The 106,789-nt window shown below is 38.1% G+C and overlaps 14 protein-coding genes and 1 long non-coding RNA gene across 19 annotated transcripts; 6 read left to right on the top strand and 9 right to left on the bottom strand.

The window, feature by feature from the left end:
* Positions 1 to 5,113: 5,113 nt before the first annotated feature.
* Positions 5,114 to 6,098, bottom strand: LOC121803138 (putative zinc finger protein At1g68190). The gene is made up of 2 exons (XM_042202839.1): positions 5,593 to 6,098; positions 5,114 to 5,472 (listed from the first exon to the last, which is right to left on the bottom strand). The coding sequence occupies exons 1-2, from the start codon at positions 5,965 to 5,967 to the stop codon at positions 5,296 to 5,298; spliced, it is 552 nt and encodes a 183-aa protein (XP_042058773.1). The 5' UTR covers positions 5,968 to 6,098; the 3' UTR covers positions 5,114 to 5,295.
* A 7,373-nt stretch (positions 6,099 to 13,471) lies between these two features.
* On the bottom strand, positions 13,472 to 16,337 carry LOC121802399 (BTB/POZ domain-containing protein At3g22104-like). The gene is made up of 3 exons (XM_042202064.1): positions 15,821 to 16,337; positions 13,949 to 15,043; positions 13,472 to 13,882 (listed from the first exon to the last, which is right to left on the bottom strand). The coding sequence occupies exons 1-3, from the start codon at positions 15,962 to 15,964 to the stop codon at positions 13,577 to 13,579; spliced, it is 1,545 nt and encodes a 514-aa protein (XP_042057998.1). The 5' UTR covers positions 15,965 to 16,337; the 3' UTR covers positions 13,472 to 13,576.
* Positions 16,338 to 25,590: 9,253 nt separating this feature from the next.
* On the bottom strand, positions 25,591 to 26,115 carry LOC121803718. Its single transcript, XM_042203345.1, has one exon. It carries the CDS (start codon positions 26,113 to 26,115, stop codon positions 25,591 to 25,593), a length of 525 nt encoding a protein of 174 aa, XP_042059279.1.
* Positions 26,116 to 37,842: 11,727 nt separating this feature from the next.
* On the top strand, positions 37,843 to 38,823 carry LOC121803408. The gene is made up of 3 exons (XM_042203076.1): positions 37,843 to 37,997; positions 38,086 to 38,291; positions 38,466 to 38,823. Exons 1-3 carry the CDS (start codon positions 37,896 to 37,898, stop codon positions 38,644 to 38,646), a joined length of 489 nt encoding a protein of 162 aa, XP_042059010.1. The 5' UTR covers positions 37,843 to 37,895; the 3' UTR covers positions 38,647 to 38,823.
* Positions 38,824 to 39,132: 309 nt separating this feature from the next.
* Positions 39,133 to 41,089, bottom strand: LOC121805116 (STOREKEEPER protein-like). 4 transcript variants are annotated; one of them, XR_006051258.1, is made up of 3 exons: positions 40,002 to 41,089; positions 39,724 to 39,805; positions 39,133 to 39,555 (listed from the first exon to the last, which is right to left on the bottom strand). XR_006051258.1 is itself a non-coding variant. In XM_042204905.1 (2 exons), the coding sequence occupies exon 1, from the start codon at positions 41,075 to 41,077 to the stop codon at positions 40,025 to 40,027; it is 1,053 nt and encodes a 350-aa protein (XP_042060839.1). In that variant the 5' UTR covers positions 41,078 to 41,089; the 3' UTR covers positions 39,133 to 39,805; positions 40,002 to 40,024. The 4 variants fall into 4 exon arrangements, 2 of the variants coding, with proteins under 2 accessions (XP_042060839.1, XP_042060840.1); XR_006051257.1 differs by having other exon boundaries at positions 39,724 to 41,089; XM_042204905.1 differs by having other exon boundaries at positions 39,133 to 39,805.
* Positions 41,090 to 43,709: 2,620 nt separating this feature from the next.
* Positions 43,710 to 51,337, bottom strand: LOC121803717 (formin-like protein 5). Its single transcript, XM_042203344.1, has 4 exons — positions 51,027 to 51,337; positions 50,743 to 50,939; positions 50,407 to 50,642; positions 43,710 to 44,812 (listed from the first exon to the last, which is right to left on the bottom strand). Exons 1-4 carry the CDS (start codon positions 51,335 to 51,337, stop codon positions 43,940 to 43,942), a joined length of 1,617 nt encoding a protein of 538 aa, XP_042059278.1. The 3' UTR covers positions 43,710 to 43,939.
* A 3,759-nt stretch (positions 51,338 to 55,096) lies between these two features.
* LOC121803716 lies at positions 55,097 to 55,786 on the top strand. Its single transcript, XM_042203343.1, has one exon. It carries the CDS (start codon positions 55,097 to 55,099, stop codon positions 55,784 to 55,786), a length of 690 nt encoding a protein of 229 aa, XP_042059277.1.
* A 16,137-nt stretch (positions 55,787 to 71,923) lies between these two features.
* Positions 71,924 to 72,829, bottom strand: LOC121803715 (cysteine-rich repeat secretory protein 38-like). Its single transcript, XM_042203341.1, has one exon. It carries the CDS (start codon positions 72,827 to 72,829, stop codon positions 72,107 to 72,109), a length of 723 nt encoding a protein of 240 aa, XP_042059275.1. The 3' UTR covers positions 71,924 to 72,106.
* Positions 72,830 to 75,397: 2,568 nt separating this feature from the next.
* Positions 75,398 to 76,681, bottom strand: LOC121803474 (putative zinc finger protein CONSTANS-LIKE 11). The gene is made up of 4 exons (XM_042203136.1): positions 76,582 to 76,681; positions 76,169 to 76,497; positions 75,570 to 75,830; positions 75,398 to 75,503 (listed from the first exon to the last, which is right to left on the bottom strand). The coding sequence occupies exons 1-3, from the start codon at positions 76,606 to 76,608 to the stop codon at positions 75,734 to 75,736; spliced, it is 453 nt and encodes a 150-aa protein (XP_042059070.1). The 5' UTR covers positions 76,609 to 76,681; the 3' UTR covers positions 75,398 to 75,503; positions 75,570 to 75,733.
* Positions 76,638 to 77,330, bottom strand: LOC121803714 (zinc finger protein CONSTANS-LIKE 10-like). The gene is made up of 2 exons (XM_042203340.1): positions 76,872 to 77,330; positions 76,638 to 76,667 (listed from the first exon to the last, which is right to left on the bottom strand). Exons 1-2 carry the CDS (start codon positions 77,328 to 77,330, stop codon positions 76,638 to 76,640), a joined length of 489 nt encoding a protein of 162 aa, XP_042059274.1.
* Positions 77,331 to 79,337: 2,007 nt separating this feature from the next.
* On the top strand, positions 79,338 to 80,405 carry LOC121802973 (cyclin-U1-1-like). Its single transcript, XM_042202669.1, has 2 exons — positions 79,338 to 79,804; positions 79,948 to 80,405. Exons 1-2 carry the CDS (start codon positions 79,428 to 79,430, stop codon positions 80,219 to 80,221), a joined length of 651 nt encoding a protein of 216 aa, XP_042058603.1. The 5' UTR covers positions 79,338 to 79,427; the 3' UTR covers positions 80,222 to 80,405.
* A 557-nt stretch (positions 80,406 to 80,962) lies between these two features.
* Positions 80,963 to 85,230, top strand: LOC121804672 (peroxisome biogenesis protein 22-like). Of its 2 annotated transcripts, XM_042204302.1 has the most exons (9): positions 80,968 to 81,214; positions 81,785 to 82,021; positions 82,173 to 82,220; positions 82,527 to 82,583; positions 82,672 to 82,773; positions 83,552 to 83,617; positions 83,921 to 84,022; positions 84,448 to 84,565; positions 84,639 to 85,230. In XM_042204302.1, the coding sequence occupies exons 1-8, from the start codon at positions 81,122 to 81,124 to the stop codon at positions 84,550 to 84,552; spliced, it is 810 nt and encodes a 269-aa protein (XP_042060236.1). In that variant the 5' UTR covers positions 80,968 to 81,121; the 3' UTR covers positions 84,553 to 84,565; positions 84,639 to 85,230. The 2 variants fall into 2 exon arrangements, with proteins under 2 accessions (XP_042060237.1, XP_042060236.1); XM_042204303.1 differs by lacking the exons at positions 84,448 to 84,565; positions 84,639 to 85,230 and adding an exon at positions 84,273 to 84,441 and having other exon boundaries at positions 80,963 to 81,214.
* A 1,487-nt stretch (positions 85,231 to 86,717) lies between these two features.
* Positions 86,718 to 90,473, top strand: LOC121804671 (traB domain-containing protein-like). Its single transcript, XM_042204301.1, has 9 exons — positions 86,718 to 87,174; positions 87,626 to 87,673; positions 88,310 to 88,369; positions 89,118 to 89,201; positions 89,306 to 89,410; positions 89,614 to 89,727; positions 89,817 to 89,917; positions 89,998 to 90,109; positions 90,184 to 90,473. The coding sequence occupies exons 1-9, from the start codon at positions 86,797 to 86,799 to the stop codon at positions 90,310 to 90,312; spliced, it is 1,131 nt and encodes a 376-aa protein (XP_042060235.1). The 5' UTR covers positions 86,718 to 86,796; the 3' UTR covers positions 90,313 to 90,473.
* Positions 90,474 to 90,848: 375 nt separating this feature from the next.
* Positions 90,849 to 94,103, bottom strand: LOC121805458 (syntaxin-132-like). Its single transcript, XM_042205307.1, has 13 exons — positions 93,830 to 94,103; positions 92,843 to 92,956; positions 92,706 to 92,762; positions 92,455 to 92,503; positions 92,275 to 92,363; positions 92,115 to 92,188; positions 91,988 to 92,030; positions 91,839 to 91,899; positions 91,713 to 91,738; positions 91,557 to 91,634; positions 91,384 to 91,464; positions 91,250 to 91,315; positions 90,849 to 91,178 (listed from the first exon to the last, which is right to left on the bottom strand). Exons 1-13 carry the CDS (start codon positions 93,845 to 93,847, stop codon positions 91,017 to 91,019), a joined length of 918 nt encoding a protein of 305 aa, XP_042061241.1. The 5' UTR covers positions 93,848 to 94,103; the 3' UTR covers positions 90,849 to 91,016.
* A 3,663-nt stretch (positions 94,104 to 97,766) lies between these two features.
* On the top strand, positions 97,767 to 99,283 carry LOC121802637. Its single transcript, XR_006050826.1, has 3 exons — positions 97,767 to 98,533; positions 98,679 to 98,909; positions 99,001 to 99,283. It is a non-coding gene; the product is annotated as an uncharacterized LOC121802637 (long non-coding RNA).
* Positions 99,284 to 106,789: the final 7,506 nt, after the last annotated feature.

The following is a 106,789-nucleotide window of genomic DNA, read 5'->3' as shown; positions in this document are numbered from 1 at the left end:
TTTAAAGGACAAATCAAGATTCAAAATTGCACACACAGTAACACACTGCCTTAGGATGCAATATCTGAAACAAGAATTTTGAGTTTTAAAGCATTCTAAGATTTCCATGGCTCCGGGGAAAGGAGAAATCACTCGTCAAGACAGATTAAGGGCTTTGAGGCACTGAGAAAGGCCAAGGTTACTCAGCTGAGCTAACATTCATAGTATGTTTTTGAAGTGGAGGGTTCTTCCGCTCGAATAAGGGATTGGCTTTGGTATGTCTTGATCATAGCATGGATCAGACTCATTAGATTCGCAATTCGCTTTATCTGGAAGTCATTAGCAGGAAAGAAGTAGTATTCTTTCTCATTAATGATCGTTATGCACTGTATTATGTCTTTCTTGATAATTGATATTGTACTTGCCTTCCAACTCCATCCATCCCTTTCCTCCAAGAATCTTCACAAGGTTGGGGAGTATTTCTTGGTTAGGTTAAGAATGTGATTTTACGATACTGCTAGGTGTAACATCATCCAGCAATGAACCATGCTCACCTCATACACCAATAGTACCTTCTTCTAAACTTTGTTCTTGATCCCCAAATGAAAATATACACATATTTTTAGCATCACAACCAACTCGAACAGAGTCGGATAGCAACGCCAACGGGTCTGGTCTGTCTGGGCATTGATCTGAGACTGAATCATCACTGCTTTTTATGATAATGAGATGGGTGGGCTTCTTTCTTTGTATATGTGTGATAGAGTGCAAATGGCAGAATTGTTATGATACAGCATACAGCGCTTGAGCTGTTAAGATCAACTATGTAAACAACACATACCTCCCTCATCCATCTCTATTTTTCATACTTTTTAATAAAAATATATTCTAGGTGGATGATGAAATTAATATATATAGTTGTATTTTTGGGTGGATGATGAAATATAGTTGTATTTTCTGGAGCATATATGATCCAATATTTTTAGAAAAAGATTTAATTTTGTTTAATATACTATTTTCAGTTTTTATTCTTTCTTTCATGGTTCTGACTTCTGACTTCAAAATTATTTTAGTTAATTCTGGCTATCATTTTTATAATTATTTCTAACGACTCCCTTTCTTTAATATTTTATTTGCAAAATTTTACTATAAAATAATATAAATTATTTATAATTTTCTCTTAATATAGTAATAAATAATTACATGTAATCGATAAATTAATATAAAATATAAAACTATAATTCATCAAAGTAATCCAACTTAATAAAATACTTTATTCAGATTAAACATCTAAATAAAGTAAAATAATCTATTAGTAGATATGCAACGCCAATCAAATCGTCATAATTTTTTGTTTATGTGAGACATAGTCAGAGAATGTGTGGTGTCTATATAAAAATAGGAAAATGTTTTGGAGACATAATGTCTAAGACATAATGAGGTTAAAGTAGTCATTTTAGCTTGTTTTATATTTTTATTTAAATAAATGTTTTGTATATATACCATACTACCCTTATGCATATAAAAACATTTATTTATATATAACAATTACTTGATTAGGAAAGTTGTGTGTATTTATTTGGATGGCTTGATTTAAGCAAATTATACTCAAATTGTATGAAGTGTATTAAATACTCCTATGATGCTAAGTTACGAATTTTATTTTAAAATATAATTTTAAATAATGAATTTAAACTTTATTTAAATAGTACATTATACAATTATATTTTTAAAATTCTAAACTTATATGTACTTAATAAATTTAATACTCAATCTTAATTTTATCATTACAAAACATTATTGAATATAGAATTTATATGTATAAAATTAATAAATCAATTTAATTGCTTGAGTTCTTAGAGCATCAAAACTAAGATTTGAAATTTATACATGTTTTAATTTATTAATGGACAAAATGTTAGGGAACAACAATTTAAATATGTATACTAGAATTAAATTGTCAGATGGTGTCAAAATAATTTAATTAAGTAATAATTTCTAAAGCTAAAATAATTTAGCTATATAAATTTAATAGTCATATTTCACAATTAATTTTTTTCATTTTTTATACACAACCCTTTCTTTCATGAGATTATAACAAGTAAAAAATTAAGTATATACACATACATCTATTTACTAAAAGTATTTTAAATTTAGAATTTTAAACATTATTAATAACAAAAAAATTGGACGTTAATAACTATTACTATTTCGTTGGATGATAACACTAAAAAACTAAGTATGTATATGCATGTAGTCATTTTTATGATTCCGAATTTAAATAATTATTTAATACTAATAAAATAATTTGATGAGAATGACTATTACTATTTCGTTATACTAGTCTTTTACAATTTAGAATTTTAACGATTATTTAATAACAAAATACTTGGATGCGAATGAATATTCCTATTTCGCTAGGTAATAACACTAAGAATTTAAGTATATATACATGTAGTCATTTTATGACTTCAAATTTTAATAATAATTAATAAAACAATTTGATGCAAATGACTATTATCATTTCACTAGATGATAACTAGTAGAAATTAAGTCTATAACATATTTATACTACTACTATTTTACAATTTAGAATTTTACACATTATTTATAGAAAAAAATTATTGTATGTGAATGACTATTATTATTTTGTTGGACGACAACACTAACAAATTAAGTATGTATATGCATCTAATCATTTTTACGATTCAGAATTTTAATAATTATTTAATACTAATAAAATAATTTGATGAGAATGACTATTACTATTTTGTTGGATAATAACAATTAGAAATTAAGTGCATATATACATGTAATTATTTTTATGACTTAGAATTTTAATAATTATTTAATACTAATAAATAATTTGATGCGAATGACGATTACTATTTCGTTGGACGATAACACTAAGAAATTAAATATGTATATGCATGTAGTCATTTTAATGACTTAGAATTTTAACAATTATTTAATATTACTAATAAAATAATTTGATGAGAATGACGATTACTATTTCGTTGGACGATAACACTAGAAATTAAGTATGTATATGCATGCAGTCATTTTAATGACTTGGAATTTTAACAATTATTTAATACTACTAATAAAATAATTTTATGAGAATGACTATTACTATTTCGTTGGACGATAACACTAAGAAATTAAGTATGTATATGCATGTAGTCATTTTTATGACATAGAATTTTAATAATTATTTAATACTAATAAAATAATTTGATGCAAATGACTTACTATTTAGTTAAAGAGTGTAATTTGATATGAGTTGACTTTTGATAATAATTTTATTGATGTATATTTAGATAAAAGATAGTAATTTGATATGAATTGCCTTTCCTTTTATGATTAATTGATATATATTTATTTATTCAATTATTATTTAATTCAAAATAAGGGTATGTTAGTCTATATAATAATTTGGTTTATGTCAAATTGACATAGGGGTATTATGTCTTGGAGACATTATGTCTCTAATTCATCACCCATAAAAATAATAGGAGTATATGTTAGTAGATGTTTCACTGATGATCAATAAAATTCGATGTTAAGATAAGCAATGTATGAGAAAAATAAAACAAATAATACTACTAAACATACTATCCCCCAAAAATTTCGCGAGCTTGTACCCTAAATTTTTTAAACTAGATAAATCAAAATGATTTAGAAACTTACTAATAAAGGTAAACTATTTTGTAATTGGAGATGTGTCACGACTCATGAGTGATTGATGGTCATAATTAAGTCGTACAATACATATTTTAATTAGAGTAATAAGCCGACATTTGAAATCATACAGTTAGACTTACAATCAACTCCATCCAAAAATAATGACAAAAACAAAAAGTCGATTCTTCAACAGTTGCAGAAAATGTTTGCCACTAGAAGTAATCGCCGGCCATAATTTGGAGATTAATTTAACTTAGAGTTGAGATACTAGTATATCTTTTGCTAGTCAAATTAGCCTAATCGAAATGTAGATATTTTTAAAGGAAATATTAATTAATTTTACAAATACTATAACAAAACTCGTTTAAACTCGATCGCAGAAATAGGAGACACGAAGGCGAAAGTATGCGATTTTAATTCAAAAGGAGAATTATATGTGGGTGTCACCTGCAGTCTTTTATTGAATATAATGATATAAATAATTTATAGAAAATGTTGTCATTATGAAAAGTTTTAACCCTAAAGTTTTAAGCCGTAAGCTGTCGTTTTATTCACATTACTTGGCGAAAGGTATTTTTGGTTTCATTTAATTTAATATTGCTAAATTCGAAATATTATGAAAATAATGGAAAATTCGTATTTTAAAATACAGAGACGATTATAGTTTCATACAAAAATATGCACCAAACGCTCTTCATGTTGGTTGTTGGTAATTGGTACGCATGATTGTGACACTCATTTTCGGTATTCACATATTAATATCTACAAATATGATTTAGTTTTAAATCAATATCGAGTTCATTTTTTCCATATAGAAAAATTCCCTTGGCTATTAGAAATTAATGGTATACGTCATTATTATCATTTGGTACGTATATCGGGTTATGATTACTCCCTCCGTCTGCCATTAGGAGTCTCATTCCTTGGCAGCACAAGTTTTAAGAAATATTAAGAAAAGTGGGTGGAAAAGAGTTAGTGGAATATGAGTGTCACTTATATATATTGGTTTTAGATGAAATTGGAATGAAATTAGTTAGCTTTAAGAAATATTAATAAAAGTTGGTGGAAAAGAGTTAGTGGAATATGAGTCTCACTTATATATATTGGTTTTAAATGAAATGAGAATGAAATTAGTTAATGGAATGTGAGACCCTATTACCATTTATGATAAAAGTGAATCAGGACTCCTATTCGCGGACGGACTAAAATAGAAAAACATGACTCATATTCGTGGACGGGGAGGGAGTATGATATATGCATGCAAATTGCGGACTGCCAACAAAATTTTGGATTTGGATATCAATACTAATGGGGTCTATTTATTATTTATATCAATTAAAATACACATGTTCCATAAACTTAATGAAGATTATTTTATGAAAATAGTTAGTAGATGAACACAATCAATATTGTGACGCATACATATATTTGCAGTAAGATAATTTTGAAATGAAAAAGAAATACCCTGCATTAATTCAACCCCAAATCACAATCAAAACTAAATTCAACCAAAACTCAAATCTAATCAGAGTTCCCAGATTAATACAGTAGTAGTTTTTCCAAAATAGGAGTAGAAGTTTTTTATGAGTGAAATTATATACACAACCAAATCTCATCAACTCTTGTAGAAATTCAGATCGACGGACCAGAATAATCGGAGTACTCCACCATTTGTTGACCCGAACCCGTATCTTCACGGTGGAGCATACGCAGCGAATCCAAAATCCCCGATCCACACACATTAACACCACCCGAATCCGCCACATAAGGCGGAGGAGCACGCCGAGACATCGCGCAGCTCCGATCCGCCTGCCGTTACCAGTATCACAACAGCTCGAATCACGATTCCCTCACGAGATGAATAATAATTTTTCGAATCTGATTCCTCAAAAGCTGAAAAAAGCAAAATAAAATAAAATAAAAGCAAACCTCAATTCTCATCTTCTTCCGCCAAACGACGACGTTTCCACCGTCAATCGCCTCATCGTCGCTGGAGCAGCTCTCTGCCGGCAGCGGTGAGCATGGAACGATCTGATTGTCCTCCTCCGATTCTCCTCCACCGCTGCCTTCGCACAGTTCCTGACCGGCGCATTGTTCGCAGACGGAAACGGTAGGGGTGATCTTTCCGCCAGAGACCGTCCACGGCATCGGCGACTGGCAGACGTCGCAGAGAAGTCTCCTGGAGTGCCGCGCCACTAGGAAGCTAACCGAGTGCACGGAGGCATCGCAATCCCAGCACAAGCTCGCCCGATCCGACGCGCAGTGCGTCCGCGCCTTCGCTTTGCACAGCTCACACCTCCTCATCGCGAGTTTGCTTGAGGTGAAGAGATGCAGAGGAATCAGGAATATGATTCGAGATATCCAAGGGATAAAAGAAGAAAGGAATTTTCCGGTTGCGGAGAGATAGGAGAGAAAGTGGTAATTGGTAACTGATGTGAGAGAAAGAAGGAAAAAGGTGTGTGAAGAAGTAGAAGAAGAATACAAAAAGGAAACACTTCTGTTGGGCCATCCACAATAGGAATAGCCCAGCAATAGCCCAGTCATAGCCTAGCCACTGCCACATCATCAACACTAAAAATTATCCTGCCACATCATAAATAGCCCAGCCATAGCCTAGCCACATCATAAATAGCCCAGCCACATCAATAGCCACATCACTAATAACAATTATATAAAATGACATAATTAACAATCACACAATATACGGAATTTAATTTACGAGACATATACGGGAAACATTAATAATACTATCCAAATCACTATTAACAAATATATACAAAATGAAATAATTAACAATCACACAATATACAGAATTAAATTTACGCCACAAAAACGAGAAAATTCACTTATATTAATAAAATTTAAAAAGTACATTAATTAAAAAAAATTATATAATTAAAAAAAAACTAACGTCGTGCAGTCCTCCGCGCCCATAACTCTTCAATTAAATCCTTTTGGAGTCGAATATGAGCTTCCGTTTGGCGCATGTCGGCATGTGCTTGGAGGCGGCCGTCTTCATCGTGGGGTACCCCACTCCGTACGTTAGGGGCGGCTACGCCGTGGCTTGGACCAGCTTCATTATCGTCGTTGGCCCAATCAGTCAGTTGTCCACCTTCATCTTCGACAATCATGTTGTGCATGATTATACAGGCGTACATTATATCAGCAATGCAGTCGACGTGCCACAAACGCGTTGGCCCCTTAACTGCCGCCCATCTAGCCTGGAGCACACCAAATGCGCGTTCCACGTCCTTGCGCGCCGACTCCTGCCGTGCTGCAAAGTAGGCCTTCTTCTCATCTCATGGGCATCGGATCGTCTTCACAAAGACGGGCCACCTAGGGTATATCCCATCCGCCAAGTAGTAGCCCATATCATGTCGGTTGTCGTTGGCGACAAAACTGATGGTCGGACCGACACCCTGACACTGCTCGTTGAAAAGTGGCGACGAGTTGAGGACGTTGAGGTCGTTGTTCGAACCAGTTATCCCAAAATACGCATGCCAAATCCACAGCCGGTAATCAGCTACGGCCTCGAGGATCATCGTGGGATTCTTTCCCTTGTAGCCGGTAGTGTACATCCCCTTCCAGGCGGCGGGGCAGTTCTTCCACTCCCAATGCATACAATCTATGCTGCCTAACATCCCTGGGAACCCATGCTGTTCCCCGTGCATCCGCAGTAGATCCCGACAGTCATCGGGGGTAGGGCTTCGAAGGTACTGATCACCGAATATTTCAATCACGCCCTGACAGAAATACTTCATACACTCCAGGGCAGTCGTCTCACCGATGTGGAGGTACTCGTCCCACATGTCTGCAGCGCCTCCGTAGGCCAACTGCCGGATTGCCGCAGTGCACTTTTGAATAGGAGTGTGGCCGGGTCTGCCAGCCGCATCGTGCCTAAAGCTGACATACAGATATCGTTGCTCCAATCCGTTAACAATACGCATAAACAGGGACCTGCGCATCCTAAAACGGCGTCTGAAAAGGTTGGCATTGAACCGCGGCTCCTGTGCGAAGTAGTCTTCGTATAGGCGCTGATGTGCAGCTACGTGATCACGATCAATCACCGTTCGGCGGTGTACCACTGGTCGAGGTCGAGGTACCGCCGGCTGCAAGGCCCTCTGCATCCATTGATCAATCTCACGGTTCGTATAAGCCTCTAGCGCTTCGTTCATTATATGCCCGTACTCCTCAGCATCCCCACCACTCCCACCACTACCACCGGCGTTACTCATTTCTAGGTGTTGATCTTGTACAGAAATTAAGATAGAGAGAGTACTCGTTAATACAAGTGGTGCGAATGAAAATGACGGGCAAGTCGCGTATATATAGTGTTTCGGAAAAAAAAAATTAAAAATTCGCGCTAGGCGGTGCGCTAGGCGATCCGGACGCTGCAATAGCGCCTAGCGGATCGCCTAGCGCACCGCCTAGCGCCGCGGAACCGCCGAGCGCTAGGCGGTTTTTTTCCGCGAAATCGGCTAGGCGGCTGCAATAGTTCGCCTAGCGCACCGCCTAGCGCCGGCGCTCGGCTAGGCGGTGCGCTAGGCGCTATTGTGGATGCTCTTAATAGTGGACACTCCGATAGACACTCCGATAGTTGCCCCTTTTTTGTCCACATACCCAATTTTTTTATTCACAACCCAATTTTTTTATTTTCGTCACTATAGTGGACACTATCAGTAGCTCCCAAATTTTATAATCAATTTTCATTTTAAAATGTTTGTAGTTTCAATTAAGTATAATTAAATTCATCGCAATGTAAATAATTAGAAAACGAGCTAATTAGGACCGAATATTCGTTGTATTGGCAACGGTAAAATTATACAACGAATATTTAAAATAAAATACAAATAAAAACTCCTCCACCGTGCTATTTGGGACCGAATATTCGTTGTATTGGCAACGGTAAAATTATACAACGAATATTTAAAATAAAATACAAATAAAAACTCCGCCACCGTATACTCGGTGTCGGAGTCGGCTTCTTCCTCTTCTTCTCCGCCTCCCTCGCTGCTGCTGGCCGCCGTTGCCCCAGGAGCCTCATCAGCCAATCCTAGACGACGCTGAATCCGAGCCTGATTCCTGCGAGCCGGGTGATTCGTCGTCTCCACCGTGCATTTTTAGAGAGTGAAAGTGTAGATAGTGAACGAAGGGAGAGTGTGTGAAAATGGTGAAAAAATGGGTGGTGGGGGAGTGGTATTTATAGAGTTAATTTAAAAAATAATAGATAAATAAAAAATTCGAGGGGGCTCCGGCGCCCCTATAGGCGCGGCGAAAGGCCGACCGGCGCGTCCTCACCTCGAAGTCGCCGCATGACCGTCCGCCCCGGGGCGGACGTCGCCTCCACTATAAGGCGCCCGAGATCGCCCCCGCTGGGGCTATAGCCGCGGCGGTCCCATAGTGGATACCTTAAAGCCAAAGAAAATATATCATGATTTTACTTTTTTTTAGTCCATTAAATAAATATAGTACTCTAGTACTTTACTATTTTAACTAGTAGTACCATTTAATTATATGTATTATTTTGAGATTTTAAATATTATTCTTCCGTTCCAATTAAGATAACACTCTCTTTTTTAGTTTGTCCGAACCAAGATGACATTTTTATATTTCTAGTAAATAACTTTCTTTCTTCAATTAATACATCCAATCATTTTTTTTTTCTTCTTCTATTAAATATCCAGCCCTCTTTCTCTCTTCATTTAATACTTCCACTCACTCCTTTCTTCAATTAACCATATTAACCAACAACTTCTAAAATCTCGTGCCAACTAAGAAATATGACTATCTTAGCCGGAACGGAGAAAATAGTACTTACTTGCCATACCAATTCTCACAGGTCTGACATCTTTTGTATGAGTAATAATTCACTATATGTTTTTTTACAAAGTTACTACTATTAGTCATTTAAAAAATTAATTTGAAAAAAAAATTCTTTTTTACTCCCTCCTTCCCAGTTTAAGAGTCATGTTTTGTCATTTCCGTCTATCACGGTTTAAGAGTCCCATTTAGAATTTACCATATTTGGACATAAAATTTAACTTCATTGTTTATGAAATTTACACTAAAATGTCATTACTTTCGTAAAAATAAAACAAAACAAAATCATAAATATACAGAAAGTCAAAAGGTCTCATTTTTCACTAACTCACTTCAATTATTACACACTCTATTAATTTCTTAAAATCCACGCCTTAACTAAATTGCACTCTTAAACTAGGACGGATAGAGTATTTCAATATGCAGTCAACTGCGGTAAATAAATAGAAATTTTAAAAGACGTGAAAGTAAAATTTAAATCTAAAATCTTTGATATTAAATATTAATCACTCTATCGTTAGATTAATACAACCATTAGTTGTATATATGTGTGTTTGTAGATTGTGTGGGGACTACTTATTCTTTTTTGTTGAAAGTTGAATCCATTTGAATCACAAATTTGATTCAGACTCATCAGCATATTTTGAATGAGAGATTTTGAAACGGTGGGTGGGGGCTAGGATAGAAGGGGCGGGACCCACAGGAATCTGCACCTTTTTATTGGTGGAGAGGTGAGGATATTTATATTCCCTGCTGACGTGTCAGTTCCTTATTCTTGGCGATCTGACGTGGAGTTTGCTTGGTCCAGTGAGGGTTGTTGGGCCACGTGGGCTGCATATTTTTGGTGATTTTGATTTCTTAGCTTTTCGGAAAGGCCTCACTTTGGAATACACTTTTGCTGTTCCATGGCCCTACTAATTTATTTGTTGGTCTTTCATTTTGTGGCTGTGAAACGACGCGTTTCGCCTTTTTGTTTTCGAATACTTTTTTGCCCTTTAATGAGAATAATATATAATACTCCCTCCGTCCCGAGTAGAGGCTACTCGCTCATTTCCTTTTCGGCTCGGAGATTAAGGAATGAGTGTATAGGAAAGTCAAAAATGACGGCTGTAGGTGAAATTTTTTACTAAAAATGGAAAGAGTGCAAGTAACTTGGGACGCCCAAAAAGGAAATAAGTGCGAGTAGTGCGGGACGGAGGGAGTATTACATAAATAATGCTCTCTCGGTCCGCCATTAAATGTCCCATATTTGACCGTTACGGGTTTTAAGAAGTTGTTTAACTTTATGAAATAAATTGGATAGTAAAATTGGTGGAATGAGGGGTCTAATTTTATATATTGATTTTATAATAAAATGTGAGTGGAATAAGTTAATGGAATGTAGGGTCCACTTACCAAATATGGTAAAAATGAAATGGTACATTTATTGCTGGACAGACGAAAAATAAAAATGAGACATTTAATGACGGACGGAGGGAGTAGTACTTTCTCCGTCCCAGCAAAGATGACACATTTCTAGTTTGCGCAGAATTTTAGGAATTGTCGGTTAATATGTTTAATTGGAGAGAAAAAAGGTGGGTATAAGTATTAAATGTAGACAGAAAGAAAGTTGAATATTTAACTGGGAAGAGAAAAAAAATGGTTGAATGTTTTAATTGAAGAGAGAAAGTTTCTAAAATAGAAAAATGTCATCTTATTTAGGACGAACTAAAAAGAAAAATTCGCACATCTATCAAAGTTCGTGGAAAATACCAAATTTTAGGAAAAGTTCATGATTTTAAGGATATTCTCCCAAAGGAAAATGTGTCATCTTAAGTGGGACGAATGGAGTACTTTATTATATCTTCATCTCTCTACCTTTTTTCCTTTCATACTTTATTGTTCAATTATTTAATTCACTTAACATAATTTTTCTTAAATTTCATGCAAAAAAAAACGCCCCTACTACTGAGGAACAGAGGAAGAACTAATTTTATGCACATTGTTTTATTCTCTGTTAGGATTCGAGCTCCAAGAGAACCAAGAACAAAAAGAACAATAGCAAATAGAAGACAGGAAACGAAGCACACTCAAGCAATTACGTGGTTCGGCAATTTCTTGCCTACATCCACGGAGAAGAATTGATGGAGTTTATTGATCCAAGTGTGAAGGATGAGACGAGTTCATCTCTACAATTTGAAATGCTCAAAACTAATCACAAGCAGAGCTAGCTATCAAACTGAAACTATGAGTTGAGAATGTGTGTGTATCGTGTGTTTTCACTGATTCAATAAGCTATATACCTGAGAGATTACAATCAAGATTCACTAACTAATCTTCACAAAGGCAAATCTGTTATAACCGTTTTCCAACGGCTAGTTGAGCTTCAATAACCGAGCTCACCCTCTGCCTCTCTTACTTGAGCTCAGATGCTCCCAGCTTAAACATGAACCAAAGCATTTGCACAGTCACACCTTCACATTCTCACTATCCTTAAATGTCATTTAATGGTGGACATATGAAGTATATATAAAGAAATAGAGGGGAGTCTCGTGTGAGTGTTTAACAACTTAGAGTTCATAAGCGATCATGCAATAATGAAAATTTGAATAAGTGCAGTCTTGTGTGGGATCGTTTTCTATATTATGCGATAGATTAAGATTTGAATCTATATCTTGATATGTTTCTCGTCTCATGGCGAGATTGCTTCATGCAAGTTTTTCCGAACTACGAAGATGCTAACATCCCAACAAACACATCACCAGAGTCTAGAAATATTAAAATATTAAACTTTGATGATTGTAATTGATAGTATCCACAATTTATCACATTTTTGCCATATTTAATATTCGTCATAATCTTTTTATAGTTATAATTTACTCTATATTGATGAAGTACTATCTTTTATGTGATGCACGGATGAAAAAATAAATCTAGTGTGTGATGTAAAACTTGAGTCATTGTAGTTTCATTTTGTTTAATTCAACGTTACGGCCTAATTGTAGTGCAAATGTAACTATAAGTAGCATTTGCAATATTAAAGAACAAACAATAATTCAAAACAATCTGAAAGACAAATATCTCTATCTATATAAGATTACTATTAATGAATTACTAATATTTTTTTCTATCTCTATTTCATACTTTATCCATTACACATTAAAATTTATCCACAAAAGTAAATTAGACATGTAATAGTGGATGATCGGAAATGAAAAAAATGGGACATCTGGTGGGGGAAGTATTATACATTTCTATAATTAACCCATGGTATAATATCCATATTCTACCGCTTATTTATCTACCACTTATCTCTCTAACATCTATATTCTACGAGTTCATTCGATTTCCATGTTTATTTATGAGTAAAGGTCATGCTTAGTCTTATCTCTTTTTCAATTGTGTCTCTCTTAAAAAGCTCGGCCTTAACAATATATCATATGGCATATCTTAATAGTGACAATACTCCCGCAGTCCATAGGAGTAGTTTTTATGTACAAGAACAGTAATTTATTTAGAAACTGATGTGGGTTGACTACTTTTGTCTTTTGTCATATAAAATGAATAGTCATCAAGTTGAATTACTCCCTCCGTCCAACAAGAATATACTCTCTTTCTTTTTAATCCGTTCCACAAAAATATGCATTTTCTAATTTTGGAAAGTCTTTCTCACTAACGAGGAGGTGAGACTCATTCTCCACTAACAATACTTTAATTAGCTTTTCTCTCTACTTCTCTCTTACTTTACCAAATTTACATTAAAACTTGTGTCGAACTCAAAGTACATATTCTTTGGGGACGAAGGGAGTAGTTAATAATTGGTGGATCATTTAGGTGATTGACTTAAAACCTGGGCTGACAGTAGAAATCAAATCGATTTGGGCCTGATATTATACTATAGAGTGGATTTAACCACAAAATTCTTAAATCTAAATAAACAATTAATTATTACTCCATAAAGCATGATCGGAAATTAGAGGATAGCATGAGGTATCGTATTCCAGTTAAGTGCTCCTAAAAAAACAAAATCGATATTAAGCCATTTCTCACTCTTATGTTTGGAATTGGATGTACAAGAAACTAACCAAATCAACAACAATATTAAATTGCAAATCTATGAGCACAACAAGGGCAAAGATCTACCATAAACAAGCCTAGAAATTCTTGATTTCCTCATCTTTACAATTTGAGGCTGCATTTTCATGCATACCAAGACCTCACCACAACCCTTCACTCTCCCTCCTTCAAGGTTAGATACTTCTTCGTCCTTGTTTCGCTGGAAGACGAGCGTAAGAGCCACGTGCTCCGATGGAAAACGAGCATTCTCAGTGAGATGGCTCAACACTGGTGGCGACAGCTTCTCGTAGCTGATGCTGCAGCAGAGTCTCCACCTTTCCTCCTCCGACAAGCCAGGGTGCACCTGCATCGCGACGATCCTTAGCAAAACGACACGAACACAACTAGGGAACTTACAGTTTTTTCATACCTCAAGATATAAATTTACAGCATGATACACTCCATTGAAAGAGTCCCTAGCTGAGTCAGGAAGCCCCCTGATCACAGCCAAGAATTTCGACGGCTTCAAGCACGGATCAGGCGCGATCTCAGCTAGATACGAGTCAATCAACTTTGCAACGTGTGCCACCCGGATCGACTCAACCAAACCAACCCCCTTTCCAAGAAATGATTTCAAGAAACTTAACACCAAATTCACATTATACAAGTAGCACCTCGATGGTGAAGATGGAATGAGCAGATCATCGAGCATCGCTTGATCCAGCAACGAGCCAATCGCGCTCTCAACCTTGTTCCTACTCTGCCGGCTCACCCTCAGCTTCACCGCAACCCTCAGGAGCTCAAACAAACTCTTGCAGGAGACACAACGCACATCCAAAATCCCAAGCATCTCGACCACTGCTTCAACGAGTCGAACCCTCTCACCACATGAGGCCGATGCAGATCTCAATTTCTGGTAGTGAAACAGAAACCTACTGATCAGTGCACTGTCAATGTTTCTGCACACCATCAACTTCACCACCATCTCAATCACACGGGCGTCCAACACTACGAGCTCATCAAACCACCACATTGCTCGAGCAGAGCTGCTCTTGAAGCTCTCTGAGCTTCTAGTATCGCACGAGTTATCCGATGAGGAAGCTGATGGAGAGGGGCTCGTCTCAGAGCAAGAAACGATCCTCCGAACGAGAGAGCTCAACAACTTATCGTGCACAGCCAAGGAAACACCTCCAACGCATTGGTGTTCACACTGTTTCAACGCCATCACAACCTCTGACCATCTCCAATACTTGATCTCTTCCAACGACGCCTCAATCTGCTCACAAAGATTCTCTCCTCCATCAACTAATTTGTTCATCTCCATATAGTCTGCAGCTGAGGCGAGGGGGAAGATATTGGAGGCGTTGATGCTGCTCTTCCCTTTATTGTAGCAGAACCTCGCAATAAGCTCAAAACCCTCCACGCCTCCAGGAAATCTGTGGAATATAACCTTCAGATTTCCCGTTGCATCTCTTAGTTTACAGAGAAACTTACGTATCCTCTCTGAATAGGCCGATATAATTCTCTACAAAAGAACAGTATAGCCGATTTTAGACACAAAAGATGCATAAAAAGTACCAAAATGTATGACATATATCACATATCAATCAATCCTAACTGCATTATATGTGTTGCTATCGACGAAAAAAAGAGGTATGATAAAATATCAAGTATCAATCAATCCTAATCAAGACAATACAGTGCTCTACAACAACGAGCAAAAGAGCCGATTTGAGGTGCAAGACTATACCTGACATATCAAAATGTATGATACATGGAGTATATCACATATCCATGAATCCTAATTGAAATAAGCAATGCTTTGCTTTCAATCTATGCTAATCAAGAAGAATACATATAGTAGCATTCAACAAAACTATTTATTCGATCGATGGAGCTTGTTGAAGTTAACACATGCTAAGAAACTAATACTACTATCAATGCATGTGCAAATGTAATTTTTGGTGATGAGTAGAGATGGGAAGCCGTTAACAAGCAATAAATTCTTGCAAGGAAAGAGCAGTAGTACTGATTCAGGCAGTTAGAGGTATGCACGAAGCAGAGGTAAAAGTCATGATCATTGAATATTCCTTATAAATGAAAAAGAGCAACTAAAACAAACAGAATAGGTGAACAAAATAATGGCAAATAAATGTCTTTCACAATTCATAGATAGAATGATTTAACCATTTCATTAAAAATTATCAACCTCCTAAAAGCTACATTCATGATTCTGGAGAGAGAAACACCCGATTAGGAGAAGATAAGTTTAATTTAGAGGTATAATTGAGAGAATCTTTACCTTATCAACCACGAAAACCTCTTCTCCATTGACATCTACTTCAATAAAACAATTTCCATCCATAGCAAGAACACACACACAAACACGCACTGAGAGAAATCGGAAGAGGGAAAGGGTTTTTTTTCCTAAGAAAAATTGAAACATGGGCGATGCAGAAATGGTCAAAATCTTGATTTTTGCGAAGAGGGCGTCGGTCAAAACAGGGCAAACACGACACTAGTTTCTCAGACAGGAGTGTGCGTTAAGCAAGAACGACGTGAAATGTGCATGTTGAGTAGCATTAAACTAGGAGAGATCATACATAGCAAATAAATGCAAGAATTGGCAGATAACTGAAATTTGAAAGCCCCCATGAATCTATTTATCTGAGATCGTAACGCGGGAGAGAATTGTTGATGCAATCGAAATTGGTTTTGATGTTTGCTTTTTTTTTTTTTTTTAAAGCTAAATAGCTTGTTGCGGATTTATGCCGGCTTTTGTTTAATCCTCGGCTATGGAGTATGGAGTGTCGACACCAACTTTTATTTAATTAAGGAAGAAAATTAAAAATACAAATTTTGTTATAGAAAGTGGGAAAAAGGTAAAGAATGGATGAGAGAAATATTAAATGAAATACTCTTTAATATTAGAAAGTGGAAAAAGCATCAAACACTTTGTCAATTACCTAAAAATAGTCTATTTTTGTCATATACGCACTTCCTAAAAAATCTCAATTTATTACTCTCTCCATCTCCTAAATATTGTCCCATTTTAAGCAGACACTGAGTTTAAGAAATATAATGAAAAATAAGTTGAAAAAATTAGTGGAATGTGAGTCTTACTTTTATATACGGAGCATTAGTTTTATAATAAAATGTGAGTAGGAATGAATTAGTAGAATATGAGGTCCACTACAAAAAATGGTAAAAAGTGAAATGGACAAATTTTGTGGGACTGACGGAAATAGAAAAATGGGACAAACTTTCAGGAACGGATTGAGTATTATATAAGTTGGTGTCACGTTAATTAATTTTTTTTCCTCACAATCTTTTATAAAACTAATAAAATGATATTTACATTTTATAATTTTTTACATTTCACTATTTTTTATATTTCTTAAACCCGCACCAAATGAGACTCCTTTTCATGAATGAAGAGAATATATTCTACAAAATTAATTTATATTTTATTTCTTTACTATGTTGCATTATTAATATGATGTTATATTTCTCTTTTATGCTTCATAAATATTACAAAATCTCGTCTCATTCCTATTTTTAGAGAATACAGAGAGTATTTGCGAGTATCAAAACAAGCACCATACTTGCACACAATATTGTCAATATCTAATAGAGTCGAAGTATAAGGAATTTTTTAATATTATAAAATATAGAGGTCATGTTTGGTTGTCGGGAAAGTAAAATTGATAAGGAAAATGAATCCTAAAAAAATAATCCTTGGAATATGGTTCCTAACAACTTTACTTTCCTATATTTGAAAAAATATCATAGATTTAATAATAATAATTTTAATACTTATACAATTAAGATTCTCTTAATAAACTATTAATTAAAAAAATAATTATAACAATACATTATTTTATTTATTATTATAATGATAATTTAAATAATTAGATTACGATTTTCTTAATTCATTACTTTATATTATTATAATCATAAATAAACCTATGTAATATTATAATTATTTATTGATATTATAATTGAATAAAATTTATAATTTCAAAATTCTATTAAGGCTTTGTTGTTAATTATCAATTTTATAAAATAGTAATAATATTTTATTATTAATAATATTATTTATTATATGATAGTACATAATTTAAATAATTATATTACAATTATTTAATAAGGCGGTAATTATAATAATAATAATAAAAATAAAAATATTACAATAATATAATTGTAATTATACTTATTTACTATATTGAAATTAAGTGGAGTATCATTCATAATTTTAAATTACTTTTTTTTTAAAATACTTATTTAATAATAATAACGATAGTTGTATAAAATTATAGTAATTCACTTTATTAAATACCTAAATATGTAAGAATCCTAAAACTGAGAATTGGAATATCTAAAAAAAAGCTAGGATTTAGAATCCTGGAAAGTTATACTCCCTCCGTCCCGCACTACTCGCACTTATTTCCTTTTTGGGCGTCCCAAGTTACTTGCACTCTTTCCATTTTTAGTAAAAATTTTCACCTACAGCCGTCATTTTTTACTTTCCTATACACTCATTCCTTAATCTCCGTGCCGAAAAGGAAAGGGGCGAGTAGCCCGGGACGGAGGGAGTACTATTTTCCTTGTTTTCAGAATTATGATTACTTTCTCAATTTGGTTAAAACTCAAAATAAATGTAGGAATTTAAAAATAAAAAAATCAGATTACTTTCCAAGACATAATCCTGACAAACCAAACATGGTCATAGAATTTGCATCTCACATGATAAATGCTGGATAATTACACAATAATGTTTCACTTTTATGGTAATTGTACAATTTATACAAAATATTTACATTTATTTCATATTGATACAAAATGTTTAAAATTTGCATAAATTATAAAAGTTTCATCCGTGTTTCAATTCAATACATTCCTGTATGTTTTTGAACGTCGTTAATTCTTTACCTAAGTGACGTACAAAATATGAAACAATGATGAAACTATTTGTACCAATATTATTAAACAATGATAAAACTTTTGTACTCCACATAGGAAAAGAGTTAACAATATCCAAATAAAATAACAAAATGTACTACTCCATCTGTTTCCTAAAAATAGAAATTCTTTCATTTTTAGTCCGTTTCCTAAAAACAGAAACTCTCCATTTTAGAAAATGGACCCCACAATCTATTATCACCAATTCCACTGCTTTTTCTCTTTACATCTCTTACTTTACTCATTTTCTCTCTCAATCTCTCTTACTTTATCAATTTTGCATTAAAACACGTGTCGCTTCTAAAGTTCCTATCTTTAGGAAACAGAGGAAGTAAAATAAAACACGAATGAAACTTTTTGTACGATTTATATAAACTGCAACTTTTTGCACCAATATGCAATAAATGTGAAACATTTTGTATAAATGGTATATTTACTCCGATAAATACAACCAGATAAGCTTGTCATAAGAAATTTGACACATCCAAATAAATGTATTCTCAACATTTAAACTAGAATAAATTTAGTCTAATAAGGGTCGTTCAGTTTGAAAGATTATATCTCTTGATTGAATATGTATTATGTTTAGTATATGAGATTGAATCTTACAACTTAATCCTCGACGGATAATCATATGATAATGAGTCATAGACAACACCCTCTAGCTAAAATAATCTCACAACTTAAGACTAGATCAATAATGATATAATAATGAGTCATAGCAACTCAACGACACATAAATGGGTTGGATGAAAGTGTACTTGATCCGATTTTCGTTTACATATTTCCTTATACTCAAAAGGCGATTCCCTCGTCCTAAGGATGAAACTCACACACTGTGGCTGTCGAATTTGAATATGAGATCTTATATTCAATTGTCTTCTTGAAAACTAGTTGAGATTCCCGTGCATGCTCAATTACATATTTCCTTGTGCATCATACTCTAGCCCTATACAAGAAGAGTGTGTATTACAGTTAAAATAGTGCAATGAAATATACTCGTTCCTCACCTATTTTCTGATATTCTAACACTTCTGCGCAATGGCCTCTACATTTCATCCAACAATATCTCCATTATTTTTTAATAAATGTAATGGTATTTTCTAGATGAAAGAAATTAAGAGAGGGAAGGATGTGAATTGATTGATGAAATTAACTGATCAACGCTCCCAACAGTTGTACATGTGGTGTAGATGAAATGGTACTTCCCTGCATAATGTGGCAAAATTTTGAAACACTTCTTTTTTTAATGAATATATTCAGCTGATATATGTATAATCTTGATTTTTCTAACACGCATTTAAAGTCATTAATAGAAAGCGAAGGAACATTCTGAAATTTTGATTATGACGTTTTTATTTTGTTTATTAGCCTATAGCATTTAAGAGTACATATAGATTTTTTCTAGTTTCCTCTATATATATCATATTTTTATTTATTTATTATTTTAAAAATGACAACGAGTCGGACTTTGAATATTACTAGGAGATTTATAAATATATTGCGGGCCCACCATGCATGACATGCAAACAACTTAACCTCATTTTACAGCTAATCAAATCGGATTGACACCATAAAGAGAGAAAAAAGTCACAAAAAATTTATGGGATCAACAAATAAGTTTAATCTTTCTTTCCTGTCTTAGAAGTGTTTGGAATTAGAGCATACTAGTGATAGATAAACAAATGATGAATAGTGGGTTGATTTATTAATACTAATAAATATAACATTCACATAAGCACAATCCGTAACTCTCCAAATATTGTAGAATTAATAAAATTTGAAAAACCAATTTTTTCAGAAAATTAAAATTAATAATAAAACTGTAGAAGTTTGGGCAAGGATTAAAAATTTTATCTAGTGGAGTAATATTTTATTTTAAATCATAATAATAAGTTAGTTTAACTAAACTAGCTACTTAATTTGAGTTAATTAGAAAACAACTAAAACTAAATTATACTAGTAGTTGCTAATTAGTTGAGCAAGCAAGTATTTTAAACCCATTTCGAAGCATAAAAGGTAAAGAATTAAATACTTAGAAATTAAAAAGAAAGAAAGTACTTAATTAAAAAAAGTAAATAACAAAAGGGGAGAATTATCTTGGCCTCATCCCGTCAATTCAATAAGATTGGATTGTATTCATAAAAAGAAGATCAGATTATATATCCTTCTTGACAACATCTGTCTATAATAATAAATGTTTCTAGTGCATCACTCTCTAGATTTTTTAACAAAATATAAACAATGTTTTAATTAGGTACATACTTTTGTTAGGTAGAATATATAGTGTTATATGCTAGTGGCACCAAATTCCAAACCCGATTTTCTATTTTCTCTTTCCATCAATTCTATATCTTATTTTTTCTTTCCACCGACTTTGGATTCTTGATTCTTGAAGATTTGCTGTGCCAAAATTAATTTATTCACAGATGGGATAATCATCAGTCATTTACGTACATACTTGTAGAAAATCAATGGGGAGATATGGTAGTTCATTCAATCGTATGTATGATACAGAGATTATAAGAATATATAATATATAGGCCACCGACTTTGGATTCTTGATTCTTGAAGATTTGCTGTGCCAAAATTAATTTATTCACAGATGGGATAATCATCAGTCATTTATGTACATACTTGTAGAAAATCAATGGGGAGAATTGGTAGTTCATTCAATCGTATATATGATACAGAAATTACAAGAATATATAATATATAGGGTAGAGTATGTGGTAAATCTAATTTATAATAATTGTATTCTATATAAGGCATAATATACTCTTATATAATTGCATATAATTTTCCCGATTTTATGCGATATTCCTTTTAACACTCCTCTCAAGCTAAGTAATGAGATTCCCAATACTTAGCTTGCATAGAACTTCTTGAAATGACTCCGAATTCACTGCCTTTGTCAAGATATCCGCCAACTGATCTTCAGACTTAACATAAGGCATTTCCACCACCTCTGCTTCAATGTTCTCCTTGATGAAGTGTATGTCTACCTCCACATGTTTGGTTCTATCATGTTGCACCAGGTTTTCCTAGATACTAATGGCCGTCTTGTAGTCACAAAACAATCTACAAGGAAGGGCAGGTCGAAGGTCCAATTTTGTCATCAATCTTCGCAGCCACAATATCTCTGTTAGTCCACTTTTAATTCCTCTAAACTCTTCCTCTGCGCTAGAAAGCGTTACCACCTCTGCTTCTTGCTTCTCCACGTTACAAGGTTCCTTCCTACAAATGTGAAATACTCGGCAGTCGATGTATCTCCATGTGTCTATGCTTCTCAAACATAAGTCCATGTTCAGCTGTTCCTTTCAGATACCGAACGATTCTCAAAACCGCTTCCCAATGTGCTTCTTGCAGTGCATGCATAAACTGACTCACTACTCCAACTGCGTACGCAATATCTGGTCTAGTGTGAGATAAATATATAAGTTTCCCGACTAACCTCTGATATCTTCCCCTGTCGGTCGGCTTTGCTCCTTCCACTATCTGCAATCCATGATTTTGCACCATAGGGGTATCTGCTGGCTTACAATCGATCATCCCTATCTCGGCCAACAAGTCAAGTATATACTTCCTCTGTTTTATGAAGATTCCCTTCTTCGACCTTTGCACCTCTATCCCCAAGAAGTACTTAAGTAGACCAAGATCCTTCGTCTCAAACTTATGGAATAAGTTCTTCCTTAGTTCGACTATCTCCTCCTCATCATCTCCAGTAATGATCATGTCGTCTACATATATGATCAGAAATGTGATCTTCCCTCATCTTTTCTTGATAAACAAAGTATGATCTGCATTACTCTGTTCGTATCCGTACTTCTGCATCACTTCTGTAAATCTCTCAAACCATGCTCGAGGTGACTGTTTCAACCCGTATAGTGTCTTCTTGAGCTGGCACACTTCCCCATCTACAAAATCTCCCGTGAAACCAGACGGTGGTTCCATGAATACTAACTTAGGTAACTCTCCGTGCAGGAATGCATTTGTCACATCAAACTGGTGGAGCGGCCAATCCTTATTAGCAACAATCGAGAATAACACCCACACTGTATTAATCTTAGCAACCGGGGAGAACGTTTCAGCATAATCCACACCATGCGTCTGGGTGTTGTATCTCTCTATTGTCCCATCTGGTCTTCTTTTTATCGTGAATACCCATCTGCACCCGACAGTTCTAGCTCCTTTAGGCAATTTGCTTTTGATCCACGTATTATTCTTTATTAGGGCTTTCATTTCAATAAGCATGGCTTTCCTCCACTTTTTATGCTTCATTGCCTCCTCGGCTGTATGTGTGATTTCTTCTTCGTACAGTGTTGCCTCAAATGCCCGAGCCATTTTAGTCAGATTTCCTTGCACGAAGTTTGCCACACCATAGCGGCTCTTCTTCCCAATCTTTTCAGGGGAATATCGTTTTGCCGGAATCCCCCTTGTACTTCGGAAAGGAAGCACGTATCTCCCGGTGTCTCCATCCACGGTGTTATCCTCCTCTTGGGGTTCTGTATCAACCGGGTTGGTAATAACTGGACTCTCAACAACATTCAGTTCAGGAATACCTCGGATATCATCGGAGGAGGATCGCTTGGGAGCGGATGAGAAGGTTCTTTTTTTTTTCTTTTTTTTTTAAAAAAAAAAATTAACTTCATATATTTATATCATATATATGAAGGAGGAAATTACAAATCAACTCCTATAACAAGGAGGAAAGACAAATTACGCCACCCAGGGTTCGAACTCGAGACCTCCAGGATGGACGCGGTATCCAGCACCCTTTACCGCTAGGCCAAGGGGCTTGGATGGAGCGGATGAGAAGGTTCTTGTGGTGAGACTTGCTCGGCGGCAGTGACCACCACTGGATCTGTTGAATCCCCAATCGAGGAGCTTGGCAATGGCACAACCCAACTTAGATAGTCATCGGAATTACTTGGAGCACTTCCCCCCTGACTACTAAGGTAGGTATGATAGGAAAATTCGGTTTACAGGGAATTGCAGTTCATGGTGATGGTGATTTTTCAAGTGGAAGGGTCATAGCATCTGTAACCTTTTTTATTCACTCCATACCCCACAACGAAACATTTGGTTGCACAAGGTGATAGTTTGGTTCTCTCGTGTTTTGGGATATGAGTGTAGACGGTGCAACCAAAGACTTTAGGTTGAAGGTTCAAGTATTGGGGTATTTTGGCTAGTTTGGATAGTGAATGAAGGGGGGTTTTTATGTTCAGGATTTTTGTAGGAAGGCGATTGATGAGGTAAATGGATGTAGCAACTCCAAAATTATTTGGGGACTTTGGATTCAATCTTTATAGCTTGGGTCATTTCTAGGATTGTCCTATTTTTTCGCTCGGCAACCCCATTTAGTTTTGGTGTATATGCACACAAGGTTTGGTGGATCACACCTTTTTCTTTGTAAAATTGGGTCGTAGCACTGTTAACGAATTCACTCCCATTATCCGACCTAAGGGTTTTGATAGTGGTATGAAATTGTGTTTCAATCAATTTAAAGAACGAGGTAAATCTATCAAACACATCAGATTTTTTTTTCAAAAAATAAACACACGTCATTCTAGTGCAGTCATCAATAAAAATCACAAAGTATCGAAAACCATTCCCGTTCCCCACTGGTGCGGGACCCCAAATGTCATAGTGTACTAAAGAAAACATGGATTCACACGAGTATTTGTAGTCTTAAAAGATTGTCTATGGCTCTTGGCCAAAACACAAGTTTCATATGAAAAATCAGAAGAAATTGGAAGGTTCGGATAAACTAATTTAAAGTAACTAGGAGAAGGGTGTCCTAGTCTTCGGTGACAGAGCCAAGTTTCCTATTTCGTTGATCCGTGAGCCAGCATTGCACTGCCATGTTGAACTATCTCGTCCACGTAATAGAGTCATTGCTTCTCAGTGCCACGCCCAAGAATCCTCCTAGTCTGAATATCCTGTAAAATACAAAAGTCGGGGTGGATTAGGGCGTGCAATTCAACTCCTTAGTCACATGACTAATAGACATGAGTCTCTGAGATAAAGTAGGGACATATAGACAGTTCATGAGTCTGAGTGTAGGTGAAATTTCAATTGTGCACGATCCTTCAACAGTAATCAATTCCTCACTCGCAGTTCTAATATATGACTTCGTGCCATTATCAAAAGTAATAAAATCATTCCTTTGTGGAGTCATGGTATCAGTTTCCCCACAATCAAATCCAACCATTGGAGTGTTTATCAATTACATTATGAACATGAAATGCAGCGGAAGTTTATCGTAGGGGTTCAAATCAATTTTTAGACACATAATTGGGGCAAATATGATATTCTCGACCTGTCTAGGGTTCAATTGCAATTTTCGGGCAATCAGGGGACGAATATTAACAGCATGGGGTATTTTTTGAAATTTCCCATTCTTATGGGGTGGTCATTGTAAATGAGGAGGATTTAAATTAGGGAAATTAGGGTTTGGAATTAACCCAAACACGTTACCTCCTTGCGCCGTTCCGTCGAGGACTCCCATCCACTTCGCGAAATTCCCGGCACCTCTCACGTTGCCGCCGACGGGTTGGTCCTCCTGACGCACCCTGCCCCTGGTCCACCTGATTCCCCATGATTTCCTCCGTCAATTCGCCGTGGTGTTCCATCGTTGTTCACCCCTACGGCGAGCTTCGCCTGCACCGCCCCTGCTCTCGATTTCTGTCGCTCGTCCCACCATTCCGGGTACCCCAATCGTTTGAAGCATGTCTCCCATGTGTGCTTCTATTTTCCACAGTGGGAGCACCATAATTTTGAGGTGTCGGGGCATTGATTTCCAGATCGGCTGGTGGCGGAGGGGCGCAATGGAACACTGTTGTACGGTGGTCTCTGGTTCTGGGAGGCGAAGCCCTGTCCGATCGCCGCGAATCCATGTCCGATTTCACCCCCAAATGTCGAATCAACATTGCTGTCGTTGGCTTCTCCGGTGGGTGAGGGCGATGCCGGTGGCATGATTCGACGTCGAGCCACCTCCGTCTTCACCCATCCGTAAGCTGCCTCCACTGATGGGGTTGGTTCCTCCTTCAAGATGTCCCTCCGAATTGAATCGTACTCCTGATTCAATCCGGTCGGAAATTTAATCAATTATTTCTCATTCGAGTGTGTTCGAAACTGATCGATTCCCTTATCACAACAACTAATCGGCTGCTTCTGGCTTCTGTCGATGTTGATCCACAGCCCATGGATCCTCCGGTAATAAGTCTCCAGATCGAGGTTTCCCTGTTTGATGTTTATTGCATTCTCTTCCAGGTTGTAGATGTGGTATTTGTCGGCCTTGTTCTCAAAGGTCACGGCAAGACTGTCCCACAACGCTTTGGCGGTTAGGTGGTGCGCGAAGTCGGCAACGATATCGTTCTCGATGTTGTCGACAATCCACGAGAACACCACCAAGTCGTTTTCCTCCCACACATCGAACCCTTTGCTTCCTGGTTCCGGGGGCTCGTTCCTGATGTATGAGTAGGCACCTCGGCCTCCAATTTTCACTTTGATCAATCGAGACCAAAGGGGGTAGTTTCTTCCATTCAACTTGAATGCAACTGTGATACTTTTGCTATTCCTCGGGCTTGTTACTTGTTCTGGATCAGTTTTTGTGTCCTGTGTGTCTGACATTTTTGTTTGTAGGATCTATTTTCTGGGCTTGATCTGGTTTGAAAAAGGGCCGAGAAAAGGTATTATCGGCTATGATGAATATTTTCTGATCCAAGATCGATCTGCTCTGAGACCATGTAGAAAAATCAATGGGGAGAATTGGTCATTCATTCAATCGTATGTATGATACAGAAATTACAAGAATATATAGGCTAGAGTATCTCTACATATGGTAAATCTAATTTACAATAATTGTTATTCTATATAAGGCACAATATACTCCATATCAATTGCATATAATTTTCCTGATTTTATGCGATATTCCTTCTAACAATACTATAGTAGAATTCTTATCTATAGAATTATTACTCGAACCATCGAATCACATCGGCAATTCTTATCTGTATAATTATTACTCGAACCATTTATATCACATTTTCATATAAATAATTAAAAGATTCAATTAACAGAGATCCCGGTGCTATCAAGTAGCAACACATTATATGCATAATATATATTCTTGATAAACACGTAGTAGTGTTTTACTACTCCTTCCGTCCCATGAAATCATTCTTAATATATTTACAAGAATAAACCAATTTATTTTAAAAAATACTCCATTATCTGTCATTAGGAGTCTCATTCCTTGATGACACGAGTTTTAAGAAATGTTAAGAAAAGTGAGTGAAAAAAATTAATGAAATAGGGGTCCCACATGTATATATTAATTTTAAATGAAATGTGAGTGAAATGAGTTAGTGGAAGGTGAGACTCTATTACCATTTATGGTAAAAGTGAACCGGGACTCCTATTCATGGACGGACTAAAATGGAAAAACGGGACTTCTATTTATGGACAGAGGGAGTAAATAATAGTAAATCATTTATGTGATTACGTAACCAAAAAAAGTTATTACATCCATCCGTAAAATAATGTTCCATTTTATCTTTTGGGGATGTCTGCCGTCACATTTTCAACGTAGTCCGCTAAATCATTATAGTGACATTCAATTATAAAACTAATATACTAAATAAGTCCATATTCTCTTTACATATTTTTCTTATTTTTATGACAGTAAACGGGGGACTGGAGTGTCAAAGGAAAAACATGGGACCAATAGAGCATCTCCAGTGGGCGGACATCCCACTAGGACATCCACTAGGACATCCCAAAAACACCTCCTGCCACGTCAGTAGGACTTCCCATCCCACTGCCACGTCACTAGGACATCCCCTACACAATCTGCCCTTCCCATCGCCCTTCCCACTAGGACATCCGGCAATAAAAAAAATCACAATAATTTAATTACGTAAAAATGGAAATATAATTTTGACACGGAATACGGGATAGCAAAATACGGGCAAAAATACATATTCATAAAACATAAAAAAAACATAGTTAGAAAAAAGCAAAATACATAGTCATTCGAAAAAAGAAAAATACATAATCTGTTGGATATTTTAGTGTAATTGGATTAACTTGATTGATCAATATAATTATAACGAGCCGTATATATAGAGTTTTTTTTTTTTTTTTAAAATAATTTCCGGACGTCCGACCCTTGCCACAGTGGCGGACGTTCGCCCGCCGGTCGCCGGGACGTCCGAGGACACCCGACGTCCTCACGGGACGTCCGTATCCGACCTAAACGCCACAATAGCGGAAGTCCCGGTCGCCCGTCGCGACGTCCGACCGGATGTCCGACCGGACGTCCGCCATTGGAGATGCTCTAAAGCAGCGCCAAGAGCATACATATACATACCCTGGCCCCACACTAACGACCCCCTTCAATGCACTCCCATTATATACAAGTATAACTCACCGATCATTTTGTTGAATTCACAATCAAAACAAGTCTGTAAAATTGTGAGGCATATGAAGAAGCTCATCTCCGAATTCACATCTTGCTGGGGCGGAGCCACTGTCCCTCCCACGGCGGAGGTTGCCGTATCCCGCCGCCACCGCAGGACCAAAAGGACGGCCAAACTTGGCGCTAATTGGAAGCCGAGGCTCAATGCCATCGCCGAAGACAGTCCGATCTCCGATGCCGCCGAAAGGAGACGGCCGCTCAAATCCAATCATAAGTCGCCGCCGCCTACTCTGCCGGAGGACCACTGGTAGTTTTTTTTTTTCCAAAAATTTCCTTTAATATTTTTGTAAACTAAAAGTATTATACTCATCAATTATGCGTGATTTTATTAATTTCAGGAAATATTCTCAGATGGTGGCGCTGCCGGCGTTCGCTCCGACGTCGTATTTGTTCTGATCTGGTGGGCTACTTACGACTTACGTCATAATTGGAAATTGTACTACTACTACTACTATAGTTTTTAGAAAGTTAATGTATTTTGTTGGGATTTTGTTGAAGTGTGGATCCATGCTAAATAAACATTTTTCCTTTTTGATTATCCCATTAAAAATGAAACGTTTACTTTTTTTTAGTTGTCGTCTTAAAAATGAAATGTTTTCTAAAATGAAAACAAGTCTATCTCTAATTTTCATCTCTCTTATTTCACTCTCTTTTTATTAATTCACATAACAACACTATATAAAATCCCGTGTCAATCCCAAATATTTCATTTTAAGTGGGATGGAGGGAGTAGAATGAATTTGATTGGCCAGCAATTTAGTTGAATATCGTTTTGCTAGATTCATTTGAATATAGTTATGTGGCTGATATAGTTTTTGCAGTTTTCTCAGTTGAATTTCCTTATTGCTATAATATGCTTGGCTGAGGATCATCTACCCAAGTATTTCAAGTCCAACTATTCAAATTTCAAATCGTTTACCAAAGTATACTAAATTACTAATAATGATGTTTGGATTCTAAATATTGGATTGTTTTCCTTACATTTTTGAGTTTAAGCATTATCAAATTCTCAAAAGATATCTAATTATTGAAATAGGAGTAGGAGATGAAATACGATTATATATATGAATTCTATTTAATTGAAGTAATCGATCTTAATTCACCAAAATTAAAGAAATGGAATAGAAGATACAGTAAGACGAAATCAATTTGATTAGAAAGAGAGTTGGAATAGAAAAATAAATCACAATAATAAAAGCCAAATGGATAAACATCTTTTATCTGAGTAAGTGATCAGGCCACATTAATTATGCCCCTAATTATTCTCATATTATAATCCTTATCTCTCATCAAATTAATCCTCATTTTATTCGATCTCAAACAAATTTAAGATTAATAGTAATAGTATATTTGAAAAAAAAAAAAAATGAAAGCACTAGCGGACAGAAAGCATTGAAGTTTGAACAACTATACTCGAGTTTGAAATATTGAGACATTTTATATTGCTTTAATATGTGTGCACTATATGAGATTTTATGTAAAACAAATATTATTTGTGAAAAAAAAGCAATGGATCGGAGTTGAATTGATGTGAGTTTTGTTTATTTGTATGTATAGAAAATAGAAAATTCATTGGATGTGGACACAAAAATGAAAATCGTTTTGTGAGGGCCATGGCCAGTCAGCTATTGTGAAAGTGTGTCCGTGCAAACTACTGATTTGATCGAGTGTTGGAGCCGAGCTGCAGCTCAAAGAAGAGATCAAGAAATGAAGCTCGGTTTTGAGCTAGTTCGGCCAGAAAGGAGTTCGGCTAGAAAGGAGTTCGGCTAGAAAGGAGTTCGGCTAGAAAGGAGTTCGGTAAGCTCGGCTTACCGAGCTGGAACTAGCCTGGAACTAGCCGAGAAGAAGAAGGCAGAAGAAGGAAGCTCGGCTTTGAGCTGGAACTAGCCGAGAAGGAAGAGTTCGGTTTTGAGCCGAGTAGCGGTTATAACTAACTTTGGGAAATAGAGTTAGTTGGACTTTATTTCTTGATTGCATCTTGTATAAATAGCTCGATAGAGCTCAGTAGTGAAGTAGCAGAATTACACCATATACACACACACCTAGAGAGATTAATTCTCAAGATAGCGAGCGGTTGTGAGCGGTAGAGTGTGAGTGTGAGTTCGTTGTAATTGTAAAGAGTTCATCAATAAGATTCCGGTCATCTTCTCCGTGGACGTAGGTGGTTTATCACCGAACCACGTTATATCGTTTGCGTGCTTTATTTTCTCAATTACGTGTGTGAGATCAGCGGCAACGCAACCCAACAGGTGGCGCCGTCTGTGGGAATTTCCCAAAGGAGTTCTTGATTGCTTTCTGGGATAGTTAGGGTCCAAGAATTCCGGTACTTGAGCTGATCTTGGCGATTGCCCACCGTCTGTTTGAGAAATGTCTACAGCTAAGTTTGAGGTGGAGAAGTTCACCGGGAAAAATGACTTTGGGCTGTGGAGGTTGAAGATAAAGGCCATCTTGATGCAGCAGGGCCTATGGAATATCTTGAAGAATGAAGTCGATGCCGAGAAAGAAGCGGAGGTCGATGAAAAATAGAAAGGGAAGCTTCAGGATATGCAGTATAGAGCCTACAGCACCCTAATCTTGAATTTGTCAGATAGGGTTCTGAGGGAAGTCTCCAAAGAGGAGACAGCTGCGGGAGTATGGACAAAACTTGAGTCATTGTACATGACCAAGTCCATTACAAATCGTTTACACCTGAAGCAGAAGCTCCTTGCATTCAGATTCTCAGATGCGAGAGGAATTACAGAGCAACTTGAAGAATTTGGTAAGTGTGTAGATGATTTGGAAAATATCGATGAAATGATCAAGGATGAAGATAAAGCCTTGATGCTGCTGAATTCGCTTCCTAAGAGTTTTGAACACTTCAAGGATGCGGTGTTACTTGGAAGAGAGTCCAAGGTTACATATGAAGAAATTCATTCTGCTCTGAAAATGAAGGAATCGCATAAGAATGATTATTCCACTTCTACTAGACAAAATGATCCAGTGGCTGAGAGTCTTTTCTTGAAGAAGGGTCAGAACAAGAAAGTTTTCAACAAGAAGAAACAAAACAAAGATAAGGCTGAGGGAGAGAGGGAGACTAGAAGCTGCTACTATTGCAGAAAGCCGGGTCACTTGAAGAAGGCATGTTTTGCTTGGAAAAGGAAGCAAGAACAAGCGATCAATGCAGGTTCAAATACTGCAGATCTTGCTCAGGAAGTGGAGGCCAATGAGGCCTTGAATATACTCTCAGGGGCAAGAATTGAAGAATGTTGGATCATGGACTCGGGTTGCTCCTTTCATATATGCTCCCACAGATCCTGGTTTCAAAAGTTGACAGCACACACAGGATCAGTAATGTTGGGGAATGATCAGACATGTGATGTTAGAGGGATTGGAGAAATCAAGCTGAAGGTGAGTGATGGTAGTGTAAAAACTCTCACAGAAGTGAGGTTCATACCTCAGATCAAGAGAAACTTGATTTCTTTAGGGCTGCTGGAGTCCAAGGGCTACAAGTTTGAGTCCAGTAACGGAGTACTCAGGGTGACAAAGGGTCCCAGAATAGTCATGGAGGCCAAAAGAAAGAATAGCCTGTATTACTTGGTGGGTGAAACCGTGATCAATGCAGCAAATGTTACTCAGTCAGAGAGCCTGGATCTGTGGCATGCTAGACTTGGGCATGTGGGGGAAAAAGGCATCAAGGAGCTTGCTAGGCTGGGTGCAATGAGGCTGGGGACATCAGAGAGGCTCAACAAATGTGAGTCTTGTATTCTTGGAAAGGCAAAAAGGCTACCATTCTCTGGTGGAAAGCACACTACAACAGCTCCCTTTGTATATGCTCACAGTGACTTATGGGGGCCTTCTCCAGCAGAATCCATAGGTGGAGGTAAGTATTTCATATCTATTATAGATGACTATTCAAGAAAGGTATGGGTTTACATCCTCAAAGAGAAGTCTCAAGCATTTGAGAGGTTTAGAGAATGGCATACTAGATATGAAAATGAGAAAGGGTCGGTGCTGAAGTACTTAAGAACTGATAATGGGATGGAGTTCTTATCTACTGAGTTTGATAGCTTCTGTAAAATGAAAGGGATAAGAAGGCATAGGACCGTGCCAAGGAACCCTCAACAGAACGGGCTGGCAGAGAGGATGAACAGGACGTTGCTAGAAAGAGTGAGATGCATGTTGTTCTACTCTGGAATGCCAAAGAAATTTTGGGCAGAGGCTGTTTCTACTGCAGCTGATCTGATTAACAAATGCCCCTCTTCATCAATTTCTAATGAGACTCCTGATCAGAGATGGTATGGAACTTTGGGAGACTACTCAGGCTTGAAGATTTTTTGGGTGTGCGGCTTATGCACATATCAAGCAGAATAAGTTGGAACCAAGAGCAAGAAAATGTGTGATGTTGGGATACCAAGATGGAGTGAAGGGATATAGGTTATGGAATATGGATGAAGGGGGTCAGAATATCATTGTGAGTAGAGATGTAGTGTTCAATGAAGGAGAAATGCCATTCAAGATAACTAAAGCAACCCCTGGTGGTGACAGTAGCTCTAGCATTCAAGAGTTTGAGTTTGATGAGAAATCTGCTTGGTCTGATGCTGATGAGGGTGTTGAAATCTCTGAACACCAAGAAGAAGGTGGAGCTTCCAGTTCTCAGTCAGATGAAAACACAAGAGGTGGAGATCCATCAAATCAAGGAAACAGAAGAAATCCAAGAAGGAATGCAGGCTTGCCCAGCAGGTTTTCAGATTATGATATGAGCTTCTTTGCTCTTTGTATAGCAGAGGTGCTCATGTTCTCAGAGCCTTCAACCTATGAAGAAGCCATAAAATGCAAAGAAAGTCAGAAGTGGATCAGAGCCATGGAAGAAGAAATAGAGTCCTTGTTGAGAAATGGGACTTGGATTCTGGTGAATGACCCAGGGACTCAGAAACTCATAAGTTGCAAGTGGCTATTTAAGAAGAAGGTTGAAGTTGGGGAAGTTGAAAGCATACGTTTTAAGGCAAGGTTGGTAGCTAGAGGATTCACACAAGTAGAAGGTATTGACTACACTGAGGTGTTCTCTCCAGTGGTAAAACACACCTCCATTCGGATCTTATTGGCCTTGACAGCTCATTTTGATTGGGAGCTGCATCAACTCGATGAAAAAACAGCTTTTTTACATGGGGATCTAGAGGAGACGATCTATATGATGCAGCCTAAGGGTTTTGAAAGGCCTGGAGAAGAAAAGAAGGTTTGCTTACTTAAGAAAAGCCTATACGGGCTCAAGCAGAGCAGTAGGCAGTGGAACAAGAAGTTCCATGAGCAAATGGAGCTGATGGAGTTTGAGAGATCCAGCTTTGATAGCTGTGTATATGTCAAGAGAAGTGGAGATTTGATAATAGCCTACCTGTTACTGTATGTAGATGATATTCTACTAGCAGGATCAAGCTTGAGTGAATTGCAGATTGTAAAAGATGAGCTTAAACAAAAGTTTGAGATGAAGGATCTTGGGGAGGCAAAACGAATCCTAGGCATGGACATTGTCAGAAATAGGAAGAAGAAGGAACTGAGGCTTGTGCAAGCTGAGTACATCAAGAAAGTGATAAGGAAATATCAGGTGACAAATGCAAAGGCAGTCTCTACTCCATTAGCAGGCCATTTTAAGTTGAGCAAAGAACAGGCGCCTAAAACCGATGAAATCAGAAGGGAAATGAGTGCGATACCATATGCGAATATAGTGGGAAGCATAATGTACTTGATGATATGTACAAGGCCGGATGTGGCCCATGCTATAAGCGTGGCTAGCAGGTACATGGCTGATCCGGGTAGAGAACACTGGATGGCTCTGAAATGGATCTTGAAATATTTGGGAGGATCTGTTATGATTGGTTTGAGATTTGGTGGAAAAGCATGGTCTGAGAAAGATGAGATTCTTGTAGGCTACTGTGATTCTGATTATGCGGCCAACTTGGATAATAGGAAGTCCCAAAGCGGCTACATATTCACTTTGTTTGGTACAGCCATTAGTTGGAAGTCGAATCTACAACCGGTGGTCGCATTGTCCACAACTGAGGCAGAATATATTGCACTGACAGAGGCCGCAAAGGAGGGAAAATGGCTGCAAGGAATCTTACAAGATCTGGGGATAGAGCTGGGAGCAGTAATGATTAATTGTGACAGCAATTCAGCCATATGCTTAGCCAAGCACCAAATGTTCCATGAGAGATCTAAACATATCGATGTAAGGAGGCACTTCATCAGAGACGAAATTCAGAGTGGGAAGATCAATGTGGTGAAGGTTCCCACTGAAGAAAATGCCTCAGACATGTTAACCAAGTCACTACCAACTTTGAAGTTCAAGCATTGCTTGAAGTTGGTGGAAATTGTGGAATGTTGAAGTATGGAACAGGATTGAGAAGGGAATCTAGATATTGATGGAGTTTTGCAAGGACAAGGTGGAGATTTGTGAATGTGTGTCCGTGCAAACTACTGATTTGATCGAGTGTTGGAGCCGAGCTGCAGCTCAAAGAAGAGATCAAGAAATGAAGCTCGGTTTTGAGCTAGTTCGGCCAGAAAGGAGTTCGGCTAGAAAGGAGTTCGGCTAGAAAGGAGTTCGGTGAAAGGAGTTCGGTAAGCTCGGCTTACCGAGCTGGAACTAGCCTGGAACTAGCCGAGAAGAAGAAGGCAGAAGAAGGAAGCTCGGCTTTGAGCTGGAACTAGCCGAGAAGGAAGAGTTCGGTTTTGAGCCGAGTAGCGGTTATAACTAACTTTGGGAAATAGAGTTAGTTGGACTTTATTTCTTGATTGCATCTTGTATAAATAGCTCGATAGAGCTCAGTAGTGAAGTAGCAGAATTACACCATATACACACACACCTAGAGAGATTAATTCTCAAGATAGCGAGCGGTTGTGAGCGGTAGAGTGTGAGTGTGAGTTCGTTGTAATTGTAAAGAGTTCATCAATAAGATTCCGGTCATCTTCTCCGTGGACGTAGGTGGTTTATCACCGAACCACGTTATATCGTTTGCGTGCTTTATTTTCTCAATTACGTGTGTGAGATCAGCGGCAACGCAACCCAACAGCTATATCCCAAGTTATGTGTTGATCAATTTTGGATTAAAAGAATGGGTTAAAGCAATCTCATTAGTAGTAGTAGTAGTACTACTTAGTAGTATCTTATAAGAAAGCTATGTATAAAGAAGCTTGTTTTGTGTATGGTTTCTGCCGGATCTGACCTTACAATCAAATTCTGAATTTAATGTATTTCACGATTACCAGTATAATTACACGCGCATATTAGCATAGGGTTCAAATTGAGAACTGAAAAATATTGATGATTACTAGTATTATTTTAAGCATTTCTATCTAATAACTATACTCTTTTGAATTTTACATAATTCTCTCAATTTTAATTATTTTTCATAATATATATACTCTCTCCATTTCCTAAAAATCTGAACTTTGGAAACAACATACATTTCAATACAAAATTGGTAAAGTAAAAGAGAATTAAGAAGAGAAATATGGATAAAGTAAAAGAGAAAAAGAAAAAGTAGTGGAATTAATTTAGTGGATTGTGGGGTTGACAAATACGAATTTTGCATGTTTTTAAGATCTAGATTTAGCTCGTTTGAAATGTCAAATCATGCATATTATGTTCATTATTGCATATATTTCTACATTTTGGTATTTACGTGTTTGTTGAGAAATTACAAGAAAAATAACTTTAAAAAGATGCATAAAGGCCAAGGTGCAGCAGCCTCAGTTCAAACCGATTTTCCCAGCGTTGTTCAAGCCTCCAATCCTTCCCTCTGCACACACATTCTTTCATACCATATACATTCCACACATAATTCATCCATCTTCCACTGAAGTAGAGCTCTGCAGATCCAGGCAAGAGAAGACTGAAGATTGAAGATTCAACCTTGAGTTTTATCAATTTCTTTCATGTCTCGACTTTAATTGTCGTTGTTTTTACTTTTCTATGAGTAGAACATCTTTTGTGGAATTTTTGGTAAAGATATTCAATTGATTTTCCTTGTTAGCTCTTATAGTTATTTGATTTATCCGTGTACCTTATATATTCAATTGATTAGTTACCTCTTGAATACATGTTAGAGTTTATTAAAGTACCTAGGAGACGAAATAATTGGCTTAGAAAAGAGGATATTCACACCTTAATTCAATAGAACTCAGAAGAGTTGAAGTTTTGTGTGAGGTCTTTGGTCTTTTTAGCTCTTTTGGGAGTTAGGGGTTATGGGTTAGAAGAGGACTTCAATCCTAACACATAACTCTGGATACAGATTTCTCACCTCGGGAGAGAGTTTAATCTAGAATTGTGATCGACTTAATAACTATAGATACTGTAATTCAAGGAAGTCAATTGGATAATAGCTCGTGATTGTGTTTTTGGATCCTAAAATTCTACTACTTTATTTCTTCTGCTTTGTATTATTTGTTTTAATGTTTTCTATTTATTTATTTATTTATTTCTGTCTAGTTTATAAATCAAACCCAAAACTCGGCGTCTCTAAATAGTGTATGACGCTTAGTATATGACAGTGAGTTGCAATCTTATTCTATGTATCCGATATCCTGGTATTGACCTTTATCTACCCTATATGTTTGTAGGTATTTTTAGTGCTAATAAATAGTGCATCAAGTTTTTGGCCGTTCATTTTCTAAAATTGAGAGTTTCTATTTTTAAAAAACAAATTAAAAAAGAAAAAATTAATAGAAAACACAGAAAGTATTAAAATAAAAGTAATTTTATGAGAATTCTAACATAATATTCTGGAACACCATGTTGGACGAAAATAATAAAAAAAAAAAAAAGTCATGTTGAATTTAATATAAGGAAGATATGAGATTAACTGTTCCCAAAATTCTGGAAATAATATAACCACGGAAATATAGATATTCATTCTTCACCTTTATCTTTTTATTTTATTAACTACATATTTCCCAATATATATTAAATTTCAAAATCAAATGTTTTGATATGCATTAACGTTTAGTTACTATGAATACATATATAATAAGTGGGTTTTGATCTATGCAAAAATTAATTTTTAATATAAAAATACAGAATCAATCATACGGAGGTCATATTCAGGTCATTGTTAGTTTATTTTTAGGTCATTATAGTAAGGATGGCCTAAAATTAACTTAACATAACATTAAACCCAAAATTTATAATATGACCTAAAACTGTTTAATGATGACCCTCCATGTTTTTGAACAATTATTGACCATTAGATTGACAAATTTCATGATCAGGATTTAGTCTGGATTTTGTATTGAGATAGTATTGATCATTTTCCTATAATCAGTACTACTATGTGTGTTATAGTGTTCCGATCCGATCAATAGTCAAATTCGGATGGCCGATTAAACCATGCATGAACCAATAACTTTCTCGATTTGTTTGGTCTAATTTTTAAAACATTGATTAAAACTGATTATCCATGATGTGAGCTGTTTTATTTGCAATGAATTTCACAAGAGTAAGGAATCTAACTAAAATATAGAAAAAATAAACAACACTAGTAGTACTTTTCACCAGTATTATTTATGAATAGATTACTCTCCAATTACATCTAGTTTTTTAGTGTAAATAAAATTACTTAGCAAAATTATTCAAGTGTTGAAGATAGAAATTCTCATGCATTTATACCAACACTTTTTATAATCTCTAAAAAATACCAAACCTGCAGTAGCAATACTACTTCTTAGTTGGTTTATACCCTACTTTTCTCATAAGAAAAGAATAAAAAAAACAAAAAGTAATCAAATTAAGGTAAAAGTAGGCATAAAAGCAAAATACATACTATAAGAATATTCAAACCTCAAATCTATAACACTATAAATAAACTTGCTGCTTCCACGTATTCATATAAAATCTCACATTTCTTTTCCAAGAAGGGCCTATTTCTTTACTACTATTACAAACAATTTTTTGTCCAAGAAAATGATGACAAAAATATTGGGTATATCTGCATGTTTATTAATCGTGGTATTGGATATCATTGCTATGGTTCTTGCTTTGAAGGCTAAGGAAGCTCAAAATCATGTAACTTTATTGTTTTTTTATATATTACTAATTGTTTGCTTTTGCTATATCTGGTGTTTGATGTCATATTTCGTATTTCACTGATCAGGCGAAGCATATGAGGATGTGGATATTCGAGTGTAAAGGGCGAAGCCACGATGCGTATGTGCTAGGCATAGCCGCTGCAGTGCTTCTGAGTGCGGCTCATATTCTTGTGAATTTGCTAGGGTTGTTGGGTGTTACCGGGCAACATGAGTCGCAGAAACCTTCACCGCCAAGCAAGAAGTTCTCCAAAGCATTCCTTGTTTTGATATGGTATGAGAACACCTTCCAAATCCATATTTTTTTATTGCAATCCTCGTTTGTTCGAAAGCTTGTATCCCGATTTTCAACTGCATCTCGTATGCGTGACAAAAGAGTTGATATAAGCCGGATTAAATATCTCTGTTAAAATCATTTTATGAACTGAGGTTCTCTCTGTCTTTCTAGGATAATCTATGGGGTTGGTGTGACATTGTTGGTGATTGGAACAAGATCAAACGAAAAGAAAGGAGTATCATGTGGATTTACATACCACAATTTTCTACACACAGGAGGCATTCTATGCGTGGTTCATGCCATCTTATCTCTTGCATATTATGTTACTTCTTCCCTCTATACTTCCACTTAAACTATTCTCCTATTGATTGTTGTAGCAACATATAGTAATTTTTTATTCCTAAATTAAAGTTCTTGAAAAGGGCAAGTCGAATATGTAAAAGTGATTGAATTTATTGAATTGTGAATTGTTATCCAGTTGATTCGGATGGACTATATTTGTATTGAAAAAATGACTGATTTTTGAAAACATATGAAAATAGCAAATAGGTACTACTACTGTTGTTTTAGAACATATCAAACCAAATATGGGCATCAAGTTTGTTTAAATAGCACCATCCGTTATATTCAGTAATTGAACTTTTAACCTAAATGACAACTAATATATGAATTACAAGTCTTAATTTGGTATAAGTCAATTTACTTTATACATAATTCAAAGCCATTTGAGCCAACACAAAACTGCCTAACATACAAGAGAAATATCAAAGAAATAACTAGAGAAATACAAACAAGGACAAAGAAGGCATACCAAAAAAAATAAAGCCACTCCAACATATCACCTTCCACAAGGCACAAGCAAACCTTATTTCTATAATATAAATAACAAAATTACAATCATAGAAAACCTTCTCATGAACTATAGTATAAGCCTTAACTGCAGAACTCTAAGACTTGGGAAGTATTGAAGCATTCTACAAAAGAGACATCACTCAAAACGACCTAACATCCTCAGACATACGTACAATGTAAGGCTGTCGAGTTCTACAGATTCAGCCCTGCAACAACCCCATCCAAAGACTAGAGAAAAAACAAATCCGAGCAGTGGGCTTAGTCAAGCATAAGGGAGGAGCAGTCAGAGCAGAGAGCTTTGCATGAGGCAGAGGTCATATAAATGTTCAAAACAGTAAACTCCCACCAAATGTAAACTAAGAATGTCTCTTCTAGGCAATTGTGGCCCAACATCAATACTAAGATGCAGCTGCAAACAAAATGCTTCAATAACTCCCTCCCAGTTTAGATCAGCATACAATGGGACAAAATCTAAATGTATTCCCAAGCATGTAATAGGAACATTCAATTGTAGTTATTTTCCGAATCCAGAGTATTGATTCAAGAATCTACTGATCAGTGCATTTTAAGATCTTACCATCAAAATCTAGTCATGATTCATCATCTATCATTTTTTGTTTTCACACTCAATTTTTGTCATCAAAAACGTCCTTCTATATCTGGAACACAACACAACTCAAATGTTAACAAGAAACATAGCTTAATGAATAAGTACTTCGAGAACTAAATTCATCACAGAGCAACCATTATCATAAGCAAGATTTTAAACATTTATCAAAAAATCCATTTTGCAAATCAAAATGGAGAATCACAATTGACTCTAAAAAGGTATAAATTCAAGCCAAAAAATGTTACCAACGTAGCAATTCCCAACCCTATTACTGATCCAAAGCCATTTGAACCTGTTCCTTCATCAATATCAAAATCTTGTAATCCAGCTCAGTCTTCTCCCCAAGCAACTGCTTCCACTTATCATCCAACTCCTTGGCCTTCACATTCCCAATCAAACTCAACCTCTCCTTCAACAAACTCATCCCAGCCACCGGAGCAACGAGAGAGGGGAAGCTCGCCTTCATATTATCAAAAGACGCATTAATGTTCGGATACTTGGACCAGAAATCCACTCCTTCGCCATCCCCTTCTCGCTCCACAACCTCTCTCTCATCCACCACATCCTCATCCAGCTTCTTCTTCACATCCACACTTTTCCCCCAAATTTTCTTTGAGAGGACGAACGCCATATCCTCGTGAGGCTTCGAGAAGACAGGGTCAGAACCCTTCTCTCCCTTCTTCAAAGCATTCAAAAACCTCTTTTTCATCCTTGTAATCTTAGACCTCAGCTGATCCCTCGAGAAATCCACCTTCAATTTCCCCTTTATAAAGCTGTAAAACGCCCCCATATCGGCGCTAGGGCTGGACCCCTTGGCAATTTTGAATTCGATCATCCCATTCAGCACAGCGATCTCATCCTCATTACTCCACAGCCTGTTGATACACCCCACCCCACCCCCTCCGGCCGGAGTGGAAACCGATTTCTTCTCCTCAGTTCGCAAGCTCTTACAGCTCCTCAACGAATCCCCCTCAATCTCGCCACGATTGCGCTTCGATGAGGAGACGGAGCCCTTGGTGATCGGCTGCATCACGTAACTAGAAGGGGAGCCGTCCGAATCAGTGTCGCTATGTCGGGAGGCCGATCTTGGATCGAATTTGGGGGCGGGGATTGGGGAATTGAGATTTTCTAGGGTTGGTCGATTTTTGGCTTTTTCGAAGGAGGACACGGCCTCCGTTTCGTCGTCGGACGAATCTGTCTCGGAAGATTGGGGCCCTGATTCTTCTCTCCCACCTTCTTCTTCTTCCTCTGAGGATGATTCTTCACTCTCATCCTTATCTTTAGTGGGCTGATGAGAGAGAAAGGATGATTTGGGAGCCATGGTCTTCTCTTTGCTTTTGTGTGATGAGAAGATGTCAGTAGGGTTTCAAATACTTATATTCGGGAATTTAATTTAATTTAATTTAATTTAATTTAAGTAATTCGATTTTATGGTAGATAATCGAACAGAAATCTATATAATAAATGTCTTAATTTTTGAAATTTTAAATGATTAATTATTGCTTTTTTAAATGCAAAACAAAAGGTGTATACGTTCCTAAATTGGGTTAATATTTAATGTTACTACTGAAAATTGTTAACTTATTATGTTAGCTACAAATCTAATAGTTTTCACTTAACCCAATAGGAAGATTCAATTAAATTTAAAACATAGTTATAAAATCTAGACAATATCTGTACTTGTTGTATCAAGTCATACGAGAAATAAATATTGTTCATTGAATATATGTCTGAATGTTGATAGTTGATACGTATGACGAAAACACACAAGGATTAGTAATTAAGTGATATTTTAATTATAAATTAGTAGTCAATCAACAGGATTGATTAATTTTCGTACTGATCAAGTTTCAATTCGAAATACATTAGGATGGATCATCAAATTTGTATCTTGCTAAATTATTGTGTCAGTCATAATTTAATCAACTCCAACTTATAGGGTCTTGAAAATGGTAAAAAATTAAACTTTAAATCTTGAAAGCAAAATAGAGATGAACAAAATAAAATAACGTAGCAAGTGTGATACTGCATGACGTGTGCATGTACTATATCAATCCATTAATGTTGTGACGTTTGATAGTTTGACCTAACCCACTTTTTGCATTTTCTTTAGGCCATCCGCAATGGGCGGACGATGGCACGCCCGATGGCGCGCATCGTCCGCGCCATCGATCGTCCGCGCCCATTGCGGATACGGACGATAGGTCGCGGACGATCGTCGCGGCCGATACTAAGGGCGCGGAGGATGGCGCGCCCGATGCCTATCGTCCGCGCCATCGTCCGCCCCATTGTGGCGTACACGGACGATGGCTGCGGACGATAGGCATCGGGCGCGCCATCGTCCTCCCCATTGTGGCGTACACGGACGATAGGTCGCGGACGATGGCACGCGGTTTGGTTGTTTTATAAATAGAGTTCATTCGTTTTACATTTCATTTCACAATTTCACTTTCGAAACTTACATTTACATAATTACTACGAAATGGCTTCAAGTCCAAATAGTCCTATGTTTAGTGGAGATGCGCGTTGGCCGGGTACAGAACCCGGCCAATATCGTTCGTTCGACACCAACGCCCAATACGATCCCGATTTCAGTACGGACTCGTATGGGTTGTCGGACATGGAGCCGTCTCCAACCCGACCAGTCGCCCCCTCCCGACGTGACGCCGCAGCGGCCGATCCCGACCCCGCCGCGACCGCTTCCGCCCCAGCCAAAAAGAAGCGGAACCGGCAGCGGGCGCAGAAGTTGCCGCCTCCCGGTGATTGCGATGAGTACGCCCCCGGTCGTACAAACTACACCGACGAGGAAACTCTCATTTTGGCCCGGTGTTGGGTAGATATATCGGAAGATCCGATATTCGCGAACAACCAGAGGCAGTTCGCGTACTGGGAGCGCATCGCCGACCTCTACAATGCGGCCAAGCCGCCGAACGCGTACAAGCGCAAGCGTGAGCAACTCCGCAAGCACTGGGATCAAGTGAAGAAGCAAGTGAACTTGTACGCGGCGGAGTTCGAGAAGTGCGCGCGGGCACAGGGGAGCGGCGAGAGCTGGGAAGACGTGCGTGCTAAAGCGATATTGTCGTACCGGTCGATGTTCGGCGAGTTCAAGCACGAGGCCATCTGGACGCTTTTGAGGGACAAGCAGAAATTCCAAGGTGGAATTCTGCACACTAGTGCGCCAAAGAGGATGAAGACCACCGAAGTTGGTGGTTACACGAGCAGCGGCAGCGGCAATCAACCGGTTGACCTCAACCGGTTGTACGTGGACGACAGCGGTTCCGGCACACCGATGTCCTCCCGACGTCCTCCCGGCGTCAAGGCTGCGAAGGCCAAAGGGAAGGCGGCCGCGACCTCATCCTCGACCGCTGCAACCCCACCTCCGCTCCCGGAAATGCTCCCGCCCCAGGCAGCCGAAGTGTATTCGTCGTTGGCGACAGCGTCGATGGCGAGGACGTTGTTGGAGACGCACAAGGCCCTCAAGAAGTGTACCGACCCCGACGAAGCCGAATACCTCCGGGCATTGATAGATGAACTGCGTCGGAAGTTGGGAATTGCACCGACTTAGTTTTTTTTTTTGTAAGTTGAACGGTGTAACTTCTTTTTTTATTAATGTGTCCCCGTTTGTTATTTCGACCTTTTTATTTACTCGTTATTAATTGTTAGTTGAAAACATTTAAATCAATTAAACAAATAAATAAAATGATGATGTGGCGCGCCATAGGGCGCGCCTTAGGGCGCGCCTTAGGGCGCCCCACTGCAGGTGGGGAGGTAGGAGGATAAAACTGCTGACGTGGCGCGCCATAGGGCGCGCCTTAGGGCGCGCCTTAGGGCGCCCCATTGCTAATGCCCTTAAAAGAGGTTGCTCCGATTGTCACATATCACAAAATTAATATTGAAAGACTTCGACAACATTTCCTGATTCTAATGAAAATTTGTGGTTCAACTCTCATGCATTTGCACTCATGAAAGTTGGACCTAACCAACAATTTTTTCCATTTTCCTAAAAATAATAGGGACCAACTATTACATGTCACAAATTCAATAGGCTAGTGTGGTGCACATATACTTTGTTCTGTAAAAATAATGTCTATTTTTATTTTGGGAGCGGAGGGAGTATTTAAGAACTTCCAACGTTTTAAAGAAGCATTTCACCTCTCCATTTTTGCATACCTCGGGGAAAAGATTAGATTTCATCGTCCGAGCTGAATTCACTGTCAATTTGGCGATCCCTCATTTCCGGAAAGAGACGTGACCGCTTCTCATGCGTCGTCTCAGAGGCCGGGGGCGACCCTTGAGACGGCGAAGGCGATAATGATGGTGTGAAGGCATCTTTTCTGTGCGTCTTGGGCAATTTTATGGAGCTCTTCACGTCTTGGCATGCCTTGTCCACCATCACTGAGAAGTCCCGGACGATCAAAAAGAGATGCCCCTCCTCGTCCTTGCCCGACCGACCCTGGAAGTAGTCCCCGGTGCTCTTCACTAAGTTCATCACTCTCTCCCTCTCCTCCGCAAGCCATGCAGCGTCGCTCTCAAACTGGTTAATGATTCTCGTAAGAATGTCGAGAAACTTGATATCTTCATCCAAGCTACCCATCTCGTTCTCAAGAAATTCTTTTGTCTTGAAACGGGACTGACCAAGTTTGGTCACGTACTCACTTATGATGTCACGATCAATCACCGCTGCCTTTTTCACATTCAAAAGACAATTGCAGAGGCCAGACACCTCTTGAAGGCCGAGGCTTCGGTAGTAATCTTCTGTGTTTTGGGAAGCATCATCGTTAAGATCATTCGTCCTCACACTGGACAAGCTCTTGCTCTCCCTCATTCTACGAGCAGCTCTTACTCCTTCTCCACGGATTATTTCGTGGACGACAAAATGCAGCAGCGTGGTCTTCCCATCTGTTCCTTTAACATCAGATAGTTTCAAGAGCGTGTCGAGCTTGAATGCCTGAGCACCACCGCGGTAGGTTCCATCATTCATACGGTTGCCAGTTTTCAGAACAGCTTCCAAGAGTTTAAGGAAGAGTCGGCTGTTTCTGAGCTCGTCACATGCTGCCTGAAAATGGTATCATAATTTTCATTCACACAAAGACATCAACAACAGAACAAAAAATACACAGGAACTAAACAAGCATTGCAATGCATGAGTCGAGCAACATGTTTTTTAGGGCTGTAACTCGCGCACACACCTACACCCACGCACACAACATGACTCGAACCCCTAGTCTACTTATTGGATGGGAAGTTTCTTACAAACTGAGTTGTGCTTCGTTGTCTCAAGCAACATGTTTTAAGAACTTTCAAAAGTGTCAAAACGAATGGTAATCAAATGCAGTTATTGTTGAGTTATTAAACTCAATTACTTCATGATTAAGAAAAGTGATGAAGTAGGTGCATCACCTACTTAATATATGTGGATGAAATTTTGTTTCCTCATGATCAAAATGAAGCCACAATTCCAATATGTAATAGGCGGTGGAATATATGGTTAGTATGTGATAGCTTTCTAAATAAGCTAATCATGATACGTAGTGGATATGTGTATACTAGGTAGCCTAGTTTATCCATCTTTGAATATCTATAAATAGGTGTAGTTGTAGTTTATTGTATTATCAAGGAAAGAAAGAAAAGAGAAGGAAGAGTTTTGTAAGAAAGAGCCGTAGCTCTAAGTTAGAAAGGAAGGAAGAGTTTTGTATTGTGTATTTTGTAATACCTTTGTGAAAAGTTTTAGTCCCACTTATCTTCCATACTTTTTCCTTGTTGAGTACTCTTATATTTTGTGTGTCAAATATCCAACAAATCTGGTATCTAGAGCCACTCGATCCTACCTATGGCGACAACGTTGAATATGGTTCAACCCCAGATTCCCAAATTAGAGAAACACAATTATGGGAATTGGAGTATTCAGATGCGAGTCTTGTTGCAATCACAAGAGTTGTGGGATATTGTTCAAGACGGCTACACCGAACCTGCCTCCCCAGAAGCCGAAGATGCCCTGACGAACAACCAGAAGAACGCCCTCAGAGATGCAAGGAAACGAGACAAGAAGGCGTTGTTCAATATCTATCAAGGTATTGATGAAACCACGTTCGAGAAAGTAAGTGCGGCCACCATGTCAAAACAAGCCTGGGAGATTCTGAAGAATTCTTTCACCGGCGTTGATAAGGCGATACGAGTTCGACTGCAGATCCTACGTGGCGAGTTCGAAAGCTTGGCCATGTCTGAAACGGAGAGCATTTCAGACTATTTCACAAGAACATTAGTTATTGTGAATCAAATGAAAAGGCAAGGAGAGATAGTTGAAGATGTTCGTGTCATTGAGAAAATTCTTCGTTCCTTGACGTCAAAATTTGAGCACGTCGTTGCGGCTATCGAAGAATCAAAAGATCTCAACACTATGTCAATCGACCAGTTACAGAGCAGCTTGGAAGTCCACGAGCAACGCATGAAGAAAAAGACAACTCCGTCACTTGAGCATATGCTACAAGCAAAGATGTCGATACAAGAAGACAAGAAGTTTGAGCCTGGGACATCACGTGGCGGATACAACCGAGGTCGAAGCCGAGGACGAGGCTATCGTGGCCGAGGAGGACGCGGCCAAAATTATCATTACGAAGGAGGACGTGGCCAGAATTACCAAAATCGAGGAGGACGAGGTCAGAATTATCAAAATGAGGGAGGACGCCAAAATTCCACCTATCGAGGCAGAGGTCGGAATTCTTATGGACAACGAGGACGAGGAAGAGGACAATACAGAGGCGGTTATTCTCAAACCTATAATCAACCAGGGTTTGATAAAGCAAATGTCGAGTGCTATACTTGTCACGAATTCGGGCATTACAGCTATGAATGTCCAACAGCCGGAAATACCAGATCCAACCAACAAGTCCATTATGCCGATGGTGGAGACAATAATGAGCAGGTAATTTCAACCTCTCTTTTTACTCATAAAGGACTTGAGGGTGATCAGTGCAGCACGTGGTACTTGGATACTGGAGCTAGTAACCACATGTGCGGGAACAAGGAACTCTTCGTGGAGCTGAAGGAGACATCTTATGGGGATGTTACTTTTGGAGATTCTTCCAAAGTAGCGGTGCAAGGAAAAGGTAATATCTTGATTAAGTTGAAGAATGGAAATCATGGCTTTATATATGACGTCTATTATGTGCCTGCCATGAAGAGCAATATTTTGAGTCTTGGTCAATTGCTGGAGAAAGGATTTGATATTAATATCAAGAATTCTTGCCTTACTATCAATGATGCTCGAGGTAGTTTGGTTGCCTCTGTGAAGATGTCCAAAAATAGATTATTTGCATTGAACATGAAACATGATATGTTGAAGTGCATGAATGCATTTTTTAAAGATGAATCGTGGTTATGGCATTTACGTCTTGGACATCTGAATTTTGGTGGTTTGAAGCTTCTGTCTTCAAAGAATATGGTGAAAGGCTTGCCTCATATTGATCATCCTGAAGAAGTTTGTGAAGGATGCATACTGGGAAAACATCACAGGCCAAGTTTCTCAAAAGAAATGAGATGGAGAGCATCACGCCCGTTGGAGATCGTTCATACAGATGTTTGTGGTCCTCTGAAGCCTATTTCTACTGGAGGTAATCAATACTTTCTAACTTTCATTGATGATTACTCCAGAAAGACTTGGGTGTATTTTTTGAAAAGGAAATCTGAAGTGTTTGATATTTTCAAAGAATTCAAAATTCTTGTGGGAAGGCAGAGTGGACACTATATTAAAGTTCTCAGATCCGACCAAGGAGGCGAGTTCACATCCGATCTGTTCGAAAAATTTTGCAAGGATCATGGAATCGTTCACCAACTTACACCTGCATATACTCCTCAACTGAATGGTGTTGCTGAAAGGAAGAATCGAACAATTCTTGATATGGCGAGGAGTATGATCAAAGGGAAGGACTTACCCCGAGAATTCTGGGCTGAAGCTGTCGCAACAGCAGTATATCTCCTGAATCGGTGTCCCACCAAAAGTGTTCGTAACATGACGCCCGAAGAGGCATGGAGCTCGTTCAAGCCCAGTGTTGCGCACCTAAGAGTTTTTGGCTGTATTGCCTATGCCAAAATTCCTGAAGCTCGAAGAATCAAGCTTGATGATAAAGGTGAAAAATGTATCTTCGTGGGATATGGTGATCGAGTAATGGGTTATAAATTGTATAACCCACTCACAAAGAAGGTGATCATAAGCCGCGATGTGGTGTTTGAAGAAGATCAAACATGGAGCTGGGAGGATAAGAAAGCTACAAGCACGTCAGAAATTGTACCTGATCAGCAAGAAGATGCACGTGAAGTTGAAGAACCTGATTCACCAACATCATCTCAAGGTCCAGTCGGAAGGCCAAGAAGGATGCGCAATCTGAACGATATATATGAAGCTACCGAAGAAGTTGATAAAGCTGTGGAGGAAAATGTGAATCTTATTTGTTTTTATATGGATGCTGATCCAATTGCTTATACAGATGCTGCACAAGAAATGAAATGGAAGATTGCAATGGATGAAGAAATCAATGCGATCGAGAAAAATGATACTTGGTCGTTGACAACACTGCCAGAAGGCCGAAAAGCAATTGGTGTGAAATGGGTGTTCAAAACAAAGAAAAATGCCAATGGTGAAGTGCAAAGGTACAAAGCGAGGTTGGTGGCGAAAGGATACAAGCAGAAGGCCGGAATTGATTATAGTGAAGTCTTCGCTCCTGTTGCTCGTCTTGAGACGATCAGATTATTTATCTCGCTGGCCGCCCAACACAATTGGAAGATCTATCAGCTCGATGTGAAGTCGGCTTTTCTAAATGGTTTTCTTGAAGAAGAAATTTACGTTGAGCAACCTGAAGGTTATGTGAAACGAGGAGCTGAAGATAAAATTTACAGATTGAAGAAGGCTTTGTACGGGCTCAAGCAAGCTCCACGAGCATGGAATTCCAGAATCAATGAGTATTTTCTGAAGAATGACTTTGTGAAGTGCCCTTTCGAACATGCTCTATACTTGAAGAAAGATGCTGCAGGTAACATGTTATTTGTTTGCCTATATGTTGATGATCTAATCTTTACTGGAAATTGTGAAGCAATGTTTCATAAATTCAAGAAGAGCATGATCAAAGAGTTCGAGATGACGGACATTGGTTTGATGGCACATTTTCTGGGAATTGAGGTAGTGCAAAATGAAGATGGGATATTTATCTCTCAAAGCTCTTTTGCAAAACAAATCTTGGAGAAATTCAAAATGGAGTCTTGCAATCCTGTTAACACTCCCGTGGCGATCGGTCAAGAATTAAGGAAGCATGATGGTGAAGCTGAGGTGGATCCAACTTACTTCAAAAGCCTCGTTGGAAGTTTACGATATCTAACGTGCACTAGGCCTGATATTCTTTATGGAGTTGGATTAATCAGCAGATACATGGAAACGCCGTCACAGTCTCATTTGAATGCGGCCAAGAGGATTTTGCGCTATATTAAAGGTACGTTGAATGAAGGTATACTTTACCCCTCTAATCAAGAAGTTAAACTCGTTGGTTATTCGGATAGCGACTGGGGAAGAGACTTGGATGAAAGAAAGAGCACTACCGGCTACTGTTTTTATATTGGAGATGCTATCTTTACTTGGTCGTCAAAGAAGCAAGCTGTAGTGACACTCTCAACATGTGAAGCCGAGTATGTGGCAGCAAGTTCAACGGTGTGCCATTGCATTTGGTTGAGAAATTTACTAAGTTTTCTGGGATACGCGCAAAAAGGCCCGACGGAGATACGTGTTGATAATAAGTCTGCAATAGCACTTGCAAAGAATCCAGTGTTCCACGAAAGAAGTAAGCATATTGATACTCGTTATCACTTTATTCGGGGAGCACGTGAACCAAAATGATGTGGAATTAGTATACTGCAAGTCACAGGATCAAATTGCAGACATATTTACAAAGCCACTAAAGCAGGATGTCTTCAGGAGATTGAAGTTTTTACTTGGCATGAAGACCTTGAAGAATTGAGCTTAAGGGAGGATGTTGAGTTATTAAACTCAATTACTTCATGATTAAGAAAAGTGATGAAGTAGGTGCATCACCTACTTAATATATGTGGATGAAATTTTGTTTCCTCATGATCAAAATGAAGCCACAATTCCAATATGTAATAGGCGGTGGAATATATGGTTAGTATGTGATAGCTTTCTAAATAAGCTAATCATGATACGTAGTGGATATGTGTATACTAGGTAGCCTAGTTTATCCATCTTTGAATATCTATAAATAGGTGTAGTTGTAGTTTATTGTATTATCAAGGAAAGAAAGAAAAGAGAAGGAAGAGTTTTGTAAGAAAGAGCCGTAGCTCTAAGTTAGAAAGGAAGGAAGAGTTTTGTATTGTGTATTTTGTAATACCTTTGTGAGAAGTTTTAGTCCCACTTATCTTCCATACTTTTTCCTTGTTGAGTACTCTTATATTTTGTGTGTCAAATATCCAACAGTTATAAGAATATTTGGCTCATAATGAATCATCAGATTGGTGTAACTTACATCTCAAAATAAAAGATTCAGAGTTAGCTAAATTAAACCCAAGTGTTCAATCACCTCACAGAATTCAAAAGTGATCTCATATGTTAGGAAGCCTTTTATAAGAATTCGTCATAAGATATATACAAACCTCTAAAGTTGTTAAAGATTGTTGGACTGAAGTGAAATCCTCATGAAACGTGCTTATGAACAACAATGATTCCAAACGTTTAAAGGCAAACGGGATTTCAATCAAGGCATTGAGGAATCTCTCAGCCGGGCCAATTAGAGATAGATCTCCGGTATATAACCTAAGCTTGAGTTCTTCGTCGTCGGTTGGTGCCATTTTCAACAGATTTTGGATGAATTCTGATGGAAGCTCATTACCTAGGTGACAAACACACAAAATTTAGTCATGTTATATTTAATATGCACATGATTTTATCTCTTGTAAACTAATTGCCAAAAAAATCTGATAATCACACACCTTTGAGTGCATCACAAACTTCTTTTGATGTCACATTCAATGCTTTTAAAAGAATTGCCAAGTTCTGTGCTTTTTTAGGATCAATAATCTGAATAAACTGATTAGAAGATTCAGCTAAAGCTGATTCTTTTCCTTTTTGCTTCTTCTGATCAGCTGCTGCATATCCAAACAAAGCTTCCATCATCTCCTCATCAAATCTGCAAATTTTGGAAACAGTTACACGATCAACATGACGAACGGGGAGGCGAAAAATCTAGGTAATGCAATGCAATGCAAGTACTTACTGAAAAGAGCCGGCTTTGATCTCATGCCAGACCATCGAATGATCTGGGCTTGCCATTACCTTGTCCCAGAAGAATGGCTTTAACTTGGCTTTGGGAGCCATGGAATCATCTGAATCTATGGAGTCATTTGTTGAATTACGTCGATGATGGGGTCCCATCGGGGGAGGTTTTCCAGGTGCATTAGGCGGTGGACGACCGTCTCTAGGAGGCAGTGGAGGAGCTGGACCTCCAAATACCGGTGGAGGAGGTGGTGGTGCCTTTGCCAGTGGAGGTGGTGTTGGTGGTGCAGGTGGTTGAGAGACTTCGTTCATCAATACCATAAATAATTGTAGGTGCAATAGTTAATTTTAAAGGCATAACCAAAACTCATAATGGTCGTACTGAGTTTAAAATGGTGTTTCTGCAATATTCTCTTTAGTTATCTTCAACTTATGGTATCTTGGTCGAAAATCAGTACTCGAAAACAGTTGCATACCTTGAAATTGATCAAATAAGTCTTCTATTCTCGGTAATAGATATTTATTCTTCACAGTCACTTGATTCGACTTCCAATTGTGTATATAATGTCGTAGTGTGTCGTCTTTCTTCTTCAAAAATAATATTGGTGCTCTCCAAAGTAAAACATTGAGTCATACATATCTCTTGTCTGACAACTCTTGTAACTATTTATTCAACTCTTGAAACTCTAATCAAGAGATTTGATAAGGATGAATAGAAATAGATGCAGTACCTAGTAGTAACTCAGTAGTGAATTTTGTCTCTTGATCAGGTGCTAATCCAGGCAAATCTCCACTTTGAATAAATCGAAAAGTCGATGTAGCTTAGTTCGATGAAGCGACAACCAATCTATACTCATGATAATATCAAATTTGTGTATGAACAAGGGAATCAATATCCACTGGTAGCTCAACTGAATTAACTCGCACCACGCAGTCTAGATAAACCGTGTATACTGAAACAATGCCAGCTCATAATCAACAACAAACATAGTTCTTGTTTAAAGACAGAAGCTCTCTTTACTTCATCATCACAATACACTTCTTGCATATATTTATCATTAATTTCTCTAGGAAAATCGTCTGAACATAGTACCAAAGGTTGTATAATAGCTTGTGGGACTGTTTCTGCCGAATAGTAATATTGCTTCAAGGAAGAGACATTGTATAATCAAAACGTTCTTTTGACATACAACTCATCTGATTGAACACATGTTCTCTATCCTTTTCAACCATATCTCAGCCTCGGCCGGATCAGTATTCTCGTAAAGTTAACAATTCCATTTTTCGGTGCTATTTAATGTTTCTACCTCTTTGATTCATCCTTGGTCCATGTACTTTTTGTTCCAAAAGCCTAGGTAATCCCCATGTGATGCAACATGTATATGAAATGTTTCTACAATTAATTGACGATGCAGGGCGGCTGACCCTTCTCTCCTCAGTGAGATATGTTCATGACAATACAAATGCAAATGAAACTTATAACATAAATGCATCATATGATATTCATAAATACTATGTCCCAGCGGGATTCTATCCCCGCTCTGATACCACCTAAACTGTCACACCTCAACCCCTCTGACGTATACTCTTATAATAAATAAATCCCTTATCATAAAAGGAATCAATACACGTGTCTAATTCATAGAACATCCATATTATACAAGTTCAAACCAACACTTATCCGATACATATTTCAAAATATCATGTAAAGTAGTGGAACCCTCTCACTAGTCTATATATTATACATTTATCTACATGCAAAATGACGTGGAGAAGAAGGTTGCCAATATGTGTCAGCCGCCGAACCTAATAACACGTGGAGTTCCTATGACCCATGTCAGTCGAAACTTTACTGCTATCTTATTCCTGAAAAATTTAGTGGTTTATATGAGCCACAACTCAGTATATATAAATTTCCACCTTTAATCTCACATGATACAAACATCAAACATATTCTTTTATCAATACATATAATCAGAAACAATATATATATAACATAATTTAAAAACAAACCTTTTCATATTCATATGCATATGCCACTCTATTCAGTTTATTATTCTGTAACAGTCAAGCCTGGTATCTGCCCGGGATTTCCAATATGATTGACCCGTAGGTCCCATTATGATTTGACCCGAAGGTCCCACTGTGATTTGACCCGAAGGTCCCAATATGTTTGACCCGAAGGTCCCACTGTGATTTGATCCAAAGGTCCCAATATGTTTGACCCGAAGGTCCCAATATGTTTGACCCGAAGGTCCCAATATGATCCACTGTGATTTCAGATCCAGGGCAAAACCGTCACAGATCCTCTTTAATCCAATGGTTCACATAATCGGTATCATAAACATATCCTTTGCACCAATAACATATTCATATCATATTCCATCAAATTATCCAATATATCTAAACAAACATGTCCATTTCAGCAATCAAATATTCATATCAATTTCACACCATATAATCCAATAATTCGCTCTAATTCAACATATAATAATCAACCACATAACACATGTAAAACTAAAAGTGTGATTTATACACACCTGATTAAGATAGATAATCTGATCGAGTACTCATTCGAGTTTCTCACTCATGCCCTGCTCCTCTAAGACTCACTAAATAATTGTACAAGAGCTCTCTTCATCTTTCTCGACTATCTTCTCTATACTCTTCCTTCTTTTTCTTTTCTTTTGCATAAATATGTACAATCATATATCAAGGTTCACGTCGGCCACTTGCCAACTTATGGCTATTAATTAAAATATGAGTAATCCAAATGGCATATATATAGTTAATCCTAGTGATACGTGTCACATTAGGAGATGGTACATATTTAGTTTTATGCCTACGTGCATAAGAACATATATACATATATATATTAATGTAACAAAATACTTAAATACTTCCATAATTACATGCACTCATTTACGTTAGTACACATGCACACACTATTACACACATACATGCATTTAGAATAATTATTTAGCTTTTAAAGCAATATTACATAATATACCTAATTGATTTTATTACTATATATATTTTTATTTTCAAGAATCATAACCTAAAATATTACTATCTATGACATCCACTTAATATTCCATGACACATATAATTAACTAAAATAAATATGTCAATATGCAAAATAATGCATGTTTCGGGTTAGGGATGTCACATTAGGAGTTGAACTATGTATTTTTTATTGATTAGGAGTTTAATTATGTAATTTTTATTTTTTTGATTTTAATTATGTAATTTTTATTTTTTAGGATTTTAATTATATAATTTTTAATTTTTAATGTATTTTGTAATATTATTCATGGTATTTTTAATGTATTTTAATTTTGTAGAAATGTTTTTATTTAAATTGAATAATGGAATGGTGAGACCCTTGTGCTCGTCCTTGCGGAAGAGCACGGATGTGGGTGTTGTGCTCTTGCCTAAGAGCACGCAGAAAAAGTGGGTCAAGGTCCACATCCGATGTCCAGTCGTTTATTAAATTCCACGGCAGAGTTCACGACTGCCTCACATGCTAGGAAGTATTGATTGTTCGCATTAGGAATGAAAAAATAGCTAGTCTCAAAGGGGCACCACCTCTTTTCCGAGAGTATATGCTCCGCCAAACTTCCATCCAACTCTAATAAGATATGATCGAAGAAATTTGGAAATATAACACTGAGGTTTAAATTTAGTAATATATAATTTAATGTAATTTTTAACTTTCGATTTTAATTTATATGAATTTAAATTTAATTAGATTAATCGTTTGTTTTTATTTTAAAATAATTCTAGTTGAGGTTGAAAATGAAGATTCCATTGCAAATGTTGTGGATGAAATAGAAAATATGTTGACATATTGATAGCTGAAAAAAGGAATTACTTGGCTAAGAAGGACTGAATTTTTGGTAAGCATTGTGGATCCCTAAATTTGATAAAAGTGATATTCTCAACAAAATAATAAACATAACTTAAGACAACTGTAGCCTGAAAGCCTCAAACGATGACGTATAGCCTAAAATCCCAAACGGCGACGTATAGCGCATTGAAGCTCCATCTCCGATTTCAGCTAATCTACCAATGGAGAAGCACGTTCAGAGACTCCTCAACCGAATCTCTATCGCCGCCGTAATCTCCGCCACGCTGCTCCTCCTCCTTCTTTCAATCCAAACACCGCAGACCTGCTTCGATCCGTCCGATCCGAACCCGAAGCCGCACATGCGTTTCCCCAAATCGACCTGCGATTTCAAACCCCGCGCCTACACCACCGTCGAGAAGCGCAACCGCCGCATCTGGTCCACCAAGGCCTGGGCCGTCGCCGTCGCCTCCTACGCCTCCTTCTTCGAAACCCTCCGATCGCGAAACCACATCGCGAACCACTCGCATGTCCTGGTCGTCTCCGCCGGTCCGGGACACGCGGTCCGCGCCCTCAGGGACGCCGGCGTTGAGGACGTGACGGGGGTGGAGCTGGTGGAGTCGCCGCCGCTGGTGAGCCGCGCGGATCCGCACAATCTGCCGTTTTTCGATGGGATTTTCGATCTAGGGTTTGGCGCGTATCTGGATCTGGCTCTCTTCCCGGCTAGGTACGTGGCGCAGATTGAGCGGACGGTTAGGCGCGGCGGCGTCTGCGTGGTGGCCGTGGCGGAGTGCGGCGCGGAGGAGGTGGCGGAGATTGTGAAATTGTTCCGGAAATCGCGGTTCATCGATGCCGAGAGCGTGGTTTTGGCCGGGGAGAGGAGGACTAGAATCGTTATGGAAGTTGAGAGTTAGCTACTGAAACTCTCTTCTCTACTTTTTTTTAATCAATTATTTCTGTAAATTGTTGTTTGTTGTCTTATCTTTCACATTTGAAAATCGAAATGGCTTAATTATTTGAAAAGTGATGAACCAATCGTTCTTTGTAAAATTGAATTATGTTGGTTGAGGTTGCATTAAGAAAACATGTTATTTAATTGTAGCTTCTTTATGTGTGCATGATGAAAAAATTAAGCATATTGATTGTTAGGTTATGTTCATGGATTAAAGCAAGATTCTTAGGTATCTTGGTGAGCTCAATTTCATCAAGTTTAGTTTTCTATTAATTCAAGAAACCTAGTTTTCTTAATGTTCAGTCAAGAAACCTCGAGAATTCTATGAAGCTGATAGACATATGGGGCTTTTAGTCATGACTAGTAGCCTAGATCGATAAAAATAGTATTGGTAATCTGTTGTTTAATAAGATGGATGGGTACTTTGGAATATCCTCTTGATTTGTGCAGCATTGAAAGAGTATGATTGATGAAATCCTAGTGATGAGGATAGAAATACTCAATCATGTATCTCATCAATCGAGAAAGTAAACGCCTCATAGTGTTTAGCTCGTTGCCAGAAAACTGGCTTGAATGCTTCCGGTTTATTCATTATGGTGATTGGTGAGATCTCTCGATTAGTATTCTTGGTTTAGTTGCCAAATACTCCTATTTTGCAGTAGAAAATTGGTGGTATATGTATGATCTTTAACATAAAGTGCAGGTTGTGCCTTTTCTATTTGCTTTTCCCCTTTTGTAAGAGTTTTGGAAATATTATTTTGAATCTATTTTAATACGGCCGTTGAAGTTGGGTTTGGTTCTCATCTCATCCTTGATTTGTTACTTTACTTACTTTGAAATGTATTTTTTTTACAGATGAATTTGAATTGATATAGTATATTACTACCTTTTTCTGTGCACAATGTACACGGATTGCTTTCCATGACTTGAAACATCAAGAATTTGTCCAATATTGTGATTCTTGATGTTATTAGATTCTAGAGATTTGTTTTTTTTGAGAACTTGAGATGAAATGATTCTTTGTAAATCTGGTGCAATTTGAAGTCTGCACATTTGTAAGATTTTATTAATCTTTCCCCACTTTATGAGTTCAATGGCAAAGTGGAAAGGCTTATTTTATTTTCATGTGTTTTTAAAAAAAATTGTAGTAGGAAATATAGGAAATGGATGGCAGATGCGTTTTTGGCTCATTCTTTTCATGAGTTGAAAATGTAAAGTTTTCTTTAGTTCCACTATTATGTTGGATTGGTATGAGCAGAAAAAGGAAAGAAGCTTGCCCCAAGTTGAATCGTGGGATATAATCCCATGAAATGAAAAATAGTCAACTCATTTCCTTTCAAAATTTGTGTGGTGAAACTATCAAGACTACTGAAATATTGGTAGTTAATGAAAAATTGAAAACGGTAGTAGGAGTACTAGTACTATAGAAATCGATTTTAAATTAATGCGAACAAACACTAGATCTCCACTTAAAATTACTTAAGAGTGATGCTAAATGGCCATAATGTGACCGGCCATAAAAATAAAATATTAATAAAAATTTGTACATTTAATGCTAGTTTTACTTGAAACTTGTTCATCTTAAAAGTATCAATTTTTTAAGACTAATTTACCCTTGTGCATAAATAGGGAGTAGAGTAACAAGAATTTTATTTTAATGTACATAAACACTATATATAATTACTCCCGTACGTAAGATTATTGGTTGTCACGTTATGTATCAAACTTGTCTTTTGTCTGTACTTCAATTATAAATTTTGATCTAATAATAAAGGAAACTCGTGAAACGAGCTAAAGAGTCGACATTCGTCTGTCATTTATTTATTTCTATATTATAGTTGTGTATTTTATAATGTATTAGTCGATAATAGCTTTAAGAATAGTCATATAGTACACAGATGAATTATATCGATTGACACTAAGTTAATTATCTCATATTTAGTTTAAGTAGCAAAGTTGAGACACATTGGTACTTTTCTTTTGTTTTGTTGTTGGGTGTGTTGTAATAATTGAAAATAAACTTAATTTTTAGTAATATAATCCAAATGTTGGTAAAAATATCTACATATTAACTCATAATATTACATGACTCCATGTTGTAATAATATATTAGCAACAATATATTAATATGAAGCTGTATTTATAATTTTTAATATTTGATATTATTATTTGTATTGTCAATATAACCTATAGTATATTCTTGTAACAAAATTTTAAATGGTATCATAATATACTTTGAAGTAAAAAATTGAGAAAATGGTAATTAAGTAAAATTATCTTAGCACTAACTATTACTATTAATTTATTGCATTGACTTTTATAATTATTTACAAAAACGTTATTGTGTGGTTGGCCACATTATGGCCGCATAGCATTACTCATTACTTAAATAATCAAATGCATATAATAAGCGCATCATAGATTCACAATCAAACATCATTTATCAGCATTCATTTTGTCTGGTCAATAAAACTTTCAGCACCTCATCGTCAAAAAATTCTGCACCTACCGCAAAATTCACGATCAAGCACGTACTCATTTTTACCCAATAATTAATTTCAATGTCAGTCATGATAATTCTATTCAATTTAAAATTAAAATAAAAACTGAATTTTTTATTTGTGTAGTTATTAGTCAAAGTTAACGATGATCCGAGATAAAACTAAAAAGGAATGTTATGTAGTTGATTTCAAAATTAATCTGTTACTAATATTTTGCAAACAAACATCATCTCCACTTAAATTTGGCTATCTATACCGTTAACAATTCATCTGTCCTTATCCTCACGAGTATCCAAACCATACGCAATTTTTATTTAAATCCAACAAAAAAAACTGTATAGAAATTTGGTCATCACACTATAAAATCAACTCAATAAGAAGAAAACAAGTAGATAAATCCACCAATCATAGAAAAATGTGATACTTCGGCAAAGCCACGAAGATCTTCGTCCTAGGCTTCACGCTGCTGAGGCATCATGGAATTCGTAAAAAATGCAACTCCGATTCGGGCGCGGACACCACTCCAATCGTCTTCAACCCTTCCGCCGCAGAGTCAGAGTTCAGACTCCACTACTTTTCCAGATTTGTCCCCGCCGACTCCAACATTGTCTCCCACTTTTCCAGATTTATCTCCGCCTCGAGTCCTAGTGTTCCAGAGTTGTCCCCGCCTCCTCCTCTGATACGAGTATTATCATTATTAATTAGTTTAGATATATTAGGGATTTACATATCTTTTCGTATATTTGTTTCTTGTTCCCTAAGCTAGTATTCTAGTATTATAAATAGGGCTAGGTTGTTATCGTTTTAATAATTCAATGAATATATTATTTTCGAAAAAAAAAAAAAAAAAAAGAAAAACAATCAGCCGCAGCTCCACCACCACGGCCACACCTAATCCTCCATATTCTTTCATCCCGAAACTCATCATTATCTGTGAAAACGAAATCTAATGGAGTCCGAAGTGCCGGTGACTGAAACACTGCAATTGGGGCCGATGCGTCAGCGGAATATCGGCGAGATTGGAGGTAGGCCTCAATCGACGGACCCGATCACGCTAGGGTTTGAGCAATTGAACGCGCGCTTCGATAAGATGGATCGCCGGGTCGCAAACTTGGAACGACGCGCTGATTGGGACAAGCGGCATCGGCGTTACACCCAGCCTACGTACCGGCGGCCACAACACCACCAGTCGGACAGGTACACACCGTCGCCTCCATATCAGCCGGATAGACGCCGCCCGTACCACATCCACCAAACTCGTTATCAACTGCCCGAGCACTATCATCCCTTTGACTATGGACCGCCACCAACGTACAGGGGGTTCCCGCTTCGTCAATTTCTGCAGCTGCAGAACGAGCCTTCTCGCCAACCATCCTGTTGGGACCCGCCGGGCGCTGGGGTGTCGATGGGTAACCTGGATTATGAAGAGATCGCATCCATATATTACCCTGATTATGATTGTGACTCTGTTGGATATGGTGAGGACGCTGATGTCCACCACGACCGATCTAGCAACTCACAACTAACTGTCATTGTTGTCCCGCCACCACCACCACAACGCTCGTCATCTTGCTTGAGCATGACAAGCCACTGCCATGCAGCAGCGTCACTGCCCGATGTAGCTGCTGTCCCATCTTCGAATCGGCCCCCAACAGTTCCGTCTTGCAGCCCCGACGACGACAGCGGAGGGGAAGGCGGATTGTTAGATGAACTGCCTCCGCCAGCTATGATCTCTCCGCCGTGCAGCCCCTATATCAGTGGAGAGGAAGAAACATTGTTAGATGGCGACGAGGAGGTTGATTCCATTGAGGAAGTGAAGAAGGTCGTCGCATCTCTCGATGCTGCTCGAATGACATCTCCCGATGTTGTTGGGAATTGTTTTAGTGAAAATGGTGGTGCTTATCTATGTGCATTAGTTGGAAATAAAGTTGCACCGTCCTTTCCAATACATTTGAAGGAGATTGCCTTTATCTATGGGGATTTGCATGTTATGGATGCTACATGTCTGAATCCTCGATCAACATCGCTCGACACCGATGCGAGGTTGATCCCTCCGCGCAATGACACGTCATGTTTGAGCATTCTTGGAAGCGTGGACAAGCTTTTCGTTTTGGCATGGAATTTTGCCGACAACATTGGGTCTCCTTTGTTGATTTTTGACAAAGGTGAAGAAGGGGGTCGTTCAGCTGTTCGGTGTGTGTTTGATCCAGGAGGAGTTGTCTTGCCGAAGCTTCTGATTTCAACTCTCATTTTTGCTTTGTGGTCCCCACCTTGAGGACAAGGTGGATTTCAACCGTGGGGGAGTTGATACGAGTATTATCATTATTAATTAGTTTAGATATATTAGGGATTTACATATCTTTTCGTATATTTGTTTCTTGTTCCCTAAGCTAGTATTCTAGTATTATAAATAGGGCTAGGTTGTTATCGTTTTAATAATTCAATGAATGAAATATTTTCCCTAAACCTATCTTGTGAAACAAGCAATTATCTTTACGTTTCTTGTTGCTTTGGGGAAGACGTCCACCAAATCAGCGAGGTTTCGGTCAGTTTCCGCGAGTTTGTCGTGGGAATTGCTCGTTGTTCCGTCGAGAAGGAAGATCACGGAGCCGTTGCGGAGAACGTCCGTAACATCCTCCTCCTCATGCAGTGATCTCGGCGACTCCGCATAATCCAATACCGGCGGCGCCAGGTCCACTGAATAATTCATGATTATGCTCTTTTTATTCCTCTGTTGCTTATTAATTTGGCAACGTTTTTTTTAATATTCTGATTATATTTTTTTTCCAATAATTGCAATTGATATTGTACAGAATTGGAAAATTTTATCCCCATAGTTTTGACAGTATTGAATATTTATTTCTACTAAACGTCAAAATCATACAGTTAATGTTTGTTTACTGATTTCATGCAGCTAGTTTTAAATTATTGAATTTGTACATTATTTTCGGATGGAGTAGTAGATTATTGGGATATTTGTTTTTATATATATTTAGATAGGGGTCCGTTAAAATGACAACACCTCTTAAAGTAACACCATACCACCATTCCTAGCCAATCATTTGTACATGTGAACGAATAATCAGCTGCCATGTGGTAATCATAAAAAATGCTCAAGGGTAAATTTTCTAGGCCATCAATATCCAACACGCTAGACAGCAATTTTTCTCGGCCAGCAATATCCAATACGCTGTCTAACGTTTATACTATTGGTTTTAACGTTTATACTATTGGTTTTAGCGTTTATAATATTGTTGGATAGGTGATGTCACAGTGTCATTTTAATATGTGTTGTCATTTTAACAAAAACCTATTTAGATATCTTGAAATATTTTAGATTTTAGGCATTTTATTTGCCTAAATAACTTGATAACCCTACTTAGACATCTTAAAATATTTTAGATTTTAGGCATTTTATTTGCCTAAATAACTTGATAAATGGTAATGTCTTTCGTTGCTACTTGATGTATTAATTTAACAGTAAAAGTTTTGTTACATGTAATTTAACATTAAATTTTAGTAAACAATAGTATTATGCTGAACACAATTACTAACTTATCAAACTTTAAATTTTAGTAAACAATAGTATTATGCTGAACACAATTACTAACTTATCAAATCAAACACGAGATTAATTGTAACGTCCCACTTTTTGAACCCTAATTTTCGAACCCTAAAACTTTTGCATTTAATGCTTTTAGCGCCGTGGCGTCTGTGGATTAATTGGCGAGTAAATTTTGGGTATTTGCTATTCTTGTGACCTAATTTGATATAGGGTTTGAACGTGCGTTGACAGAATTACTTTTGTATACACAAATAATTCCTTTCCATGAGGAATATTCATTGGACTCAATTTTGTGTTGGATCCGATAAATTAAATAAATAAAATAAATCCATGTGAAATATAAATTGTGAGCTACACAATTTAATTAAAACACAAAGGGTCTCCGGCCCAATTTAATTTAAAAAATTTTTTAGCCCAAAAGATCCCTTCCAACAAAATATGCGCCAAAATCAATCTCTGCATCTTCCTCACGATTTCACGCGTTACTCCTCCCGTGATCTGCAAAATTTCATCCATAATTAAATCAGTCAATCGGTCTTTAATTCCCAATTGATTGTAAATCAATCACCCAAAATACGCTACTCCAGAACCGGTTTTATACTGATGGGGTACGTACTAAACAAGCCCAATAGCAGTGACGGTCCATCAGCCCAAAGCCCAAGGAAGAGTATCAGTTCGGCATTACCAAAGAGTTCGGCCCCAGCCTACAGCTCGGTAAAAGCCAACCAATCAGTTCGGCACTACCAAAGAGTTCGGCCCCAGCCTACAGCTCGGTAAAAGCCGACCAATCAAGCTCTACTCTCAGATCGGCAAAAGCTGCTCGGCAATAGTTCAGAAGTTCGGTCTCAGTATTTGACCGAACTGGGAGATAGTGGACTCATGCAGAACCTCCACGACCTCCAAACAAAGAGATAGTGGACCCATGCAGGATCTCATGGCCTCCACGACATCCACTACCTAGTTAGTGGTGATGCAAGCCACGACCTAGTTAGTGGTGATGCAAGCCACGATCTTAGTTCAATGTATAAATAGAACTTAGATCAGAAAGAGAAAGGGAGCTCTCTAGACATAAAATATCATATAGCAAGTCTGTATTTGTAAGCTGGAAAACCAGATCAAGCAATACAATCTTGCCCTCCTTTCTTCCCGTGGACGTAGATTTACTTCAGTAAATCGAACCACGTAATTCCTTGTGTCGTGATCTATATTCATTACCTGCATTTACTACCATCAAAAATTCGCCCAACCATCACTGGCGCCGTCTGTGGGAAACAGAGAACCAAATTTGTGATAAAGCGAATTTTTGACCCTTTTTCCACCCCAAAAAAAAAAATGCATACCAGATCACATAACACCCATAATACCGTTCGTGATAACCCTGAGGAAGCTAGTCCAGCCCGCAGGTCTGGAAAACAGCCTCGGGAGAAATCTACTTCCAGTTCTCACGGAGAAGGAACAAGCCGCTCAAAGACTCATCGCACCGAGTCTTCCCAGCAGCCCGATTTGAACGAGGCTGTCAAATTGTTTTTGGCCGAGAAGCAGGAAGAGTTCTTAATTTTCCTGCAAAAGAGCCAAAAGCCGGAGACGAAAACGGTGGATTCTCCCTCTTCATCCAGACATGAAAGTCACTACCGCAGTAGTGCCGTGTCTTCCAGGAAGAAGAATCCTCAACCCCGACATGTTCCTGTTCCTCCTCGGTACCGGAATCACAGGAGAACTCCATCTCCTCCATACCGAAGAGATGTCGGGTTCGCCATGTACGGAGCATTGAAGACTCCGTTCTCGGACGATATCACCCGAACTCCCTTACCACAGAACTACCGAACTCCGTCAATGACTTATGACGGGTTAGTGAATCCTCATGACTTCCTGGGACGCTATCAGTATAACATGGCGAACCAGGGTCTCAATGAGGTCCATATGTGCAAGCTGTTTCCCGAGCTGCTTATCGGGAACGCAAGAAGGTGGTTCGATAGCCTCCCCCAAGGCAGCATTAGATCTTACCGAGATCTAATGGATGCTTTCCACAGGAGGTTCTTTCAGAAAGCGGAAGCCCGAATCACTTCGGCTCAGCTGCTTTCTATACGTCAAGGTCGCGACGAAAAGATCAGCGACTTTATGACGAGATTCCACAAGGAATGCCTACAAGTAGATAATCTCAATGATCTACTTGTCATTTCGGCATTCCAAAATGGAATCCTACCCGGAGCTCTCTACAGAAAGCTCGTGGAATGCAGTCCGCAAACAGCTCAAGAGATGTGGGACATTGCGGACCAGTTTTCTCGTGCCGATGAGGCAGACCGTCGAAAACTGTCTTTAGACAGCTCATCTAGAGAAGACAAAAAGAAGCCCGATCATAGCGATCAGAGGCTTCCTCGCCGAACTCCTTCCCCACTAAAGGAGGGATAGCGGTCATCCGAGGTGATCAAAAAAGAGCAAGAGTGTTTGCAGATTGCGCTTAAAAGTGCCGAGCAATCAGATCGGCACCATCAAGCATAGCAATCACAGCAGCCGGAGTCAGAGGCAGGCGAAATGACCGAAGTCACAACGGAGCCGAACTCGATGGTGTACGGCACTGAAGCCGTGATTCCGGGTCCTCGAACTCTAAATTTCTCCTCAGAAATAAATGATGACGGACTGAGAGCCAAACTAGATCTGGCCGAAGAAAGAAGAGAATTGGCCTGCATAAAAGCAGCCAAGTACAAGGAGCAAGTAGCCCGGTATCATAACCAAAGGGTGAAAAAGCTGCAATTTCAAGTGGGAGATCTCGTCTTGAGAAACAACGAAGTAAGCCGAGCAGAAAAGCTGGGCAAACTCGAACCCACATGGGAAGGTCCATATCGGGTGTCAGAAGTCCTCGGCAAAGGGTCTTACAAATTGACTCACATGTCAGGAGAACAAGCACCCCGAACATGGTACATTTCCAACCTCAAGAAGTTCCATTTGTAAGAGACAGTCCGGTCAGTCAGTCTTGTGTCTAGTTCAGTCCTAGGGGTATGTGCTTTCTTTGTTTTTTACTTGTTTTTCATGTTTGTCTATGTGCGTTTTGTCTGTCTATGTGCGTGTCGTCTCTTACAAATGTTACTGAGGTATCTTGTTCTTCGAAGGCTGATCCCCTTTTTAGAACATATATAAACCAACGATTGTGAGTCCAAGCTTCTAAGGAGGATACAAGACCACAATTCAGCTTAAGAAACAAGCAGTTCGTCTGAAACGAACTGCAACAAAGGGAAAGTCCGATCCACGCGATAAAACTCGCCGAACTAGGACAAGGGAAAGTCCGATCCACGCGATAAAACTCGCCGAATTAGGACAAGGGAAAGTCCGATCCCCAAATTAGGACAAGGGAAAGTCCGATCCGAGCGATAAAACTCGCCAAATTAGGACACAAGCTTAGTCCGGTCAAAGAAATTTACTTCATAAGACCAAAGACGAGTCCGGTCAAAGAAGTTTACTTCATAAGACCAAAGACGAGTCCGGTCAAAGAAGTTTATTTCATAAGACCGAGGACCAAGTCCGGTCAAAGAAGTTTACTTCATAAGACCAAAGATGAGTCCGGTCAAAGGAGCTTACTTCATAAGACCGAGGACGAGTCCGGTCAAAGAAGTTTACTTCATAAGACCGAGGACGAGCACGATGAAATTTTTTCGCTGAGCTGTAAATACGCAGTGATAGAAGCGAAATGAAGATTTCATTTATTAAAACTTGTTCGGCATACAACTCCGCTGCCCTACAAGAAGGCGTTACGCTATTACAAAGGACTATTCTACTGTCCCTGGTTGCTAAAGTTGAGCCATCTATTCACAAAATCCTCGTGAAGCCGAGTTCGGGCGTTCCGGGCAGCTGAAGAATAAGCAGGTCGACGAGGTGCTCTAATCGACCTACCGCCTCTTCCCTGAGCCCGGGAAGCTCTAGCACCTCGGCGGCGAAGAGTCTCTTCACGAAGCATTTGTTGATCTTGCTCACTCATAATCACAGCTCCTCTACGAACTTCAGTCCGTCCTTGTCTTGACGTTTCCGGTTGCTCCTGAGTCCGTTCTCGTCTTGACGTTTCCGGCTGTTCCTGAGTTCGTTGCTGACTTGGAGTAGGGTTTTGAGCAAGTGAATCAGGGGTTTGAGCTGGAGTGCGAACATCTGTTGGCGGGAAATGCCTAAGGAATCTCTCGATTGAGGGACGCCGGGAAAGAATGATGTCGTACCGAGAAGCCCAGCGCCTCAATGATGTCACGACTTGTTGGCAAGCCGAGCTCTCCAGCGCATTGTTCCTCCGGAGTACGTGATATTCCTCCCACAGTTCGTCAACTCGTTCCTGAACTTCAGAGATGGTCATTCCCCCGCGCCTGCAGATGAAATCCTCATACGCAGTCCTCTCAGCGACGGCAGTGTTCAGCTCGGCCTCCAGATCTTTCTTTTCGGACTCTAAGTCCTTATTGTCGGCCTCCAGCTTCACTAAACAAGCCAAGAGTTCGTCATTCTTCATCTGGTCAGCTATGACTTTTTTCTCAGCTTCGTCTAAAGCGGAAGAGTACAGCTGCTTCCAGTGAAGTACCTCCAGCTCCTTAAGAGTTAAGAATACAAAGCAGCCTATGTCAGTTCGGCATTTCAGTTTGCTGAGCAGGTAGTAAACCACAACAGGAGTAAAAGAGAGTACGAAAAGCTATACGAAGACACAAGTGCAGAAAGAAGAATTTTTTCATTCATAAGAAAAAATTTTTACACGAGGGCTTCAAGGCCATTTTACAACAAGGAAGAAACTAAACTAAGAGAAGGGAGACGAAATCATACTCCGCCAGCTTCGTCTCCGGCTCCTCGGTGAGGTTCAGCTTCCTTCTCCTTGTCTGCCTCAGCTTCAGCCTCGGCCTCCTTGCTCCCCCCAGCCTGCTCGGTGCCCCCATCACCGATCAGCAGCACCTCTTGCTCGGCCTGCCTGTCTCCGGTCTGCTGATCAAGCTGCTCGGTTTCACCCTCTCCGTGGAAAATTGGAGCGGGTGAAACTGGCCCTAAGGAGGCAAAGATAGCCTCCATATTCTCATCCCGGTCAGCTCGGCAACTACGAACTCGGTCAGCAGAAAGCAGGACCGAGGACGAAGCAAGCTCCTCAAGGAGCGGCAGACTCTGGAGACGAGCTGCTATCTCTCGGCCGTACAGCGGCAGGACGACTTCGGGCCCCTGCTCGGCATTATCGGTCATCAGTTTCAGCAGATCACCGACAAAGGCCGAAAATTGATTGCTCAGAAAGAGTTTCTCCGCGAAAGCACGGAGAACCTCCCCTTGGGCAACCACGGCGGCAGCATCCCTCCGTTTCGTCTGCTCTCGCTGGATGACGAGCTGGTTTTTGGCAAACTGGGCTTCATCCTGGGCCGAGATCCTAGCAGCTCGGGCCTTCTCAAAGTCTGCCTTAGCCTGTTCGGCCTGGTGACGAGCAGCCGCCAACTTCCTCTGCATCTCAGCATAATCGTTGGACGCTTTGGAGAGTTCAACGGCGACGAGCTTGGAGAGCATATCATTCCTCTGAAAATGGAAAAAGGAAAAAGTCAACCGAGGGGCCACACAAAATACAGAAAAAAAAGCAAGCCCAGAAAATCAAGAAGAGAATTCACCTCGGCGAAGTCCGTGGGCCATAAAAAGGGCTCACAGATATGTTCCGAAGGAGGCGCCAAGACCACGTCTTTCTCCGGCGCTCTTGGGGGCTTCTGGGTCTTCCCCTTCCTACTTGCCGAAGTCGACTCCGGCTTCTTTGGATCCGAAGAGGTCTTTTGCCTCTTCGGATTCTTCTCGGCATCAGACGCCGAGCTGGTGGTTTTCGGCCTCTCCGGTTCCTTAGATTCGGAGGATTTGCGACTAATCTTGTTCAGCAAGTTCACTGCCAAAAAGCAAGAAAACAAGGTTAGTTTTCGTCGTCAAGGCAGTAATGCATAAAAAAGAATTCCTCACCCTCAGTCTCTTCGTCCGAAGACGAGGAGTCGAACACGAAGTCGCCCTTGACGAGCTCAGACTCCAGGTACTGCTTCCTAATCATAGGAATCTTATTGAGCTCGCCCTCGAGCTCGTCCAACGGTTCTAACCGAGGATGAGGAATCACGGACTTCGGCCCTCTCCAGGGAAAGCCCGGAGCCGCTGTCCTATTATAAAAAAAGAAGCGATGTTGCCACTTTGGCCACTTGGTTTTGCAGAAGGCCCTAAAAGGCTGTAAAGGGATCAAGTAAAACCAAGATCCTTTCCTCTTAAACTGGAAGAAATTAAGGATTGCCCTCAGAGACAGATCCTTATCTAGCCTACGCAGTTCGGCAGCAAAGGCCGATAAGTGCCTCCAAGAGTTCGGAGTCACCTGACCTAAAGGGAGTTGAAAAAAATCTAGCAGCTCTACAAAGGCAGGGGGAAGAGGGAAACGAAGCCCGCATTCCAAGCCGGCTTCATAAACGGTGGCGTAACCCTCTGGCGGCGAGTCAGCCCTATGAAGGTCGTCGGGAATCGCAACCTTCCCCCCAGGAAAAAAATATTTTTCGTGTAAGGATATCACAGTATCCTTACTCAAGATGCTGTGAAAATACTCTACGGTCTTCTCCCCGGATTCTTTCCGGCTAGAAGACCCCTTACCCCCTTTCCTACCGCTACCTGACTCAGAAGAAGAAGAAGAAGACATGGTTCTTACTCTTTAAAAGTCTGAAGAAATTCTGAAGAAATTCTTGAAAGTGGAAGGAAATTTTTACGCAAAAGAGAGAGAATGCAGAAGAAGCAATAGCAAAAGTGTTCAAATGATGAAGAAAGGACGTATTTATCAGATTCGGAGAAGATTTCAAAATCATCGCACCGTTTCGAATCCCACCTTTTCAGGATTCAACGGCCGGATTTTACTGTCGCATTTAATGCAGTCACGCGCAAGGCACGTCCCCTGACGTCAGCCTCCCCCGTACCTTTATCCAGAATGCCGAAGTGACTCGCTTCGCCGAAGTGATTCACTTCGCTTTTCGGGGGGGGTAGTGATGGGGTACGTACTAAACAAGCCCAATAGCAGTGACGGTCCATCAGCCCAAAGCCCAAGGAAGAGTATCAGTTCGGCATTACCAAAGAGTTCGGCCCCAGCCTACAGCTCGGTAAAAGCCAACCAATCAGTTCGGCACTACCAAAGAGTTCGGCCCCAGCCTACAGCTCGGTAAAAGCCGACCAATCAAGCTCTACTCTCAGATCGGCAAAAGCTGCTCGGCAATAGTTCAGAAGTTCGGTCTCAGTATTTGACCGAACTGGGAGATAGTGGACTCATGCAGAACCTCCACGACCTCCACTACACGATCTATTTAGTGGTGTCAACTCATGCAGGATAGCGAACCAAACAAAGAGATAGTGGACCCATGCAGGATCTCATGGCCTCCACGACATCCACTACCTAGTTAGTGGTGATGCAAGCCACGACCTAGTTAGTGGTGATGCAAGCCACGATCTTAGTTCAATGTATAAATAGAACTTAGATCAGAAAGAGAAAGGGAGCTCTCTAGACATAAAATATCATATAGCAAGTCTGTATTTGTAAGCTGGAAAACCAGATCAAGCAATACAATCTTGCCCTCCTTTCTTCCCGTGGACGTAGATTTACTTCAGTAAATCGAACCACGTAATTCCTTGTGTCGTGATCTATATTCATTACCTGCATTTACTACCATCAAAAATTCGCCCAACCATCATATACCCTAATCTCCTCTAGCCGTTCACACATTCTTTTCACAATCGAGAAGACAAGAGATAGCAGAGGATTAAGGGATTCCATCTAATCCAATTCCTTCCACCCCAAATTCGATTCTCATTGACGGTAACCAAATCTTCCAAAAATCTATTATTTCCAATGATTACACGATTTTGTTATACTGCTACTTATCAATCTTTGTGTTCTCTACCATCTGCGAAAATTCTCTCCAACAACTAAATTTGCAAGAGCCAAACAAATCAAGAAGAGTTTTTCTTCTGCATCCCTTTATCAACCAAATTCCAAGAACGGTATTCTTCTTTCCTCTTGTTGCAATGAGCAAGCTGAGGTGGAGAGGAATAAGCCATGTCGACGAGTGAGTGTAATCGTCTAATATGAGCTGGAGGAATTGAGCTGACTCAGCGAGAGTGTGTAGCTATAAATAGAAGGCAAAGGGCGGTTGTTATTCAGTCATGAAAATTGTGTGAATGTGTGCGTGAGCACCTTGGGCTGAGGATCCAGGATCCGAAGCATTTTATCAGTTCTCTTAATCGTGTTGCTTTCGTTATCATTTACTTATTGCATTGTTTCTCTGATCTCATTATCAATCTACATTCAGTGTTTATCTCGTTCCATTGCTGCGTTTAATTGTTTGTTGTTTTGATTGTGTGGTTGGTTGTTGTGTCGATTGGTTGTGCGTTGCGATCTTAGCTGGATCGGGCAGGAATCGTAACACCTCTCTTAATTACTCCATTTGCATCCATATACTCTACACTACCGTTTTACCAAAATCTGTAACCCATCTTTTAATCGGGTAATCGAAACAAAACCGGTTTAAAAGATTGAACTTTTAACAAATCGAACCTTAATTCATGAAATCTTATCTTGCGGGGTGTTCGGGGTGAGATCTGGGCTGCTGGAGCGGCGCCGCAGCAGCAGATTTCTAAACGGCGGCGCTGCGGAGAGACGTCGGCAGCCACGGGGAATCGGAGAGTGAAGAGATTTGGTGTGTGTGAGTTGTTGATTCTTTTATTTCTTTCCCTTTATTAATCTGGGTCTTTGACTTTGAAATGAAATGGAATGGAGTGGAGTGGAGAGGGTGCGTGTAATTAAATGGGATTTATTTTATTTTATTTAGCTATTGGTGTTAAGGAAGTGGTCAAGTGGCTGCCACTTCTTTTCTTTCTTTTGAGTCAGTAATTTAAGTTGGGCAGCTGCTTTGTTTTTCTTCCTTGTTGGGCTATTTTAAAATAAGTGTGGGAGTTGAAATGGTAAATCCGAAATGTTAATCGAATTAACCAAAGTTCTAATTGGAAAAATTTTATAATCATATCGATAAAAATAATCGAAGCCTTAAGATGCATGCATCTTAATTATTGCTTGATCCATTGTGTTGATTTATGTGTTATTTAAATGCTAAAGGTGACTCCTTGCTAGCGAGACGCGATATCAAGGTAAAGAAAATAATTTCTGATTAAACACTTGAGGTGAGCTTTGTTTCCTAAACTCTTTTATATTTTGAAATTATGATTACGGTTATAAGGGTGGTTTAAAATGTTATGTCATGCCTGTGATTGTTTTGATGATGTTGTGTGCCTGATGCCTAGTTTGTAAGTTCGCTCAATTAGGCTATAGGGCTATGTTGTCTGATGCCTAGTTTGTGAGTTCGCTCCATCAGACTATAGGACTATATAAACGAATTCGAGTTTGAGCAGGGCCGCAAACCCTATCAGGCTAGTTTACACAGTTGGGATCGGGAGCCGTCCTTGCTAGTCGGTCGGTCTCGTGGGCAAATAGTGTGGCCACACTTTCGTCGCACTATGGAAATGTTGTGATTGATGGATTGTTGAGAAAGTGAGGAGATTGTTTTGACTAGCCAGTCTACGAAATTATTTTGTGATACTCGATGATATTCTTTTCTAAATGCAAAACTCGAGTTCACTATGATATGGATGGCGTAACTATTAAAATGTTTTCGGCATAAGTCCACTGAGTATTTTATAGTACTCAGCCCTGCATGTGTTTTCTTTATGTGCAGGTTGAGCGGCGACGAGCTTGGGTGGTGTTGAGTCGAACCTTAATTTTTGTTGGATTTATTTTGAACTCTGAGGGGCATCGTGTCTTCATACATGGCGTCACTCTTACTCTTGAATGCTTCTGCTGAATTATGACTATTTTTTTCTATTATGTTGTTGAACCTCTTTTCACTCTTGGATCACTAATTATGATAACTGTTGACTTTGGATTTATAGCTTGGACATTTACTCTGATTTTCCCTCGTTATTTGAATATTAATTATCTTGGTCAAACTCTTTATCGAAATCCTAGAAAATTATCCTTTCTTAAAGTCCCAGTAGTCGCGACCACCAGTATTTATTTAACCCTAAAAAGGACGGGTGACCACCATCTGCTAAAAAAACATCTAATAATCAAACATATCATATCTTATTCCACACTAGCTAGAGCATGTATATCTGCTAAAATACATTAATAATCAAACATATCACCTATTATTCCATGAGATGAAGTATAAAAGCCTCAAAGATTGAGAAAAGGGTAGATTTCATATCTTATGCTACAACTCCCACCAACAACCCTACCACCTTCCCTCCCCTCACAACACAAAGGTAACTCCCCCACAGCATCATCTACACATTTCTTGCAATCAGCCTTTGACAAATCTCTACTACATTGAGCCATCCCATAAATCTTCCCAATCCCATCAAACTCCACTTCCCCACTCGCAAACATCTTCTTCGACTCCGAAGCCTCTCCCCCCAGCTCGCTCAGCAAATCCCTCGTTTTCTGGCTGAACTCATCACCGCTCACATTCCTCAGATTCCACATGTAGAATCTGTTTCGGTCGTCGATTTTGCCGAAGAAGTCGCTGTCCGAGTACTTGAGGTAGCAGTTGTCGTACCAGACAACTGCTGCCTTGTTGCTGGGACAACGGCTCCGGGCAGCTGGCCCGGCCTCTGCCACGCACGCGGCGCAGTCTTTGGCAGAGACGTCGCCGCGGCAGAGGGCGAGGCCGTAGGCCCGGGCTCCGGGAGGGCCAGAGACGGCCTGGCCGAAGCCCGTTGGAGGAGTCTTGAGGTAGAGCTGGCCAAGGGTGGTCTTGAGGTTTATGGAGTAAGGGGTGTTTGCGGTGTAGTTTTGGGAGGTGGGGCATATGGTGAAAAGGGGGTCGAGGGAGAGTGTGGTTTGGAGCAAAAGTGAGAGAGAGAGGGTTAGGAGTGAGAGAGAGATATGGGAAGCCATGTTTTGATTTGTGATTTGAGGTTGGAGCATTGTGGATTTATATGTGTGTTTTTGAGATGATAGATTCTAATAGTTGAAAATACTGACTTTTTTAGGTTTGAATTTGTAGTGTTGCTTTACCTAAATCTGAAGTCTTAAGAAGGATTCAAGATTCTAGGCATTTACATTTCGTGTCATTTTGTATAATCCAGAACTTTTCTTAGTTCATATTACTGCTTAAATGAATTATAAACTCGAGGTTGGCAGACATGCACCATATCAAATATACAGTCATTTATATGGATGAAGATATTCTGTTAAAATAAAATTATCGCTGTAAATTGCTTCCTTTTTTATTAGAAAAAATTGAATATAAACACACTTTAAATCCCATATTATTAGCATTATGTTATCAATATTGCATTCAACAATGGAAAATACCTTACTTAACCTATAAAAAATGTCACGTGATTAATTTTAAGCCGACGACAAGAATGTTACAGTATAATTATGATTAAATTTTATAAAAAAAACTATCACCTCCACACCCAGTATCCAACTTCAGGCCAGGCCAAGTCGTTTAAGTGCGTATTTGCGATGTCATTTATTACTTAGTATTAAAAAAAGAGATTCGCATCATCATGTTGAATTAATTGAAATTTGAAATCCAGTTTTGTTCTATTTCTAGAATGTATGAACCACAATTCTAGAAGTTGGAAAGTTCTCAACTACGACTTTGAGAGGGTATTATGGTAAATCCTTTCAACTCTTCAAATCAAGTGGAAGCCTATTTGAGCTATAACGCTAAGTTTGAAAATTAAAAAAATACTAATAGCGTCGGAGATGAAGAGATCATCCACAGCCACAAGATAGTATGGCATAAAACCAATTTTTAAATTAAATGCCTGTTTTGACAATTTCGTCGTTACATTTGACATTTTATAATGTTCTTATACATTATCAAAAACGTTGACTGTATCAAATTATGGAAACTTCTATTTTAGTACTTACTATTTTTTAAATCGATAATTTCGGAAATTTCTTTTTTACAGTGATAATTTTCGAATTCTACAAATAGAAGCCTTATTATATTTATGACAAGCAATGGTAACTATAATCATCAAATAATTTGATTACTTCATAGAAAATAATAAGATAATTAAATACAAAGTGAAATTGTATCTAACGGCGAAATGAAAAGGGTTATTTGCCTATAAATATCACAATTTTCTGATTTTTCTCCTAAACTTTATTTTTTGAATATAAATACTTTTATGATTTTTTCCCTGATCCAAAAATTAAAACTGATGTGGCTTAAAGTAAACAAAATAAAATTCCACGTCAACTATCTCTCTCCTCTCTGTTTCTCTCTACCTCATTCTTCTTCCCAACCTTCCATCGTCTTTCATGGAGTATTTCTCTTCAGACGCTGAAAATACATGACAAAATACAACTTAGATTTTGTTGGAACCACTGCTTCCCATCACAGTTATCATTTTTGTTCAGGCTTACAGTTTATTGTTGTTAGAGTAGTGAAGCATATTGCTTCTGTTGTTGTAGTAGGGAACTTGATTCGAGTTGAGAACCAAACAATACAATCATCATAAATGCAAGCTAAGATGCTACAAAGCAAATGAGAGAACGAAGAAATGTTTTGACGTAAGATCCATGTACCACTCCAAGCCTTTTATAAGCATAAGTTGAGGATATAAAGAATTACTACATAATTAAACTTAGAATTTTGAAATCAATTATTACAAAATAAGAAGTTACACACATTTATTACACTTATAATTCAATTCATAGCTAATGAATTAAATCTAACAAAATACGTACTTCTTATTTATATTTATTTTGAGAGAAAACTTCCAACCTTTAATAAATAAGAGACATACTCCCATTTTTGCAATTTAATTTATTCATATTATTTCTTAAAAAATTCCCTTTTTATATATGTATAAAATCTTTTTACTTCTCTAATTTTATTTTTAAAAATCCATATAACACTCCTCCTATTATCTTCAAAAACCTTTTTCATTTTCACTTTCTCTAATTAACAAAAATAGATAAACTATTTTCCTTTCCCAAAATTTATTAAAAAAATACTAATACTCCTATTATTTTGACAAAACTTCTCCGTATAGATTTTCTTATTCTAATCTCGTAGTATTTCATTTCAGTAACACAACATACCATATTTGTCACATATGACTCACATCCATATTTTATTATACCAGCTAAAATGTGAAACAATAGCTTTCTTAAGGCTGGTACCGGTTCGATGTGGTGCTTCTGATATAGTATGAACTAAACTGTTTTATGCATGCCAAATATGTTAATTAAAAATCAATTTCACTAATTAAAATATGAAATTAACACGAAACGTTAACAAAATCTCAATCCGATTTCATCTTTTCTTACATGGAATGTCAAATAGATGCTGACATTTTCCCAAAAGAAAAAGGGACAAAATATTCTTCAGGTTTCCATACAGAAAAAAAAATATTTATCCCTTTCCTTGTTGTGTGTAGTCTCATAGTAGAACATTGAAGAAATTATTGAAATATCAGATTATGGTCTCACTATATATGACATTTCTCGCCGTACAGAAGATACCTTTGCTCTTCTTCGTTTCTCTCAATCTCTCTCATGCGCACCATAGCCTCAACACCAACACCAACTCCATCTTCCAAAACTAGTACATATCAAAATCATCATCAACATCTCTACTGCTACTACACATGATCTTTGTATAACTAACCTGGTGTCATGAGGAATTCCCGCGAGGTCCAGGCACTGCGGCCCAATAGCCTGATCTGCGTTCCGATCATTGCCACATTTTACAAGTCCTGTTATTTTCTACACAAAAAAATTCAGAATACCCTTAGCTAGGCCTGATAATGCAGTGCTCCTTCGGGATCATACTCATAAGTCTCCCCCCGACTTCACAAATCTGCCTTTTACGCGTTTTCTTGTATCTGCTCTAGCCTTCCGCGACGCGTACCTTATTTGTTTCCCGAACCTACATTCATCAAACACCCAAAAATTGAAAAATTAATCACAATTCATAAGCCAAACCAAATAGTAGTACTAATTAATGCATCATTTATGTTCTCCACAAAATGAATGATGGATCTTGCAAAACACCACATTATAAGCCAAAACAAGCACAAATGAATCATCTAACCAAATATTGAAATAATCATAAGCCAAGATAAGTGTGTATCATTATTGAATCATCAACCTCTGCAAAGAAAATTGAAATATTCTAAGAAAACCACACATAAGCCGAAATTGTTATACCATTAATGCATCATCCATCTATTGCAAAATCGAAATAGATTCAAGAAGATGACATACGTCCGTGTCTTCTTCTTCGCGTTGTACCTCATCTTCGCCTTATCCCTCGCGTGCGGGCTGCTCATAGCTTCAAAATTTGAGTCCCACCGCGAGTCTCCCGTTAGAAACAACGGTGACAACCCACAATCTTGATACTCAGACACGCTACTCTCCCCCTTAATCAGAGGCAAGCTAGACGATGCTTGCCCGTTCGCACCAAACCCAAGGCCAATCTCAGGAGGACTCATGAGCACGCCCGAGCTTATGCCCTGCAACAAGCTCGTTGTCCCACCCACCGGAGGCGGCTGCGTCTGCAGCCCAATGCAGTCATGCTGTGCTGGCATTGACGCCTAATTCATACACTAGTATTATTACACTATCAATCATGTGAGATTGAAATAGATGTAAGAAGATGAGGAATCAATTGTTTATACCTCATGAGTGATGTTGGATTCTGCCATAGAATTGTTGTTCTCTAATAACAGTGCAGTTAATCCTCCATCATCACATGGAAATCTTGCTTGAGTATTTTGAAACATTTCATAGGCACTACCAAAGCTTAATGGCATCCCATCAATGTCAACACTACACATATCCTCATTCTCTTGAGTAATCAATAAATCTTTCATAGTTTCTCCACAATTCTATTGCAAAGCAGACCAACTCTTAATTAGGTCTTCCATTTCATTAGTATTTTAATGTTTTTAAATGAAATTGGATGTACCTTATCGAAAAACATGATATCACACTCCCTGCCATACGTGGACGGCAGAAATTCAGGCGGTGGGGGCGGTGGCGGAGGTGGAGACGGAATTGGCCATGTGTCAAACGGCATAATCTCATTCTCGTTATCACCAAATTCCTGGTCGGGCTCAAGAGTGAGCGGCCACATTTTATAAAGCTCGGTGACGGAAGGACAACCATTGTAAAAGTTGTGCTTTGCGCGGCGGGAATGGGCACACCCGCCACTGTCGCATGTCTCGCAGAGGGAGAGCTTCTCGTCGAGGCAGCGTACAACCGCGGGCTCTGAGAAACAGCGGTCGCAGATTAGAGAGCGGAGGTGGCGGAGCGAGACGGCGTTGGCGGAGTGGACGTAGCTGTCGCACTTCAGGCACAGGGCGGCGCCGTCCGACTTGCAGTAAACCATCGCCCTCACCGCCCTGCAAAGCTCACACTCAGCCATCTAACTCTCTCTCTCTCTCTCAAATTATCTTATCACAAAATTGTCGAATTTTTCATCATCGACATTGCAATTATTGAATCATGCATGAAATGTGTATACAATTAGTAGTATAATTTATTGGAAAATAGAAAAAATGACCTAAGAATGGGGGATCAGCCGAAATCTTTATTATGAAAAAAAAAGTGGGAGTGATGAGCCATTTAGCGCAGCAGTAATTATTTCGGAAGGGGAAAGAACAGTGACTTTAGAGTAGTGGGTATTTATAGTCGAGGTTGTGGGCTTGCGACACGTGGCGGGATGTGAAGCGATGTGGAGTGATGATGAGGTGGACAACAACCTTAACCTTTTAACTCGCTCAAGGGAGGCTTATAATCAGGACGCGGTTGGAGAAGCAGATGCCGAATATATATTTTTACACTTTTTTCAGTATTGGTATTTGCAGTGGTATATCCAATTTATGCCCAAACTACACATCTATATATTACTTGAAATAAATTAGTTTAGTTTTTGTACACATTCAAAAATATCACTAGTTTTTATACACATTCTTACTTAGCATAATTATTGTAGTAGTAGTTTTAAGTTTGAGTATTTCATAGACATTATTTGACGACTTATATTAGTGAGTAGAATATTAATTGAGATCGTTTGAAACCAAAAAATCGACATTATTGAAGAATGTACATACAAAATCTTGAACAATTTTTTAAGTAGAAGGCATCCACAAAGTTGTGCACCAATAAATACTAGTGCATTTACATTATTATTATTACATTATTTTATGTTTGCTTGGATAACTAATCCATTTAGAATGATCTCGCATAAAATGATCTAAAATATATAATAATAGTTTTTTTATACTTTTATTTTATCATGCATTCTTATTTTTTTAGTATTCAAAACTTATGATTTTATCATATTTTGTCTTATCTATTTTTCATACCAAATATTCATTTTAATAATACTTCTGCTATATAAATAGTAAATACTACTGACTTTCATAATCAACTAATACTACTCCTCTCTACTCCTCTGTTTTTTTTTCTTTTTCTCTTTTACTAGATCAGTTGCATTTTAAAACACTTGCATTGCAAAACTTGTAACCTTTAAGTGATATAGGAAATGGAGAATAATTCAAATAAAAAATACAAATAAAATTTTTGGTTTGAACTTTGAAGGAACTATGCTATTTGTAGATAAAAATAAATTTTTTGTTTTAAATAATAGTAAAACACAACTTAGTTGATAAATTATTAATCAATCTTTACTATTTCCTCAATTCCCTAAAAATAGAAACTCTTTCCTTTTTAGTCAGTTCATGAAAAATAGAAACTTTCTATTTTAGGAAATCTCTTTTTGTTTATGGAGGTGAGACTCATTTTCCACTAACCCATTTTTCTTTCTATCTCTTTTATTTTATTAATTTTACATTAAACACGTTTCAAAATTTCTAATAAGATGGGGGAGTAAAAAAAATACTCAGATAAATAGTGTAGTTGTATTATTTTTTTTTTTAAATCCTAGAATAAAAAATTTAAAAGTGGTATATATGCGGGGCAACGACAAAATAGGACGAAATGTACTCGAACACTCGTGCGTACCTTCCAAAAACAACTAGGAAAATATTTTTCCATAGTACTCCCACCGTCCCGTCCCTTGTAGTAGAGACATTTCTTTTCGGCGCGAGATTTAAGAAATTATGTTAAAAGTGAGTTAAATGAAGGGAGAATAAAGTAGAAAAGTAAAAAGTAGAAAGATGAAGATAAAATAAAGTAAGAGAGAAGAAAAGTTGGTATTTTTTGCTAAAATAGGTAATGACTCATCTACAGTGAAACAATCAAAAAAGGAATACGACTCAACTACAGAGGGACAAAAAGGAATACGACTCAGTTACAGAGGGACGGAGGGAGTACAAAATAATATGTAAATTTTCAAATCTTAAACGGCGGATGCTAGCGCAACGTGGGCGCACATAATTATCCCACAGCAGATAAGATAGCGCGTCGCAGCTGCGCCTTTCGCTCAAACCAAATTCCACACCACAGCCGATAAAAACCGCCAAAATGCCCCCACCGCCGCCTCACAACGCCACTGTAGATGTTATCCGGCGGAGATCGGCGGCACCACCAGCCGCGGCTGACGGAGCCGAGCAGCTACGACGCGTCAACCACTCCGAGAGTCCTCACCGTCCTCTCCTGCGTGCTGGAGAAGCTCGTCGCTCGGAACGATCAATTGAGCGGCGGCGGGAAGAGCCTGAGCGCGTTCCACGGCGTGCGATCGCCGGCGATCGGGCTGGATAAGTACGTGGAGCGGATCTACAAGTACACCAGCTGCAGTCCGTCGTGCTTCGTGGTGGCGTTCGTGTACATCGATCGGCTTCTCCACCGCTATCCGGATTCGCTCGTGGTTTCGCTCAATGTTCATCGCTTGGTGGTCACCAGCGTCATGATTGCTTCCAAAATACTCGATGATGAGTGAGTTTTTCGTATTCCATTACAGTTTGGTGAGAATTTTGATTATAATTGGACTTGATTGTTAGGTTGAAATCGGTGGTATAATTTGGGTTTTGTTTGATTAGAAAACATTAGGTACTTATAATAAATGTATGATATTGCAGACACTACAACAATGCATTCTACGCTCGAGTAGGAGGGGTGAGCAATCCGGAATTGAATAAACTAGAAGTAGAGCTACTTTTTTTGTTAGATTTTAACGTGACTGTCAGCTCTCGAGTCTTTGAGAGCTATTGCCAGCACTTGGAGAAGGAGATGCTATGCAGTGGCATCGCCGAGAGCCTGCCGGGCCCGGGGATTACCATCTCCGTTGACGACGTCACCGAGATTCCTGTGGAAGACCCACCAACTCCACCACCCTTCTTAGTCGACTCATAGTTGCATTTTATTTTGTTTTCTTCTTTTTGCATAATTTGTAGTAATATGTTTTCAGTTGAGTTTATTAATTTTACTACTATATGTTTCTATCAATATATGATATATTTTATCAAATCAAAGTTGGGTGATGTTCTTGAAACATGTGTATAAATGAAATATTAAGGTTATGAATATTTTGGTTAAATTTCAAACCCGTGCTATGTGTTTAGGAATGATTATTCTTAATATTTTTAGAATGTTATAATTATAATATGACTTTTTTTAATATTCTCAAGGTTTCGATTAATAAATTGTAGTAGTATGATTTTATAAATTAAAGTAATTTTATTTTAAAACAAGAATTTATTAAGAGTGGAACCACTACTCACACACTAATCTATAATAAGACTAATTTATACCCACCGCAAGGTCAAAGAATAAACATCATGTAATATGATATTTGAAACCAATTCTTCAAAGAGTAGCATTTCATGTTATGAGTATAAAATGTCGTCATACTTCGATTTCCACTTTGAGCTAGTCCTCATTAACTGTTTAATTAGTATAATCGGTTAAGGTTCCCTTATTTTTTGGGATTGTGATAAGAGAAAAAAAAGAAGCAAAAACTACATAGAATATTACTATAATAAAGTATTATAAACAAAATAAATATTTATGTCAATAGAACTTGTGTGATCTCACCAAAGTGTATCTAATAAAAGTATTAGTAAAACTTTTTTTTGAGAAAAATTACAAAACAAAGTGAAAGAACTAATAAATTGACCCCACTCGATCTGCTCTCCTTCGCCTCTGTGCAATAAATTCTTCAGCTACAGCCTACAAATGCAACTTAGCAAAGAGGGCTTCAATCGGTTTTTGATCAATTGGTAGAGGCAGCGCATAAATCTCCGCGAAATCGTGATGGCTGATAATTCCAAGGACGATCTTCTGCAGTTGATCAAACGTGTTGGAGCTTTCCTCTCTCTCAAGTTTTCCAATTTCCCCCGCGACATGGTGCGTTTAGATGCTCTCTCATCTAATTTTCATTTTATTGTTTGTTACCCTCCCTGTTTCTCCTTGACCTTTTTTTTGCTAATTATCGAGCATCGTTTTGTTTAGTGCTGATTCTTTTAATTTATCTTTTTTCACGTACGAATTTGTGGTTCGAGCCATCTTCTTTTGGGGCTATTCTCCAATATTGGATACTGTTGTAAACTGCGAAGTGAGGAATGAGGATCACTTAATTTTAATTATATTAAATTAAATGTATTAGAATTCCTGAATTTGGCAGATATTTTTTGGAAACTAAATTTGATAGCTTGAAGAGAGAGTGTGTATATCGATTTATATTAAATTAGGATCAGCTAATTTTTTTTATGGATAAAAATGATTAAAGTTGATAGCTGGAGGATTGTTATTGATTATCAGTTGATTTTATCATGTACTAAAAATGACTAAATTTGATAGCTGGGGGAGTGTTTTTATTGATAATTTTTAAAACTGGGAGCTGAGTTATTGCTTTGGAATTGTTTTGGCTGATAAAAGATGAGAATGTTTGGCCAAATGATGTCTAATGTGTTGCAGAATTCGCGATCAGTTGGGGCCATAGCAGGGCTAACACTTGCTTTAGTGTTTACTTGGAGATTATTGAGAGTACCTAGTGAACCTCAAAGAAGGCAATCAAAACGGCAAGCTCCGCCAGCAAGTAGTTCTGGTGTTAGTACTGCTGAGACAGTGAATGCTTCGTCCTTGGGGGCTATCAATCCTACAGATGATTCGAGAACCCAGAATGTTATCGATGAGTTCTTTCAGCCTGTAAAGGTAGGTTTTTCTTTACTTTTTTTATGGATAAATAAACAGAAATTTTTAAAGGCCACATCACGGTGAACTCGAACCCCGAGGCACGCAATCTTTTGTTTCAGTTATGTGTTGTTGGTAAACAGAAAAAGTGACATTCTTCATCCCACTGCAGCCAACCCTCGGACAGATTGTTAGGCAACGACTGAGTGATGGAAGGAAGGTATGATTCGAATGCTATATCATCTGATTTTCGTTGGCAGTGTGACCAATCACTACCCAAATGCAATACCAGGACACATTCCTGATACAAGAAGAATGTCCTTTTCTGTTCTGTGCATTTGATATCTGTTGTGTGCTTACTGAACTTTCAATCATTGGAGTCTTTTTCTAGTTTTGTATGAGCTTTATCAAACTTTTGATTAAGTCAGACACGTCAATAATGTGGTTCGGGATATATTAAATAATCACTCCCATAATCCCATGTAAATCACATTCAACTTTTCTTTCCATTACATATATTGTGCAGGTAACATGTAGGTTGCTTGGTGTTGTTCTTGAGGAGAGCACTCCCGAGGAACTACAGGTTGTTGCCTTCATCTTCAAGTCTATAACATGTGAAAATCATGAGTACAAAATTACTGAATCTCACGGTTAATGGTTTTTGTTTTCAGAAACAAGCGACTGTAAGATCATCTGTGCTGGAGGTGCTACTTGAGATCACAAAATTTTGTGATCTTTATCTGATGGAAAGGGTGCTCGACGATGAGAGTGAAGTAAAGATTTATCTTTTCCTTGTTTACCAGTAATTTATTTTCGTATGGAGTCTTTTTTTCCAGTTGAATGTTGATTTCGTTATCTGTGATAAGTGAAGAACTTAAACCTCTTGCAACCCATCATGTTGATTTACATCTCACTCTTCATGTTTGTTATTGTGTCACTGGAATCATATTTTGTTCCCAGCTTATGCTTTGTGCTCTTACATCAGATTTAGATGTACTCTTTGTCTCTTCCAGAAACATTTATTTATGGGGTTTTCTTACTATGAAATTTTTACCAGTTTCTGTTATTAATCACTTGAATTTAGTTTCACCCACTTGCTAGATTATATGATGCTTATCTATTCACATCAGAAAATTACTATCTTTTATCTATAATCTGGTCCTCTGAAACAATCTCTATTTATTTGGTTTTATAATTATGGGTTCAAATTGCTGACGACATGAACAAAACATAAGGCTTCTTATTTTTTTGAATTTTGATAAAAATGTTTTTATTCTAACTTTCAGAAAAGAGAAAACATAAAACATAAAAAGTCCTATTTCAATAATTTTTTATTGAGACATTTTAGTAGCTCTGTCTCGTGTAGTCAACCATCTTAACTAGAAGAGAAACAATCTCTTCAATCCTATATAAATGGGGAACAAATCACCAAGACTCAAAATTTTGTTGTGTGTTGGTCATTTGTCATTATGTGGCGTATATTTCATTTTATGTGTTTTCTATACGGCACAATTTACTCCAGGATCATCAATTAGTTTTTTGTCATTGCAGAAGAAAGTCCTTGTGGCACTGGAAGATGCTGGGGTTTTTACATCAGGTGGCTTAGTCAAAGATAAGGTAATTGTGGGCTTTCAGTTATTTTCTTTTTATATATTGATCCTCTGTGTTATAATCTGGAGACTACTTGATTTAGTGGATTGTCTTTTGGAAGAATCAACATTGGATGCTGTCAGTTGAAAAAAATGTTATGCGCTTATGTAGCTAAGGAAAATTAATGTGCATTTTACGTGCATTACATTATTGTTAAAAACTTTCCTGTTCTGATTGTAAGCTGACTTTGCTTATTGTAGTTAGAAAATATGTTACATTTTTTCATCTGCCTAGTGCCTACATGTTGCTTTAACTTCAGTGAGCTTGCAGGTTCTTTTCTGCGGCACGGAGAATGGACGAACATCTTTTGTCAGGCAATTAGAACCAGATTGGCACATAGACTCAAATCCTGAAATCACTACCCAATTAGCTGTATGTTCTAACCCCCCTTATCTTTTGTTATCTTCTGTTCTATTTAACATAAGATAAGTATTTAATGAAAGCGGAAGATGTAAATCCATGAGCAAATACAAAGTCGAAACACCTCCTAGTTGCTTGACGTCCTTTTAATCGATCAGTCTAAAGTAATCTAAGTTTCTTGCAATAAGTTAATTAATCAGTTTTGAGTTTTCATCTAAGTTTAATGGAGAAAGGTGATATATTGTACAATTGTTTTCCTAAGTGTGGAGGGTTGAATATCTGTTGTCTTGTCTGCGGACGTTGTGCTTTTCTTACTGGTATGTGAGCTGTGTCTTCTGCTACTTTTATGCTTCATCAATCATGCCCCCACTTGTTTTTTTTGGAGTAGTGTTCCACATCATAGCTTGGAACTGATCGTCTTCAGTATCATTTTTCAGAGATTCATAAAATATCAGCTTCACATCTCATCTGTGAAGCTCGAACGACCTGCCTCTAATGTCTTTACAGCACCATTCTTGGAACAATTCTTTGGTTGTGTTTAATGTTCAATATAAGGTATTGTCATTTATTTACTGTTATCCTCACTCTGGGTTCGATGGCAGTTACATTGTTTGTTGATCACCTGCAGTTGCTGGATCCAGACGGGTGACATTTAATTAAGTAATAGAAGCGACACACCTTATGATACAAACAAGTCCAGAACTTCACCAAAAACTTATTCTTTTTGTCCACAAAGCCTTCAGAAAATTTCGTCTGTGTACTTTTATAGTGTATTATTTTTAGAAATAACTTTGTCCAGTTGGAAATTTCAACCTTATAACAGTGTAAGCCATCAGGATTTAACCCCTGTTGTATTTCGTGTCACCATCATTTATACCCATTCTGATTGGTGCTGTTTCACGGAGAGGTGAAACCCAATGTCCTCGTCTGATGCAGCAGGAAAGATCGATCAGCACCTGCTCTCTGCCATGAGCAAGATCGGCACAAATTGTTAGAAAGCGTGTTCCCAGGTTATGTTTTTGTTAAAGTTTATACGCTTCATGTCCCGTTTCCATTTGTTTGCTTGAGATGGGCCGTTGATTAAGCTCATTATCGACTTTCTTGCTGCTGGTATGTGAATGTTCTTGTAGCATCGAATTGGGAGGTAAACTTGGTTGGAGTTTGAATGTTAAACGTTGCTTGACTCAACTGCTGTTTAAATATTAATGGTGGTTGCATGAGTTGTTTTTCCCGCATTTTGTTTTGCATTATACTACTTGGTACTATATACTACATACTTGTTAGTATATATTATTATCTCAAAAATTTAGAAGTATTTTGTTCGAAAAATTTGATATGATAATTATGGTATGTATTACATTTTGAATTTTATAGAGTATGTTATAAAGTATTTGTTACATTTTGAATTTTGGCTAGAATTAAAGTTTGAGCTATAGTTTTATAATAATATACTGTACTATATATTTTACTATGAGGTGGTCTATTTTTTTGGGAGTTCTTGTGAGATCGTTTCAGTGTGAGATGGTTTATAGATTCAAACATGTGCAATGAATGACCTAGTATTTGTAACAAAATACATTCAAATTATAAAGTTTAAACTTTAAAGGCACTCCCACATAGAACTCAAATCCGAGAGAGAACTCGAATCTGAGACTTTTGGCCTTACCTCTGTACTGGCAAACTCAACTTAGGGAGGGAGCGCAACACGTGGACTTCCTAGGTAAAGTATAAAATTCAATATTTAATACAGTATTGAACACCCCTACCAAATACTATAATCCAACTCTTCAACAAACTTTCAGCTTTCTTATTGAGAGTATAAAATTTTTCATGTGCATGTTGGTTATCTGTAACTATTCCTTCCGTCCCACTATAAGTGATGCGTGTTCTTTTTTGAGTTGTCTCATTATAAGTGACACATTTCCTGTTATGGCAAAAAAAAACCCTTTCTCTCTTACTTTATCCTTTCGACTATTTTTTCTCTCCTACTATTTGTTATTTATGCACACTATATCAATAGGTAGTGATAACATTTTTCTTATAAATTTTAAATTATGATTTGGACCGTTAGATTTTAAGATTTGATGTCAATAAACGAAAAATAACATCAACCGAAAATGTCAATACAACGTCAATCGGTTGACAATGTTGAAATTGTTTTGACATTTTTTGTTGACGTTATTTGTCATCCGTTGACACCAAATCTTGAAATTTAACAATCTAAATCATAGTTTAGAATTTTTATAATATAGAATTTGCATATGATTACATTGTCTATATTAATTTTGGTTAAACTAATTGAGATTAATCCTGATTGAAATCGGATTCATATCCAATTGCCGTTTTGAGTTAAAAATCTTGAATGGCATAAACATTCAAGTATAGTGATTCAAACCAACGGATCGTAGAACAGTTAGCAGCGTGGAGCTGTGATCTTGAGGTTACGGGTTCTAACTCCACTATTTGTTGGGAGACTTTCGGCCTTAATCCGTAAATCTGATTGAGCAGGAATCCGATTTCACCAAAGGCAACCGTCAAAAACGGCAGATTCGAAAAAGAATAGTGATTCAGTTTATTTTACTAAATGTCTCCTTTTAAATAGAAAGTATTGCACAATTTTTGTAAATGATAAAACTTGGTGAATGGAATAAGATCAATATTATTTTAAAATATAATCTCTCTAATTTAGATCTTGGTTATAGATTTGAATCTGATTTTATTTTCTTTTCTTTTCTTACATTAAATACGCACTATTTATCCCCAAAATTGAAAAACCTCTACAACTTATGTACGGATTAAACCGACTCAGTTGTCCAAACCACCTCGTCGCCGCCGCTAGCACCAATTCGAAACGGTTGCTCCGCCTCAATCCACAGCTCAGATCCATTGCCCTCTCTCGCCGCCGCGTGATGGATCCTCCGTCTCCCGTGGCGACAGCCGGGATCGGCGATTTTGTGAACGTCGACAAAGAGGGTAGGATCCCCGGAGAAGACGACGAGGCTCTGCCTGATAATCAGAGCTCGATTAGTGACAGTTACAACGGCTATGAGAGGAGAATTTTGCCGCCGGAGCTCTCCAAGAGTGTGGCTACGCTCACGTGCGAGTCGGCTGCGGACGGCGGCATCTGCGATGTTTATTTGGTCGGAACCGCCCACGTTTCTACGGTAATATTTTGATAGGTTTGTTTTAAAAATTTCATGATTTTGCAGTAGTTAAACTAATCTGATTGTTTTACTTTTTCCAATTGTTTTTTCTCAATTTGTTTACTGCTGGGAATTTTTTACTTATTGTCGGGTAGAAATCTTTATTGAATCACAATATCGAGTTAATTGCACTTCCATTTTTCCAATTGTTTTTTCCTCCTTTTGATTACTGCTGGGAATTTTGTTGCTGATTGTTCGGATAGAAATTGTTAGCAGTATCTTATTTTTTGGTAAAGAAAGCAGGCTAAGCCTGAGTTGAAAATAAACTACAGAAATGTATCATGTAGTAGCCAAATATTAAGACCTGATGGTGCATTTTTCCAAATGTTTTCTTTTTTGATGCTGATTGTTGGGGTAAAAATTGATGTTAAATCACAGTTGACTTAAAAGTTAATTGTTCTTTCATTTTCAGGAATCTTGCGAAGAAGTTCAGGCTGTGATAGATTTCTTGAAACCACAGGTACTGTACTATTGACATTTAGAAGCCACTACTTGATAGATTGAATTACACTGTCCTAGTCAAGAAATGTAATTTTAGGTTTGGGCAAATCACCCAGGAAAATCATGAAATTTGATAAAATTCTAGTCACTTCCGCAAGTTTGAAATCAACCGCTAATTTCATCACTTTGACATTTTTCGCAATTGACCCATGGCAAAAACTTTTGGTGGCCTGTACATCATTTTAATTTATTTAATACTTATTTTAAAAAGGAAGATAGAATTTCAATTTGGGTAGAAGTAGTTTCTTAAAAAGAAAAGGGAATGGAAAATGAAAAGAAAAATATTTATTTTAATAGAAACAATGTCTTATGAGTGGCCAATGTTTTGTCTCCATTGTTTTTACTGATTGCCACAATTTACATGATTTTCCCAAAATCTGAAGTCATGGGACAATTGCGAAAAATGTGAAAGTCACGATAAAGGGGGCTGATTTTTAAACATGCGGGGCTAATTTTTAAACTTGCGAGACTGACCATAATTTGACAAAATTTCATGTTTTTTCCAGCAATTTGTCCTTTAGATTTTGTGCTATTATTATGCCCCATTTTTTTCACTCTACTAAATAGCCATCATATGTTTATGCATCTATCGCAGGTTGTATTTTTGGAGCTGTGCTCTAGCCGTGTTGCTATTCTTACTCCTCAAAACTTCAAGGTTGGCCTGTATTTGTATTCTTTTCTCTCTTTAAAATTAATTGGTTTACATTTTAGTGTTAGTGATTAGTTAGGAATAAACAAGAAATGATAGCACTGGAGCCACACAGTATGCTTTTGCTCAGTTTCTTGAAGATGTAATTTAGAATTGGTTGCATCTTTACTCTCTATGAATTTAATGTGATATGGCTCAAGATTGGTCTGAGAAGATAATTAGCACTATGAATTCTTTTGAACTTTGTTTCAACTCCTAGATGCCACTTAATAAGGTCGCTGAACTCGACTTGGCACCTTTATTCTCCATGACGTATTCTTAAGAGATTCAAAGGAAAATGTTGACGAGTTTGTTTGAGGGTGTTCAAGGCATATGTGAATTAATTGTTAAGTCATTGGGAAACTAATTCTTTTGTGTAATTGTCCTTGAGAAGTTGTCATAGTTGTTCTAGGGACTCTTTGTAAGCATTTATCAAGTGCTTCAAGTGGCATCTTAGACATGTGCATATCTCATCGTACCAAGGCTCATATCAGAAGACTTGTGATACTGAAATATATATAGAAAAGAGAAGGACCAGGTTATTTTGAGAATTATATGTACCACAAGAGGTCAAATTTGATTTTCAAAACAACAACTAATGATCTTGACTCGCTATGAACACTCCCCTAATCTGACTTTGTAATAAGGTACCCGATAATGGTTATTTGGAATGCTCATTGTCAACTAGAATTCATATATAAGCCACGCTTTGCAGGTGCCAACCACGGGAGAGATGGTGGACATGTGGAAGAAAAATCAAAATCTTTTTGGGATACTTTACAGCTGGTTTCTTGCTAAGGCATGATCCTATTTGTCATTTTGCTCACTCTTTTTGACTTGTTCAACATACTCCACATAAATTTGGCAACTTCATGGTATCTTCCGTAATCTGTCATTTTCTAGGTTGCTAGTCAACTTGAAGTTTTGCCTGGTGCAGAGTTTCGAGTGGCATATGAAGAAGCCATGAAATATGGCGGCAAAGTTATACTAGGCGATCGACCTGTCCAGGTACTTTTCTTCTTATTTTCACTAGTATTATAAAGTAAGATAGAATCCAATTTGGGCAAATTAGCTGCTGCTGCTTCTTCCTCCATTTATTAGTAGCAGCAAGTTTCGTCCTCCTTTCAATTTACCATAGGCAAAAAAAATCGTGCATGGATTATTTAAGCTCTTTCTGCCTTTTGAGTTACTAGTTTTTTCTTCTTTGGTAGATTACGTTGCGGAGAACATGGGCCAAGATGCCTCTTTGGCACAAGATAAAATTACTGTACTCCTTGCTGTTTCAAGCAGTTTTCTTGCCAAGCCCAGAAGATCTTGCGAAGGCGGTAGAGTCTCACTGTATAGATAGTACTGACATAGTATCTGGGGAAACGAGTTTGAATGATTTTAAAAGGTGTATTTTCCCTTTGTGTAGCTGAAGGAAATGGATGATGCTGACATGCTAACTCTAGTAATTCAGGAGATGAGCAAGAAGTTTCCTAGTCTAATGGAAACCCTTGTCCGTGAGCGCGACCAGTTAGGCTTCTGATACTTGGTAGTAATTCTTACCATCCTTGTAACATTGCACGCGTTGATTGTTTTCATTCCATATATAGATATATGTCGGCCATGTTGCTTAAAGTAGCTCGTGAGCATAATTCTGTGGTTGCTGTCGTGGGAAAGGGCCACTTACCGGGAATCCAGAAGAACTGGGAACAGCCTGTTGAGGTAAAGATTTTGCCCGACTGTTGTATCTCGTTCCATGATGTTGATTTGTAACTTTATGCTCTTGAATGTTTCAGCTGAAGCAACTTCTGAACATACCAATTGAAAAAAGGTCGATTTCAGCGGTGAAGATACTTAGTTCTGTTGGAGTAACAGTTGCTGGGGTTGCTATAATTTCTGGCATTTATCTCTCCTTCAAGAAATAGCATATCATTCGAATGGTTTAATCTCTACACATTCAGTGTTTTCGATTTTGGAATCAAAAGTAACCTTTTTCTGCTAACCTTATTTGTTTTTCATTATAGTTTGGTTTAATACAAATATGCCATGTTCGTGAAAGCAAAGCAATGGCATGTACCTTTTATTATACACTTGCCCATAAATAGATGGTAAGAAATTTAGTTTGAGCTTCAAAGGCATGCAGCTGTATTCCTTTGTCATAATTTTAAAGTAACTTAAAAAGGTTTCGCATTACCTCCCATAAAGTACATAGAAACTGCTGTTTTTTCAGTAGAATGCAATGTACAGTAGTAACTTTGGCTTTGCATAAACTCAAATAAAAGAAGACGAGGATAATCAAATAAAAAACAAATTTGAACTATTTTATAATGGCATTGAGGTTTGAAGTGTATTTTCTTGGGAATAAGAGAATAATAAGATTTGAAGTGTATTTTCTTGTAAATTGATTACCATAGATTTGAATCTTCAATTAATCAAGCCTTCTACTAGTACAAGAATAAAATCATTAAAAGAATAGTACTTATTATTTTCGCATCTCCATCTAAAAAAAAATATTTGTGACAACATTTACCACTTATTTATACACATTCGTATGAAACCTATAGAATTTATGGAACTCTTTCAAGGCTCACAAACATGAAAACAAAAAGCTATATGCAAAGAGCAAGTGTCAATTTTTCCATGGTTGGAGCACGCTGAGCACTATAATAGCTACGATTACTAAGAGAAGTATAATGGCAAAGCACATGCATTTTCTCGAGCTCTTCTGCAGTCTTCTCGCATTCTGAAGCGCAGTCGTCCCCGACTGGACGTGGTCGACTGCGTTCGTCACCTAAACGAGATATCCTTTTTTAATCTTCTATACCCCAATTTGACATCGTTGCGAGTTTGAGAAAAACAAACCTGACTTTCGATGTTGTCCAAAATGTCTCCTTGAGCTTCGACTAGCACGGCCATATCAAGGTAGATCTGCAGAGAGAGATCAAGGGGTGTCAAGAATCTTGGTACGTGATCCAATGGATTGCGATATTATGTACCTGATGAAGGTCGAGGAGCTTCTTCTCGATCTCCTTTACAGCGTCGTGCCTCTCCTGAATCTCCTCCAAAGTGTTCATCACCTAGATGTCGTGAAATATAAGATACTGTCACGCAATCCCGGATTTACGACTAAGGAGTTTCGTGGTAGTAAATTATAGTTAAAAAAAAGTACCTGTCCTCGTCCGGATTCTTGCATCGCTTGCTGGAATATCTGTTCACTGTTTCCGGTTTCAATGAGATTATTGATGGTCTGTTAGTCATGGAGGTCCAAAGTGAATATCTTGGACACGGTGCAGATTTCGGGTGATGCATTGTAAGGAACGCTTACCTCTTCATCTGGTCGACTTCCAGTAACTGAACGTCCACAGCAAGCGTTAGATTAAAAATGAAACGAAACATATATTGAAAGAAATACTCCCTCCGTCCCTTAAAAAATGTGCACGTATTATATGACCTGTTATTACTCGTCTCTCAACAACCTCGCGATATTCCTCTTCAATCCTCTGTCTCAAACTCTGTTCAAACAAACATAACATCTCAAAAGTCCAATGAATTCTTGAAGCAGAAATTAGGAATCATCCGTCAATGGGGCCGGAGACAGACCTGAAACTCCGTCACGAGGTCTCTAAATTTCTTCGTCAAGGAACTGCAGGGAACAAGTCATTGTTAAGCTACTTGTACCAAACGTAAAGAAGGAAAAAGCAGATGATGTTTAGACTTGTACACGCACTTTGTCAAGTTCGTTCTTGACCTATCAATAGCTGTCCCCTTTCCGCAACCAGGCTTCTGTCGATTAGCTATGTTCTGAGAATAATTCGGAGAAATCAGTTCATGTCACTATGATAAAGATATGCATAAACCGAAGAGAGAGGGAGAGGTCTGAATAACACATCTTTGTTTAGTGCCTCGATTTTCACTTTTATACCGCGTGCTATCTTTCCCACTTCACCAACGTCTTTCTCCATCCGCTTCCTGATAGCTGGATCGAATACAATGTGCTACAATAGTAAAACTAGAAAGAAAAAAACATCTTTTTTCCCAATTCTGTTAAAAGGCATTATGAACTGCACCTTTCATCGAAGATGCTTTGGTAACTGATTTTGACTCCTCATTGGCTTCCTGACAAAAGGATGGTATCATGGTATGTATGAAAATGAAAACAAATATGACTAATTTTGTCTATACTTATCTTAACAACAGATCATTTTTGTTTTCGATATAATAGGCTAATAGTAGTTTTCGATAACACACCACCAACAACAGTTGTTTAAGACAAACACATAAGCAAACGTCGTCTAAATATGAAATCCTGTACTCATACCTTGAGGTTCTGTAGCAAAACAGAGAGCTTGTCCACCTGCTTCTCAACCTCTTGTATCTGCCAACAACAATAAAGATGAAAAGTTACGAGGATTAAGACAGGGATACGAACATATGCATGGCCACTTTCTGTCACACCTGCTTGTTGAAAGATTCCAAGGACACATCCGAGCTACTCCTAGTAAATCGAGGGCCCATCTCTATATCAGGCTCGCCTGATGTGTTGCCTTTGGTATCTTCAACGAACGAGTCCTGAAATGCACTCAAAACTTGAATTTAAAGGCGAGATTTAAGAATCATGTTTTGTGACAAGATTCATACCTATTGAAAATGTAAAATGGTTTTATGTTGATGATTTGTTATGCAATAAGACACGTAGGTTTGCTGGCTACAAAGGAACATTTTAGTAGCTAGATTCTGTTTATTCCAATAAAAACATTGTATCTCAAAAAAAAAATTTAGATTTTTTCTTGTAACATTGCAAGCAAAGCACAACTACTGTATACAAAAAAAATAGGAGTAGTAACTAGATTCTGGTTTTCAATGTAAAAACATAGTAGTACTATTTGTCACTTATTCAAGAAAAGCACAACTACCATAACACAGAAAACAAACTAGTATTTCGCAACTAAAAACATAGTGTTTCTCATTTACTCCAACAATTCTTCTACCATCATTTTCAAGAAATGAACAAACTGTCAAATTATCAATATTTTTGTGCAGAAACCCCTAACAAATCAATCCAAGCCACGGAAAACATTTCTTCTAATAACCACGAATTCAAAATTTAAAGTTGAATCTGAAAGGAGTTTGTACCTCAAGAATTCACCATGATAGATTTTACAGAAAATTAGACAAATTTACAAGGAGAGACTTCATAACCAAATCAGATTTTAAAAACAAAAAAACATACAAAAATTTCACATCAACGGCATGGCATGATCATGCAAACAAACCTTGAAAAACCAAAAAATTCGAGACCAAACTAACTGAAATAACCAACCCAAGAAGCATCATAAAAATGAATTCTTGACTACTAATCAATCAACAACCAAAATACAAAATTAGCAGGCAAAAACAAACAATATGGGACTTCCACTAAATCGACAAAATGGAAACACTAACCGTGAGAAGATCGTTCATCTCAAAAATTGTTCAAGTAATTAAGAAGAAATTGTGGGATTTTTCAGAAACTGTTTGCTGAAAATTCAGCAGAAGATGAAATTGAAGAGGCAATCAAAGTTGGAAATGATAGGCATAGGCGTTACGATCAACAATTAACAGTAAATTACTAGTGTTTAGTCAAAATCAAAGTTGGAACCAAATTAACGACTAATCTCCGTTGAATATTTGCGGCTCAAACAACAGTCGTGACGCCACAACGCGCCACGTCAACACTTGTTGAATTTGTTGTCTTTGATTAGTCTTAATAGACTATGGTATATGATGATAAGATAAAGACAGAGAATATAAATCACATACTACTAGTATTATATAATGGTTCTACAAGAATATTATATAAATTCTTGCTTTTGAAATATTTTAGATTATCTTTTTAGTGCGGCTTAAACGTTTACTAAATTCTAGTCTTAAGAAAATTAATTTTTTTATATATTTTCATGACAATTTTAGATTTATAGGCTGTAGCCCAAAGATCTACATGCCCAAATTTTTGAGCCATTTAAAGTGGGTATAGGCAATATTTTTTATGTTTTTAATAGGGATAAGTTGTTTTTTTACCTTATTATCTCCCCGTTAATATTTGTATGAAAGTCAAAATGCAATAAATGTTCATTTAAAGCATAATAAAAGGTTTATTGTCTGATTAATGACCAAAACTGTATTTATATTTATTTTTTGAACATACATAAACTTTTCATATGAAACGGGATATTTTAAATATATATATGGGCTATGAATATGCAAATTAGAGCCCAATTTATTGACCCATTTAGAGCAAAACCGCATAAGAGCATCCACAATAGAAATAGCCCACCAATAGCCCAACCATAACCTAGCCACAAACTCCTCCTGCCACATCATCAGCCCTAAAAATCCTCATGTCACATCATCAAGACAAGCAAATAGTTCAGCCATAGCCTAGCCACATCACTCAAAATTATATATAAAACAAATAATTAACAATCACACAACATACGAAATTAAATTTACGACACAGCTACGGGAAAATTTAATAATACTATTAAAATTTTAAAAAGTACATTAATTAAAAAAAGTACAATAAAAATAAAAAACGCACATTAATTAAAAAAATTCACTCATCGTCTCTGTCGCCTCCGTCGAAAATTTTTAAAAAAAAATCGCTAGGCGATGCGCTCGGCGATCCGGACCCTGCAATGGCGCCGAGCGGATTGGCGAGCGCCCGTATATCGCCCAGTGCTAGGCGATTTTTTTTTCAGAAAATCGCTAGGCGGTTGCAATGGTTCGCCGAGCGCACCGCATAGCGCCGGGGCTCGGCTAGGCAGTATTAGAGCATCCACAATGGCACCGAGCGCACCGCCTAGCGCCGGGGTTTGGCTAGGCGGTGCACTAGGCGCCATTGTGGATGCTCTAATACTACTTTAATTGGGTTAAGAACATTCACAATGTGTGAATGGTCGCCACATCAACACTATTTATTACGGCACCCTTTTGCAGTGGTTCGTACTAGTGTCCCCTATCCTATCAATTTATTTTTTATTTTGAATATAGTTAAATTGTGACACAGTCTATTTTTTAAGTGTTTAATCGCTAGTGTTCAGATTAATAATCGAGTGAAAATCATTCTTACTATCAAATTTGAAAAGAAAAAAAAGGAGAATTCATTGCTCGAGGGATAAGAGAGCTTGAGATGAGATATTGCTATGAGTCTATGACAATCGTTTAGCTGAGAGATAGATACATTGTGCAATGAATTAATATACTACGAGTACTTTGGTGAAGCATCTTAAATGGCTCCACAAACCTTAGTGAAATCAACTAACAAACTAAGCAAAAGGAAAAATTCTAATAACGTATAACAAAGAATCAAATATGCTACCCTTTTTCGTCCGTTTCCAATTAATTGACACTCTTACTTTTAACAATGGACTCCACATTCCACCCATTCAATCCACTCACATTTTATCTGCATAAAATTAATACTTCATTCGTCCCAAGATAGTTGAGTAATTTTCTTGTTTGATAAACAATTTATTCCCTATCTTACTTTACTCTCTCTTCATCTCTTTTACTTTATTTCATCTCTTGCTTCTCTTTCTCTACTTTAACCTTTAACAAATTAATTTCTTAAATCTCGTTCCCAAAAGAAAATTAATTTGTCTCAACCCAAATCAATTTCAACTCCTTATCAAAAGAGTAAGACCAAATATTAAAGTATTAGGCCCAAAAATTAAATAAATAAGGCCCAATATTCCATTTTATTAATATGGCCCAAATACCATATTAACTCTAATCCAGTCCCCTTAAACAAAAGGCCAACACAATTAACCATAAATTAACTCAATTCTCTCTTCATTCTCCATCAAACGGATACTCTCACACACAATTTGCGCCGCCGCCACCTCTCTGTCTCTTTGCCGGCAGCCGGATTTTTTTTAGAAGCTATACGACGTCCTTTCGAGAATAAAAAGTCGGGGTATTACAATCTCCTTTCAACATGTCTCTCTAAATGTCACGACCACAACTCCCTAGTCAAAGAAAGTGTAGCTACTTCGCGACTAAAATATACTGAACTATCTCAACTCTTCATGAATATATAACTTAATTCAAGGAAACATTGTTTGAAATGGGATAGAGGTACAACCATATTAAATCAGAGTGAAATATGAGACATTGTCTTTACTAAAGCAAGTCCAAGTTTACGCAACGGAAGAGTTCCAAGACAGATGTAATATGTATGAAGACATACTACACCAGCTATCCTACTTATTTAGTCTTCTGTCCCAACACCTCCTCTGCCTCGACTGATGAACCTGCACATTAAGGAAAACAATATCGAGGGCTGAGTACTTGATATACTCAGTGGGCTTATGCCGAAAACTGTTTTCTTTTAGTTGTCAGCCAAGTTGAGTGAACGCGGGGTTTCTTTTCTGGAAACAAGTCCCGGTCACTAAAATCTATTATTTCTTTCTGAAAATAGACTGCAGTCTTTTAAACGTCTGATGATATACCATATCTCAATGCGTGAATCGGGAATGCGGCCACATTCCACGATCACTGGGCCGGCCAACCTGGCGCTAGCTCACGACCCCTGGACCGGCCAACCTGGCGCTAGCTCACGGTCCATATGTGTACACTAGTCTGAGTAGGATTTACTGACCTACTGGGACCCGAATTCGATTTAATTGGTTGGCATAGCCAACAGATAGGTAATCATAAATAAAACATGGCATGACAACTCATTCAAAATAAATCATGTTTTCACATAAAACATGCTTTAAAAGAAAGAAGAGAAAGGCACACCTCAATTGCTTAAACTCTTGCAAAACAGGTGCTTTCCTGTCCTGAGATTACTAGTCGATCGACGACGTTCATTTACAAAATTAATATACTTAAATTAGGCTTTAAGTAATCACTTATCTTGCATGTATGCTGCCTAAGCATGTGCTCTTTATTTCTTCTTTCTTTCTAAATTTTAAATTCTGAAATCCTTAATTAAATCAATGATTTAATTTATTCGGAGTCTTGCCGAACTTCTCGGGTATAATAAATTCTTGGATTATCTTAAGTATTTTAAAATACTTTCTGTGACTAATGAAATTCTCATCTATTTATTTACTGGGTACTATTTCAACACGGCTTAATAATTCTCTTCTTCCGTGGCTTAGGGAATAAATTCCATTATACTTTTGAATTGATCCAAGATAATGGCTTCAACCAAATTAATGGTCTTAATAAATAAATTCACAGGCCCAGCTAGGAATTAATTATTTCGGCCCAGAAAGCACCCTTTTTCTTTTCTTAGCGAAATGGCCCAGATTAGTTGACTGGCCCAGCTTCAACATTTTGTTTACCCGGGCCCAATTGTTTTAAGGAATTGGGGAGGCCCAAATCTATACCCCTAACCATCCGTCTCTCTCTCCCTCATTTTCCTTTCACAAACCCAAATTATTTTCCCAAATCCTAGCCTCTCGATCGGCGCCCTCTCGGTGGGTTCACAGTTGTGCTGAGGGGTTCGGCTTCTCGTCGTCGGTCTTCCCCTTTCTCGGGTCCCGCCGCCGGCCGTCGTACACTCGCGTCAGTGGAGGTTCCACCGTCGCCTCCAGCTGTAGAGAGCGGCTTTGCGATGAAGACTAATGCGGGGGCGCTTACCTCCGTCGTCGGTGGCCTTCCGCGACGACGCCCTTTCTCCATCTCCATCGATTCTCGATTTAGGGGGGGGGGGGAGAAAGAGGTCCGAGCTCGTGATGGACAGAACGACGCCTTGCCCGTCGGCCACCACCATCGTCGTATGACTCCGAGTCCGGGCAGCCCTGTTGCCGCTGCCCAGCAGCGCCCCGGTCGCCATCTCTGTCAGATTTCCGAGGCCGTCGGGAGTCCGTCTCCGACGAATTTCAGTTGCGAGATGAGTTCCACTAACTTATGTTCTCCCCTTTTTTCGCTAGTGTCTTACATCTTTGCATATTATGCTATAAGTTTTCTATATGCGGATATGGTATTCGTACATGAACTAAAAATGGAGTGGAGTTACCTTCACTGTAGAGTATGAGTATTTCGCTGCTCCTTACTCCTAGCTTGATCTCCCTCACTCCTCAACTTGCTACTTTGTTGAATGAATTTGGTGTGATAAAGGATGGAGCCGAGGCATGAAGTATTTATAGGAGGAAGGTAACTGAAAGCTGCTAAGTTTGTTATTCAATGCCAAGGAAAAGGGGTCCTAGGCTGCCCTTTCATTGGCTGTCTCTCATGCGAAATGCAGACTCGTACTCGTGCATTTATTTGCATCTCAGCCTCATTTGTTGCCTTATGGCAGGGTACCTCTGTCCCTTGTATTTTGCTGAACCTTACTGCACTCATTGTACATTTTCTGCACGTGCATACCTATGCAACGAGGTACACTGGTCCTTACGGTTGGAGATTCCTGCAAGGCTGTGGAAATGGTGACTTTACCCTGGCTTATCGGGCTGGTATGAGCTGTGGAGTGCAGGGAGGATGCAGCTTCACACCTTTCTTGTTTAGGCAAGTTTTGGTCTTCAAACTTAAAGTAGGTTTGCCTCTTATCCTTGCTTATTTTGCCTATCAAATGCCTTGGTATCTTATGCATTTTTCTTTGGCTATTTGCTTGTTCTTGGTAGGAACAAGGGCTGACCTCGTCTAGGTGACTTCCCCATCAGTTCGGCCCTACGGGCCATCGGAATCTAGGCTGAAGCCTCGTTAGGAAAAGGACTCGAAGCTACTTGATATACTTTGTAAAGCGATAGGGTTTTTCTACTTGAAAATCTCCCTTTTCTTTAACATGTAATAGTTAATTGGTGTGTATTACTTTTCAAGCATTTGTAATTTTTTTAGCTTGAAACTCTATGTATTGTATTTCTTTTATTCAAGAAATAAAAATACTCCTCCATTCTTTATGTAAAATTCTAGTATTTTATTTCAATTCTCGAGGATCCAAGTCTATGTGATCCATTTCGTGAGTTGGAGTCTGAAGGCTCCACAACATTGGCTCATGCACGCTCCCACTTCTTGCTTATCCACGTCCAAACTTTATCTAGCTCTCTTTTTTCCCAACATTAAATGAACCAATTAACAATGTTAAGGATCTGAAACTAATAAATATACTGCTCAATCAAAAATTAAAAATGACCAAATATTTAAGACAAAATGGATTTTAGTCTTTACTAAATAACACATAGTACTATTATACTGTACATATCTTCTTTAATAGTAGTATGTACTTCGGCTTCAGCCTAAGCGAGACGTTTCATCTTTTGGTTATAATTAAATCACCCATCTCTTCTAATTTACCTCTTATCTCTTTTAAGTTATCATCTCTCCTATTTTATTCTTTATTTTTCTTTCTTATTTTATTTTTATTCATACTTTATTCTCTATTTCTCTTTCTTATTTTATTACTATATTTACTTTACTATTAATAATTTTATTAACTAAATAACACTACCTAAATTCCTGCCAAAATAAAAACGACTCAATTAGGCCAAGACAGAGTGAGTAATTCACTTTTCTACACATACGTATTTTATTTTCATAGCCGGCTGCCGAATAATCAAATAATTAGCCTATCTCTTAGTTCTTCAATCTCTCTTTAAAATATGCATAAATCAGAGACACGAGACAAGGTCCAAAGATTTTATTCTCTTTGATATTAATTATTTTTTCTGAAAATCTAGTTTGATTGAGGGTTAGAATATGGAATATAATTTATAACTATCTTTGTGATTGGTTTGTGATATTTCAACACAAGAATCAAGATTGTGAATATTCACTAATTTCCGTGACATTTGCAATTTGTCACGGGCATTGATTATGGAAATTGGAAAGTATATGCTGCATATATATGTAATAAGTCTAAAACATTCGAAAGAATATTTCTATATTTAATCAGACATGCACGGAACAAACAATTAATTTACAATAACTATGAAACGAGTTAATTTTACCATAAACATCTATCTTACACCTGTCCATATTATTCATAATTAAGATTTAATTTAACCTCAAATTAGATCATCTATTGCAACATCAGTATTATGTAACGTTTCTGCCCGTGATCATGGCGATTCAGAATAATATAATTAAAACTCTATCATATTTTGCTTATGAAATTTCTTATAATTATTTTCCGATTACAATCACACAGAGTAAAGACATACCATTTTCACCAAATTCATGGGGTGATGATTACAATTCTAAATCAAAGATTAATTTTCTTAATCATATATTCTTTTATGAGACAATTTATTCATAACCCATAAAATAATACGCAAATATATTAGTGAAAGTAAATAGAAAAGATATGACCCTAATTGAGTCAATGGACAATGGAAAAGGTTCCACGTGAACGTAGGATAAAGAGGAAAGTCACACCAATTGTCTTTAACAATTTATTTAGTGCTCTTTCAATATATATTTACTATTAAGCTTTAATTAGTGGAAGGTGGGTAGCTAATAGCTAATTAATTAAGCAAACCACGTTCTATGTTAAATCATTGAAACGTGTCCAATAATATTCCGACTCATCAACTTAATTGCGGTCTTAATCAGGATTAAGCTGTCGGTTAAAGGAGTCGACATGTTTTGCTCAAGTGATTAATTTTGCCGGCTTAGGGCATCAGTAACCCCGTCCCCATTTCCGGCCCCAAGTCCCCTCCACGTCATCATTCCTCTACAGTTGCGGCCCAGGCCCCAACTGTTGTAACCCTGCAGGTTGCGGCCCGGGCCGCAACTAATAAATGACACTATTCACAACTCCAACCTATTTTGAAAGTAAAATAAAAAACGCTGTAAATTTATAACACGGAAAATTTAATTTCATCGAATACTGCAAAATTACAACATATAAATTTTCAAACTGAAAATAAAATACATGAAAACATAACGTCAATGCTGGAAAACGTTGTTGCGAGTCCAAATTTCTTCGATTAGATCGGCTTGGAGGCGAGTGTGTTGTTCCTCTTGGCGCATCGCAGCTGAACGAGCCATGACATTGCGGATGTCGTGAGGAAGGCCCTGCACGGGCGGCTCGGTGACAACGTAGTTGACAAAAATTTCGAATTTAAAATATATAAAAAAAAAATTGGTTGCGGCCCGGCCCGTCACCGTGCAACGCTGGGCCGGGACGCGGGACTTGCGGCCCGTCTCCGTGCAACCCCGTCCCGGGCCGGGACTCGGGACGCTCCCCAGGCCGGTCACGCGTCACCGGGACGGGCCTGAGCCGTGCCGCCCTTCCGTGTAATGCATGGGACGGGCCGGGACTCGCAATTTGCGGCCCGGCCCCAAGGGTTACAGATGCTCTTATCTTTGTTATTATGATTTTATTTGAAGAAGAAAACCTTGTCATAAAAGTGTTTTTTTACATATTCATGCACCCATATAAGTAAATCGGACTATAGAATTAAGAGTTGCAAGTTGATTTAGTTTTTTTTTTCTTTTTTTTTTCCTTTTTTTTTCCTTTTTTTTCTTTTTTTTTAAGTAGCGAGTTTCTAGTATCGAGTTACATGTATTTTTAGGGGAGCGGATCCCCTGCTGTTGTGTAATACGGCGCCGTTTTGGTTCATTAGCATCCTCGTTTTAAGTTTATACTTGTAGTATCCGTGGACCAAGTTTTATTTAATTTTAGTAACTGCTCGGTTAATACTCTACCGTCTTACACTTACTTTGTTGAATAGGGAATTTACTCATATAATAGTCATTAAGTTTGTTGAATATTAATTTTAGTAACTAAACTTTATCGTTTAAAATTATTTTAACTAATAGTGTTATTATAAAGTTATTGAAATATTGTTAGTGGAGATGAGACCCGCCTCTATAAAGAGAAAAAAAATCATTAAATAGAATTGATCTATTTTTACGAGACATCCCAAATGACAAGTGGTATATTTTTAAGGGACAAAGGAAGTATAAATTAATGTCATGTTTCAATTCTAATTTATTTTTGGCTAAAAATTTATCAAATTTGAAAACACATTATACAAATTAGCTTGACACGACACGATAAGTTGATATCGACCTGAACATGATATTATACGATTAAAACTTGATATTACACCGTTAAAGCTTGTTATAACATGATTAAAATAATTATTTAATTTTTAAAAAAATATTATATTGATATTATTATTTAGATTTAAATCGTGATATCATATTTTATAGTGTATTATCAAATTTTAATCGTATAATATCATGTTATGTTCGTTATTAACTTATCATGTCGTGTCAACCTAATTTGTATAATGTATTTTCAAATTTGATAAATTTTAAGTAAAAAATAAATATTACATTAATTTATATATTATTTAACAAATAAGCTCTAATTATGATTTTAAAATAAAGTAAGAGGGATGAAGAGAGAATAAAGTAAGAGAACAAATTAATTTTTACCAAAATAGAAATAACTCAATTATATTGGATTTTTTCGAAATAGAAAAAGAAATCTAATAACATAGAAAGGAGGGAGCAGTTACTAAAATTAATACTATTAAACAAACTTTATTACTATTATATGGAGTAAGTAAATTCCCTATTCAACAAAGTAGTACAGTAATTAATTTCGATTTCATTCCCGTGGAGTGTAGACGGTAGAGTATTAACCAAAATTATAGTTTAAATAAAACTTGGTCCACGGATACTACAATTATAACTTAAAATGAGGATACTACATGTATGTATAATTATTAAAAAAATAAGAATTATTCTTAGCTTTAAACTATGAGATATATGGTGAAATCATCACTTTGATGAATGAATTGGTGATTTAGTGTTCTAATTTCATTCATATTGTGAAAGTTATAAGCATATTTTTCTAAATTCCTCTTTTTTATATCGAATTCATAATATTATTTTAAAGGGTATTGGACCCTAATATCATAGAACTTTCAAAACATTGGATTTTTCCCACGAACTTTCAACTTGGCAAATAATATTACGAACTTTACCCGACTTTGTTGTTTCCCACCAGCGAAAAAAATTCCGACTATATTAATGGATTGAAGGACAATTTTGGAGGGTGTGCTTAAAGGAAAACTATCTTCAAATATTGAAGAACTTGAAGCTCTCGAAGTTGTTGTCGAGAAATTATAAAAAAAATTATTTCATAAAAATTTCACCCTTCATAAGATTTGAACTTAGGTGATGCGTTAATTGTGGACATTTTAAAATAAATAAAAAAAAAACTAATAATTGTTGCCATGCTATCAATTTCAATAAGGATTAATTTATATACTAGTACATATTATAAATTTATTTGAGATTAAGGAAGACGACACAATAGTTTTGTAAGTAAGAGGATGATTTGTAGGTTGATGGGGTACGGACTAAACAAGCCCAACAGCAATGACGGCCCATCAGCCCGAAGCCCAAGGAAGAGTATGAGTTCGGCATGACCAAAGAGTTCGGATGAGTTCGGCATTACCAAAGAGTTCGGCCTCAGCCTACAGCTCGGTAAAAGCCAACCAATCAAGCTCTGCTCTCAGGTCGGCATCAAGCTCTACTCTCAGATCGGCAACCAAAGCAGTTCGGTCTCAGTATTCGACCGAACAAGGAGTTAGTGGACCCATGCAGGATTTCCACAACTTCCAACACACCCACTACCACGTGGCGTCAACTCAGGCCACGATCTTAGGCCATGACCTACACGACATCCACGACCTAGAGTGATGATGTAAGCCACGATCTTAGTTCAATGTATAAATAGAACTTAGATCTGTTAGAAAAGGGTTAAGCTCTCTAGAGATAAAATACCATATAGCAAGTCTGTGTTGTAAGCTGTAATTCCAGATCAAGCAATACAATCTTGCCCTCCCTTCTTCCCGTGGACGTAGATTTACTTCAGTAAATCGAACCACGTAAATTCTCTGTGTCGTATCTGTATTTTCCTGCATTTACTAACATCAAAATTCGCGGATTCATCACTGGCGCCGTCTGTGGGAAGCAGAGAACCAAATTTGTGATAAAGCGAATTTTTGATCCATTTTTTCCACCCAAAAAATGCATACCAGATCGCAGAGTACCCGTATTCCTGCCCGTGAGAACCAGGAGGAAGCCAATCCATCCCATAGGTCTGGCAAACAGCCTAGGGATAAATCCACCACCAGTTCTCATGGCGGAGGAACAAGCCGCTCCAAAAGCCGTCACATCGAGTCTTCCCAGCAGCCCGATTTGAACGAGGCTGTCAAGCTGTTTTTGGCTGAAAAGCAGGAGGAATTCTTAACCTTCCTGCAAAAAAGCCAAAAGCAACCGGAGGCGAAAACGGCGGATTCTCCCTCTCCCTCCATACGAGACAGTCACTACCGCAGTAGTGTCATGTCTTCCAGAAGAAAGAATCCTCGGTACCGGAATCACAGGAGAACTCCATCTCCTCCATACCGAAGAAATGTCGGGTTCGCCATGTACGGAGCGTTGAGGACTCCGTTCTCGGACGATATTACACGAACTTCCCGGATTACTTCGGCTCAGCCATGTACAGGAGGTTCTTTCAGAAAGCGGAAGCCCGGATTACTTCGGCTCAGCTGCTTTCTATACGTCAAGGTCGCGACGAAAAGATCAGCGACTTCCTGACGAGATTCCATAAGGAATGCCTACAAGTAGATAATCTCAATGATCTACTTGTCATTTCGGCATTCCAAAATGGAATCCTGCCCGGAGCTCTCTACAGAAAGCTCGTGGAATGCAGTCCGCAAACAGCTCAAGAGATGTGGGACATTGCGGACCAGTTCTCCCGAGCCGATGAGGCAGACCGTCGAAAACGGTCTTTAGACAGCTCATCTAGAGGAGACGAAAAGAAGCCCGATCATAGCGATCAGAGGCATCCTCGCCGAACACCTTCCCCACCAAAGGAGGAATAGCGGTCATCCGAGGTGATCAAAAAAGAGCAAGAGTTTGCAGATTGCGCTTAAAAGTGCCGAGCAATCAGCTCGGCACCATCAAGCATAGCAATCACAGCAGCCGGAGTCAGAGGCAGGTGAAATGACCGAAGTCACACCGGAGCCGAACTCGATGGTGTACGACACTGAAGCCGTGATTCCGGTTTAGATCGGCATACCCAGTCCCCAAAATTTCTCCTCAGAAATAAATGGTGACGGACTGAGAGCCGAACTACATCTGGCCGAAGAAAGAAGAAAATTGGCCTGCATAAAAGCAGCCAAGTACAAGGAGCAAGTAGCCCGGTATTATAACCAAAGGGTGAAAAAGCTGCAATTTCAAGTGGGAGATCTCGTCTTGAGAAACAACGAAGTAAGCCGAGCAGAAAAGCTGGGCGAACTCGAACCCACATGGGAAGGTCCATATCGGGTGTCAGAAGTCCTCGGCAAAGGGTCTTACAAATTGACTCACGTGTCAAGAGCACAAGCACCCCGAACATGGTACGTTTCCAACCTCAAAAAGTTCCATTTGTAAGAGACAGTCCGGTCAATGTGCTTTCTTTGGTTTGCTTGGTCTTTGTGTGTTTCTGTGCGTTTTGTCTGTGTGTTTTGTCTCTCTGTGCGTGTCGTCTCTTACAAATGTTACTGAGGTATCTTGTTCTTCGAAGGCTGATCCCCTTCTTAGAACATATATAAGCCCACGATTGTGCGTCAAAGCTTCTAAAGAGGATACAAGACCACAATTCAGCTTAAACAAGCAGTTCGTCCGAAACGAGCTACAACAAGCCAACGATTGTGCGTCAAAGCTTCTGAAGAGGATACAAGACCACAATTCAGCTTAAACAAGCAGTTCGTCTGAAACGAGCTGCAACAAGCCCACGATTGTGTGTCAAAGCTTCTAAAGAGGATACAAGACCACAATTCTGCTTAAGAATCAAGCACTTCGTCTGAAACGAACTGCAACAAAAGTCCGATTCTCGCGATAAAACTTGCCTGAATTAGGACAAGGGAAAGTCCAATCCACGCGATAAACCTCGCCGAATTAGGACGACCAAGTTCGGTCAAAGAAGTTTACCTCATAAGACCGAGGACGACCATGTCCAGTCAAAGAGGTTTACTGCATAAGACCACTTCGGTTAACTGGGAAAGTCCGATCCACGCGATAAAACTCGCCGAATTAGGACAAGGGAAAGTTCGATCCCGGCGACAAAAATCGCCAAATTAGAACACAAGACGAGTCCGGTCAAAGATGTTTATTTCATCAGACCAAAGACGAGTCCGGTCAGAGATGTTTATTTCATCAGACCAAAGACGAGTCCGGTCAAAGTTGTTTATTTCATCAGACCAAAGACGAGTCCGGTCAAAGATGTTTATTTCATCAGACCAAAGACGAGTCCGGTCAAAGATGTTTATTTCATCAGACCAAAGACGAGTCCGGTCAGAGATGTTTATTTCATCAGACCAAAGACGAGTCCGGTCAAAGATGTTTATTTCATCAGACCAAAGACGAGTCCGGTCAGAGATGTTTATTTCATCAGACCAAAGACGA

Source organism: Salvia splendens, chromosome 5 (genome assembly GCF_004379255.2).
Source record: "Salvia splendens isolate huo1 chromosome 5, SspV2, whole genome shotgun sequence".
Lineage (NCBI taxonomy): Eukaryota > Viridiplantae > Streptophyta > Magnoliopsida > Lamiales > Lamiaceae > Salvia > Salvia splendens.
This window is presented reverse-complemented; position numbering and strand designations above follow the sequence as displayed.

Bases quoted from the DNA above. Each gene is read 5' to 3' on its own strand.
- LOC121803138 (XM_042202839.1), bottom strand. From the start codon at position 5,967: ATGAGGAGGTGTGAGCTGTGCAAAGCGAAGGCGCGGACGCACTGCGCG. The intron at 5,473-5,592 runs GTTTGCTTTTAT...TGGTAACGGCAG, and splicing joins GGAAGAAGATGAGAATTGAG to GCGGATCGGAGCTGCGCGAT.
- LOC121802399 (XM_042202064.1), bottom strand. From the start codon at position 15,964: ATGTTTCAATTTTTCTTAGGAAAAAAAACCCTTTCCCTCTTCCGATTT. The intron at 15,044-15,820 runs GTAAAGATTCTC...GTTCTTTTGTAG, and splicing joins AGGTTTTCGTGGTTGATAAG to AGAATTATATCGGCCTATTC. The intron at 13,883-13,948 runs GTATGAAAAAAC...GTCGCGATGCAG, and splicing joins CTGTAAATTTATATCTTGAG to GTGCACCCTGGCTTGTCGGA.
- LOC121803718 (XM_042203345.1), bottom strand. From the start codon at position 26,115: ATGTCAGACACACAGGACACAAAAACTGATCCAGAACAAGTAACAAGC.
- LOC121803408 (XM_042203076.1), top strand. From the start codon at position 37,896: ATGATGACAAAAATATTGGGTATATCTGCATGTTTATTAATCGTGGTA. The intron at 37,998-38,085 runs GTAACTTTATTG...TTCACTGATCAG, and splicing joins CTAAGGAAGCTCAAAATCAT to GCGAAGCATATGAGGATGTG. The intron at 38,292-38,465 runs GTATGAGAACAC...CTGTCTTTCTAG, and splicing joins GCATTCCTTGTTTTGATATG to GATAATCTATGGGGTTGGTG.
- LOC121805116 (XM_042204905.1), bottom strand. From the start codon at position 41,077: ATGGCTCCCAAATCATCCTTTCTCTCTCATCAGCCCACTAAAGATAAG.
- LOC121803717 (XM_042203344.1), bottom strand. From the start codon at position 51,337: ATGAACGAAGTCTCTCAACCACCTGCACCACCAACACCACCTCCACTG. The intron at 50,940-51,026 runs GTAAGTACTTGC...CAAAATTTGCAG, and splicing joins ATCAAAGCCGGCTCTTTTCA to ATTTGATGAGGAGATGATGG. The intron at 50,643-50,742 runs GTGTGTGATTAT...TTTGTCACCTAG, and splicing joins AGTTTGTGATGCACTCAAAG to GTAATGAGCTTCCATCAGAA.
- LOC121803716 (XM_042203343.1), top strand. From the start codon at position 55,097: ATGGAGAAGCACGTTCAGAGACTCCTCAACCGAATCTCTATCGCCGCC.
- LOC121803715 (XM_042203341.1), bottom strand. From the start codon at position 72,829: ATGGCTTCCCATATCTCTCTCTCACTCCTAACCCTCTCTCTCTCACTT.
- LOC121803474 (XM_042203136.1), bottom strand. From the start codon at position 76,608: ATGGCAGAATCCAACATCACTCATGAG. The intron at 76,498-76,581 runs GTATAAACAATT...TGTATGAATTAG, and splicing joins AATCCAACATCACTCATGAG to GCGTCAATGCCAGCACAGCA. The intron at 75,831-76,168 runs GTATGTCATCTT...TGATGAATGTAG, and splicing joins GCGAAGAAGAAGACACGGAC to GTTCGGGAAACAAATAAGGT.
- LOC121803714 (XM_042203340.1), bottom strand. From the start codon at position 77,330: ATGGCTGAGTGTGAGCTTTGCAGGGCGGTGAGGGCGATGGTTTACTGC. The intron at 76,668-76,871 runs GTACATCCAATT...AAAATACTCAAG, and splicing joins ATATCATGTTTTTCGATAAG to CAAGATTTCCATGTGATGAT.
- LOC121802973 (XM_042202669.1), top strand. From the start codon at position 79,428: ATGTTATCCGGCGGAGATCGGCGGCACCACCAGCCGCGGCTGACGGAG. The intron at 79,805-79,947 runs GTGAGTTTTTCG...ATGATATTGCAG, and splicing joins TCCAAAATACTCGATGATGA to ACACTACAACAATGCATTCT.
- LOC121804672 (XM_042204302.1), top strand. From the start codon at position 81,122: ATGGCTGATAATTCCAAGGACGATCTTCTGCAGTTGATCAAACGTGTT. The intron at 82,584-82,671 runs GTTGTTGCCTTC...TTTTGTTTTCAG, and splicing joins GCACTCCCGAGGAACTACAG to AAACAAGCGACTGTAAGATC. The intron at 82,774-83,551 runs GTAAAGATTTAT...TTGTCATTGCAG, and splicing joins TGCTCGACGATGAGAGTGAA to AAGAAAGTCCTTGTGGCACT.
- LOC121804671 (XM_042204301.1), top strand. From the start codon at position 86,797: ATGTACGGATTAAACCGACTCAGTTGTCCAAACCACCTCGTCGCCGCC. The intron at 89,918-89,997 runs GTTAGGCTTCTG...TTCCATATATAG, and splicing joins CTTGTCCGTGAGCGCGACCA to ATATATGTCGGCCATGTTGC. The intron at 90,110-90,183 runs GTAAAGATTTTG...TGAATGTTTCAG, and splicing joins ACTGGGAACAGCCTGTTGAG to CTGAAGCAACTTCTGAACAT.
- LOC121805458 (XM_042205307.1), bottom strand. The intron at 92,189-92,274 runs GTGTTATTCAGA...AATTATTCTCAG, and splicing joins TCGAGGCACTAAACAAAGAT to AACATAGCTAATCGACAGAA. The intron at 91,465-91,556 runs GTACTTTTTTTT...CACGACATCTAG, and splicing joins AAGAATCCGGACGAGGACAG to GTGATGAACACTTTGGAGGA.